This window comes from Sorex araneus, chromosome 6 (genome assembly GCF_027595985.1).
Source record: "Sorex araneus isolate mSorAra2 chromosome 6, mSorAra2.pri, whole genome shotgun sequence".
Taxonomy (NCBI): domain Eukaryota; kingdom Metazoa; phylum Chordata; class Mammalia; order Eulipotyphla; family Soricidae; genus Sorex; species Sorex araneus.
Genome location: NC_073307.1, coordinates 105,593,625 through 105,737,803, shown reverse-complemented (window position 1 = coordinate 105,737,803; position 144,179 = coordinate 105,593,625). Strand labels below are relative to the sequence as shown.

The following is a 144,179-nucleotide window of genomic DNA, read 5'->3' as shown; positions in this document are numbered from 1 at the left end:
CCCTCCCGACCCCCCATCAACAGGAAGACACTGGGGGCGTGGCCTGTGTCTTGGTGGGCTTGGTCTCAAAGTGGGCGTGGCTTCCTCTCAGAGCGGCGGCCGCATTAGCGGCCGCAGTTATTCTTTGCTACCTCAGCTCAATTGGTACTGTGTATTCCTTTGAAAACTCACTTTTGCGATCTCAAACACTTACGCAAAATAGCCAGTAGCTTAGGCTGACAGTATAAAAGCTATCAGTGAATAAGGGAAGTTTAGCACAATCGGAGCCCCTTCTTCCCACAAAAAGGAAGAGGAATAAATAACTACAAGGTTACAACTCTACACTTCCGTGACAATATGAAGAAGCAGCGAAAATCCCCTCCGCGAAGAGAGGGGGAAGAAAAGATACCAGAAACCTTAACAGGGGCTTCTCACATCTATGACCTCTCAGATAAACAATTCAGAGAAGAAATCTGGAGGAGAGTCGACCTACTCCAAGCAAATATGGAACAGACATCCAATAAATTAAGGGAGGAGATGAATGAAGCGCTGGAACGGTCTACCAAGAAAATACAGGAAGAAATGAGAGCAGAAATGAGAGCAGAAATTTCAAACCTTCGAACGGAAGTCTCACAAATAAAGCAATCGGTAGATGAAATAAAAATCTCACTAGATGCCCTCAACAGTAGAATGACTACAGCCGAAGACAGAATCAGTGATCTGGAAGATGAGCTGCAGAAATCTTATAGACAGCAACAAATCATGGCCAAAGACCTCAAAATGGCTATAGAGCGAATCAGAGCCCTGGGGGATGACTTCAAGAGGAACAACATAAGAATCATTGGAGTACCAGAACCGCAGGGAAGCAACCACAATGAAAAAAACACAGTCAAAGATATCATTGCTAAGAAATTCCCAGAGCTGGAGAAGGCAGGTATCCAGATACAAGGAGTCCGAAGAGTACCAGCAAAAAGAGACCCGAATAAAAAGACCCCAAGGCATATCATAGTCAGAATGATGGATACCATGGATAGAGACACAATTCTGCAAGCAGCAAGGGCAAGGAAGGAAATCACATACAAAGGAGCACCCCTCAGATTTACGGCCGATCTGTCAGAAGAAACCCTCCGAGCCCGAAGACAATGGTGGGACATAGTGAAAAAACTCAACGAAATGAATGCCTCACCAAAAATACTTTATCCGGCTAAACTCTCACTCAAACTCGAAGGAACCATACACTATTTCTTGGATAAACAACAGCTCAGGAACTTCATAGACTCAAAACCAATCTTGAAAGAAGGTCTAAAGGGGCTACTGTAAGACAAGGAGGAGCCCCATAAGAACAACAAATCCCACAGAAAGATGACACAAAACCACATCACAATAATCTCTCTCAATGTCAATGGCCTAAATGCACCTATCAAGAGACACAGACTGGCTAAATGGATCCGGAAATTAAACCCAACATTCTGTTGCCTGCAAGAAACACACCTGAACAAACAGAGTAAACATAGACTCAAAGTCAAAGGATGGAAAACAATCCTCCAAGCAAACAACCCCCTTAAAAAAGCTGGAGTGGCCATCCTGGTATCAGACAACATAGATTTCAGGATGAAAAAGATCAAAAGGGACAGCGAAGGTCATTTTCTGTTTATCAAGGGATATGTACAACAGGAAGAAATCACACTCTTAAACGTATATGCTCCTAACGAACGACCGGCTAAATATTTAAAACGACTCCTAACAGACTTCAAAGAGGACATCACTAACAGCACAATTGTAGTCGGAGACTTCAATACGGCCTTATCGCCTCTAGGTAGATCCACAAGAACAAAACTCAACAAGGAAACACTGATTCTAAAAGAAGAAATTGAAGAGAGAGGCCTAATAGACCTATAGAGGGCCTTACACCCCAAAAAGAAAGAATACACATTCTTTTCCAGTGCACATGGAACATTTTCTAAAACAGACCATGTACTGGGCCCCAGAACATACCTCAATAGAATCGGAAAAATAGAAATTGTATCAACCATCTTTTCAGACCACGATCCGCTGAAGATAGAAGCTAACCACTCACAAATACGGAAAATCAAATCAAACACCTGGAAATTAAACAATTCAACGTTGAACAATGAGTGGGTCAAGAAGGAAATCAAGGAAGAAATCAAAAGATACTTAGAAACAAATGAGAATGAAGACACGAGCTACCAAAACCTATGGGACGCAGCTAAAGCCGTGTTAAGGGGAAAATTTATAGCTCTCCAAGCATTCCTCAGGAAGGAAGAAAGGACCCACATAGTTAGCTTGACTTCACGACTCAAGACCCTAGAAAAGGACCAGAAAAAGGACTCCAAACCAGACCGAAGGAAAGAAATAATAAAAATTAGAGCAGAAATTAATGACATCGACACCAAAAAAACAATCCGAAAGATCAATGAAACAAAGAATTGGTTCTTTGAGAAAATAAATAAGATTGATAAACCGCTAGCAAGACTCACAAAGAAAGAAAGAGAGAAAACTCTAATAAATCGAATCAGAAATGAAAAGGGGGACATCATAACAGAAACCAGTGAGATTCAAAAGATCATTAGAGACTACTTTGAAGGTCTCTACGCCACAAAAAAGGAGAACCTAAAAGAAATGGATGGATTCCTTGATTCCTACAATCTCCCAACACTGAAGAAAGAAGACCTGGAATACCTGAATAGACCCATCAATGTTAAGGAAATTGAAACTGTAATCAAAAACCTCCCCAAAAACAAAAGCCCAGGCCCAGATGGTTTCACTGGCGAATTCTTCCAAACATTTAAAGAAGACCTATTGCCTGTTTTCCTCAAACTTCTCCAGGAAATTGAAAAAAACAGGAACTCTCACAAACAGTTTCTATGAAGCACATATCTCCCTAATACCAAAAGCAAACAAAGACACCACTAAGAAAGAAAATTACAGACCAATTTCCCTGATGAACACCGATGCGAAGATCCTCAACAAAATACTGGCAAATAGGATCCAACAACTCATCAAAAAGATCATACATCACGACCAAGTGGGATTCATCCCAGGGATGCAAGGATGGTTTAACATTCGGAAATCAATCAACATAATCCACCATATCAACAAAAGTAAAGATAAAAACCATATGATCATATCAATAGATGCAGAGAAAGCATTTGACAAGATCCAACATCCTTTCATGATGAAAACCCTCGCCAAAATGGGGTTTGGAGGAACTTTCCTCAAGATAGTCGAAGCCATCTATCACAAGCCTACGGCAAGCATTATCCTCAATGGGGAAAAACTAAGGGCCTTTCCTCTGAGATCAGGCACAAGACAAGGATGCCCACTCTCACCACTCCTCTTCAATATAGTACTGGAAGTACTTGCGATAGCTATTAGACAAGAAAAAGAGATTAAGGGCATCCAGATAGGAAGGGAAGAAATCAAACTCTCACTATTTGCAGACGACATGATACTATATCTAGAGAAGCCTAAAACCTCTACTAAGAAACTCTTAGAAACAATAGACTTATACAGTAAAGTTGCAGGCTACAAAATCAATACCCAAAAATCCATGGCCTTCATATATGCAAACAATGAGGAAGAGGAAAAGGACATGAAAAAAGCAATCCCATTCACAATCGTGCCCCAGAAAATCAAGTACCTCGGAATCAGCTTAAGCAAGGAAGTAAAAGACCTTTACAAAGAAAACTACTAAACGCTACTCCATGAAATCAAAGAGGACATGAGGAAATGGAAACATATACCCTGCTCGTGGATAGGGAGAATCAATGTTGTCAAAATGGCAATACTCCCTAAAGCATTATACAGATTCAATGCGATCCCTATAAATATACCCATGGCACTCTTCAAAGAAATGGATCAAGCAATCCTAAAATTCATATGGAATAACAAACGTCCAAGGATAGCTAAAACAATTCTTGGGAAAAAGATGATGGGAGGCATCACCCTCCCCAACCTCAAACTTTACTACAAAGCAGTAACAATTAAAACAGCATGGTACTGGAACAAAGGCAGAGCCGTAGACCAATGGAACAGGGTGGAATATCCCTACACACATCCCCAAATGTATGATCATCTAATCTTTGATAAGGGAGCAAGAGATGTGAAGTGGAGCAAGGAAAGCCTCTTTAGCAAATGGTGCTGGCACAACTGGAAAACCACATGCAAAAAAATGGGTTTAGACCTTGACCTGACACCATGCACAAAAGTCAGATCAAAATGGATTAAAGACCTCAACATTAGACCACAAACCATAAGGTACATTGAAGACAAGGTCGGCGAAACCCTCCACGATATTGAAGATAAAGGTATCTTCAAAGGTGACACGGAACTAAGCAATCTAGTAAAAACAGAGATCAACAAATGGGACTACATTAAACTAAAAAGCTTCTGCACCGCAAGAGATACAGTGACCAGAATACAAAGACTATCCACAGAATGGGAAAGGATATTTACACAATACCCATCAGATAAGGGGTTGATATCAATGGTATATAAAGCACTGGTTGAACTCTACAAGAAGAAAACATCCAACCCCATCAAAAAATGGGGCGAAGAAATGAACAGAAACTTTACCAAGGAAGAAATACGAATGGCCAAAAGGCACATGAAAAAGTGCTCTGCATCACTAATCATCAGAGAGATGCAGATCAAAACAACCATGAGATACCACCTCACACCACAGAGACTAGCACACATCCAAAAAAACAAAAGCAACCGCTGTTGGAGAGGATGTGGGGAGAAAGGGACCCTTCTTCACTGCTGGTGGGAATGCCGACTGGTTCAGCCCTTCTGGAAAACAATTTGGACGACTCTCAAAAAATTAGATATTAAATTCCCATTTGACCCAGCAATACCACTGCTGGGAATATATCCCAGAGAGGCAAAAAAGTACAATCGAAACAACATCTGCACATGTATGTTCATCGCAGCACTGTTTACAATAGCCAGAATCTGGAAAAAACCCGAATGCCCCAGAACGGATGACTGGTTGAGGAAACTTTGGTACATCTATACAATGGAATACTATGCAGCTGTCAGAAAAAAGGAGGTCACGAATTTTGTAGTTAAGTGGATGGGCATGAAAAGTTTCATGCTGAGTGAAATGAGTCAGAAAGAGAGAGACAGACATAGAAAGATTGCACTCATCTATGGTATATAGAATAACAGAGTGGGAGACTAACACCCAAGAACTGTAGAAATAAGTACCAGGAGGTTGACTCCATGGCTTCGAGGCTGGCCTCACGTTCCGGGGAAAGGTCAACTCAGAGAAGCGATCACCAACTACATTGTAGTCGAAGGCCATGTGGGGGAAGTGAGTTGCGGGCTGAATGAGGGCTAGAGACTGAGCACAGCGGCCACTCAACACCTTTATTGCAAACCACAACAGCTAATTAGAGAGAGAGAACAGAAGGGAATGCCTTGCCACAGTGGCAGGGTGGGGTGGGGGGGAGATGGGATTGGGGAGGGTGGGAGGGACGCTGGGTTTACGGGTGGTGGAGAATGGGCACTGGTGAAGGGATGTGTTCCCGAACTTTGTATGAGGGAAGTATAAGCACAAAAGTGTATAAATCTGTAACTGTACCCTCACGGTGATTCTCTAATTAAAAATAAATAAATTAAAAAAAAAGTACAGGGAATGGCAAGATAGTGAGAGAAGTTTTGACAAATCTCAGGTAATACCTCCTCCCTTTGTCCCATGGAGCTCAGACCACATCCCTATGATCCCTGAGCACCCCAGATCATCTTAAGAAGGAAGAGAAGTAACAGGTTATGGCACAGTGCAGGAGGGACACTTGAAAGAAGGATTGAATCTGGAAGTAAGAGAAGAGAATAAACTTTTCTTACTATTGAGAATCAGACTATTGAGGATACTTTCTAGACCAAATATCAATAAATAACAGAACTGCAAAAACTTGGTCATTGCAAGGGCTGAGTCTCTTGCATCTGAGGTGCTGAATGCATGCTTTCTCAGGGCACTTCCAGGATCATGACCCATTTTATTCCCTTTGGTGCTTAAGAAGTTCCACAGGGTGTGGATGGAAGGGGGATTAAGGAGACATTTCAAAGACTTGAGTACATGCCTGGTGTGTAGGAAGCCACCAATGTCAAACCCCAGCAAAACACGGTCTTCTGAACAACTCCCAGGGTTGTTCTGGTGCCCCAGAGTTCTGCCAAGTGAGATTCTGGTGGCCCCCTGGATCACTGGATTTGAGCAAGAAAGTATCCAACTCACAGAGTCTGCCAGAGTATTACCTAGAATGGACCTGGAGAACCTAAGCACAACTGGACGCCTGTACCCTGCCAAAAAAATAAACAAATAAAACAGTTCCCATTAGGATTGTGTCATTTGCAAGCACAAAACTTCTAGCTATAGGGGAGCCAGATATATCTTAGGCGGCCTTGTATGTAGCCATCCCTGACCACAACATATGGTTCCCCCCGCCCCAAGTACCACCAGGGGCTCACTCTTAAAAACAGGAATACCCTTGGGCACCATCTGGTATACCACGTCTCCCTGAAAATCCATACTCGAAGCCATTTGTCCAAAGTCACACAGTAGGAAACAGGATTTAACCTCTTCTTCCTATTGCTTTCCATTCCCCTATTTTCCAATGCCGACTTCATCTACTCCTTCATCAGAAGAAGAGGGAAGGAATATTAGGCTCATATTCAGTTCAACAAAAACTGTGTAACTATTATTGGGACTACTATGGTGATAAGACAGCCAAAGACACAGTGGAAGAAGAGCCCATTAGTGAGTAGACAGGAGTGAAAGAAGAAAGCAAGATTTAGTCATGCTGTGGGATCAGCTACCACCGTTCTCTGATCCCTGGAGCTGGGAGAGCTATGGGCACTTTTGAGAAATTACATCCATTTCTCTTTTGTCTAGTGTAAATCCCTTCAATTTCTAGCTGATAGATAAGGGTAGATGCCTGCCCTTATACTGCCCATCTTCAAATTCTGCAGAATAAAGACAGACCTTGCAAAAAAAAAAGATTTATCATAAACACACAAATATACCCCAAAGTGTCATCCAGATTTCTTCCGATATAATTTTATTTAAGACATGGTCTATTTGAAAAATTAGAAAAGTTTATATAGTGTTGGAGATAAATATAAGGATTAAAATACTTGCCTTGTATGCAACTGATTTTAGTTTGACCACAGAGACATGATCCCTGGAACACCCAATATATCCTATTAGAATGTTAATTTTAAATATTTGAGCAAATATTCAGACATTATGTCTCCATGTTGAATTCCGAGAGATGATAACAATATCAGGTAAAAATGTTAAGAATTTTATGGCCTAACATAGAACATCTCAGAATTATAATCCACTAAATTGTTTGTCAAGAATTTATATATATATATGAATCACAATGAAATACAGTTACAGTCTTACAAATTTTCATGACGATGGTTCAGTCATACAATGATTGAGTACCCATCTCTCTACCAGTACCTATTCTCCACCACCAATGTCCCCAGTATCCCTCTGGTCAACCCCACATCAACCTCCCCCGCACACCTCTGTACAGGCACATTCCCTTTTATTCTCTCTCTCTTTTTGAGCGTTATGGTTTGCAATATAGGTAGCAAGTGGCCATCATGTTTGATCTATAGTCTACTTTTGGCATGCATCCCCATCCCAGTGAGCCCTCCAGCATCATTCACTCAGTGGTCCTTCTCTAGCTCAGTTACCTTTTCCCCCAGCATTCGAGGCTGGCTTTCAAGCCGTGGAGTGACCCTCCTGGCCCTTATCTCTATTATCCATGGGTGTTAGTCTCCCATTCTGTTACTTTATATTCCACAAATGAGTGCAGTCATTCTATGTCTCTCCCTCCCTCAGACTCATTTCTCTTAGTATGATACACTCCATGTTCATCCACCTGTATGAAAATTTCATGATTTTATCTTTTCTAACAGTTTCATAGTATTCCATTGTGTATATGTACGAAAGTTTCTTTAACTAGTCATCTGTTCTCAGGCACTCAGGTTTTTCCAGATTCTAGCGATTGTAAATAGTAGTGCAATAAACATGCAAGTGCAGATGTCATTTCTACTGTATTTTTTTAAATTTCAGGATATATCCTAGAGGTGGTATTACTGGGTCAATGTGAGCTCAATCTCTAATTTTTTTTCAGAAATGTCCATATTTGTTTTCCAAAACAATCATTCACCATTCCCACTAGCAGTGAAGGAGAGTCCCCTTCTCCTGTCAAGAATTGTTTATCTAGCCCAACTCAAATGAAGTAGAAGTAGACCCCAACACTTGATGTTGTAATGACAAATTTATACTGTGAATGATGACTGAAGATAGAATGCATTACCTGGATACTTTTGAAAAATAAACTGTATCTCCTCAAACAATTGAAATTTTGTTTTTCTTTTTGGTGGTTGGAATGATCAGACAGTGGTACTCAGTGCTAACTCCTAGGTCTGTGCTCAGAGGTCACTCCTAGTGATATTCTAGGAGGCATACGCAGTACCAGGAATAAATTAGGTTGCCCTATATAAGACAAGTGACTTAAAATTTGTACTTTACTTGAGCCCCCAAACTTGATTTCTATAAAAATTAAAATTACTAAAAACATACCAAAATAATTTTATACCTGAAACCAAAATTCCTCAAAGGCTACAATAATAAGGGGGAATAGGTGATTTTGATAAAGTGAGGCTTCAATTTGTGGAACATTAAGATAGATAAATAAATCAGACAACAAACATTTTATGTGGCATTTGGGGAAAACTATGTTACTTCCAGAAGGAGGAAATTCCACCAAGAATCCAAGATTTCTTGTTAAACCTCCTTAGGGTCTTCTAGAGAATACAGAGACTCACTGAATTAGGAGAAAGCCAAGGCGCTGTTTCATCAGGTCACCAACTGACTTTGACAACTATCAGTGATTTAAAACAAACAATAATACTTCTAGACATCATTAATTTTTTAAGAAAATCCTTTTCTTTTTCTGCCCTTATAATATTGGAAAAGGAATTATGACGCATATAATCTATTGTTGAGCCAGTTACTGGACCCTGAATGATTCTTTTCTTTGTTTGGTTTTTGTTTACTTAGGGAAAAGGGGGAACACTCAGCCATACTCCAGGGTTAATCCTTTTCCCTCAGTGATTCTTATTAAAAAATCAATTTCTTGTTATTTTACCAACTGTCATCTGGACTTGTTCAGTAAGGGTATCCCAAAATGTTAAACATTTATATGCCTACAATAACTTGTCAATAAAAAAACATTTGATTGTGTTTAATATTCTTATCTTGCCATCCCATAAGTCTTGGCTATCTCTCTCAAAAATGATATGGAAATTCCCTCTGAAAAATATATTTAAATAAAGAGACATTAATAAAAATTTTTGACACTTCACTTCATACTTAAATATTTAATCCATGTCATGGATTTACAATTTAGAAACAATTCCTAGGAGTTCATGTTGACTTAAGTCACTATTGTAGATAATATAGAATAAAATACATTCTAAAACAACATGATCACTTTTTTTTCCTTTCCACACTGTAAGTTTTACTCATTGGATCTCTTTAAGGAAAAAGATGTGAATAAATTTTTCCCGAATCTGCTTGGTCTTCACCCCATAGATAATTGGATTGAGTGCAGGAGGGATAGCTATGTAGAGGTTGGCAACCACAATGTGGAAGGAGAGAGGAATATTGTGACCAAAACGGTGGGAAAGGACAGAAAACAGGCAAGGAGTATAAAATATAAGAATGACACAAACATGGGAACCACAAGTGCTGAGGGCTTTCTGGCGGGCATCCTGGGATGGAAGGTTAAAGATGGCATGAAGAATGAGACAGTAGGAAACACCAATAAGGATCATGTCTGAGAGAATAGTCATTAGAGGCACTGCAACTCCATACCAGATGTTGACGGAGATGTCTGCACAGGAGAGTCGGGCAACACCTATGTGCTCACAGTAGGTATGGGGGATGGTGAGAGTGCGGCAGTAAGGCAGTCTCTTTAATAGAAACACACATGGGAAGATGATAGCAAAGCTCCTGCTGAGTATGCCTACTACAATCTTAGTAATCATCTGGTGTGTTAGAATAGTGGTGTACCTGAGAGGAAAGCAAATGGCAACATAGCGATCAAACGCCATGGCCAGAAGGATGGCAGATTCCACAGCAAAACTCCCGTGAAGAAAAAACATCTGAGTAAGGCATCCAGGAAAGGTAATTTTCTGGGGACCCCGCCAGTAGACGCTCATAGCTTTGGGTACACTTGTATTAGACAGGACAAGATCTGTAGCAGACAGGATGGAGAGGAAAAAAAACATGGGTTCGTGCAGACTACGCTCCGTGGAGATAAGATAGATAAGGGCACCATTGCCCAGGAGAGCCACAAGGTAGATAATGAAGAATGGAATGCTGATCCAGATGTGAAAGTGCTCCAGCCCTGGGATTCCCAGTAGGATGAAGGCTTCTGGATTGTAGCTGCTCAAGTTGAAGACTGCCATCATGGTCTTCTGTTAGAGAGAAATCATTCACTAAAAACAAAAAAATAATATATTGTTCATTTTTAGCAATAATTTAAAGGTTCACCCTTATACCCATCTTCAGTATGAATTCATTTCAGCTATGGAAAATGAGAAACTACTTCTCTTTTTTAAAATTTTTTCTTTAATCTGACAAAATGTGATGACATTGAAATATTACTCAGAGATACTAAACTTACACATGTATTGTTTTCAGTCTAGCTACCAATAATTAAGCCAAAATTTTAATAAGCCATATGAATGGAATTATTTTAGCAGACAAAATACTAAGCTGGAACTTTGAATGAAGTTTTAATTTTTAGATACTTTAAACCTTTAGTGACAACTGGGAAATAACATGGCATTGACAAATCAGTCTCAAACATCAAGGTATATCATGCATTTTATATTTAGTTTATTTGTATCTCAAGGTTAGAACATTAATTCTTGCTCTATTAATGCTGAAGGATGTAGAGGAAAAATGAAAATAACATTCATGTTCTTTCTCCTCTCCATCTAGCTCTATTCATTGTAATTATCATTCACATAAAGAGAATTCAAGTGGTGTTCTCTAAACACAATGTTTATCTCTTTTGTCAAAACTCAAATGTTAAGTTTTTCTCATGTTGGATTTATTTTTAAGAATATATTTTCAGATAAATTCATCAACTGAGTCCTCCGGGTAGTCCTGGCCTCTTGGATGAGATCTCTTGAACCTTCCAGGAATGGGGGTTGGCTGATCTCCACCCACATTTGACTTTCTCTGCCATATAAATGGGCTGGAGCGATAGCACAGTGGTTGGGCGTTTGCCTTTCATGCGGCCGACCCAAGTTCGATTCCTCCCCCCTCTCGGAGAGTCCGGCAAGCTACCAAGAGTATTGGATATGCCAAAGACAGTAACAAAAAGTCTCTCAATGAGAGACGTTACTGGTGCCCGCTCGAACAAATCCATGAGCAAAGGGATAACAGATAAATGGCCTAATTCCATGACTCATCTCAAAGACATGCCAATCTACTAAATGATCTGAATTCTACAGCTCCTGAACCAACATTTCTAAATTTCATGGTCTTGACAACCCAGAAGGAGCTTAGAATGTTAGACGGTAATATGTGATGACAATTATGGCCAGTGAATGAAAGCAATAAAATAGAAGGCTCTGTATATCATCAGATAATGACTGTAGTTCACACAATGGTGAGAAATGTGTTAAAAAGCAACATAAAGTAAATTATGTTGTACCTGCTGAAAGGCTAGCCATTGGTGGTGGGTGCTGAAGTTGGGGCTTTGATGGAGAGGGAAGGTCACACTGGTAGTGGGATTGATGTGGGAACACTGAATATCTGAAATTACTGCATTATAATAAATTTTTATAAATCATGGTGTTTAAGAAAAGTTTAAAAATTTTAAAAATTAGTAAGTAAACTAAATGATGCTTCTATGATGTAAAAATGAATGCCTTCTTTACTGTTCCTTTGTCAGAGTCTTATAAATGACTCTAACATATAAATATAAAGTGTAGTAGAGATAGCACATGTAATGTTCAATTAGCATTTTTAATTAGCATTTCATCTATCATTGGCTAATCTATTTAAGAACTCACCTACTTGAGACTTTACTAAAACATAATTCTTCTGTGCTGTGATATAATACTCATATGCTTTCTCACATGATTAAACACTAAGCTTTCTAATCACTTGAATTTTTGAGCTCTACATTGAGTCATCCATGTATGCTAATTTTAATCATACACTGAACAGCTTTATAGTATTGTGTAATATATGTAATGAATATATTCCTCAATTCTTGGCTTTGGAATTAGTCATCTTATACCTTAACTTAACATAGAAAGCATTCAGGTGCATCTAACTAAGGATGTCCCAAAATACCACAATTCTTTTTCCATTTTCCCAACAAATTCTACCAAGATGTTTCCAACACAATTAATAACAATATACTGTAATGAGTTTCTTAAAGTAGAAGACTTACTATATTAATCAAATCTCCTTCACTTGCAATCATCCGATTCATTCTTCAAAAATTTCTCTAATTAGGGCATTCACCTTCGCTACAAAACTCTACTCCAGCCACTTGTAGCTATCAATACATTAATTGTTCCATACTGCATGCTGTTATCTTTAACCAGGACCTCTACTTAGATTCATTTTTCAAAGGCACTTATTCTCATTGAGTAGCTAAAGAAGATGTTGTATAGCATTATTCCCTACTTCAAGTGGGTGGGGGAAATAAATATATAATTCCAATTAAGAAAAAATAGGATGTCTGGTACTTCGTTAAAATCATATGGCTACTGAAAGAATAATAGGGTCTGTTTTACTTTAAAAGTGCTAAATCTAAAATTATTACAGTGAAAATCAATGAAGAGAAGCATTAACTATAATTTTGGAATCAGGAATCAGTTTTCTCTGCCATTGCCATAAAGTTATAAATATTATGTTATTTTCCTACATGTTTCCTATAGTATCCCACAAATATTTTGCAGAGAGCAATGAGAGCGGCTCAAATAATAGACACTCCTCATTTACATAATGCTTATTGTCACACCATGAGGATCAGTTTCAAACTATATTCATAGTTTTTATCATTAAATGTCTCATTTACTGCAGCCCACATTTTGCCCACATTCTTCTCACCTCTCTATCACCTCTATATCTCATAGACTCTGCTCCTTTCTGGTTTTGCCTTTTTAAAGCTCCTTCTTTACCACATCACAGGCTCCTACCTTGAAGGTCCTTGTTCAGTTAGCATTTTGAAGGTCCATTCAAGAACCTGAGAGTGCAGACACAGCAATCAGAAAAAGACCAGAGAAAGAAAGTAGCTGTCCCAGGGTCACTAAGGACAGACACAAAACTAAGAGTCATACATAGATGCATGTTCATGTTGGGAAGAACAAACACAGGACATTGACTAGACGGCTTAAATGTCCTTCTCTTGATTTCTCCAGAGACCAGAGACAAGTTGTAGCAGAGGGCCTCTGAGCCAGAAAGACCTATGCAACTCAGGTCCCAGCTCCCTCGACCATTTATAAAGTGAAAAAGTGATCAACCAAGTTAATATTTTGCCAGCCTAGACGGTTACATTGCTCATGTTAGTGGATCCAGAGTTATCTCATTAATTGCACGGTCATGACCTAACTTGCTCAGTAATTTTATAGAAAAACTCTGGCTTCAGTAAGACCTACCATATTTCTTCTGCTTGCCTTCAACAGAATGCTTCCAGTGCATGTTCTGTTTCTTGTTGTCTGAATATCTGAAAGTGGGTCTGGAGCGATAGGACAGCGGGTAGGGCGTTTGCCTTGCACGCGGCCGACCCAGGTTCGATTCCCAGCATCCCATATGGTCCCCTGAGCACTTCCAGGAGTAATTCCTGAGTGCAGAGCCAGGAGTAGCCCCCTGTGCATCACCGGGTATGATCCAAAAAGAAAAAAATATTATCTGAAAGTGTTCTATGAAGAATCATCAGCATTTCACTGATGAACAAACATATACAGTTCCAAGTATAGATTAGAATCCTAGGGAGGGGCCAGAGAGGACAAAGGGGCATGCCTTAATATAGATGACAATGAATTGATCACTGGCACTAGATGGTCCCCAGAACATCCCAGGTATAGTCTGAGGTCACTGATTCCCACGCATTGTGGGTAATCCCTAACACCACAATCTCGGCAGGTCTGTATCTTCGGGGCTTCACGAGGTGCACAGATGGTTGGTCTAGAATCACTGAAAGGGACCCAAGGATTCTTGAGAACCTCTTCGGAGACCTGATTTCTAAACTCTGAGAAATTCTTACGTCTGATTTCTTTAACAAATGGTTCTTCATAAAATTTGCCTCCCAGTTTCTTGTAGAGAAGAAATATTTAAATATTTACAAAAACTAGAACTTGGCATTTAATTTTCATTTATTTACATTTCATGTCTACTTATTTTAGTTCAATTGCACGCCACTCACAAACAAGTAGTAGTATAGATATGGTGCTCTCCTTTCCTTTTATAATACTCAGTGTTCTCTCATTTTACAATAATGAAAGTTGGTGGGGCAAGAGAGACAGTAGATTGAGTAAGGCACAAAGCAAGTGACTCACAGGCTCAATTCCTGAACCCTATAAGATCGCCCAAGTCCACCAGGAACTATCCCTGAGTATGGAGGTAGGGGCAACCCCTGTGCATATGTGGGTGAGACAGAGCAAGCAATAAAATTATTAATAAGAATAAATTGGTGTAAGCAAGTGTATATTTTGTGTAAATTGGTTGGAGATTGTGTGTTGCTGGGAACTGAACCCAGTTCTGCCTTTGTAAGGTAAATGCATTCTGCATAGCCTACTATGCTATCTCTCTGACTCTGAAAAAAGCATTTTTTAGTGAAGTCTAAATATTAATTGTTAAGTATGCAATAAACAGAAGACACAAGAATTATATGCAGTAAAATATGTATGCATTTGATTTAAAAAAGTAATTAATATTTTATTATCAGTGACATTAATCTTGTGAGATCTTTAGAGCAAGTTCTCCCAAACACAGTCATAACATTATTTAGATCTGAAATATGATAATAGTTCTATTCTTTGGAGTCCAAAGAGAATGGACAGTGTGCAAGGAATTTGCCCTGTACATGGATAATCTAGGTCTTGATCTCTGGCACCCATTTGGTTCCCTGAGCCTGCCACAATTAATCCTTGAATGCAGAGAGGAGTAAGCCATCTGAGCATCACCGGTGTGAGCCCCAAACAAAATAAATAAATAAATAAATAAAGTTATATTCTTCTATGTATGTAGAAGGGACATTTAAATTCAAGATGAATTGAGTTTAGAATGAACTTTGTCAGTGACTGAAGAAACTTATTTAAACTGAATAGAGATGGAAGAAAGGGATCATTGAGAGTTAACAGCATTGAATGAAGTATTTCTAGTAACTCTTGAATATGCATAAATTCTTTATTGAAAACACATAGGCCTTATAATTAATGTTTCTGCTATTGTCAATTGCTATTGGGAAAGAAAAAATTGAAGGGCACTTACATGGTGGTAAATAGTGATTTTCCATCTCATGCTGGATAAATTAAGTTTGTGGAGATTGTGAACAGTTAACTGGGAGGAAACTGAATGAGAAATTTAGGATCAAGACTATCCAGATATATTTAAAAATTAAATAAAGAAAAATATTTAAAATAATGCAAACCTGAAACTGCATAAATCTACTACTTACTTTGCATATCTAATAAGTTATTGTATGTTTATAAACTAATTAAATTTATATCTGGTATGTAAATATATATTGATTTCATAAAGTCTTAATAAAATATATTAACCTGATAATGTAAGGCTCAATTGTAGTTAAAATATTTTCAGAAATAAAATTGAAAAAAATATTGTTTTTAATTTCTTGTACTAGCATTTTGTAGTTTTCTTTGTATAGGTCCTTTACCTCCTTGGTTAAGCTGATTTTGAGGTATTTGATTTTCTGGCATACAATTGTGACCTAGAATAGGCTTTTTTCCCTTTGTCTCTTTCATTATTTGCATAAAGAAAAGCCATGAAGTTTTGCTTATTGCTTATGTAACCTACAGACCTCCTTCTAGTCACATGCACAAAAGTCAGATCCAAGTGGAGTAAAGACCTCCATATGAGACCTGAATCCATAAGGTACACAGAACCAAAAGATGGGGAAAGAACCGTCTACAATACTGAATTTAAAGCATCTTCAAAGATGAAACAACCCCTACCAAGCATGTTGAAGCAAATAGACTTCAAGCACATGGGACTACATTAAACTAAGAAGCTTCTGCATATCAAAGGGGAAAAAATGAACAAGATATGAAAACAGCCTACACTACTGGAAAATTATTTACACAATACCCATATGATAAGGGGTTAATATCAAAGATATTTAAGGCACTGGTAGAACTTAACAAGAAAAATACCCAACTCCATCAAAAAGTGGAGAGAAGTAATGAACTGATACTTCCTCAAAAAATAAATACAAATAGCCAAAAGGCACATGAAAAAAATGCTCTATCTCACCAATCATGGGGGAGATACTACTCAAAACAATAATGAGATATCATCTCATAGCACAAAGACTGGCACACATCAAAAATAACAAGAATAGGCCCAGATGTGATCCGGAGAAGCCGAACACGAGCAGCCCCTCCGTCCTGAATGCCCATGATTCCGGAGGCCAACTAACTTCTTTTGGCACCCAGCGGCTTCTTGCAGAAATACCTCTAGACTGAGAACTAAGCTATGGCCCCATGCCGCTCCAGGAGGAGAAAGGTTTTACTCTCTCTCGGTCTTTGATTTCCCCGGCAGAAGCATAGCGACTGCCATCTTATAAAGCCCACTGGCCCATTAAACAGAAGTACGAGCTTGCAATGATGCAATTTCTGGCAGAAATCTCTCTGAACTTAATTACTAAAATATCAGAAATCCAAGATCTCATATGCTCTTCATTCTAAGCAATGGAAAACAAATTATCAAATGATGCCTTTTCGGCAGGTCTGATTGTCGGGGGGAAATTCAAAATAATAATAGTGAGTTTTCTGCTGAAATATTGATGTAATCAAAGTAAAGAGAAAGTAAAGTGAAAATCATCAGCCACACAGGCAGGGGGCAGGAGGTGGGGGTGAGATGGGAGGTATACTGGGGTTCTTGGTGGTGGAACATGTGCAGTGGTGAAGGGATGGGTGTTTGATCATTGTATGACTGAGACTTAAGCCTGAAAGCTTTGTAACTTTTCACATGGTGATTTAATAAAAAATTTTAAAAAATAACAAGAACAACCAGTGCTGGAGTGGATGTGGGGAGAAAGGGAACCTCATTCACTATTGGTGGAAATGCCAACTAGTCCAGTTTTTTTTTTTGAAAAACAATATGGGTATTTCTCAAAAAGCTAGAAATTGAGCTTCCACGTGGCTGGTCAATAGTACTCCTAGGAATATACTCTAGGGACTTCAAAACACAAAGTAAAAAAGCCATCTGCACTTCTATGTTATTGAAACATTTACAATAGCTAAAATCTGGAAACAACCTGAGTGCCTAAGATCAGATCAATGGATATAGAAACAATTGTACATCTGCACAATGAAATACTACACAATCACCTGGAAAATGAAGTCATCAAATTTCTTTATAAAAGGACGAACATGAAGAGTATCATGCTAAGTGAAATGAGTCAGAGAGAAAGATATAGACTTATTGCACAGATATAAACTTATTGCACGCATTTGTGGTATATAAACAACACATTGTATGAGACTAATACCCGGGCACAAGAGAATAGAGAGCCTTGGTTGGAAACTTACCATTAGTGGTGGGGGTAAGGAGAGAACAATTAGGACAGATAAGGACCCTAAGACAACGGTATCTGGAAATGATCACTCTGGAGAAGAACTCAGTGTTGAAAGGAGGTAAAGGACATACATGATAACCTTTCAGTACCTGCATTGCAAGCCACAATGATGGAAAGAGAAAGAGAGAGAGAAGAGAAAGAAGAAGAAGGAGAAGGAGGAGGGGGAGGAGGAAGAGGATAACGAGGAGGAGGAGGAGGTGTCCCCATAAAGACAGGCTGGGGGTATGATGGAGGGAGGTAAACTGGGGACATTGGTGGTGAGTAATGTACACCAGTGAAGGTATGGGTAATGGAATATTGTCACTGTCACTGTCACTGTCATTCTGTTGCTCATCGATTTCCCCAAGGGGGCACCAGTAACGTCTCCATTGTGGGATTTGTTGTTACTGTTTTTGGCATATCAAATATGCTGCAGAGAGCTTGCCAGGCTCTGCTGTGCGGGTGAGATACTCTCAGTATCCTAGAGAAGCGGAGGTTTTGAATCTGGGTCGGCTGCGTGCAAGGCAAACATTCTACCCCCTGTGCTATCGCTCCTGCCCATGCAATATTGTATGACTGATGAAATCAATCATCAACAACTTTATAACTGTGTATCTCATGACGATTCAATTAAATAAATATATTTGTCTACTGGTTTGAAGAAGAGATATTTGTGCTCACAAAAAAACACTTTAGAATAAACCAGTCAATGTATTAAGGGATGTACTGAAGAATCTAAATTAGATAGAGAGAGTAAAAATATAAACAGTTCACAATTTTTTAATTGCATTAACAAGGGACATTTGATGAAGCTTGATTGTGTATGAATTCTTTATTGTGAACACAAGGATTATAAAGTATTTTCATAATACATAAAAATGTGAAATACAAGAGGGCATAAGTTTGTCTTCAAGAGGATCATAATAATATAGGTGTACATAAATAAAAACATAAGCTAATTATAAGTCATTTCATTCTGTGATTAGTTCTAAGTCTAAGATCTCAGCCTTCAAATCAAAACAATTGTGAATTGATTCCTTTGGTTTAGGTTTTTGAGAACAGAATTCAGACTCCTTAAATTCAGTTCCTAGTGACTTGATCACCTGTGAAGTTAAAAATTGATAAAGAAATCTGCTATCCCTGGGGCCGGAGCGATAGCACAGAGGGTAGGGCGTTCGCCTTGCACGCAGCCGACCCAGGTTCGATCCCCGGCATCCCATATGGTCCCCCAAGCACCGCCAGGAGTAATTACTGAGTGCAAAAGAAATCTGCTATCCCAACAAAGCAATAATGAAAGTGATAGTAGACGGGTAATTATGAAATATTCTTATATATTAAAATGGGAGCTTAACCATGTTTTCACTGGTCCACTATTGTTTCTAAAATATAGCCAAAAATCATATCACCTTTTTTATTATTATTTTTTATTTTCAAAGAGTTATTCACAGTAATAGATTACATTAAAAATTTCAGCACCAATCCCACTATACCTTCCTAACACCTTTAGTTAGTTTTCCCACCACCATGCAAGGCTCCCCAAAGGCAGATGCTGAATAATTTATTTTGTATTCCTTGTTATGAATTACTGAGTAGAATTTATCCAAAAAAGTTTTCTTTAGGAGAAAGTATGTGAAAATTGTTGTATCTCCTCTTGGATCCATTAAGCCCCTGAATCAGAGATCATTCACATGTTATTAGAGTTTCAGTTTTGTATATATAAATATATGCATATGTATATGTACATATATATGTTGCACTGTAGCACTGTAGCGGTGTCATCCCATTGTTCATCGATTTGCTCCAGCGGGTACCAGTAACTTCTTTATTGTGAGACTTGTTATTACTGTTTTTGGCATATCGAATACACCACGTGTAGCTTGCCAGACTCTGCCATGCAGACGAAATACTCTCGGTAGCTTGCCAGGCTCTCCGAGAGGGATGGAAGAATTGAACCTGGGTTATCCACATGCAAGGCAAATGCACTATCTGCTATGCTATTGCTCCTTCTTTTTTTTATCAAGATTGGTTGTCTTCTACCTTATATCCCATCAAATGTGATGTGCTACACTTTATATATCAGTATCATGATAGTATGAATTCACAGCCAAGCACTCCTGGACTTCTACAATTTTCTCATAGGGTGCTAGAAAAGGAGTTAACAATTTTTTTCCCGTGGATAGTGCTTTAGAGGTTCAGAGGAATCTTTGAAGTGTGCTCTTCTCTTTAAAGATTTATTTGTGAGTCTGGATTGTCCTATCAATACGCTTAAATGACACACATAGGCAGTTCATGGGTGTGACTGCCAGAAAAGTGAAAGTGCAAGGAGATGGGAGAAGGGGTCTATCCTCGATTCCAGAAGTCTGGGAATTTCAGTCACGAGTCCCACATACTTGGGTTTTTCAGTGGATTCAATCTCATGTGATATCAACTTTTTTAAAATTAGAATGCCAATCTGATTTCTGAGAATAAGTCCCAACGGCTCTGGATATTCTTCAGATATTAATTCTTTGCTTCTCAAAGACAAATGACTTAGTACACTTCTCAGTCAGATATTTGTACAGTGAGATTGAATCCAACGTCTCTTTATTTTGGACTAATTCTTTTCTTTTTACTCCAGCATAATTCATTAACATCTGTCATAATGGTTCCGAAAGATGGCAATATCACCCACTAACATTCACTGACATGATTCACGAGGCTCTAGAGACCTCAAGTGCACTTGGTGGGCAGTTTCTGATATCTGAAAGAAGGCAAATTTTCAGAAGGAACTGAGTATTTTTTCCTGATAAAAGAGTGGTAAAACAAATAAGTGTCAGGGCCTCTAAGTAGATGTCTCTTAAAAAGATTTTCTCTTATTTTTTAAGTTTTAGTACATTACATACAAATATACCCCAAAATGTCATCCAGATTTCATCCTACGCAATTTTATCTAAGATATGATCTCTGGGAAATATTAGAAAAAAATTATATAGTGTTGGAGATACAATATAAGGAATAAGGTACTTGTGTTGCATGTAACCAATTTTAGTTTGACCACAGAGACATGATCACTGGAATACCCGATATACTACCAGAATATTAATTTTAATATTCCAGAAAATATTCAGACATCGTGTCTCCATGTTGGATTTCAAGAGAGATGATAACAATATCAGTCAAAAATATGGAGAATTTTATGGCCTAACAAAATATTTCAGAATTATAATCCTTGAAATTGTGTGTCAAGGATTGCTTATCTCACCCAACTCAAATGAAATAGAAGTACACCCCAACACTTGATGTTGTAATGACAAATTTATACTGTGAATGATGACTAGAGACAGAATACATCTGCCTGGGTACTTTTGAAAAATAGAATGTATCTCCTCAAACAATTAAAACTTCATTTCTCCCTTTGGTGTTTGGAATGGTTAGACAGTGGTACTCAGGTCTAACTCCTAGGTCTGTGCTCATAGGTGATATTCTGGGAGCCATACTCAGTACCAGGGATAAATCAGTTGTCCAAAACAAGGCAAGTTCCTTAAACTTTATACTTTATCTTCAAGCTTGGTTTCTGTAGAAATTAAACTTACAAAATAACATGCAGAAATAATTTTATATCTGAAACCAAAATTTTTCAAAGGCTACAATAATTAGAGAAAAGAGGTCATTTCGATAAAGTGGGGTTTCAATTTGTGGGATTTTAAGATGAATAAATATGTCAGACAATAAGCATTTTATGTGGCATTTGGGGAGAGCTATGTTACTTCTAGTAGCAGGAAATTCCAGCAAAACTCCAAGATTTCTTGGTAAACCTACAAAGGGACTTCTAGAGAATACAGAGACTTGTTGACTTAGGAGAGAGCCAAGGCAGAATTTTATCAGGTCACCAATTGACTTTGACAGCTATCAATGGTTTAAAACAAAGCAAAAGACTTCTAGAGATCATTATTTTTCTAAGGAAATCCATTTATTTTCTTTCTTTATAATGCTGGTAGAGATGTATGACATATATTCTTTTGCTGAGCCAGTTAATGGATATTTAATAATTCTTTCATTTGGTTTTTTTTTGTGCTTTTTTTGGGGGGAAGAGGTACACCGAGTAAGGTTCCAGGGTTAATGCTCCTATATCAGTGACCCATTAATAAATCAATTACTTGTTCCTTTTACCAACTTCTGTCTGGACATGTTCAACAAGGGAATCCCAAAATATTATACCTGAAATAACTTGTCAATGAAATAATATTTGATTGTGTTGTATAATTTTATCTTCATATATCATAGTCTTGACTATTTCTCTAAAAATAATATGGAATTTCTCTCTGAATGAATAAATAAATACATGTTAATAAAAGTTTTTGTCACTTCATTTTGTATCTACATATTTAATCCATGTCATGGAGTGAAAACTAGAAACAATTTCTAGGAGTTCATGTAGACTTAAATCACTATCGTAGAGAATATAAAATAATATAAGTTCTAAATTCAACATGATCACCACTTTCTTTTACTTTCCACATTTGAAGATTTATTCACTGGATATCTCTAAGGAAGAAGATGTGAATGAATTTTTCCCGAATCTGCTTGGTCTTCACCCCATAGATAATTGGATTGAGCGCAGGAGGGATAACTACGTAGAGGTTGGCAACAATAATGTGGAAGGAGAGAGGAATATTGTGACCAAAACGGTGGGAAAGGACAGAAAACAGGCAAGGAGTATAAAATATGAGAATGACACAAACATGGGAACCACAAGTGCTGAGGGCTTTCTGGCGGGCATCCTGGGATGGAAGGTTAAAGATGGCATGAAGAATGAGACAGTAGGAAACACCAATAAGGATCATGTCTGAGAGAATAGTCATTACAGGCACTGCAAATCCATACCAGATGTTGACGGAGATGTCTGCACAGGAGAGTCGGGCAACACCTATGTGCTCACAGTAGGTATGGGGGATGATGAGAGTTCGGCAGTAAGGCAGTCTCTTTAATAGAAACACCGTTGGGAAGATGATAGCAAAGCTCCTGCTGACAATGCCTATTGCAATCTTAGTAATCATCTGGTGTGTTAGAATAGTGGTGTACCTGAGAGGAAAGCAAATGGCAACATAGCGATCAAACGCCATGGCCAGAAGGATGGCAGATTCCACAGCAAAGCTACAGTGAATAAAAAACATCTGAGTAAGGCACCCAGCAAAGGTAATTTTCTGGGGACCCCGCCAGTAGATGTTCATTGCATTTGGTATACATGTATTAGACAGGACAAGATCTGTAGCAGACAGGATGGAGAGGAAAAAGAACATGGGCTCATGCAGACTACGCTCCGTGGAGATAAGATAGATAAGGGCACCATTGCCCAGGAGAGCCACAAGGTAGATAATGAAGAATGGAATGCTGATCCAGATGTGAAAGTGCTCCAGCCCTGGGATTCCCAGTAGGATGAAGGCTTCTGGATTGTAGCTGCTCAAATTGAAGATTGCCATCATGGTCTTGAGCTAGAGATAAATCATTCACTAAAAATAAAAAATAAACACCACGTTCATTATTAGCCATAATTAAAGGCTCATTCTTTTATCCTTCTTCAGTATACATTCCTTCAATTTTGGAAAATGACAAACTACCACCCCTGTTTTGGGGGGAGTAATCTTGAAAAAATGTGATCACATTGAAATATTTTCCCAGAGACACCAAACTTACAAATGCATTGTGCTCAGTCCAGGTACCAGAAATCAAGGCAAAATTTTAATAATTCATATGAATTATCCTTGCATAAAAATTATTAATTGGGGGGAAGATCTAGAATAAAGTAAGTAAGGTATCAGCCTTCAAGAAGTTTATTCGGGGGCTGGAGAGATAGCACAGCGGGTAGGGCGTTTGCCTTGCACGCGGCCGACCCGGGTTCAAATCCCAGCATCCCATATGGTCCCCTGAGCATGGCCAGGGGTAATTCCTGAGTGCAGAGCCAGGAGTAACCCCTGTGCATTGCCAGGTGTGACCCAAAAAGCAAAAAAAAAAAAAAAGAAGAAGTTTATTCGGGTTCAGTCCCCTGCAACCCATATACTCCCTCGAGCCCATCCAGGAATAATTACTGAGTGCAGAGCCAAGCATCACAAGGTGTCACACAAAAAATTTTTTGAAAAAAAAGTACTTCATTAAGAATTTTGAAAGAATTTATTAGTTTTAGATGCTTTAAACCTTCAATAACAACTTCAGGATAACATGGCATTCAGAAGTCAGTCTCAAATACCAAGATATATCATGGATTTTTTTGTTTATTTGTATCTCAAGGTTAGAACATTAATTCTAGCTCTATTAATTCTATAGCAAAGATTTCTCATGTAAACAGGATACAAGTGGTATTCTCTAAAAGCAATATCTAACTCTTTTGTCAAAGTTGATTCCTCAAGATTTTACCATGTTGGATTCATTTTCAAGAATATGTTTTCAGAGAAATGCATGATCTGAGTCCTTCCTGTTGGCCTAGTCTCCAGGATGAGATCTCTGGAAACTCTAGGGATGAGGCTGGGCTGAGTCCAACCCTTGGGAAGGCCCAGTGCCCCTCCCACACTTGACTTTCTCTGGCATATAAATGGCCTAATTCCATGACTAATCTCAAAGACAAGTCAAGCTGCTAAATGATCCCAGTTCCATACCTCATAGAGCAACATCTCTAAATGTCACAGTACTGCTAGAACAGAAGGAGCACAGAATGTTAGATGGTAAAACTGTGGACTCCCACTAAACTCAATGAATGAAAAAAAATAAAGAAGAAGGCTCAGTAGTCATAGAGTCATAAGCTAGAGTCATAGAGTCAGTAGTCATAGAGTCATATGCTAAAGTCATAGCAAAATGACTCTAGTAGCACCATTCTGAGATATGTATTTAAAAAACAATGTAAAGTATATTATGTTGTGTCTGATTAGAGCAGAGTCACAGGGGTATGGGGATGGGGCATTGATGGAGGGAATGTCACAATGGTAGTAGGATTTATGTGGGAACACTGACTGTCTGAAATTACTGTACTATGACTATATTTGTAAATCATGGCGCTTAAGAAGCACTTAAAATGTTTTTAAAAATCGATAAGTAAATAAAATGATGCCTCTATGCAATAAAAAAGAATACATTCTTTTTTTATCTCTCACTTTTTGGATCATACCCAGCGGTGCTCAGGGGTTACTCCTGACTCTGCACTCAGGAATAACTCCTGGAGGTGCTCGGGGAATCATATGCTGGGAATCGAACCCAGGTCAGCCATGTACAAGGCAAATGCCCTACCCACTGTGCTATTGCTCCAGCCCAAAAGAATGCATTCTTTATACAAACCTAGATCAGTCTTGAAAATGAGATTCGTCTCTAATAAATAGCACATGCAGTAGAAGTAGCACATGTAAAGTAGCACGTGTAATGTTCAATTAAGATTTTTAAGGGGATTTATCACTGGCTTGTCTATTAAAGAACTCATCCATTGAGACTTCATTAAAATATAATTCATCTGTTTTGTGACATAAACTCATTCTTTCTGACATTATTAGACACTTATCTTTCTAATCACTTGAGTGTTTGAGTTTACAGTCATGTGGTAGTTTTAATCATACACTGGATAGCCTTATAAATATTCTGAAATATATGTACTGAATATATTCCTCAATTATTGGCTTTGAACTTAGTCATCTTATGCCTAGTAACTTCACATAGAAAGCATTCAGGTGCATCTAACTTAGCATGTCCCAAAATACCACATTTCTCTTTTCATTTCCCCAACAAATCCTCCCAAAATGTTTCCAAGCACAATTAATAATAGTATATCATAACAATTTCACAAAGTAGAAGACGATACTGTCTTAATCATACCTCCTTCACTTACAAACATGCAATTCATGCTTCAACAATTCTCTTATTAGAACATTCACCTTCTATACATCACTCTACGCCAGCCACTTATATAGATCAATGCATTTATTGCTCTGTACTGCATGGCATTATCTTTCAACACGACGTCTACTTAGATTCATTATTCTCATTGAGTAACTAAAGGAAGATGTTGGGTAGTATTAATCCCTACTCCAAGGTGGGGGGACAAATGTATGATTCCAAGTATGAAGAAACAGAATGTTTGTTACTTTGTGGAAATAATAAGGGTAATCAAAGAACAATAGGGTCTATCCCATTTGAAAAATGTTTAATGTGAAACAGTATCAACATGCCTCACAATGGAGACATTATTGGTACCTGCTCATGAAAATCAATGAACAACAGGATGACAGTGCGATAGTGCTAATGTAAAAGTGTTACTGTGAAAACCAAAGAAGAGAAATTTTAACTATATTTTGGAATCAGGAATCAGTTTTCCCTGCTACTGCCATAAAATTATAAATATTATCAGTTATTTCCCTACAAATTTCCTATAGTATCCCACAAATATTTTGCAGTGAGCAATGAGAGGCTCAAATAATAGACACTCCTCATTTACACAATAGTCATTGTCACACCATGAGTATCAGTTTCAAACTATATTCACAGTTCTTATTAAATGCATCATTTACTGGAGTTCACATTTTGCCCACCTTCTCTCACCTCTCTATCACCTCTATATCTCATAGGTTTTGCTCCTTTCTGGTCTTGCCTTTTATAAAGCTCCTTCTTTACCACATCACAGGCTCCTACCTTGAAGGTCCTTGTTCAGTTAGCATTCTGAAGGTGCATTCAAGAACCTGAGAGTGCAGACACAGCAATCAGAAAAAGACCAAAGAAAGAAAGTAGCTGTCCCAGGGTCACTAAGGACAAACATAGAACTAAGAGACATACATAGATGCATGTTCATGTTGGGAAGAACAAACAAGGGCACTGAAGAGATGGTTTAAATGTCCTTCTCTTGATTTCTCCAGAGACTAGAGACCAGCTGTAGCAGAGGGCCTCTGAGCCTAAAAGACCTATGGGACTCAGGTCCCAGGGCCCTTGATCATTTAGAAAGTGAAAAAGTGATCAACCAGGTTAGTATTTTGCCAGCCTAGATGTTTACATTGCTCATGTTAGTGGTTTCTCATTACTTATAGATCCAGAGTTATCTCATTAATTGCAGGGTCATGACCTAACTTGCTCAGAAATTTTATAGAGAAACTCAGGTTACAGTAAGACCTACCATATTTCTCCTGCTCGCCTTCAATAGAATGCTTCTTGTGTGTGTTCTGGTTTTTGTTGTCTAAATATCTGGAAGAGTGTTCTATAAAGAATCATCAGCATATCACTCATGAATAAACATATATGCTTCTAAGTGTAGATTAGAATCCTGGGGAGGGGCCAGAGAGAACAAAGGTACATGCCTTACATATAGCTGACAATGAATTGATCACTGGCACCAGATGGTCCCCAGCGCATCCCAGGTATAGTCTGAGGTCACTGACTCTCAACCATTGTGGGTAAATCTTAGCATCACAACACCCACAGTTCTGTATCTTCAAGCCTTCAGGTGGATGCACAGCTGGTTGGCCTAGAATCACTGAAAGAGACCCAGGGACTCTTGAGAACCTCTTGGGAGGCCTGATTTCTAAAATCTAGGAAACTCTTGTCTATGATTTCTTTAACAATTGGTTCTTCATCAAATTTGCCTTCCTGTTTCTTGTAGAGAAGAAACATTTAAATACTTACAAAAACTAGATCTTGGCATTTAATTTCCATTTATTTACATTTCATGTCTACTTATCTTAGTTCATTTGCACACCACTCACACACAAGCAATAGTAATAGACATGGTGCTCTCTTTTTCTGTTTTTTTTTTTTTTTGGACGAGGAGGCTTTTTGGTCACACCCTGGGATGTTCAGCGGTTATTCCTGACTCTGAACTCAAGAATTACTCCTGGCGGTGCTCGGAGGACAATATGGGATGGCAGGGATCAATATCGGGTCAGCCGTGTGCAGGGCCAATACCCTACGCACTGTGCTATCACTCCTTCTCCCATATCCTTTCCTTTTATAATATTCAGCATTCTCTCCTTTTATAAAAATAAAAGTTGGTGGAGCCAGAGGTTCAGTACAGTGGGTAACACACAAAGCAAGTGCCTAACAGGCTCTATTCCTGCACCCTATAAGGTACCCAAACCACCAGAAATGATGCCCAGAGTATTGACGTAGGTGGAAACTCTGAGTATAGGTGGGTGTGACACAACAAACAGTAATAATACTAATAAAAATAAAAGTTGATGTAAGCAAGTGTATATTTTGTGTAAATAGGTTGGAGTTTGTGTGCTGCTGGGAACTGAACCCAGTTTTTCTATTTTTAAGGTAACTGCATTGCCTGCTGTGCTATCTCTCCGACAGAAAAAAAAAAAAAACATTTTTTAATGAATGTGTAAATCCCCACTCTCTCGGTTGGGCTGTGTAAACCCCTCATCCTTGAGCATGGATTATATGTGAAAGGATGTTCTTGGGCTCTCAGAGTGGCTCTCTCTTGCCGCCCGTGTTAGATGCTTTGGAGCCACTTCTCCACCCGAAACAGCTATTGCCTTGGACAGATGAAGGAAGAACAAGGGCCAAGCTGGTTGCTGATTAATTCCCTTTTATTCAATCCCTTATCTCTCCAAGCTCTATCCAACCAACAACTCCCCCAACAACTCAAAAGCCAACAGTCCACTCCTCCTAGCAGCAGCTCTTTTTAATCCTCTCACCATTCCTCCCCAACCATGCCTCCCCATGAAAAGCGCAATCAAAAATGTTTTTCCAGACTTCTCAACCACCTGTAACCCAGAAAAACACAGCCCTTAAGGTGTGTTTCTCCTCTCCTTAGACTGCAACTTAATTAACATCTATAATTCTCCTTCCTAATATTTACCATTCTGTATGGACAGAGCAATAGACACTTTTAGGCTTGTAGGGTGACTCTCCTGGGACATCTCACCACAGACTCAGACTACGGTGCTCAGGCCGGATCACTCATTCTTAACCCCAGCAGGGTCCAAATTTAGTTATTACTTTTGGATCATGACAGAATTTGTCCATGACCAAGCTCTTAACTTATAGTTAAGTATTAGGGCGCTTTGGCCAGGCCCATTTTGATGCCAGGGTAGCTCATAGCTCACCGCTTGCCCTGGGTCCATCCAGTCCCTCATTGGGACCCTGCTTTTGGGGATCCAGGAAGGGCAACTGACAAGTCAAGAAAGCAGATGTCCAGGAGGTATATTATCTACAGTCAATCAATTCCCAAGAAAAAGGCTTCTCTTTTTGACTATCTTCCTGTGTCCATACAAAAAGCAATTTCCCTGAAATAACTAACCATGCAAAGGAGAAGAGAAAGACAATATTTACAAGTCAGAGTCTTATCAGGAGACAAGGGTAATTGACAGGTTGAGGGGCAATCAACAAACACAAGCTCCCAGCGGCCAGGGAGGAAGGGCGAATCAACGTTATCCTACAAATTAAGCCTAAATATTAATTGTTAGGTGGCAATAAATAGAAGAAAGAAGAATTATATTTATTAGAATATGTATGCATTTGATTTAAAAAATCAATTAATATTTTTATTAACAGTGACAATAGTCTTATAAGATCTTTAGTGCAAGTTCCCCACACACAGTATTAATATTATTTAGATTTCTGAAATATGATAAAATTCTATTCTTTGGGGTCCAAAGAGAATGGACAGTGTGTAAGGATTTTGCCCTGCACATGGACAATCTAGGTCTTGATCTCTGGCACCCCATTTGGTCTCCTGAGCCTGCCAGGATTGATTCTTGAGTACAGAGCAAAGAATAAGCCACCTGAGCACCACCAGGTGTGGCCCCCAAACAAAACAATTAAATCAATAAAGTTATAATTTTCAATGTATGTAGAAGGGACATTTAAATTCAAGATGAATTGAGTTTAGAATAAACTTTGTCAGTAACTGAAGAAGCTTATTCAAACTGGATAGAGATGGAAGAAAGGAACTATTGAGAGATAATAGCATTGAATAAAGTATTTATAAAAACACTTAAATATGCATGAATTCTTTGTTGAAAACACATAGGCTTTGGAAGTAATGTTTGTACTATTATTATTTGCTATGAGGAAAGACAAAGACACAATTATTTACATGCTGGTAAATCGTGATTTTCCAGTTCATGCTGGATTAATTAAGTTTGTGGAGATTGTGAATAGTTAACTAGGAAGAAACACAATACCCGTATGAAAAATAGCACTGTAGCACTGTAAGCACTGTAATACCATTGTTCATTGATTTGCTCAAGTGGGCACCAGTAACGTCTCCATTATTAGAATTGTTGTTACGGTTTTTGGCATATCGAATACACCACAGGTAGTTTGCCAGGCTCTGTTATGCGGGTGGGATACTCCCGGTAGCTTGCCAGGATCTCCGAGAGGGACGGAGGAATTGAACCCACGTTGGCTGTGTGTAAAGCAAACGCTCTACCCGCTGTGCTGTTGTTCCCCAAAATTATTACACAATATCCAAATCAAAGATATTTAAGGCACTGATAGAACTTTACAAAACAAAAATCCAACCCCATTAAAAAATGGGTAGAAAAAATGAACAGACAATTCTTTTTTTTTCTTTTTTTAAAATTTTAATTTTTTTATTAATGAATCACCATGGGGGTACAGATACAGGTTTACATATTCTCGTGCTTGTGTTTCAGTCATATACAGCTTGAGTATCTATCCCTCCACCAGTACCCGTTCTCCACTGATGACCCCATCATCCCTCCCACCCCCTCCCACCCCAGTCCATTCCCCTCCCCACCCCACCTCTTTGGCAGAGCATTCCTCTCTGTTCTCTCTCTCCCTTTGGGTGTTGTGGTTAGTAATGGAGGTTTTGGGTCTGAACAGACAATTCTTAAAAAAAAAAAATTCAAGTGGCCAAAATGCACATGAGAAGAAATTCTCTACATCAATATTGATAAGGAAGATGCAAATCAAAACAACAATGAGGTATCATCTCACACCACAAACACTGGCACCTATGTAAAAGAACAAGAACAACCAGTTCTTGGTGGATGAGGGAATAAAGGAACTCTCATTGTTGATGGGAATGCTGAATGGTCCAGTCTCTTTGGAAAACAAACGAGCATTGAGCATTTCTCAAAGAACTAGAAATTGAGCTTCCATATGATCAAGCATAACACACATTGGAATATAGTCTAGGGACCCAAAAACATAGTGCAGAAACAGCCATCTGCACTTTTATGTTTATTGAAGCACTAGTTACAATAGCCAGAATCTGGAAAACAACTCAAGTGCTTGAAAACAGAAACTAGGGTACATCTGCACAATGGAATACTACACAGACACTAGGAAAAATGAAGTCATCAAATTTGTTTATAAATGGATGAACATGGAGAGTATCATGTTATGCAAAATGAGTCAGAGGAAGAGGGACATATATAAACTTAATGCACTCATATGTGGGATAGAAAAAAAATGCACAGTATGAGGCTAATACTCAGGAACAGTGGAAACAAATGCCATGAGGTTCAGTCTATGGTTCAAATCTTGCTACTAGTGATTGGGGGAAGGAGGCTTTAGGCAGAAGGCAATTAGGACAGAGAAGAGACCACTATGACAATGATAGCTGGGAATGATCTCTCTGGACAAGAACTGAGTGCTGAAAGGAGGTAAAGGGACATACATGATAACCTTATAGTAGCTATTGCAAACCATATGCCCAAAATGAACAGAGAGAGAGAGAGAGAGAGAGAGAGAGAGAGAGAGAAGAAAAAGGCTGTCTTCAATAAAGGCATTCTAGGGCAATGGAGGAGGGAGGGAAATTTGGGACATTGGTGGTGAGAAATGTAAATTGGTGAAGGGATGGCTATCTAAAGTTCTATGACTAAAACCCAATAATGAACAACTTTGTAACCATGTATCTCATGGTGATTCAATTCATCATCATCATCATCATCATCCGTTGCCTGTCGAATTTCTCGAATGGTCTCAGTAACGTCTTCATTCATCCTAGTCCTGAGATTTTAGAAGCCTCTCTTTACTCGTCCTTTCCAAAGGTGCCACATTGGAGGCTCTTTCAGGATTAGGGCAATGAGACCCATCATTGTTACTGATTTTGGCATATGAATACGCCATGGGGAGTTTGCAAGGCTCTCCCATGTGGGCAGGAAACTCTCGGTAGCTTGCCAGGTTCTCCCAGAGAGAGAACTAGGCCATAAGATGTGGAGCGGACAAAAAGCTTCCGGGAGCTTAGTTTTAAAATCTCTGGATGTTGGCCGTTGGTGGGATTACATGGCGCCGGGGACAGTCCCTGGGTGTGACCTCCGAGCTACTGGAAGATGGGGAACCTGGGCAGAAGAGGCCCAGTCCCAATCCAAGTAGGCTTGGAGGTCTCAGCCCCGGGTCCTACACATCTGGGTTCCTCTGCCGGTACGTCATGCGTGAGGCTCATCTGAACATGTGGAGAGGGGCCTTGAGCATGGCTGTGACTAGTCTCCAGAGGTCTTTGGCCATGGAAGTTCTGCTTGGGGTAGGGAGCGAAACTGAAGCTCACCCCCTCCAAGGGACCCCAGAGAAGAGAGCCAGGCTCAGGAGCAATAGAATCTTTGCATCGCTCTCTTCCAGGAGCTTGGTTTTAAAGTTTCTGGATGTTGGCCATTGGTGGGATTACATGGCACCAGGGTCAGTCCCTGGGTGTGACCTCCTAGTTACTGGAAGATGGGGAATCTGGGTGTACGCCTGCTCAGATCGGGACTGGGCCTCTTCTGCCCAGATTCTTCCGCCCAGTGATTAAATTAAAAAAATAAAATATAGCAATGATGTCTTTAACTGTGTTTTGTTATTGGTGTTAGTTCCCTGTGCTTCTGGTACTCCAATGATTCTTATGTTGTTCCTTTTGAGGTCATCCCCTAGGACTCTGATTCACCCTAGAACCATTTTGAGGTCTTTTGCCATTATTTGTTGTTTTTTGTAAGCTTTGTGAATCTCATCTTCAATCTCACTGATTCTGTCTTCTGCTGCAGTCATTCTACTGTTGAGGGCTACTACTGAGCTTTTTATTTCATCTACCAATTCCTTTAATTGTGTCACTTCCTTTCGTAGCTTGGAAATTTCTGCTCTCATTTCTTCCTGTATTTTCTTGGTGGTCCGTTCCAAGGCTGTGTTCATATCCTCCCTTAGTTTATTGATTGTTCGTTCATCTGATCTTTGATAAGGGAGAAAGAAATGTGAAGTGGAGCAAGGAAAGCCTCTTCAACAAATGGTGCTGGCATACCTGGACAACCACATGCAAAAAAAATGTGCTTAGACCTCGACCTAACACCATGCACAAAAGTCAGATCAAAATGGATTAAAGACCTCAACATCAGACCACAATCTGTAAGGTACATTGAAGACAAGGTTGGAAATACCCTCCACGATATTGAAGCCAAAGGTATCTTCAAAGATGACATGGAACTAAGCAATCAAGTAGAAAAAGAAATAAACAAATGGGACTATATTAAACTAAGAAGTTTCTGCACTGAAAAAGATACAGTGACCAGAATACAAAGGCAATCTACAGAATGGGAAAGGATATTTACCCAATACCCATCGGTAAGGGTATTGGGTAAATATCAAGGGTAAACAAGGCACTGGTTGACCTCTACAAAAAAGAAAACATCCAACCCCATCAAAAAATGGGGCGAAGAAATGAGCAGAAACTTTCTCAAGGAAGAAATACGAATGGCTAAAAGGCACATGAAAAAATGCTCTTCATCACTAATCATCAGGGAGATGCAGATCAAAACAACTATGATATACCACCTTCACACCACAGAGACTGGCTCACATTCAAAAGAACAAAAGCAACCACTGTTGGCATGGATGTGCGGAGAAAGGAACCCTCCTACACTGCTGGTGGGAATGCCGACTGGTTCAGCCCTTTTGGAAAACAATATGGTCACTCCTAAAAAATTAGAAATCGATCTCCCATTTGACCTAGCAATACCACTTTTAGGAATATATCCCAGAGATGCAAAAAAAGTATAGTCAAAATGACATCTGCACCTGTATGTTCATCGCAGCACTGTTTCCAATAGCCAGAATCTGGAAAAAACCCGAATGCCTAAGAACAGATGACTGGTTTAAGAAACTTTGGTACATCTACACAATGGAATACTATGCAGCTGTTGGAAAGGATGAAGTCATGAACTTTGCATATAAGTGGATCAACATGGAAAGTATCATGCTAAGTGAAATGAGTCAGAAAGAAAGAGACAGACACAGAAAAATCGCACTCATTTGCAGAATATAAAATAGAATAGTAGGAGAGGCGGGTTGAAAGCAGACTATAGATTGAACAGGATAGCTACCCTACCCAGTATCTCCATTCAAAACATAACACCCAAAAGAGAAGAGAGAACAGTAAGGGATTCCCTGTCACGGGAGGGGGGAGTGGCGGGGGGGGGCAGATAGCACGGGGGGGGGGGGAGGGACCCTGGGGCCATCGAGAATGGGCACTGGTTGAGGAATGGGTACTCGAGTATTGTATGACTGTAACACAAGCACGAAACTCTGTAACTGCACTCTCACGGTGACTCATTAATTAAAAAAATTAAAAAATAAATAAAAAATAAAATATATTTGTCTATGGATACCTACCAGAGACATGTCTATTCATAAAAATTGAGTTTAGAATAAACCAGTTAATGTCTTAAGAAATGTATGATAGTATTTAAGTTAGATAGGAAGGAAAAAGCAAAAGAGTTGATAGTCAAAAGCATTGAAAAGGGACTCCTGATGAAGTTTGATTGTGTATGAATTCTTTACTGTCAACACAAAGATTATACAGTATTTCTATGGTATGTGAAAAAGAAAATGCCAGATGGCATACGTTTCTTCTCCGAGAAGTCCATAATAACATAGGAGTACATAGATAAATACATAAGCTAATTATAAAAGTCATTTCATTCTGTGATTAGTTCTAAATCTAAGATCTTAGCCTCTAAACCACAATTGTTAATAGATCTCTTTGGTTTAGGATCTTAAGCACAGAATTCAGACTCCTTAAATGAGGTTCAGAACTGCTGGATGACCTGTGAAGTTAAAAATTGATGAAGAAATCTGTTACCTACACAGTCCACATATGAAGATGATACGGGAAGGATAACTGTGAAACATTCGTATGTATTAAAATGGACGCCTCACCATTATTTTACTAGTTCACTATTGTTTCTAAAGAATAGCAAAATACAGGGCTGGAGTGATAGCACAGCGGGTAGGGCGTTTGCCTTGCACGCGGCCGACCCGGGTTCAATTCCCAGCATCCCATATGGTCCCCTGAGCACCGCCAGGGATAATTCCTGAGTGCAGAGCCAGAAGTAACCCCTGTGCAGAGCCAGGTGTGACCCAAAAAAAAGCAAAAGAAAAAAGAATAGCAAAATATTTATACCACTTGTTTTAAATTAGAGTCCCAATATGAGTTTTGGAAATAAGTACACATGGTTCTGGATATTCTTCAAATATTAATTTTTTCCTTCTCAAAGAGAAATGCTGAGTGTGCTTCTCAGTTATCATTTTGTACAATAAAATTGAATCCAAGGTCTCTTTAGTTTTCACTGATTCTGTTCTTTTTACTCCAGCAGATTTCATTAACATCTGTCCGAATATTTCCCAAAGATGGCAATACCACCCACTAAGATCCACTGATATGATTCAAGAGGTTGTAGAGACCTCAGGTGCATTTAGTCGGCAGTTTCCATTTGACATCTGAAAGAAGGTAGATTTCCAGGAGGACCTGAGCATTTTTTCTGGAAAAAGCAGTGGTAAAACAAATAAGTATGAGGGCTTGTGAATAGATTTCTCTTTAAAAGGTTTTCCTTGTTATTTTTTAAGATTTAGCAAATATAATACAATTATACCCCAAATTCTCATTCATATTTCTTCCTATATAATTTTATCTAAGACATGGTCCCTTTGAAAAATTTGAAAATTTATATCATATTGGAGATACAGTATAAGGATTAAGGTACTTGTCTTGCATGGTCCTGATTTTAGTTTGACCACAGAGACATAATTCCTGGAAAACTCAAGATATACTACTAGAATCACTGTATCACTGTCATCCCACTGCTCATCAATTTGCTCGAGCGGGCACCAGTAACATCTACATTGTGAGAGTTGTTGTTACTGTTTTTTTGGCATGTTGAATATGCCACGGGTAGCTTGCCAGGCTCTGCTGTGAGGGTGAGGTACTCTCGGTAGCTTGCTGGGCTCTCCGAGAAGGGCAGAGGATTCAAACCCAGGTCAGTCACATGCAAGGTGAATGCCCTACCTGCTGCACTATCACTCCAGCCCTATTAGAATATAAATTTTAATATTCGAGCAAATATTCAGACATTGTGTCTCAATGTTGGATTCCAAGAGAGATGGTAACAATATCAGGTAAAAAATATTAAGACTTTTATGGCCTAAGATAAAAAATATCAGAATTATGATCCACTAAATTGTTTGTCAATAATTTATATATATATTTTAATGAATCACCGTGAGATACAGTTACAGACTTGAAAACTTTTGTGATCACGTTTCAGTCATACAATGATTGAGTACACATCCCTCTACCAGTGCCCATTCTCCACCACCAATGTTCCCAGTATCACTCCCACCACCCACACCTCATCGCCCCCCCCCCCGCCGCCTCTGTGGCAAGCACATTTCCTTTTACTCTCTCTCTCTCTTTTTGGGTGTTATAGTTTGCAATATAGGTAGTAAGTGGCCATCCTGTTTGATTTATAGTCTACTTTCAGCATGCACCTCCCATGCCAGGGAGCCCTCCAAGCATCATTCACTCAGTGGTCCTTCTCTATCTAGTTACCTTTTCCCCCAGAATGTGAGGCTGGCTTTCAAGCCGTGGAGTGACCCTCCTGGCCCTTATCTTATTATCCATGGGTGTTAGTCTCCCATTCTGTTACTTTATATTCCACAAATGAGTGCAGTTATTCTATGTCTCCCCCTCCCTCAGACTCATTTCACTTAGGATTATACTCTCCATGTTGATTCACGTATATGCAAATTTCATTATTTCATCTTTTCTAACAGCTGCATAGTGTCCTATTGTTATATATGTACCAAAGTTTCTTTAACCAATCATCTGTTCTCGGGCACTCAGGTTTTTTCCAGATTCTAACCACTGTAAATAGTACTGCAATAAACATGCAAGTGCAGATATCATTTCTACAGTATTTTTTTGAATTTCAGGATATATTCCTAGAAGTGGTATTGCTGGGTCAAATGGGAGCTCAATCTCTAATTTTTTTCAGAAACATCCACATTGTTTTCCAAAACGGGTGGATCAGTCGCCATTCCTACCAGCAGTGAAGGAGAGTCCCCTTCTCCTGTCAAGAATTGTTTATCTAGCCCAACTCACATGAAGTAGAAGTAGACCCCAACACTTGATGTTGTAATGACAAATTTATTCTGTGAACGATGACTGAAAACAGAATACATTACCTGGATACTTTTGAAAAATAAAATGTACGTCCTCAAATAGTTAAAACTTCATTTCTCTTTTTGGTGGTTGAAATGGATAGACAGTGGTACTCAGGGCTAACTCCCAGCTCTGTGCTCATAGGTCACTCCTGGTGATATTCAGGGAGCCGTATGCAGTACCAGGAATAAATCAGGTTGCCCTATACAATACAAATGCCTTAAAATGTGTACTTTACTTGAGCCCCCAAACTAGGTCTCTGTAAAAATTAAAATTACTAAATAGCAGGTTGGAGGGATAGCACAGCAGGTAGGGAGTTTGCCTTGCACAAGGCCAACTGGAGTTCGATTCCTTTGGCCCTCTCGGAGAGCTCAACAAGCTACCGAGAGTATCTCCTCCACACAGCAGAAACTGGCAAGGTACCCCTGGTGTATTCGATATTCAAAAAACAGTAACAACAACTCTCACAATGGAGATGTTACTGGTGTCAGCTCAAGCAAAAAGATGAGCAACGGGATGACTGTGACCATCACCATTGCTGTGACTAAATAGCACACAGAAATAATTTTATACCTGAAATCAAAATTCTTCAAAGGCAACAATAATTAGAGAAAAGAGGTAATTTTGATAAAGTGGGGCTTCATTTGTAGAACTTCAAGATGGATAAATACATCAGACAACAAGCACTTTATGTGGCATTTGAGGAGAACTATGTTACTTCCAGAAGCAAGAAATTTCACCAAGAATCCAAGATTTCATGTTCAATGTCCTAAGAGTCTTCTGGAGAATACAGTTTCCTTGAAGTAGGAAAAAGCCAACAGCGTTTTATCAGGTCACCATTGACTGTGACAACTATCAGTGATTTGAAACAAACAAAATACTTCTAGAGATAATTAATTTTCTTAGAAAATCCTTTTCTTTTTCTGCCTTTATAATGTTAGAAAAGGAATTATGACACATATAATGTATTGCTGAGCCAGTTACAGGATGCTGAATGATTCTTTTGTTTGTTTGGTTGGTTTTTGTTCACTTGGGGAATAGGGGGAACATCCAGCCACCCTCCAGGGTTAATGGTCCTACCTCCATGAATCTTATTAAGAAATTATTTTTTGTCACTTTTACCAACTATCATTTGGACATGTTTAGCAAGGGAATCTCAAAATGATAAACATTTGTGAACCTATAAGGCCTTGTCAATAAAAAAGTATTCGATTGTATTTTATATTCTTACCATTCTATGCCATAGTCTTGGCTATAACTCTCAAACTAATATGGAATTTCCCTCTGAGTAATATACTAAAATAACCAAATGTAAATCAAAATTTTTGTCACTTCATTTTATTTCTAAATATTTAATATATGTCATTGAGTTTCAACCTAGAAACAAATTATAGGAATTCATTGTCAATTAAAGTCACTACTGTTGAATAAAATAAATTCTAAAACCAACATTATCATCTCTTTTATTTCCCCACACTTTACGTTTTACTCATTGGATTTCTTTAAGGAAGAAGATGTGAATGAATTTTTCCCGAATCTGCTTGGTCTTCACCCCATAGATAATTGGATTGAGTGCAGGAGGGATAACTACGTAGAGGTTGGCAACCATAATGTGGAAGGAGAGAGGAATATTGTGACCAAAACGGTGGGAAAGGACAGAAAACAGGGCAGGAGTATAGAATATAAGAATGACACAAACATGGGAACCACAAGTGCTGAGGGCTTTCTGGCGGGCATCCTGGGATGGAAGGTTAAAGATGGCATGAAGAATGAGACAGTAGGAAACACCAATAAGGATCATGTCTGAGAGAATAGTCATTACAGGCACTGCAAATCCATACCAGATGTTGATGGAGATGTCTGCACAGGAGAGTCGGGCAACACCTATGTGCTCACAGTAGGTATGGGGGATGATGAGAGTGCGGCAGTAAGGCAGTCTCTTTAATAGAAACACCATTGGGAAAACGATAACAAAGCTTCTGCTGAGTATGCCTACTACAATCTTAGTAATCATCTGGTGTGTTAGAATAGTGGTGTACCTGAGAGGAAAGCAAATGGCAACATAGCGATCAAACGCCATGGCCAGAAGGATGGCAGATTCCACAGCAAAGCTACCGTGGAGAAAAAACATCTGAGTGAGGCATCCAGGAAAGGTAATTTTCTGGGGACCCCGCCAGTAGACGCTCATAGCTTTGGGTACACTTGTACTAGACAGGACAAGATCTGTAGCAGACAGGATGGAGAGGAAAAAGAACATGGGCTCATGCAGACTACGCTCTGTGGAGATAAGATAGATAAGGGCACCATTGCCCAGGAGAGCCACAAGGTAGATAATGAAGAATGGAATGCTGATCCAGATGTGAAAGTGCTCCAGCCCTGGGATTCCCAGTAGGATGAAGGCTTCTGGATTGTAGCTGCTCAAATTGAAGACTGCCATCATGGTCTTCTGTTAGAGAGAAATCATTCACTAAAGTTTTTTTTAAAGAATTCACTGCTCATTATTAGTAATAATTTAAAGACTCAGACTTTTATCCTCCTTCAATATAAATTCATTATAGCTTTGAAAAATGAGAAACTACTCCACTTTTTTTATTTTTTTTTGTTTAATCTGACAAAATGTGATCACATTGAAGTATTTCTCAGAGATACAAAACTTAGAAATGTATTTTGTTCAGTCCAGTTACCAGTAATCAAGGCAAAATTTTAATAAGCCATATCAATGGAATTATTTTAGCAGACAAAATACTAAGTAAGAACTTAGAATAAAGTTTTTATTTTTAGCTACTTTTAACCCTTAATGACAACTGGGAGAAAACATGGCATTCACAAGTCAGTCTCAAACATCAAGGCATATCATGCATTTTATTTTTAGTTTATTTGTGTCTCAAAGTTAGAACATTAATTCTAGGTCTATTAGTGCTGAAAGATGGAGAGGAAACATGAAAATAACATCCATGTTCTTTTCCACTCCATCTAGCTCTATTCATAGTAATGATTCTTCATGTAAAGAGGATGCAAGTGGTATTCTCTAAAGGCAATGTCTATCTCTTTTGTCAAAGCTGACACTTCAAGATTTTCCAGTTGGATTTATTTTCAAATATATCTTCAGAGAAATTCATCAGCTGAGTCCTTCAGATTGGCCTGATCTTCAGGATGAGTTCTCTGGAACCTTCTAGGAATGGGGGTGGGCTGAGTCCCTACCCTATGGGAAGGCCCACCAACCCACCCACATTTGACTTTCTCTGGCATATAAATGACCTAATTCCATGACTCATCTCAAAGACATGCCAAGGTACTAAATGATCCAAGTTCCACAGCTCCTGAAACAATATCTCTAAATTTCAAGGTCTTGACAGTCCAGAAGAAGCATAGAAAATTAGATGGTAATATGTCGACGACCATTAAGGTCAATGAATAAAAACAATGAAATAGAAGGCTCAATATATCATCAGAGAATGACTATAGTTGCACAGTTGTGAGAAATGTTTTAACAAGCAATATAAAGTAAATTATATTTGTTGGGGGCTGGGTCATTGATGGAGAGGAAAGTTACACTGGTAATGGGATTGATGTGGGAACATTGAATATCTAAAAATACTGTATTATAATAAATCTTGTAAATCATGGTTTTTAATAAAGTTAAAAAATTTTAAAAATTAGTAAGTAAACTAATGATGCCCCTATGCAATAAATAAAGAAGATGGGGCTGCTGAGATAGCACAGCTTGTAAAGCATTTGCCTTGCATGCAGTCAACCTCGGTTGGATTCCCAGCATCACATATGGTCACCCAAGCACCGCCAGGAGTAATTCCTGAGTGTATGAGCCAGGAGTAACCCCTGAGCATCACTGGATTTGACCCAAAAAGGAAAAAAAAAGAAGAAACAATACATTCTTTATCATTCCTATGCCGGAATCTTAGAAATGAGATCCTTCCTGTAACGTATAATATAAAGTACACTAGAAGTAGAACATGTAATATTCAATTAAGATTTTTAAGATTAGTCACTGGCTAATCTATTCAAGAACTCATCCATTTGAGACTTAATTAAATCATAATTATTCTGTGTTTTGACATAATACTCATATTCCTTCTCAGATCACTGAACACTTATCTTTCTAACCACATGAATGTTCGAGTTTAAAAGTGAGTCATCCATGTATGCTAATTTTAATCACACACTGAACAGCTTTATAAGTATTCTGAAATATATATAATGAATATATTCCTCAATTCTTGGCATTGGAACTAGTCATCTTATGCCTAGTAACTTCACATAAAAAGCATCCAGGTGTATCCAACTTTGCATGTCCCAAAACACATTTCTCATTTTGTTTCCCCAACAAATTCTCCCAAAATGTTTTCCACACAACTAAGAATAGTATATCATAATAAGTTTCTTAAAATAGAAGACTTATTATATTAATCAAATCTCCTTCACGTGCAACCATCCAATTCATGCTTTGAACAATTCTTTTCTTAGGCATTCACCTTCTCTACATCACTCTACTCCAGCCACTTGTAGCTATCAATACATTAACGGCTCTATACTGCATGCCTTTATCTTTAACCAGGACCTCTATTTAGATTCATTTTTCAAAGACACTGATTATCATTGAATAGCTAAAGAGGATGTTGTGTAGCATTATTTCCTACTTCAAGTGGGTGTGGGAAATAAACATATAATTCCAAATAAGAAGAAATAGGATGTTTGGTACTTTGTAAAATACATATGGCTATTTAAAGAATAATAGGTTTGTTTCATTTTAAAAGTTCTAAATCTAAAATTATTACAGTGAAAATAATGAAGAAAAGCTTTAGCTATAATTTTGGAATCAGTAATCGGTTTTCCCTGCCATTGCCATAAAATTATAATTATCAGTTATTTTCCTACATGTTTCCTATAGTATCCTACAAATATTTTGCAGAGAGCAATGAGAGAGCTCAAATAATAGACACTCCTCATTTACACAATGTTCATATTTACATCGAGTTCAGTTTCAAACTATATTCACAGTTCTTATCCTTAAATGTCTCATTTACTGGAGCCCACATTTTGCCCACTTTCCACTCACCTCTCTATCACCTCTCTATCTTATAGGCTCTGCTCCTTTCTGGTTTTGCCTTTTATAAAGCTCCTTCTTTACCACATCACAGTCTCCTACCTTGACGGTCTTTGTTCAGTTAGCATTTTGAGGATGCATTCAAGAACCTGAGAGTGAAGACACAGCAATCAGGAAAAGACCAAAGAAAGAAAGAAGCTGGCCCAGGGTCACTAAGGACAGACATAAAACTAAGAGACGTACATAGATGCATGTTGATATTGGGAAGAACAAAAACAGGACACTGAAGAGACAGTTTAAGTATTCTTCTCTTGATTTCTCTAGAGACAAGAGACCAATTGTAGCAGAGGGCCTCTGAGCCAGAAAGACCTAAGCAACTCAGGTCCCAGGGCCCTTGACCATTTAGAAAGTGAAAAAGTGATCAACCAGGTTAATATTTTGCTAGCCTAGATGTTTACATTGCTCATGTTAGTGGTTTCTCATTACTTATAGATCCAGAGTTATCTCATTAATTGCAGGGTCATGACCTAACTTGCTCAGCAATTTTGTAGAGAAACTCGTTTCAGTAAGATCTACCATGTCTCTCCTGCTAGCATCAACGGAATGCTTCTTGTGTGGGTTCTGTTTCCTGTTGTCTAAATATCTGAAACAATGTTCTATAGAAAATCATCAGCATTTCCCTCTTGAACAAACATACATGGTTCTACGTGTATATTAGAATCCTGGAGAGGGGCTAGAGAGAACAATTGTACATACCTTACATATAGCTGACAGTGAATTGATCATTGATCACTGGCACCAGATGGTCCCCAGAGCATCCCAGGTATATTCTGAGGTCACTGACTCCCATCCATTGTGGGTAAACCACCATAATACCCAGGAGCTCTGTATCTTCAGGGCTTCACAGTGATGCACAGATGGTTGGTCTAGAGTCACTGAAAGGGACCCAGAAACTCTTGATCTTGACAACCTCTTGGGAGGCCTGATTTCTAAAATCTGGGAAATTCTTATCTCTGATTTCTTTAATAATTGGTTCTTCACCAAATTTGCCTTCCTATCTCTTATAAAGAAGGAATGTTTAAATACTTAAAAAAATTAGAGTGTGGCTTTTAATTTCCATTTATTTGCATTTTATGTCTACTTATTTTAGTTCATTTGCACACCACTCACACACAGCAGGAATAATAGATGCGATGCACTCCTTTCTTTTTATAATACTCAGCGGTCTTTAATTTTATAAAAATAAAACTTGGTGAGGTCAGAGAGACAGCACAGTGGGTAAGGCACAAAACAAGGGCTTATCAGGCTCAATTCCTGCATCCAGTAAGGGCACCCAAAGCCACCAGGAATGATCCTTGCGTGCAGAGGTAGGAAGAAGCCCTGAGCATAGGTGAGTGTGACAGAACAAGCAATAATAATATTAATAATAATAAGTTGGTGTAAGCAAATGTATATTTCATGTAAATAGTTGGAACTTGTGTGTTGCTGCAGAACTGAACCCAGTTCTGCTATTTGTAAGGTGACTGCATTGCTTGCAGTGCTATCTCTCTGATTCTGAAAATTATACTTCTGGAGAGCCCAGCAAGGTACCGAGAGTATCTCGCCCTCACGGCAGAGCTTGGCAAGCTACCCATGGTGTATTCGATATGCCAAAAACAGTAACAAGTCTCACAATGGAGACGTCACTGGTGCCTGCTCAAGCAAATCAATGTGCAACGGAATGGCAGTGACAGCAATAATAAAGCCTAATATTAATTGTTAAGTAAGCAATAAACAGAAGACACAAGAATAATATTCAGTAGAATATGCACGCATTTGATTTTAAAAGGCAAGCACTATTTTTATTAATGGTGGCATTAATCTCATGAGATCTTTTGTGCAAGTTCCCCAAAACTCGGTCATAATATTATTTAAATCTGAAATATGATAAAATTTCTATTCTTTGGGGTCCAACAGAGGACAGTGCATAAGGATTTTGCTCTGTACATGGAGCAATAGCACAGCAGGTAAGGTGTTTGCCTTGCACGCAGCTCACCCAGGTTTGATTCCTTCATCCCTCTCAGAGATCCCAGCAAGCTACCGACAGTATCTTGCCCACACGGCAGAGCCTGGCAAGCTACCCGTGGCGTATTCTATATGCCAAAAACAGTAACAACGAGTCTCACAATGGAGACATTACTGGTGCCTGCTCGAGCAAATCAATGAACAACAGGACTGAACAACAGTGCTACAGTGCTACATGGACAAAATCTAGGTCTTAATATCTGGCACCCCATCAAGTCCCTTGAGTCTTCCAGGATTGATCGGTGATTTCGAAGTGAAGAGTAAGCCACCTGAGCACCACAGGGTATGGCCTCCAAACGAAAAAAAATATATCAATACCACTTCGCCGCGTCTGCAGCCCCAGTATGACTGAGGAAGACAAGGGAGCTGCTTTGGACACCAGCAGCCCGCCAGCAACCTGCAGTATGTGATTTGAGCGTTTCCGCCAGGCCCCCCATGCGGGGGCCCGGCGTTTCTCTTTTTTTTTTTTCTAATCTCTCTCTCTCTCTCTCCCTCAACCTCTCCTGGGCACAGCACAGCCTCCACCCCACTTCTCTGAGCACAAAATGGAGAGACGCACCCAAATGCGCGGCGCGGCTGGCGGGAGATTGAGGGCAGGGAAGTACCGGTCTCCGCCCACTTCGGACACTTAAAGAGAGTGCAGCCACGTGGGCTTCCCCACTTCGCCGCGCCCGCAGCCCCAGTATGACTGAGGAGGACAAGGGAGCTCTCCCACTTCCGCCCGTTCGGGGGCCCGGTATTTCTCTAGGTTTTCCCATCTTATGAGCACCATAAAAGGGTAAAAAATTGTAGTGATAGAATTTCAGGCAGAATTTTCCCTGGACTTTATACAGAAACCCAAAACCGCGCGGCCTAATGTCATCTAATCATCAGCAATATGAAATGGTTCCCTTTTAACGGGTCGGACTTTGGTGGAAAACCCTAACAAGAATAGTAAGTTTTTTGTTGAAATATTGAAGGCAACCAAAGTGGTAGCCATCTCTCTAGATTGAACTAAGCCATGTACCCACGCCAGCTGAGAAGAAATATCCTTCTTTCTCGGGAAGAAACGTGGCGTGGCGTTGACCATAGTATGATGTCCATTAAGTTGACACGGACCTGGTGGCATGGGAATGGGTTAGAAGAGAATAAAGTATTATGTACATGGAACAGCGGGATGCTGGTGAAATCTTGAGCCGGGGCCGATACCAGCACACTACTTTTGGTTCCAGAAACTGCAGACTTTCTACTAGACTATCAACTAAGCCAGAGCCCCACACTGGCTAATGACAGGAAATAACCATCTTTTCCGTTTTTTTTTTTTCCTTTGTCAGGCAGCGTGGTGAATACTAAACAGGCGTGAACTCGGTGGCTCAGGTCGAGGGGGGAAAAAAATAAAAAATAGAAAAGTTATGTAACAAAGAATGGGACTTGCTTGAAACCCTAGCAACAATAGCGAGTAATGTGTTGAAACAGAATGTAACCAAGATAAAGTGTAAACTAAGTGAAACTTATCAATTACAAGGGCGGGGACGGGGGGGGGGGGCGAGGTATACTGGGGTGGTTGGTGATGGAATAGGGGCACTGGTGAAGGGAAGGGTGTTTGAGTATTGTATAATTGACATAATCCTGAGAACTATGTAACCCTCCACACGGCAATTCAATAAAATTTAATTAAAAAGTTAAAAATATATATATACAATAAAGATCTATCCTTCTATGTTTATAAGGGACATTTAAATTCAAGTTATTAAATTCAAAATATAGAATTGAGTTTAGAATAAACTTTGCCAGTGACCTAAGAAATTTATTTAAGCTAGCTAGAGATGGATGAAAGGAACCATTTAGAATTAACAGCATTGAATAAAGTGTTTATATTAACACTTGAACATGCATAAATTCTTTATTGAACATAGGCTTTGGAAGTAATGTTGTGCTATTATTATTTGCTATGAGGAAAGACAAAAATTGAAGGGCAGTTACCTGGCAGTAAATAGTGATTTTCCAGTACATGCTGGAAAGTGAATAAGGAATTTATAATAAAGACCACCTTTGTAAAAAATATCTGCCAAACCACTCGGCCAGGGAGAGCCCCGGTGGCCCTCCCCGTTGGCTGCCCACGGGTTTCGGGGGGTTTGGTCCCAGGCCGCTTGCTCAGCCAGGCCATGGGCAGATGGCAGAGGAAATGAGGGTCAAGCCAGTTGATCGATTAGTTGTCATTTATTTCATTCTCTCTCTCTGCTTCTCTCCCGACTCTCAATCTCTCTCTGGATTCCCCCTCCCCCACCCAATCTTCCAGCCTAGTTAAATCCCCCCAGCATGAGGGGGTTGGGGCTTACACATAGGTGTGGTCACAATCAACAGGGTTGAAGTTCTTTCCCTCAGGATCCCCTGAACATGCTGCTTCTAGGACAGGACTGAGTCCATGAGTGTGTTTCTCCTCTCCTGGTCCAACAAGCATATAAGCATACATAATATTAATTGTTTTGTATGGACACAATAAGAGATGCATTAAGCTTATACAATTGCTTTCCTGGGGCAATCTCGACCTCAAACTACAGTGCTCAGGCCAGATTAGTCTTTCCTATTCCTAGCAGGGTCCTAGTCTCGTCGTAAAGGGACCCTCATTCACTGTTGGTGGGAATGCCAACTGGCCCAATCTTTAGAAAACAATATGAGTTTTTCTCAAAAAGCTAGAAATTGAGCTTCCTCATGACCTCAATATTCTGGAGGGCCCACAACACAAGGCAGAAAAGCCAACTGCAAGCTTATGTTTATTGAACCATTATTTACAATAGCCAGAATCTGGAAGCAACCGAGTACCTGAGAACAGATCACTGGATAAAGAACCTAGGATACATCTGCAAAATGGAATAGTATACAGCCACCTGGAAAATCATGTCACCAATTTTTTTTAATAAATAGATGAACATGGAGAGTATCATGTTAAGCAAAATGAGTCAGAGGGAAAAAGACAGATATAGACGTATTGCACTCATCTGTGGGATACAAAAAAAGGAAAAACACAGAGTATGACACTAATATCCAGCGATAGTGAAACTGTAGGCCATGCCTGGAAACTTGCCTCCAGTGGTGAGGACAGGAAGAAAGCAATTAGGACAGAGGAGGACCACTATGACAATGATAGCTAGAAATCTTCACTCTGGACAAGAACTGAGTGCTGAGAGGAGGTAAAGGGACATACATGATAACCTGTCAGTGAATATGGCTGGGGGATTGATGGAGGGAAGAAAACTGGGGACACCGATGGTGAAAAATATATACTGATAAAGATATGGGTGGTGGAATATTGTATGATGAAACTCAATCATCAACAACTTTATAACTGTATTGCATTATGATTCAATTAAATCTGTCTACTGATATGAAGGAGAGATATTTCTGTTCATACAAATTGAGTTTAGAGTAAAGGAGTCAATGTCTTAAGGAATGTAATATAGAATCTAAGTTAGAGAAGGGGAAAAAAGCAGTTGACAGTTAAAGGCATTGAAAAAAAACATTTGATGAAGTTTGATTGTGTATGAATTCTCTACTGTGAACACAAGTATTATAGAGTATATAAAAGTATTATAAAGTTATAAAATATACAACATATTTTATAATATGTTAGAATGCAAAATGCAAGAGGGCATAAGTTTGGTCTCTAAGAAATTCATTATAATAGAGGTGTACATAGATTAATTCATAATTTAATTATAAAAGTCATTTCATTTTGCAATTAGTTCTAAATCTAAGATCTCAGCCTCCGAATCACAACAATTGTGAATTGATTTCTGTGGTTTAGGTTTTTGAGTACAAAATTCAGACTCCTTAAATGCAGTTTCTATGACTTGATAACCTGTGAAGTTAAAAATTGATTAAGAAATCTGCTATTCACGCAGCGAACAAATGAAAATGGTAGTAGACAGATAATTGTGAAACATTTGTATCAATTACAATGGAGATTCACCATGTTTCCACTAGTCCACTATTATTTGTTTCTAAAATATAGCCATAAATCATATCACCTGTCTTTTTTCTTTTTTTTTACTATTTTTTTATTTTCAAAGAGTTGTTCACAGTATTTGATTACATTAAATATTTCAACATCAATCCCACCACCATTACACCTTCCTACCAGCTTTATTTCAAGTTTTCCCACCACCGTCCAAGGCTACCGCAGAGGCAGATGCTAAATAATTTATTTTGTATTGCTTGTTATAAATAATTGACTAAAAATTATCTAAAAAATTTCCTTAGAGGAAAGTGTTGTATCTCATCTTGGAATCATTAAGGCCCTGAATTAGAAATTATTAAGTGAGGTTAGAGTTTGAGTTTTGTGTGCTAATATATGTACATGTACATGTACATATATGTATATATATTTTTTCAATATTGGTTATCTTCTACCTTGCACCACAATAAATGTGGTGTGCTACTCTTGGTATATCAGTGGCATAATTGTATGAACTGTTACATAAGTGGTCTTGTGCTTCTGGACCACTACAGATTTTTCATGGATTTGGAACAGGGTGCTGGAACAGGGGTCAATTTTTTTTTAACTGGATGGTAATTTGGGGGTCCAGAAGAATCTCTGCAGCATGCTGCTCTCTTTTGAGATTCATTTGTGAGCCTGGTTCATGGCCATTAATGCCCTTAAATAGCTCCCAGTGGTGGTTCATGGTCGTGAATGCCTGGAAATCTGAAGCACAGGGAGATAAAAAAGCAGAGCCCATTCCTGACTCTGGAAGCCTGCAGATTTCAGTTTCAAGTCCCAGATACCTGGATATTTCAGTGGACTCAATCTCATGCTATATAGGTTTTTAAATTAGAACCTCAATTTGATTTCTGGGAAAAGTCCCCATGGCTCTGGATATTCTTCAGATATTAATTCTTTGCTTCTCAAAGAGAAATGACTGAGCATGCTTCTAATTTTTTATACAATAAGATTAAATTCACAGCCTCTTATTTTTGACAGATTCTGTTCTTTTTACTCCAGCAGATTTCATTAACATCTGTCCAAATGTTTCCCAAAGATGGGAATACCATCCACTAAGATCCACTGACTGATTCAAGAGGCAGTAGACACCTCAGGTGCATTTAGTCGGCAGTTTCTGCTTGACATCTGAAAGAAGGTAGATTTCCAGGAGGAACTGAACACTTTTTCTGGAAAAAGTGTGGTGAAACAAATAAGTAATGAGGGCCTCTAAATAGATATCTCTTAAAAAGGTTTTCTTTGTTATTTTTTAAGATTTAGTACGTTACATACAAATATACCCTAAATATCATCCAGATTACTTCCTGTATAATTTTAAGTTATGGTCTCTGGGAAATATGCAAAAAATTTATATAATGTTGGAGATACAGTATAAGGATTAAGGTACTTGTCTTGCATGCAACCAATTTTAGTTTGACAATAAAGAAATGATCCTTGGAACACCCATGATATCCCACTAGAATATTAATATTACAGCAAATACTCAGACATCATGTCTCCATGTGGGATTCCAAGAGAGATGATAACAATATCAGATAAAAAATATGAAATTTTGTATGGCCTAATAAAAAATATTTCAGAATTATAATTCACCAAATTGTCAAGAATTGTATATCTAGCCCAACTCAAATGAAGTAGAAGTAGATCCCAACACTTGATGTTGTAATAACAAATTTATACTGTGAATAATGACTGAAGATAGAATACAATGCCTGGATACTTTTGAAAAATAGAAGCACCTCCTCTAACAATTAAAATTTCATTTTCCTTTTTGGTGGTTGGAGTGGTTGGACAGTGATGCTGAGGGCTAACTCCTAGCTCTGTGCTCATAGATCACTCCTGGTGATAATTCTGGGAGCCATACGCAGTACCAGGGATAAATCAGGTTGCCCTATGTACTTTACTGCAGCCCCTAAGTTTGGTTTCTATAAAAATTAAATTTACAAAATAGCATGCAGAAATAATTTTATACCTGAAACCAAAATTCTTCAAAGGCCACAATAATTAGAGAAAATAGGTAATTTTGATAAAGGGGGCTTTCGATTTGTGGAACATAAGAGGATTAGTAAATGTACCAGACAACAAGCATTTTATGTGGAATTTGGGGAGAGCTATGTTACTTCCAGAACTAGCAAATTTCACCAAGAATCCAGGATTTCTTGTTAAACCTCCTAATGGTCTTCTAGAGAATATAGAAAAACTCATTGAATTAGGAGAGCGTAAGTTTGCATTTATCAGGTCACCAACTGATTTTGATAGCTATCAATGCTTTTAAAGTTAAAAAAAAAACTTCTAGATATTATTCATTCTCTAAGGAAATCTTTTCTTTTCTTGCCTTTGTAATGTTGGTAAAGGAGTTAAGGACTCACATGTGACACATATACTCTATTTCTGAGTCTGTTACTGGACCATGAGTGATTCATTTGCTTGTTGGTTCTTGGTTGTGTTTTTCTTTTCTTTCTTTCTTTTTTTTTTTTTTTGTGGGGAGAGGGCACATCCAGAAATACTCCAGGATTATTCCTGCTCCCTGAGTTTCTCTTAAATAAGAAATTATTTTCTTGTTACTTTTACCAGCTCTCATCTGTTCAATAAAAGAATCCCAAACTCTTAGACATTTATATAGCTATAAAGCTTATCAAGAAAATACTATTGCCCCCGTCCCAACAAGACCCCGAGTCACCGCCCACAAAGGGTTCCTCCAACAACTTATCAAGCTTCTTAACAGCCATGATCCCAGAGGCACACAAACCAATCTTGGAAACCAGCAGCTTTTGGCAAAAATCCCTCCAGACTTAATTACTAAAATATCACAATTCGAAAATCATGCAGCCACGACATCATTTGCTCTTCATAATCAGCAATAGAAAACAAATTATCTAATGATGCCTTTTTGGCAGGTCTGATTGTTGGGGAAAATTTCCAAATAATATGGATCTTTTGCTGAAATCATGAATATAATCAAAGTAGAGAGAGTAAAGTGGAAATCATCTATCACACAGGCAGGGAGAGGTGTGGGACAAGGGTTTACTGTGGTTCTTGGTGGTGGAAAATGTGAAGGGATGGGTGTATGACCGAGACTTAAACCCGAAAGCTTTGTAACTGTTATCACGGTGATTCAATAAATTTAAAAAAAATAGCATTTGATTTTGTTTTATATTCTTACCTTGCTATCCCATTAGTCTTGGCTATCTATCTCAAAATAATATGGTATTTCCCTCTGAACAATCTATTGAAAAAAATAAATGTTAATAGAAGTTTTTGTCACTTAACTTTATATCTAAATATTTAATCCATATCATGGAGTTACAACTTCATGTAGAAGTAAATTCTAGGAGTTCATGTAGACTTAAGTCACCATTGTAGATATTATACAATAAAATAAATTCTAAAATCAATATGATCACCTCTATCTTTTCCTTTCCACACTGTAAGTTTTACTCATTGGATTCTTTAAAGAAGAAGATGTGAATGAATTTTTCCCGAATCTGCTTGGTCTTTACCCCATAGATAATTGGATTGAGCGCAGGAGGGATAACTACGTAGAGGTTGGCAACCATAATGTGGAAGGAGAGAGGAATATTGTGACCAAAACGGTGGGAAAGGACAGAAAACAGGCAAGGAGTATAAAATATGAGAATGACACAAACATGGGAACCACAAGTGCTGAGGGCTTTCTGGCGGGCATCCTGGGATGGAAGGTTAAAGATGGCATGAAGAATGAGACAGTAGGAGACACCAATAAGGATCATGTCTGAGACAACAGTCATTAGAGGCACTGCAAATCCATACCAGATGTTGACGGAGATGTCTGCACAGGAGAGTCGGGCAACACCTATGTGCTCACAGTAGGTATGGGGGATGGTGAGAGTGCGGCAGTAAGGCAGTCTCTTTAATAGAAACACACATGGGAAGATGATAGCAAAGCTCCTGCTGACAATGCCTACTACAATCTTAGTAATCATCTGGTGTGTTAGAATAGTGGTATACCTGAGAGGGAAGCAAATGGCAACATAGCGATCAAACGCCATGGCCAGAAGGATGGCAGACTCTACAAAAAAGCTACAGTGAAGAAAAAACATCTGAGTTAGGCATCCAGGAAAGGTAATTTTCTGGGGACCCCGCCAGTAGATGCTCATAGCTTTGGGTACACATGTATTAGACATGACGAGATCTGTAGCAGCCAGGATGGAGAGAAAAAAGAACATGGGCTCGTGCAGACTACGCTCTGTGGAGATAAGATAGATAAGGGCACCATTGCCCAGGAGAGCCACAAGGTAGATAATGAAGAATGGAATGCTGATCCAGATGTGAAAGTGCTCCAGCCCTGGGATTCCCAGTAGGATGAAGGCTTCTGGATTGTAGCTGCTCAAGTTGAAGATTGCCATCATGGTCTTCTGTTAGAGAGAAATCATTCACTAAAAATAAAAATTAAAAAATTCATTGTTCATTATTAGCAATATCTTAAAGACTCAGCCTTTACTCCTTCTTCAGCATAAATTCTTTTCAACTTTGGAAAATCAGAAACTACCCCCCTTTTTTAATGGTATTCTGACAAAATGTGATCACATTGAAATTTTTTCCCAGAAATACCAAACTTGCAAATGTATTGCGTTCAGTCCAGCTATCAGTAATCGAGACAAAAATTTAATAATCTATATCAATGGAATTTTTTTTTTGCTTGTTTGTTCTTTTTTTCCTTTTTTTTTTTAAATTTTATTTATTTTTAATTAGAGAATCACCGTGAGGGTACAGTTACAGATTTATACACTTTTGTGCTTATACTTCCCTCATACAAAGTTCGGGAACCCATCCCTTCACCAGTGCCCATTCTCCACCACCCGTAAACCCAGCATCCCTCCCACCCTCCCCAATCCCATCTCCCCCCCACCCCACCCTGCCACTGTGGCAAGGCATTCCCTTCTGTTCTCTCTAATTAGCTGTTGTGGTTTGCAATAAAGGTGTTCAGTGGCCGCTGTGCTCAGTCTCTAGCCCTCATTCAGCCCGCAACTCCCTTCCCCCACATGGCCTTCGACTACAATGTAGTTGGTGATCGCTTCTCTGAGTTGACCTTTCCCCGGAACGTGAGGCCAGCCTCGAAGCCATGGAGTCAACCTCCTGGTACTTATTTCTACAGTTCTTGGGTGATAGTCTCCCACTCTGTTATTCTATATACCATAGATGAGTGCAATCTTACTATGTCTGTCTCTCTCTTTCTGACTCATTTCACTCAGCATGAAACTTTTCATGCCCATCCACTTAACTACAAAATTCTTGACCTCCTTTTTTCTAACAGCTGCATAGTATAATGGAATTTTTTTTTAAATGTAATGATTGTGGGGGCTGGTGTTAGAGTAAAGTGGATAGGGCATTTGCCTGCATTCGACTGACCTGGTTTGGTCCCCAGCATCCCAGATAGTCCCTTGAGCCCATTCATGAATAATTTCTGAGAATAGAGCCAGGAGTAACTGTATGCATCACAAGGTGTCAAGCAAAAAGTTTTTTGAAAAAAAAGTACTTTATTTGATATTTTGAAATAAATTTTTAGTTTTAGGTATTTTAAACCTTTAATAACAACTGCAAGATAACATGACATTCAGAAGTAAGTCTCAAACGTCAAGGTATATTACACATTTTCTTTTTAATTTTGTCTCAAGATTAGAGACACACACAAAAAATGATTAGAGACACAATTCATTCTAGCTCCATTAATTCTGTAGTGAAGATCACTCATGCAAACAGGATACATGTGCTTTTCTAAAAGCAATGTCTATCTCTTTTGTCAAAGCAGATTCTTAAAGGTTTTTCCAAGTTGGATGTTTTTAGAGAAATGCAGCAACTGAGTCATCCAGATAGACCTGGTCTCCAGGATGAGATCTCTGGAACCTTCTAGTAATGGGGGTGGGCTGAGTCCCGGAAGGCCCAGTCCCCCACCCACATTTGACATTCTCTTGCATATAAATGGCCCAATTCCATGACTAATCTAAAGCTGCTAAATGATTCCAATTACATAGCTCCTGGATCAACATCTCTAAATTTCACAGTACTGATAGGCCAGAAGGAGCACAGAAAATTAGATGGTTAAATTGTGTAAACTCCCATGAAACTCAATGAATGAAAACAGTAAAGTAGAAGGCTCAGTATATCATCAGAAAATGACTCTAGTAGTAGCATTGTGAGATATGTGTTCAAAAACAATATAAAAAATTATGTGGTATCCGCTAAGAGGGAAACCATGGGAGCGTGGGGGGTTGGGACATTGATGGAGGGAAGGTCACACTGGGAGTGGGATTGTTGTGGAAATACTGAATATCTGAAATTACTGCATTATGGTGTTTAAGAAAGTTTCAAACATTTAAAGATCCAATAATAAAACTAAATGATGCCTCTATGCAATAAAAAAGAATACATTCTTTATCATTCCTATGTCAGAGTCTTAGAAATGAGATCCTTCTCTCACATATAAGTAGCACATGCAGTAGAAGTAGCACATGCCATGTTCAATAAACATTTTTAAGGGCATTTATCACTGACTAATCTATTCAAGAACTCATCCATTTAAGACTTTATTAAAACATAATTCTTCTGTATAGTGACATAATACTCTATTCTTTCTCACATAATTAGAGATATATTTATAGGCACTTGAATGTTGGAGCTTTACAGTGAGTCATCCTTGTATGCTAATTTTAATCATACACTGGACAACTTTATATAAGTATAAATATTTAAATTTATACATATAAATATACTGGAATATATGTAATGAATATATTTCTTAATTATGGCTTTGGAATTATATAGTTATTAGTCATCTTATGCGTAGTCATTTCACATAGAAAGCATTGAGGTGCATCCAACTTAGCATGTCCCAAAACACCACATTTCTCTTTCCATTTCCCCAACAAGTTTTGCCAAAATGTTTTCCAATACAATTAATTATACTATATCAAAATCAGTTTTTTTAAGTACTAGACTTAATATAAACTTATTCATATCTCCTTCACTTGCAGTCAGCTAATTAATGCTTCAAACAATTCCCTTATTAGGGCATTCAACTTCTATACATCACTCTATTCCATTCACTTATATCTATTAATGCATTGATTGCTCCATGCTGCATGCCATTATCTTTCACCAGAACCTCTACTTAGATTCATTATCTAAAGGCACTTTTCTCATTGAGTAACTAAAGGAAGATATTGTGCAGCATTATTCCCTACTCCAAGGAGGGGCAGGGAAATAAACATATAATTCCAAGTATGAAGAAGTAGGATGTTTGGTACTTCATAAAAATCATATGGCTACTTAAAGAACAATAAGGTCTGTCTCATCTTAAAAGTCTTTAATGCTTGGTGATGGAATATGTGCACTGGTGAAGGGATGGGTGTTTGAGCATTGTATAACTGAGACTTAAACCTGAAAGCTTTGTAACTTTCCACATGGTGAATCAATAAAAGAATTAAAAATAAATAAATAAATAAATAAAATTTAAAAAATAAATAAATAAAATAAAAGTGTTTAATGTAAAATTATTACAGTGAAAATCAATGAAGAGAAGCTTTAACTATAATCTTGGAATCAAGAATCAGTTTTTCCTGCCATTGCCATAAAATTATAAATATTACCAGTAATTTCCCCACTTATTCCCTATAGTATCCTACAAATATTTTGCAGAGAGCAATGAGAGAGGCTTAAATAATAGAGACCCCTCATTTACACAATACTCATATTCACACCATGAATATCAATATACTTTCAAACTATATTCACAGTTCCTATCATTGAACGTCTCATTTACTGCAGCCCACATTTTGCCCACCTTCTCTCACCTCTCTATCACCTCTATATCTCATAGGCTTTGCTCCTTTCTGGTTTTGCCTTTTATAAAGCTTCTTCTTTACCACATCACAGGCTCCTACCTTGAAGGTCTTTGTTCAGTTAGCATTTTGAAGGTGCATTCAAGAACCTGAGAGTGCAGACACAGCAATCAGGAAAATACCAAAGAAAGAAAGAAGCTGGCCCAGCGTCACTAAGGACAGACTAAGAGACATATATAGATTCATATTCATATTGGGAAGAACAAACACAGGACACTGAAGCGACGGTTTAAATGTTCTTCTCTTGATTTCTCCAGAGACTAAAGACAAGTTGTAGCAGAGGGCCTCTGAGCCAGAAAGACCTATGCAACTCAGGTCCCAGTCGACTGTTTAGAAAGTGGAAGAGTGATCAACCAGGTTAATATTTTGCCAGCTTAGACGTTTACATTGCTCATGTTAGTGGTTTCTCATTACTTATAGATCCAGAGTTATCTCATTAATTGCAGGGTCATGACCTAACTTGCTCAGTAGTTTTATATAGAAACTCTGGTTTCAGTAAGATCTACCATGTCTCTTCTGCTCGCCATCAACAGAATTCTTCTTGTGTAGGTTCTATTTTTTTTGTCTAAATATCTGGAAGAGAGTTCTATAAAGAATCATCAGCATATCACTCTTGAATAAACATATACGGTTCTAAGTGTAAGTTAGAATCCCAGCAAGGGGACAGAGAGAACAAAGTTATATGCCTTACATATAGCTGACAGTGAATTGATCACTGGCACCAGATGGTCCCCAGAGCATCCCAGGTATATTCTCAGGTCACTGACTCCCACCCACTGTGGGTAAACCTTAGCACCACAGTACCACGCAGCTTTGAGTCTTCAGGCCTTCACGTTGATACACAAGATGGTTGGCCTAGAATCACTGAAAGGGATCCAGGGACTCTTGACAATCCCTTGGGAGACCTGATTTCTAAAAATCTGGAAAATTCTTATCTATAATTTCTTTAACAATTGGTTCTTCATCAAATTTGCCTTCCTGAGGCTAGAGCAATAGCACAGCGGGTAGGGCGTTTGCCTTGCATGTGGCCCAGGAGTAACCCCTGTGCATCCCTGGGTGTCACCCAAAAAGAAAAAAAAATTTTGCCTTCCTGCTCCTTGTGGAGAATAAATACTTAAATACTTAAAAATTTAGAGAAATACTTAAATATTAAAAAATGTAGAGCTTGTCATTTACTTTCATTCATTTACATTTTATGTCTACTTATTTTAGTTCATTTCCACACCACTCACACATACACAGTAGTAATAGACATGGTGTTTTCTTTTCCTTTTATAATATTCAGTGTTCTCTCATTTTATAAAAATAAAAGTTGGTGGAGCCGGAAGTACATTGGGTAACCACTTGCTTCTCAAGATCCTAACAGGTTCAATCCCAGCACCCACAAGCCCATCAGAAATGATCCCTGAGTACAGAGGTAGGAGGAATCCCTGAGCATAGGTGGGTGTGACAGAAAAAGCAAAAGTAATAATAATTGTCAGTAGTAATAGAAATAAAAATTGGTGTAAGCAAGTGCATATATTTTGAAAATTGTTGGAGCCGTCTATGTTGCAGGGAATTGTACTCAGTTCAGCTGCTTGTAGGTAACTGCATTACCTGCTTTTCTATATCTCTAACTCTGAGAAAATAATTTCAACTGAAACCTAAATATCAATTGTCAAGAAATAAACAGAAGACACAAGAACCATATTCAGTAGACTATTTATGCATTTAACTTAACTAGGCAAGTGCTATCTTTCTTAACATTGGCATTTATCTTGTGAGATCTTTTGTGTAAGTTCCCCCAAACACAGTAATAATATTATTTAGATTTCTGAAATATGATAAAAGTTCTATTCTTTGGGGCCCAAAGAAATAAGACAGATATTAAGGATTTTGCCTCATATGTGGACAACCCAGGTCTTGATCTCTGGCACCCCATCTGGTCTCCTGAGCCTGCCAGGTGTGATCCTTGAGTACAGAGCTAAGAGTAAGCCACCTGAGCACCACCATATGTGGCCCCCAAGCAAAATAACTGAATAAATAAAGTTGTATTCTTCTATGTATGTAGAAGGAACATTTAAATTCAAGTTGAATTTGAGTTTTAAAATAAACTTTGTCAGTGACTGAAGAAAGTTATTTAAACTGGATAGAGATGGAAGATAGGAACCATTGAAAGTTAACAGCATTGAACAAAGCATTTAAAATAATATTTTAATATTCATAAATTCTTTATTGAAAACACACAGGTTTTGGAAGTAATGTTTGTACTATTATTATTTACTATGAGGAAAGAAAAATATTGAAGGGCTTTTTAATGGAGGAAAATAGTGGTTTTCCAGCTCATGCTGGATAAATTAAGTTTGTGAGATTGTGAACAGTTGACTGGGGAGCAACTCAATAATAAAGTTCGATCACCCTGATAAATTCAAAAAATAAAATTAAATAAAGAAAAATATTTAAAATCAGGCAAACCTAAAACTGCATAAACCTACTACTGACTTTGAATATCTAATAAGTCACTGTATGTTTATAAGCTAAATAAATTCATATCAGGGCTGGAGTGATAGTACAGCTGGTAGGGCATTTGCCTTACATGCAGTCGGCCCAGGTTTGATTCCTAGCATCCCATATGGTCCCCCAAGCATCGCCAGGAGTAATTCCTGAGTAAAAAGCCAGGAGTAACCCCTGTGCATTGCCAGGCGTGACCCAAAAAGCAAATAAATAAATAAATAAATAAGTTCAAATCTGCTAGGTAAATACATATTAATCTCCTCAAGTGTTAATTAAACATATTAACTTTATAACATATGACTCAACTGTAGTTAAAATACTTTCAGAGAATATAATTGAAGAAAAATATTTCAGGATTTGTGTAATAGAGCATTGAGTAAAGAGATGTCTTGGATGAAACCAACCCAAGTTCAATCCTCTGAGCTACATATGGTCCCCTGAGTCCTGCCAGGAATGATCTGTGAATGGAGAGTCAAGAGTACTGTCTGAGTACACACCTGAGTAGTACTAGTTGTGGCCCCCCAAAACAAAAAATGTAAAATATGATCAGATTAATATAACCTGTGATAAGTAGGGAAAATAATACGTAAGAACACTTAAAAATAATGAATAATAATATTAATAATAATAATAAATGTTAGACTGAATTAATAAATTTTGTGTAATTAAAAATAATACTTCTTATAATGTGGACTTTTATCTATAAACTGAGGAGCTTTCCATTGGATTTATAAATTATGAAACACTAGAATGCATTTCATGTAACAAAATTGCTCTATTTTAAAAATATCACAAGTATTTTCTAATGGAGGAGAGTAAGCTTTAGTATTGTAATTGTGAAGGTTCCATTCAACTCTCACTTGAGGATAATGAAATGAGAGACATTTGATGGGTTAAGTGAGCTTTATTGACAACAATCCTGTGATCTGGAAGACAGGGGACATAAAAAAACAAGAAGCACTCTCATAGAAAATAGGAACAACAAATCACATATTTAGCAAGGGTAAGTTAGACTGATTGGTGCCAAGGTGATAAATAAATTTGCAAAAGGATGGTTACCCTAAGTTCTGAGCTAACAGAAAGTTCAGAATTCTGACTGCTTCTTCACTTGTCATTTAGGAAAAGATAACTGGGGCATTTTAAACATTTCCAACAACCAATAACCAGACATATTTTTTTGGTTTCTGCCATTGTATTCAACCTTTCATTTATGTGGGCTGGCTTCTGTATTGGTGCGCTTCTGTATCCATCATCACCATCCTCATACATGCAGTAGGAAACCAAACTAAGATAACAGATTTTTCAAAATTCTAGAAGATTTTATTTCTCTATTGCCATTTTTATGCTTTATACAGGTGTAGACTCTAATTTTAATTTAACCAGATTTACAGCTTGATTTTGGTCTCATGTTCTGTAAAATTTCACCGAATCAGAACTGAGTTCAATTTCAGTGAGGAATGTCTGAAACTTACAGTGGTATAATAATATACTGCTACATTAAGAAACAAATGAAATTTCACCTTTTACTAAATTTCTCCTCCAATGCCCTTCTTTACTCACTATGTCTTCTTCAAAGTGAAGAGGAGAATAAACTTTTCCTGAATCTGCTTCGTTTTCACTCCATAAACAATAGGATTTAGTGCAGGAGGTATCGCCACATAAAGATTTGCAAATAGAATGAGTATATTTCGAGGAACACTGTGCCCAAAACGATGAGCAAGAATGGAAAAGAAGGCAGGTGTGTAAAACATTAGGATAACACAGACATGGGAGCCACAGGTGCTGAGAGCCTTTTGACGGGCACCCTGGGATGAGAGGTGAAAGACTGCACGGAGAATGAAGGTGTAGGAAACAGCAATAAAGATAACATCTGAGATAACAGTCATAAGAGGCACAGCAAATCCATACCAGATGTTGATGGAGATGTCAGCAGTAGAAAGTCGAGCCACCCCTATATGCTCACAGTATGTGTGGGGGATGATGCGTGTCCCACAGAAGGGTAAGCGTTTCAGGAGAAAGACATCTGGCAAGATGACAGCGAAGCTCCTCACAATGATGCTCACGACAATCTTGATGATGACCTGTGGAGTCAGGATGGTGGTGTATCTCAAGGGAAAGCAGATGGCCACATAGCGATCAAAAGCCATGGCCAACAGGATGGCTGAGTCCACTACAAAGCTGAAGTGGAGGAAGAACATCTGGGTGAGACAACCAGAGAAGGTTATTTCATGGAAGGCAAACCAGAGGTTGCTGAGTAGTTTGGGGATGGTGGCAGTAGACAGAATGAGGTCTGTGGCAGCCAGCATAGAGAGGAAGAAAAACATGGGCTCGTGGAGACTGTGTTCAACTGTAATGAGATAGAGGAGAATACAATTGCCCACAATAGCCACGACATAGATGACACAGAAAGGGATCCCAATCCAGATGTGGAACTTCTCCAGGCCAGGAATTCCAACAAGGGTGAATGTAGGAGGGTTGTAGCAACTTAAGTTATACATGGTCTCTTCTACCTGGGATCCAATGATTTTTGAGCCCTGAGGACAAATCAGCTGTCAGAATGAGTCATAAATGATAACACTTCAACTCTGTGCATGGTGAATGCAACCGTAAAATTCAATGTTTATATGTGCAGTAACTTTCTGTTCCCTGTATCACTTCCTCCCTTAGAATTGAGAGTTTTTTCTGTTTGCCTTGGATGTTGATGGTCCTCTTTTGTTTTTTTTTTCTCTTTTCTTTTTTTCTTAAGCCTGGGCCACATCCAGGGTTACTTGGCAATTGGAAAGTGTTACTCTTGGTTCTGCACTAAGGCATTCTTCAGAGGACCTAATGGCATGCCAGGGACTGAACCCAGATTGGCCATGTGCAAGGCAAGGGCCCTATCCACTGTACTATCTTTCCAGCCCTAGTCCTTCATTTAAACATATATTTTGTTCTTTTATTTTTGTGGAATTTTTTTTTCAACCACACCTGACAATAGTCATTTATGTGTGCTCAGGAGTCATACACTCAGTACTTGAGGAACCATATTTACCAGGATCTAACCAAGGCCTCCCTGCATACAAAGTCTCCAGTCATTGCATAATTTATCTAACCTGTCTTCATTTTATTATGTATAATAAACCATACAAAATGGTTATTTTGTAAGTCAACCATTTATATGCTTAAACCTAGAATTCTGTGTTCGTATTTCAATAAAGTTTATTTAAAACAAACTAGTTAAAATGATGGAAAGGAAACATAATTAATATAGAAGGAGATTTATGTCTGTCTGAGACATTGAGGAAGGTAAGAGACTTAAAGAGAGAGTGGTACTAAAATTAATAAATGCAATGAGCCAAAGAGGGGAGTCTTGGCACTTAGTAAAGAAAACTTAAGTCTCAATCTATTTGATAAAATTGAACTAATGCATTTCAATAAAATAATCAAAAAGGCATGAAAGCACAAGGAAAGAAAGAAGGTGTTTCCTGAGTGGAGATAATGTATCTGCAGGAAATGTACAGAAACAAGTAAATAGTATTCCCCTGATTCATGGCAGAGAGCCATGAGACAGAAGCTAACATACTATCCAAGTTTGAGCCCTCAACCTGTCTCAGTTTAAATCTTTTCCTAACAGATGATCTGACAATGCTGCTATGTATAGATCAGGGAGTGTGATTTGCTTTAGGCAAAGTGAAGAGGAAAATACCCTGAGGTCAAAGTGGTAGTACAGTGGTTTGAATGCTTGTCTTGCACATCCCTGATATGGGTTTAATCACCAACCATAGTTCCATGAGCCTTCTGGAAGTGATCCCTGAACAGGAAACCAATAGTGATTCCTGGGCACTTCTGGGTATGGCTCCAAACCCAAAACTAAATAAATAAACAAACAAATGGAGAGAAGATTCTCTCTTCCCAATGATAACATTAAAAATAATACAGAGGGCCGGAGCAATAGCACAGCGGGTAGGGCGTTTGCCTTGCATGCGGCCGACCCAGGTTCGATCCCCGGCATCCCATATGGTCCCCCAAGCACCGCCAGGAGTAATTCCTGAGTGCAAAGCCAGGAGTAACCTCTGAGCATCGCTGGGTGTGACCCAAAAAGCAAAAAATAATAATAATAATAATACAGAAATTTGCTACAATATTTTCATTTCTGACTTGCTGGTACTTTTATTTTGGAATTGCTAGCTTGCACAATGTGGATTCTACCTTTATTGGTGCCTTTAAAAGTTGCACTATTGCAAAACGGGTGTATTATCCAGGTACTCGTACACTATTTTTTTGTACTGCTGGTCCTGTGCCAGAAACATTTTCTTTTATTGTTACTTGCTTTTTAAACTTTGTTTTAGCCACTTAAAGAAAATCTGCTTATGGCACAATTTGCCTCAAATCCATTCCAAGTTGTATATTTGTTTTCCAATAAAAAAAAATGACAATTTACCCAAAAAAAAAAAAAAGACCCTTTGAGATTTAAATCCATTGTGTACCCTATTTTCTAAGTGCTTTTATGTAATCTATAATGATGATGAGGTGGGTTCAGCAATTGGGAGTATCACAGACCAGTTTAGGAGATGTTTAGTTTTAAGTGCCCGCACCCCCAAGATATTCTCAAAGTCATTCAAACAGCTTTTAAGGAATGAAAGTAGATTTTTGCAATTAGTTTATACTAGGTCAATATGTTTGTGTTTTGACAACTTCTTTATTATTGTGAGCAGGAGAATGAAAAAAAATGGTGATAAAGAATTTTGTGACTTTATCACAAAATAATAAGTATTACCTAAGTTATACCTCCACACTGATACAGGGAAGGAGGGAAGGATGGAGGGAAGGAGAGAAGAAAGAAAAGAGGGAGGGAAGGAAGGAATGAAAGAGGGAAGAAGAAAAGAAAGGAAAAGAAAAGAGAAAGAGAAAAGACAAATGCATAACTAGTTCCCATTGTACAAAGGCTGATCCACCATTCACTCACACACCAGCAAGCATATGAAAGAATCTGTTAAGTAATACCTCCAGGCTGATACAGGCCTAACTCCTGAGGCACTGATTTTATTAGAATAAGTACAGGAAGAGAGTACTCATGAAAGCCTGTCTAAAACGACATTTTCATCATGGAAAAAAAAAAAACAACTTTTCAAAATATCTGTGGAGTTTAGGGTACAATGTCACACACTCTTGGACACAGACCCAAACTTCCTGATAAGAAAGAAGAACAATTCCTTGGAGTCACAAGGAATATATTTAAGGGAGAGGAAACATAGCGGAGACCCAAAACTTCCAGAGGGGAATGAAAGGAAACAACCAAACCAAAACTGACATCCTCAGAACCTGTTCTTGCTAGGGAGCCAGCGCAAAGGGCTGAGCTCTGAACTGCAATTGGGAGCCTGGGGTCTGATCCTTTGAACCATCAGAACAAAGTCCAGAGTACTGCATGGTCAGGGGCTTCAGAGCATTATCATATACGCCCCCAAGTCCTGACAAAACAAATACACAGCAATACAAACCCAACAGATAAAAACCAAATTCCTATTGTAAACTTAATCTTTTTCCCCAAAAAGATCCTTCTGAAGAGAGTCTGCTGTATCAGTCCCTGAACATGAAATCAAAAGCTTCCTATCTTTTTGTTAAATAACCACTGATATCTGAGGGATAGAGGATGCCCATATCTCAGAGTCATTTTCCAGGACACAGGCCCCATTTGTGCCCTGAATAAATGTGAGGTTAATTTTCTTTTTATAAGAAAAACACAGAGTCAATAGAGGATATTTCTCTTCTCTTTGACTACAGTTTTCAACTCACCAAACTTCGTCTTCTGTCTCCTTTTGGTACGTTGGTGGAGGGTTTCTTTTAAAAAGAATGGTTAAGAGTGATCCCATTAGAAGCAAATGAAATTTTTTATAGATGTTTGTATGTTCCCAGGAGAGAGAGCTCTGGTACTATGAATCCTTTCAACTCCCATTTCTAAACAAGGAATACAAACAACCATTTCAACACCTCTCTCGTGAGATCAAACATAATCTGGTGCTTTTAGTAAGATGTAGACTCCGGATCCCTAGGAGATTAAGTCCAGAGAGAGAATGCAGACACTGTCAAATGAGATACTTCTTGAACACCTAAGAATCTCTCTGTGCTTGTTATTCTTTAGTCAGTCTGCTTGTATAAACTACACCAGTATTGTACAAAGAAAACTTTGAAAATTTTGGAGTATTGAATTGTAAAACGTACATTTTTTTCCTGTACAGAATTTCAATTTTAAGTACTTCTTTTCATTGTGTGTTGCATATCTTGCATTGGGTATAAAAGTTATTTAAACTAGCTTTCTCCATTTACAAATTCAAACACAGATACATACAACATACACACAGACACATGTGTACACATATACACTTAAGAGTTTTACTTGAATTGCTTTACATTTCAGTATAAAATACTGCATTCATTTATCATATTGTGCATGCATATTAGATATTCTAAAAATATAGTATGTGCCACCAACAACATATTATTCATTTCTCACTAGTACTTTAAAACACTAACTAAAAAAGTCTTCCGTGTTTGTTTACTGTAGCCTTATTCAGAGCCATCACAGCATCCACACAACTTAATGCAAGGTAGATGAATACATCAAAATATTAAAACATGTCTCCCCAAATCTAAATATGTGTGCACATACATTCTTAACTATTTGTTATCAAATTCTCACTCAGGCTAAATACTAAGGAATCCTGAAATAAAGATGCAAAATTATATGTTGTGGTGTTAAATTGTTACAAGAAAGAATTCTATACATCAGTGGCTCGAGAATATACATATATATGGGTATATACATATATATTATATATACTATATATATTATATATTATGTCTATATATTCCTCCTAGTCACTGTGTCAGATTGAATCCTCCTCTTGATCCAGCAGAGGGAGCCCTATCTTCAGTTCTTGTGTGACTGGCTAAAGCTTGGATTGACTCTTTTTTTCTGATAATGAATCATAAAGAATTCTGCTTTAAAATTATTTTTAAGTTAACAAGGTTATATTCATGACGATGGCTTAAGTAGTTAAGGTTATATTAATGTTTTCAGTTTTTTTTATACCCATGTCAAAACAGGAGAGATAGTTCATGGTATTACAGTATCACTGTACCAATGTCCTCCAGTTGTTCATCAACTTGCTTGAGAGGGCACCAGTAACATCTCACAACAAATTGTGAGACTTGTTACTGTTTTGGCATATCGAATACTTCACGGGGAGCTTGCCAGGCTTTGCCGTGGGAGCGAGATACTCTTGGTAGCTTGCTAGGCTCTCCGAGCGGGGCAGAGTAATCAAACCCAGGTAGGCCACGTGCAAGGCAAACACCTTGCCTGCTGTGCTATCACTCCAGCCCTTTTCATGGTAGATTTTATTTTATCACTAACTGGTTACCGCCATGCCTATATTCTGAGAAAGATGCGATCTATGTATTTATTCTTGTTTTGCCTTTTTATTAAAATTATTTTTACTATATTTGGATAACATTGGTCACTGTCACACTGTCCTCCCATTGTTCATTGATTTGCTCGAGTGGTTACCAGTAACATCTCCATTGTGACCTGGTTTTGATTCCTCCTTCCCTCACAGAGAGCCCAGGAAGCTACCAAGAATATCCTGCCCTCACGGCAGAGCCTGGCAAGCTAACCATGGCGTATTCAACATGCCAAAAACAGTAATGAGTCTCACAATAGAAAACATGGTTATGAAACTATTAACGCTTTTGACTTTGATGTAAAAAATAGGGCTGGAGCAGTAGCACAGCAGGTAGGGCATTTGCCTTGCATGCAGTCGACCCGTGTTTGATTCCTCTATCCCTCTCAGAGAGCACGGCAAGCTACTGAGTGTATCTCATTCACATGGCAGAGCCTGGCAAGCTACCTGTGGCATATTCGATATGCCAAAAACATCTCACAATGGAGATGTTACTGCAAGAATATGGGGAAAACAATAAATTACTGAGTATATTTTTTCCCATTTTTTAAAAATTAAATTATCATGAGATAAACAAAGTTGTCCATGATTGAGTTTCAGTCCTACAATGTTCCACACTCATCCCTTCAGCAGTATACATTTCCCACCACCAATGTCCTCAATTTCTATATTTCTAACCCCCACCCCCAGCCTGCCTCTATAGCAGACATTTATCTCACCCCATTACCCCCATCCATGCCTCTGTGGCAGGCACCTTCCCTTTTACTCTCTCTCTCCTTTTGGGTGTTGTGGTTTGCAATACAGGTAGTAAGTGGTCATCATGATCATTCTATAGTCTACTGTCAGCACACATCTCCCACACATCTCCCATCACGAGCAGGCTCTCCAAACATCCTTTATTTGGTGGTCCCTTCTCTATCTGAGCTGCCCTCTCCCCCAGCATGTGGGGCCAGCTTCCAAGTCATAGACCAATCCTCCTGATCCTTATCTCTACTCTCCTAGGGTGTTAGTCTCCCATTATGTTACTTTATATTCCACAGATGAGTGCAGATTTTTTTATGTCTGTCCCTCTCTTTCTGACGCATTTCACTTAGCATGATAGTCTCCATGTCGATCCACTTATATGCAAATTTTATGACTTCATCTTTTGGTTTTTTTTTTTCATTTTGCTTTTTGGGTCACACCCAGCACACAGGGGTTACTCCTCACTCATGCACTCAGGAATTACTCCTACCCGTGCTCAGGGGACCATATGGGATGCTGGGATTCAAACTCGGGCCGGCTGTGTGCAAGGCAAACACCCTACCTGCTGTGCTATCGCTCCAACCCCGACTTCATATTTTCTAACAGCTGCATAGGATTCCATTGTGTAGATATACCAAAGTTTCTTTAAGCAGTCATCAGTTCTTGGGCACTCTGGGTTTTTTTCCAGATTATGGCTATTATAAACAGTGCTACAATGAACATACAAGTGCAGTGCAGATATCATTTCGACTATAGTTTTTTGCATCTCCAGGACATATTCCCAGAAGTGGTATTGCTGGGTTATGGGAGCTCAATTTCTAATTTTTTGAGAGACATCTATACTGTTTTCCAAAAGGACTGAACCAGTAGGCATTCCCACCATCAGGGAAGGAGAGTCCATTTCTCTCTACATCCACACCAAAACTGGTTGCTTTTTTTCTTTTGGATGTGGGCCAGTCTCTGTGGTGTGAAATGATATCTAATTGTTGTTTTGATCTGCATCTCCTTGATAATTAGTGATGAACAGCATTTTTTCATGTGCCTTTTGACCATTCAGATCTCTTCTTTGAGAAAGTTTCTGTTCATTTCATCGCCCCATTTTCTGATGGTGTTAGATGTTTTTTCTTGTAGTTTCACCAGTGCCTTTTATATCCTTGATATCAGCCCCTTATCACATGGGTATTGGGCGAACATCCTTTCTCATTCTGTCTACTGTCTTTGTATTCTGGTCACTGTTTCTTTTGAGATACAGAAGCTTCTTAGTTTAAGATAGTCCCGTTTGTTTATCTCTATTTCCACTTGCTTGTTCAGTGGTGTGTCATCTTTGAAGATACAATTAGCTTCAATGTCGTGGAGGGTTCTGCCGACCTTTTCTTTAATGTACCTTATGGATTCTGGTCTGATGTTGCGGTCTTTAAACCATTTTGATCTGACTTTCAATGCATGGTGTTAGGTGGAGATCTGAGCACATCTTTTTACATGAGGCTGTCCAGTTTTGCCAGCACCATTTGTTAAAGAGGCTTCCCTTGATCCACTTCACATTTCTTACTCCCCTTTATTGAAGATTAGATGATCATATATTTGAGCGTGTGTGTAGGATATTCAACCGTGTTCTATTGATATGCAGCCCTGCCTTTGTTCCAGTACCATGTTGTTTTAATTATTACTGCTTTGTAGTACAGTTTGAGGTTGTGGAATGTATTGCCTTCATCTACTTTTTCCCAAGAATTGCTTTAGCTATTTGTAGGGGTTTGTTGTTCCATATGAATTTCTGGAGTGTTTGATCCATTTCTTTGAAGAATGTCATGGGTATCCTTATAGGGATCACATCTAATCTGTATAATGCTTTGGGGAGTATTGCCATTTTGACAATGTTAATTCTCCCAATCTGTGAGCAGGTGATATGTTTCCATTTTCTTGTGTCCTCTTTTTTTTAAGAAGTAGGGTTTTGTAATTTTCTTTATACAGGTCCTTTACTTCCTTAGCTAAGCTGATTCCAAGGTACTTGATTTTCTGAGGCATGACTGTGAATGGGATTGCTTTTTTTCATATCACTCTCTTCTCTTTCATTATTTACATATAGGAAAGCCATGGATTTTTGGGTATTCATTTTATAGACTGCGACTTTACTGTACAAATCTATTGTTTCTAGGAATTTCTTGGTAGAGGCTTTAGGGTTCTCTAAATATAGCATCATATCATCTGCAAATAGTGATAGCTTGATGTTTTCCTTTCTTATATAGATGTCCTTAATATATTTTTCTTGCCTGACTGCTATTGCAAGTTCTTTCAGTACTATATTGAATGGAAGTGTTGAGTGGGCACCCTTGTCTTGTCCCTGATCTTAGAAGAAAGACTCTTAATTTTTCCCCATTGAGGATAATGCTTGCCATAGGCTTTTGGTAGATGGCTTTGACCATATTCAGGAAAGTTGCTTCCATACCCATTTTAGTGAGAGTTTTCATGATAAATGGGTGTTGGATCTTGTCAAATGCTTTCTCTGCATCTATTGATATGATCATATGTTTTTTATCTTACTTTTGTTGATATGATGGATTGTGTAGATTGATTTCTGGATGTTAAACCATCCTTGCATCCCCGGGATGAATCCCACTTGGTCGTGGTGTATGATCTTTTTGATGGGTTGTTGGATTCTATTTGTAAATATTTTGTTGAGGATCTTCACATTGATGTTCATCAGGGATATTGGTCTATAAGTTTTTTTGTTAGTGGTGTCTTCGTTTGCTTTTGGTATTAGGGAGATATGTGCCTCATAGAAACTGGGAGTGTTCATGTTTCTTAAATTTCCTGGAAAAGCTTGAGAAGAACTGGCAACAGGTCCTCTTTAAATGTTTGGAAGAATTCGCTAGTGAATCCATCTGGACCTAAGCTTTTGTATATAGGGAGACTTTTGATTGCAGTTTCAATTTCCTTGATATTAATGGGTCTATTCAGGTATTCCAAGTCTTCTTCATTCAGTCTTGGGAGATTGTAGGAATAAAGGAATTTATCCATTTCTTTGAGATTCTCTTGTTTTTTGGCATACAGACTTTCAAAGTAGTCTCTGATGATCTTTTGAATTTCATTGGTTTCTTTTTATACCTGATGGTTCTCAGAGCCTACTCCTATCACTGCCATCAGGGATCACTCCTGATTAGGTATCCTAATCATTTATGGATCCAGGGGGATCACTCCATGGCTTGATAGCTGACCTCACATACTGGGGGAAAAGGCAGCAGAAATAGAGAAGGGACCACCAAGTAAATGATACTTGGAGGGCTCATTCAGGATGGAAGATGGGTGTTGGAAGCTGACTATAGACCCAGCATGATGGCCACTTAGTATTGTGAACCATAAGGCCCAAAAGGAGAGAGAGTAAAAGGGAATGTGCCTGCCACAGAGGTATGGGAGGGATAGGGTGCAGGAACGTGGCAGGAGGAATACTGGGAACGTTGGTGGTGGAGAATGGGCACGGGTGGAGGGATGGGTACTCAATGATTGTATGAATGAAATGCAATCATGAAAGTTTGTAAGTCTGTAACTGTATCTCATGGTGATTCATTAAAAAAATTTTAAAAAGAAATGTTTTAGCATTTTATTTTAAATAAAGCTTATAAAACAAAGTGATGGGTTTGAAGCTAAGCATTCAAATTTCCATCTTTATGAACCTTCAAAATATCTCCAGATAGATATCTCTTAAAATAATTTTGTGATTATTTTATAGCTTTTTATAGTGCAAAGAGTAACGTAAACACCAAACCAACCAACTAAAATCCATACTGGCTTTATCGTGTAATCTGTCTTTTCTCACTGACTCAAGCTATTTTAGCAGCTTCTAATTTCTATTATATTTATATAAACATTTTGATATAAATATATAATTATATATAAATATATATTCATAAATTAATGTTTATATATTTATGAAAAATATATAAAACATATATTTTTATATAGTTTTTATTTAAAAACACCAACATTTGACTAATTATTATGAAAGCCATATCATCTTTTTATTGTATAACAAACTATAACTACTAACATCATAGATATTAAAAATTACCAAAAATTTCAACAAACGGCTAGAGAAATAGTACAGTAGATAAGGTACTTTCCTTGCACGCAGCTGACCTGGTTTTATCCCTAGCACCATAGATGGTGCCCTAAGCATTGCCAAAAGTGATCCCTGAGCACAGAGCCAGGAATGAGCCCTAATTACTGCCAAGTGTGGCCCACCCCCAAACAAACAAAACAACAACAAAAATTAACAGATGTATCTCTCCATTTTGATAAGTAAATGTCACTGAAGTGATCTGTTTTAAATGTTGCCATGTGATAACTGCATTTATTTAAAAAAAAAAACACTATATTTGGAACTCCTGGGGCAATAGATATCTATGTTATGTCTAGATAACATAGATATCTATAGTGTGGAAAGTTTGGACTGCAGCTGAATCTCAGCAAAACAATGTTCATGAAAAACGAACTAGTCCCTGACATTCCATTTGTTCTCAACGGAACGACATCTCCGAATGCAGCAGCTATGTGTACCTGGATCAAGAACTCAGCATGAGGAAAGACTTGGTGCCAGAACTGCGCAGGAGGAAGAGAGCAGCATGGAACACCTTCAAAAGCATCGAAGAAGTGGTTAAGAGGACAAAGAAACTCCAGGTCCTCGCACATCTTTTCGACTCCACCGTTCTTCCCAAAGTAACATACACCTCAGAGACCTGGGCCCTAAAAAAGACCATGCGAACATTATTCGGGTATCCCAAAGAGGAATCCAAAGAGCCATGCTAGGAGTATCATGTTTCACTCAAGTGAGAGAAGGAATCCGGAGCTCCAACCTCCATCGACAGTCAAGAACCAGGGACGCTGTCTCCTTTGCCAAGATGTCAAAAATAAGATGGGCCGGACATGTAATGAGATTCTGATACGACCACTGGACTAGAGCTGTTACCATCTGGATTCCACTGGACGTCAAAAGACTGTGATGCTACCCACCAAGAGATGGTCAGACTTCTTTGTCAAAACCCTGAATGAACGGTTTGAGGTTCTTCATGTTCCTGGAGTGAGCAGAAATCATTGGGGTACACTAGCTCTGGACAGGGAGGAATAGAGATGTTACTGGTGCCCGCTGAGCAAATCGAAGATCAACCGAATGACATGTGACAAGTATGTTTAGATATATACGCTGCCAAATTAGATATTTAAAATATTATGTAATGAACCTTTAAAAGACAGTTGTAACTATTTTTATATCCTTAAATATTCATAGAACTAGACATCATAGTGATATTACCAATTTTTGTCTTTCCTAATCACATCAGTAGTATATCTCATTCTTCACTTGGTCTTAGACAAGGCCGAGAAGCGATAGTATATCTCATTCTTATCTCATATTGAATTTAGTTATTGGAGAGAATTTATTTTTGAACTATTTAAAACCCACTGCCATATTCTATTGTATCAAAAAACTTTGCTTCGCAATTATTAAGAATACTTTAATTGTAAGATTTTGTTATGATCAATCTATGTGCTTTTTATGATATATCTTGCTTTCTGCTTAATCTTTTTCTGTAAAAGTTTGTCCTTTCAATTTTTATTTTTCTTTTCTTATCATACCTGCAGTAGGATAACTAATAAAGGTTATGACAGTGAATAAAAAACCTGCATCCTGAATAATACTTGAAACTACACTCAGCATTTGCTTTCACTGTTACAATGTTTGCTGATTTTTTTGAAAGAAATTAATCCTATTTTGATTAAAGCATAAATATGTTTGCTACAGTGTGCCAGTTAAGTCTTTTTTTCCTACTTAAAATGATAGGGTTTTATCTTTTCTCATCAGGTGGGATTGACCCTACATTACACCTGTTTTTAATTATTCAATTAGAGTTTATTGTCTTCAAATTAGGTCCAGAAATAGGTCTTGTAAAAGATTATGTTATTTAGGAGAGAGCAAGAAATACACTAATAAACTGTAAATGTTATAGTTAAGTGATATGATGGAAAGAAAAATGTGATTTTGAGGAACTGTTTATATAATGCATGATTTGATATGAAGATGGAAGATATAAAATGGCTTTTATCCAAATTGGCACTTAAGGAGTACTCAATATTACATAAATTTCAGAGTGCTCTAATAGAAATCATTGTATATCTAGAAGTTAGTATACATGAATAGAGCACTGCAGAACTCCAGCATTCAAACCAGATAAAAAGAAAAATAGGTGACTAATAAACTTGGAAAAAGTTTGTATTATGCAACAAAGCAAAAAGATTTTGGAGGAGAAGCTCAATTGTTTTAGTAAATTCTGATCAGAATGAGTTATTATATGACAAACCCTTTGCTTTTGATTACAAAACTCAGTTGATCAAGTAGTGGCAAAGTGAGGTGAAAAAAAAAATAAATAAGAGGTGACACAGATACAATAGTGGAGGGTCCTGGGCACTTTGGTAAGATGGATGCAGTGATTTTATACATCTGTCACTGTCACTGTCATCCCATTGCTCATCAATTTGCTAGAGCAGACACCAGCAACATCTCCATTGTGAGACTTGATACTGTTTTTGGCATATCAAATACACCACAGGTAGCTTGCCAGGCTCTGCCGTGCAGGAGGGATACTCTCAGTAGCTTGCTGGGCTCTCCGAGAGGGATGGAGGAATCAAACCCAGGTCACAATGGAGACGTTACTGGTACCCACCCGAGCAAATCAATGAACAATGGAGGACAGTGTGACAGTGACAGTGACCATGTTATCCAAATATAGTAAAAATAATTTTAATAAAAAGGCAAAACAAGAATAAATACATAAATCGCATCTCTCTCAGAAAATAGGCATGGCAGTAACCAGTTAGTGATAAAATAAAATCTACCATGAAATGGGCTGGAGGGATAGCACAACTGGAAAGGCGTTTGCCTTGCACGTGGCCTACCTGGGTTTGATTACTCTGCCCCGCTTGGAGAGCCTAGCAAGCTACCAAGAGTATCTCGCTCCCACAGCAAAGCCTGGCAAGCTCCCCGTGAAGTATTCGATATGCCAAAACAGTAACAAGTCTCACAATTTGTTGTGAGACGTTACTGGTGCCCTCTCAAGCAAATTGATGAACAACTGGAAGACAGTAATACAGTGATACCATGAAATATCTCTCCTGTTCTGACACGGGTATAAAAAAGCTGAAAACAGCATTAATATAACCTTAACTAATTAAGTCATCGTCATGAATATAACCTTGTTGTTAACTTAAAAATAATTTTAAAGCAGAATTCTTTATGATTCATTATCAGAAAAAAAGAGTCAATCTAAGCTTTAGCCAGTCACACAAGTACTGGAGATAGGGCTCCCTCTGCTGGATCAAGAGGAGGATTCAATCTGACACAGTGACTTAAAGGAATATATAGACATAATACATAATACATATAATATATGTTATATATAATAATATAATATATATGTATATACCCATATATATGTATATTCTCGAGCCACTGATGTATAGAATTCTTTCTTGTAACAATTTAACACCACAACATATAATTTTGCATCTTTATTTCAGGATTCCTTAGTACTTAGCCTGAGTGAGAATTTGATAGCAAATAGTTAAGAATGTATGTGCACACATATTTAGATTTGGGGGGACATGTTTTAATATTTTGATGTATTCATCTACCTTGCATTAAGTTGTGTGGATGCTGTGATGGCTCTGAATAAGGCTACAGTAAACAAACACGGAAGACTTTTTTAGTTAGTGTTTTAAAGTACTAGTGAGAAATGAATAATATGTTGTTGGTGGCACATACTATATCTTAAGAATATCTAATATACATGTACAATATAATAAATGATGCAGTATTTTATACTGAAATGTAAAGCAATTCAAGTAAACCTCTTAAGTGTATATGTGTACATATGTGTCTGTGTGTATGTTATATGTATCTGTGTTTGAATTTGTAAATGGAGAAAGCTAGTTTAAATAACCTTTTGTCTTTTTTTTTTTGCTTTGTGGCTCATACCTGGTGATGCACAGGGGTTACTTTTGGCTCTGCACTCAGGAATTACTCCTGGCGGTGCTCAGGGGACCATATGGGATGCTGGGGATGGAACCCGGGTCCGCCGTGTGCAAGGCAAATGCCCTACCCACTGTGCTATCGCTCCAGCTTCTAAATAGCCTTTATATACAATGCAAGACATGCAATACACAATGAAAAGGAGTTGCAAAGTTGAAATTCTGCACATGAAAAATATTGTATATTTTACAATCCAAAATTTACTCCAAACTTTTCAGTTTTGTTTGTACACTACCCATGTAGTTTATACAAGCAGACTGATTAAAGAATAAAAAGCACAGAGAGATTTTTTAAGTGTTCAAGAAGTATCTCATTTGACAGTGTCTGCATTCTTGCACTGAATCTCCAAGGGATCCAGAGTCTACATCTTACTTAAAGCACCGGACTATGTTCTACCTCAAGAGACAGGTATCAAAATGGTTGTTTGTATTCCTTGTTTAGAAATTGGAGTTGAAAGGATTCATAGTACCAGAGCTCTCTCTCCTGGGAACATACAAACATCTATAAATAACTTCATTCGCTTCTAATAGGATCACTTTTAACCATTCAGTTTAAAAGAAACCCTCCACTTAAGTACCAAAGGAGACAGAAGACGAAGTTTGGTGAGTTGAAAACTAGTCAAAAAGAAGAGAAAGATCCTCTATTGGCTCTGTGTTTTTCTTATAAAAAGAAAATTAACCTCACATTTATTCAGAGCGCAAACGGGGCCTGTGTCCTGGAAAATGACTCTGAGATATGGGCATCCTCTATCCCTCAGATATCAGTGGTTATTTAACAAAAAGTTAGGAAGCTTTTGATTTCATGTGCAGGGACTGATGCTGGAGACTCTCTTCAGAAAGATCTTTTGGGGGAAAAAGATTAAGTTTACAATTGGAATTTGGCTTTTGTCTGTTTGGTTTGTATTGCTGTGTATTTGTTTTGTCAGGACTTGGGGGCGTATATGATAATGCTCTGGAGCCCCTGATCATGCAGTACTCTGGACTTTGTTCTGATGGTTCAAAGGACCCCAGGCTCCCAACTGCAGTTCAGAGCTCAGCCCTTTGCGCTGGCTCCCTAGCAAGAACAGGTTCTGAGGATGTCAGTTTTGGTTTGGTTGTTTCCTTTCATTCCCCTCTGGAAGTTTAGGGTCTCCGCTATGTTTCCTCTTCCTTAAATATATTCCTTGTGACTCCAAGGAATTGTTCTTCTTGTTAGGAATTTTGGGTCTGTGTCCAAGAGTGTGTGACATTGTACCCTAAACTCCACAGACATTTTGAAAAGTTGGGGTTTTTTTTCATGATGAAAATGTCATTTTAGTCAAGCTTCATGAGTACTCTCTTCCTGTACTTATTCTAATAAAATCAGTGCCTCAGGAGTTCAGCCTATATCAGCCTGGAGGTATTGCTTAGCACATTCTTCCATATGCTTGCTGGTGGGTAAGTGAATGGTGGATCAGCCTTTGTACAATGGGAACTAGTTATGTATTTGTCTTTTCTCTTTCTCTTTTCTTTTCCTTCCTTTTCTTCATCCTTCTTTTATTCCTTCCTTCCCTCCCTCTTTTCTTTCTTCTCTCTTTCCTTCCCTCCATCCTTCCATCCTTCCCTCCTTCCCTACTTCCCTCCATAGCAGCATTGTCAGATCCTCTTTTAGAAAAAGATTTAAACTGAGAGAGTTTGAGGGCTCAAATTCTGGTAGTATGTTAGATTCTGTCTCACAACTCTGCATAAGTCAAGGGAATACTATTTACTAGTTTCTGTACATTTCCTGAAGATACATTATCTCCACTCAGACAACACCTTTCTTTCTTTGTGCTTTTATGCCTTTTCGATAATTTTATTGAAATGCATTAGTTCAATTTTTTCAAATAGATTGACACTTAAGTTTTCTCTACTAATTCCCAAGACTCCCCTCTTCTTTGACTCATCTTATAAATTTTAGTATCATTCTCTCTTTAATTCTCTTACCTTCCTCAATGTCTCAGACATATATAAATCTCCTTCTATATTGATTATGTTGCCTTTCCTTCACTTTAATTAGTTTGTTTTAAATAAACTTTCTTGAAATACAAAAACAGATTTCTAGGTTTAAACATATAAATTGTTGACTTACAAAATAACCATTTTGTATGGTTTATTATACATATACATAATAAAATGAAGAAGGGCTAGATAAATTATGCATTGACTGGAGGCTTTGCATGCAGGGAGGCCATGGTTAGATCCTGGTAAATATTGTTCCTCAAGTACTGGGTGTATGACTCCTGAGCACACATAAATAACTATTGTCAGGTGTGGTTAAAAAAAATTCCACAAAATGAAAGAACAAAATATATGTTTAAATAAAGAAGGACTAGGGCTGGAGAGATAGTAGAGTAGATAGGGCCTTGCACATGGCCAATCTGGGTTCAGTCCCTGGCATGCCATTAATTCCTCTGAAGAATGCCTCAGTGCAGAGCCAAGAGTAACACTTTGCAATTGCCAAGTAACCCGGGATGTGGCCCAAAAACCAAGAAAAAAAGAAAAAAGAAATCAAAGAGGACCATCATCAACATCCAAGAAAAATGGGAAAAGACTCTCAATTCTAAGAGATCAAGTGATACAGGGAACAGAAAGTTACTGCACATATAAACATTGAATTTTATGGTTGCATTCATCATGCACAGAGTTGAAGTGTTACCATTTATGACTCATTTTTACAGTTGATTTGTCCTCAGGGCTCAAAAATCACTGGATCTCAGATAGAAGAGACCATGTATAACTTAAGTTGCTACAACCCTCCTACATTCACCCTTGTTGGAATTCCTGGCCTGGAGAAGTTCCACATCTGGATTGGGATCCCTTTCTGTGTCATCTATGTCGTGGCTATTGTGGGCAATTGTATTCTCCTCTATCTCATTACAGTTGAACACAGTCTCCACGAGCCCATGTTTTTCTTTCTCTCTATGCTGGCTGCCACAGACCTCATTCTGTCTACTGCCACCATCCCCAAACTACTCAGCAACCTCTGGTTTGCCTTCCATGAAATAACCTTCTCTGGTTGTCTCACCCAGATGTTCTTCCTCCACTTCAGCTCTATAATGGAATCAGCCATCCTGTTGGCCATGGCTTTTGATCGCTATGTGGCCATCTGCTTTCCCTTGAGATACACCACCATCCTGACTCCACAGGTCATCATCAAGATTGTCGTGAGCATCATTGTGAGGAGCTTCGCTGTCATCTTGCCAGATGTCTTTCTCCTGAAACGCTTACCCTTCTGTGGGACACGCATCATCCCCCACACATACTGTGAGCATATAGGGGTGGCTCAGCTTTCCACTGCTGACATCTCCATCAACATCTGGTATGGATTTTCTGTGCCCGTTATGACAGTTGTCGTAGATATTATCTTTATTGCTGTTTCCTACACCTTCATTCTCCGTGCAGTCTTTCACCTCTCATCCCAGGGTGCCCGTCAAAAGGCTCTCAGCACCTGTGGCTCCCATGTCTGTGTTATCCTAATGTTTTACACACCTGCCTTATTTTCCATTCTTGCTCATCGTTTTGGGCACAGTGTTCCTCGTAATGTACTCATCCTATTTGCAAATCTCTATGTGGTGATACCTCCTGCACTAAATCCTATTGTTTATGGAGTGAAAACGAAGCAAATTCAGGAAAAGTTTATTTTCCTCTTCACCTTGAAGAAGACATAGTGAGTAAAGAAGGGCATTGGAGGAGAAATTTTGGTAAAAGGTGAATTTTCATTTGTTTCTTGGTGCAGCAGGATATTATTATACCACTGTAAGTTTCAGACATGCCTCACTGAAATTGAACTCAGTTCTGATTCGGTGAAATTTTACAGAACATGAGACCAAAATCAAGCTGTAAATCTGGTTAAATTAAAATTAGAGTCTACACCTGTATAAAGCATAAAAATGACAATAGAGAAATAAAATCTTGTAGAATTTTGAAAAATCTGTTATCTTGGTTTGGTTTCCTACTGCATGTATGAGGATGGTGATGATGGATACAGAAGCGCACCAATACAGAAGCCAGCCCACATAAATGAAAGGTTGAATACAATGGCAGAAACCAAAAAAATATGTCTGGTTATTGGTTGTTGGAAATGTTTAAAATGCCCCAGTTATCTTTTCCTAAATGACAAGTGAAGAAGCAGTCAGAATTCTGAACTTTCTGTTAGGTCAGAAACCTTAGGGTAACCATCCTTTTGCGGATTTATTTATCACCTTGGCACCAACCAGTCTAACTTACCCTTGCTATAAATGTGATTTACTGTTCCTTTTTTCTATGAGAGTGCTTCTTGTGACCATACAGACATAATAGTTGTTTTATGCCCCCTGTCTTCCAGTTCATAGTATTGTTGCCAATAAAGCTCACTTAACCCATCAAATATCTCTCATTTCATTATCCTCAAGTGAGAGTTGAATGGAACCTCCACAATTTCAATACTAAAACTTACTCTCCTCCATTGGAAAAAACGTGTGAGATTTTTAAAGCAGTAACATGCAACTCATTCTAGTGTTTCCTAAAATTACAAAATTACTAATAATAACCATAGGAACATTTGCATTACATACAAAATGAAGATAATGAAGGACAATATCAAAGAATACATTACAAATGACATTTAAAACAGTGGCAAAACAATGGTGTGCTGGCATCACCATGTTCATGTTTAACTCTATTTTTTTTGCTTTTTTTGGGGTATCACACCCAGCAATGCTCAGGGGTTACTCCTGGCTTTGCACTCAGGAACCACTCCTGGCAGTGCTTGGGGGACCATATGGGATGCCGGGGATCGAACCCGGGTCGGCCACGTGCAAGGCAAACGCCCTACCCGTTGTGCTATTGCTCCGGCCCCAGTTTAACTCTATTTTTATCTGCAACATTCTTTGTTTTGTTTATTAGGGTCACACCTGATGGTGTTTGGGCTTACTCCTGTGTCTGCATGCAGGGATCGCTCATGGGAGGCTCTAGGGAAATATATGGGATTGTGGGACCAAACCCGGGTCAGCCTTCTGCAAATGCCCTACCTGCTGTAATATCACTCAGACCCTGTCTATAACATTCTTAGATCCTACAATTAAGTATTTACAATTGGTTTCTTCTTTTAGTAAATAAGTTTGTGACCACAGTAAAGTCATGTTTCAGTAAATAAATTAAAGGAAATGCAATTAAAAATTTTATACTACAGCCTATCCACGAGGATAAAGTATAGATATCTGCTTTGTATAGCTTAGAGTGCAATTTTTTCCTTGCACCCATATGTTTCATAATAATTTTATTATGGCATTGTGGCAATTACAACAATCTAGCTGAACAAAAGGAAAAATATATTTTGAGCTTGGATATCTTTTTTTTTTTGCTTTTTGGGTCACACCCGGCGATGCTCAGGGGTTACTCCTGGTTCTGCGCTCAGGAATTACTCCTGGCGGTGCTCGGGGGACCATATGGGATGCTGGGATTTGAACCCGAGTCGGCCGCGTACAAGGCAAACGCCCTCCCCGCTGTGCTATCGCTCCAGCCCCAAGCTTGGATATCTTTATCTGAATCAGGAATTATTCTAGGTATTCTAGGTGCAAATAAATGCAATATGAGAGATAGTAATACATCATAAGGTATTTTGGGTAGATGGACAATTGGTGTTTTGGTCAACTTTCATGGGCAGCCTGGTAGATCAATTCATTAGGGAATAGACTATGGATGGCCCTGGGCTGCCACCAAGGGAAGTTTTTATTAAAAATCATCAAATCAAAATACTGGGGAGATAGCTGAAGAGATCAGTGTGCATGCTTTACATGCAAGAGGCTTATTTGATCCCAAAAATACAGCCAAGGGTAATTTCAGAGCAACTCTTAGATAGCTTTTGAAAAGAACTGAGTGTGAACAAAAACCAAAGAAAAAAGTATGCTTTTGCTATTTTAAACTCTTCTTTCTTTGTTTCTGTTTTTTTTTTAAGTTCAAAATCTAGGCACTGCAATTTATAAATTTCAGGTAAACAATATTCCAATTCCACATCCACCACCAGTGTCAGAATTCCTCCACCAATTCGCCTTCTACTTTTCCATTCCACCCCTTTCATAAACTTTTAAAAAAATATATTGTTGTGTTTTTTTTTTCTTTTCTGGTTTTGGGTCACACCCAGCTATGCTCAGGTGTTACACCTGGCACTGTGCTCAGGGATCACTCTTGGCAGTGCTCAGGAGACCATATTGGATGCTGAGGAACAAAACTGGGTGAACTGTATGCAAGGCAAGTGGGATACCTATTATCCTATCTCTTTTGCCCCAGGCTCACATGTTTACAAAAGTGTTAATGTCAATGGTTTTGAAGTTCAAAGTTACCTGATTTCACCTCCATCAAAACGTCCAATTGCAAAAGGCATTACTGATACCAACGAGATGTATTTTGTGGATCGAGATAACACTTTTGCCAAAAATACTTATTTTGGATAAGATAATATTGATGCTTTGGTCTGGGGAGATAGTACAGAGAGTATGGTTCTTGCCTGTGCACAACTGACCAGGTTTTATCTGTGACACTGCATATCCCCCAAGTACCATCTGGAGTGATTCCTCAGCACAAAGCCAAAGCCAGGGTAATCTCTGATCACAGAGTCAGGAGGAATCACTGAGCACCACTAGATCACCCTCCATTCACCCCTCACCCCCAAAATAAGAAAATTGATTCTTTCTGGAGTAGCCTGTGTTCTATCTTGAACACATATCTATCTTTCTCACCCCTCATACTTCCTCTAAATAAGTATCTTTCAACAAAACTGTTTTGCTTCACTAAAAAAATTTAATACTTTCGCCAAAGACATATTTTGGAGAGACAAATGAGTTCTTTTTTAATAAAATCAGTAGTTAAGCTGCTGAAAATCAGCAACAGACCTAGACATCTTACACATCTTACACACTGGTTGAAAAAAAGTCTGAAAATTATGTATCCAAAACCTCACAATCTGGTTTATCAAATGACAAAACAAAGGCAATAGTCATTGCTTTTTGAATAAATATTGCTTTTGCAAAATAGAAACAGGCTTTTAAAAAAAATTTTGGATCACACCTGGCATTGCTCAAGGTTTATTTCTGGCTCTGTGCTCAAGTTCTTCTCCTGATGACAGGGCCAAGAAACAAAAAATAAGGGATGTTGGGGATCAAGTCCGCATTGGCTCCATGTAAGGCAAGCACCCACTGTACTGTTGTTCCAGGCTCCAAATTTCATATTCTTTCTATTCATATTTTTAAAATCCCACCACTATGAATTAGAGGAGTTCTGTATATTATGAGCAAATTGGAAAGTTTTTTCTGAGGAATTGGGGGCAGGATGAGTTTAATAGACTCTTCTTTATACTATTTACTTTCTAAGATTTTTCTTTATTTTGTATAGTGAAAGTAGGACACGATTGACATGAAGTCTGGAAATTTTCTTACAAGGTTATATTTTAGAATAAGGGAAACTAGTCAAAGGGCAAAGTAAACTAGTTAAAGCAGAGTTTGAGGATAGTTAAAGTAGAATTTGAAGATCATGATTGGTTCATGCTCGGTAACTCTATCCACACTAACTACCTGGAGCTAGTTCTTTATTAAGAAAGTGGCTTGAGATTTGGAGAGGAGAGGAGTTAGAGCAAGCCAGAAAATTGAACTGTGACTCAGGTGGCAGAGAAGTTCCAGGAAGATTCAACCCCTTAATCACCATTTTAGGCACATCCCTTCAAAATAATCATTTTTAACTATGGTGCTACTTTTATAGGTGTGAAACATTACTAGACCACGGATGTTTTTATTGTTTCACAAAAGAAGGAATAAGTGAAATATGAGATTACTTACAATTTTTTCCCCACAGATATTGAAAACAGCCTTGTTTGTTGAAATAACCAGAGAATATAGGGTGGGGTGCAAATTCTTCAATGAGTGTAAGAGATCTAAAAAGGTAGACACCATTGGCACAACCTAAATTTGTATCTTCAGGTTTATTATAGATAATGCACAAGTGAAAAATTTTAAGATAGTCTTCAAAATTTTTCTCTAGGAGGATGGAATATAGTTGTTAGGGCACTTGTCTTGCTAAAAGGCAATTTAGATTTAATCCTTGGCTCCATAAATGATTAGGATACCTAATCAGGAGTGATCCCTGAGGACAGTGACAGAATTAGGCCTTGAGCACCATCAGGTATAAAAAGAAATCCCTAACAAGTCTCTACAACAAATAAAATTAAAATAAAATGGACTTATAATTCATGGACTTGGATGAATTTTTGATAATTCAACACCATTAATTATTCTTTTATTCACTTGTTCCTCCCCTCTATCAATGAACAATTTCTACAAATACTGTTTTCATCATCTATTAATGCTGAGGTCAATTTTTAAACTCTGTTACATTAATTCATATTTTTGTTATCTTCTGAATTATACTCATAACTATATGTTCTTCCTTGTTTATGGAACAAGTTTCATAGTATCTTTGAAGAAATTCAGAGTCAAAATTCTTCTTAAGTCATGAAATTTGCTATAAATGGATGGGCGGTGAGAGTATCATGCTGAGTTAAATGAGTCAGAGGGAAAGGGACAGTTATAGAAAGATTGCATTCACTTGGGGACATCAAAACATATTGTATGAGACTATTACTTAAGTAGTATAAATAAGAGTTAGGGAAACTGGTCCAGGGTTGGAAGTTGGCCACTAATGGGGAACAGAGAAAGGCAGTTAGGATAGAGAAGGGACTTCCATAATAATGATAGTTGGAAGTGATCACTCTGACAAGAATTGGTGCTGACTGTTTACAATAGCCAGAATCTGGAAAAAACCCGAGTGCCCTAGAACAGATGACTGGTTGAAGAAACTCTGGTACATCTATACAATGGAATACTACGTAGCTGTTAGAAAAAATGAGGTCATGACGTTTGCATATAAGTGGATCAGCATGGAAAGTATCATGCTAAGTGAAATGAGTCAGAAAGAGAGAGACAGACATAGAAAGATTGCACTCATCTGTGGAGCATAGAATAATAGACTATAAGACTAACACCCAGTATTAGTAGAAATAAGTACCAGGAGGTTGTCCCCATGGCTTGGAGGCTGGTCTCTCATTCTGGGCAACTCAGAGAAGAGAACACCAAGTAAAATGTGGTCGGAGGTCATGCGGGGGAAGGGTGATGCGTGCCGAATATAGACTAGAGACTGAACACAATGGCTACTGAACACCTTTATTGCAAACCACAACACCTAATCAGAGAGAGAGATCAAAAGGGAATACCCTGCCATAGTGGCAGTGTGGGGTTGGGGGAGACGGGACTGGGGAGGGCGGGAGAGATGCTGGGTTTACTGGTGGTAGGGAATGGGCACTGGTGAAGGGATGGGTTCTTGAACTTTGTATGGGGAAAACACGAGCACAAAAATGTATAAAACTGTAACTGTACCCTCCCGTTGATTCACTAATTAAAAATAAATAATTTTAACTAAATAAATAAATAAGAATAACAAAAGAATACTCTGTAAAAAAAAAGAGAGAAGAGAGAGGAAATATTTTTTCTTTCTAATTGATTTATTAATTCAACACACATTTCTTGTGCATTGATCCCATACTAGGCTTTGTTGCTGGAAGATGAAGGTAGGCATGGTAAAATAGAGTTAAGATTTCTATCTTTCTGAAGCTTATAATCTTTCAGGAAAATTCCATCATCTCTACCTAGGCCAGTGAACAACTACAGAAAAAGGAGTTACATATAGCTAGAAGGCCGGTGGAAATACGTGATTCTTCTAAAGAATCTATGAATAGAAGGCGGGGAGGCTAGTGGTGCTAAATTAGCCTGCTGTAATCAAGGTTGTATTTATTCAAGGAGAACTGTAGTTTTATCTCAGAAAAAAAAAATTGTCTTGATACATAAGGAAGTTTTCTAATAAAATCTGGAGGAAATCAAAAAAAAAAAAAAGAATTGGTGCTGAAAATAGGTAAAGAGACAAACATGATAACCTTTCAGTACCTGTTTTGCAAACCATAATGCTCAAAGTGAAAGAGAGAGAGTGACAGATAGAGAGACACACACGCACACAGAGAAGTGCCCGTTAAAGAGGCAGACTGTGGGAGTGTGGAGGAAGGGAATCTGAGGGCCTTGGTGTTCAGTGGTGAGGAATGTACACTGGTGAAGGTTTTGGAAAACTTTCGGACTGAAACCCAATCATGAACAACTTTGTGAGTGTATCTCAAAGTGATTCAATTTAAAAAAATACTCATTCTTATTGGGAGGGAAGTTGGGTCACACCCAATTGTGTTCATGACTTGCTCCAGGCCTTGCTCAACAGTCACTCCTGTGATGTTTGGAGGAACATATGAAGTACCAGACACAGAATCTAGACAGCTGAGTTCAAGGTAAGCATGCTATGCCTCTAACACGATATTTGAATGAGTATCTTTAGTGCTTGCTTTTCTTCAATGTTCACGGAGAGGTTTAAAAATAAAACTAATCATTTTGGGGCTTCTAATATGCTCAAAGTTTATTTGTGACATATAAATATCTGTTCTTTTAAATTAGATTACACTGTCTGGTCTAGAAACTGGGTAAGTCTCTGATCACTTACTCATTTCTGGGACTACTAGAATAATATGGTGAGACTGCAGTAACACCAGGTCAAATTTATGTTTACTTGAAGAAGTTAGATTACAACAAAGGTGCTAAATAATTTTAGTTTCTGAAATAGGACCAGGTGTCTAGATAAGTTTTAATAACACTGCTTTAGACAAATCTCACCTAGGAGGTTATAAAACAAAGTTCCTTTTGAAAATTTCTATTCAGAATAAGTAGCAGATTGTTGACCTGTCCTTGGCAAGACCATTTAACCACTAGAGGTCACTGTGTCTGTAAGAGAGTGTCCCATGTTCCAAGCAACTCTGGGAATTGGACTGTTGTCTGGGCAACCTGACATTTCTAGAGTAATATAGATTAATTGACCTGTGTTTGCCGGCAGCCAATGGCTTGAGCTGTAGGAAACAGACATCTTTGGGTGTCGGCAATATTTCAAACTTGTTTCTGCCTAGAGCATCAAGGACAGTACTCCAGCAGCTTCTTTCTAGTCACAGTACCCTGCCTCCCTCCACCACCTGCGCATTAATGCACTTAGGAATTTTCCCTCAGTCTTTGTTTAAACGTTGTTAGCCTGAATGAACTTTGACTTATGACTAGGGGCATCTTCAAAGATGGAACACCCTTGACCAAGAAAGTGGAAGCAGCAGCAAAGCACAGGCCGGCAGTACACTCTCAGCGCCACAGGCTTCCTCCATCAGGTTTGCAGAAGTCCCCTCTGGAGTCCCCTTCCCTGTGCACGTGCCAACCTGGAACCTGGACGGCAGCACCTCCCATTATCACTTGGGACCTACAGTGAGACAAGTGGCATGGCCTCCTTGGCAGTGGGCGTGGCCTCTGGGAAGGGCTGCAGTAGTTATTTAGGTCCCACCTCCATACTACCACAACATGAGGAAACAGCGAGAATCCCCACCACGAAGAGAAGAGGAGGGAAAGAGTCCAGAAGCCTCCACCATGGGTACCCCAAAATATGACCTCTCTGTTAAAGAATTCAGAGATGAAACATTGAAGATGTTCAGTGAACTCAAAGAAATGGTGGAACAGACATCCAGTAAATTAAAGGAGAATATGAAAAAAAAAAAACACAGTGGAAAGGACAGCCTAGAAAATACAGGAAGAAATGAGAGCATAAGTTACAAAGCTACATATAGAAGTAGGTATCCCACTTGCCTTGCATACAGTTCACCCAGTTTTGATCCTCAGCATCCAATATGGTCTCCTGAGCGCTGCCAAGAGTGATCCCTGAGCACAGTGCCAGGTGTAACACCTGAGCATAGCTGGGTGTGACCCAAAACGAGAAAAGAATAAAAAAATGACAACAATATATTTTTTTTAAGTTTATGAAAGGGGTGGAATGGAAAAGTAGAAGGCGAATTGGTGGAGGAATTCTGACACTGGTGGTGGATGTGGAATTGGAATATTGTTTACCTGAAATTTATAAATTGCAGTGCCTACATTTTGAACTTAAAAAAAAACCAGAAACAAAGAAGAGTTTAAAATAGCAAAAGCATACTTTTTTCCTTTGGTTTTTGATCACACTCAGTTCTATCTAAGAGTTGCTCTGAAATTATCCTTGGCAGTAATTTGGATCTCAAATAAGCCTCCTGCATGTAAGCATGCACACTGGCCCTTTGAGCCATCTCCCCAGCATTTTCATTTGATGATTTTTTTTTTTGCTTCTTGGGTCACACCTGGCAATGCATAGGGGTTACTCCTGGCTCTGCACTCAGGAATTACCCCTGGCGGTGCTCAGGGGACAATATGGGATGCTGGGAACCGAACCTGTGTTGGCTGCGTGCAAGATAAACACCCTACCCGCCATGCTATCACTCCGGCCCCGCTAATGGTATTATTTTAAGAAAATAAACAACATATTTTTCAAGCTTAAACTGCTAGTATTTAGAGAGGGAATATTTGAGTTCAGACACACTAGACATAAAAGACTTCTCTCTAATACACAATATGTAATATAGTTTTTCTAAAACTAATAAATGACAGTCTTTCTGGGTTACTAATATACCACTAAGGATTCATTTATCAGTGAAAGACTTAACTCCCATACAGAAAATAATAAACAAAAGTGTTAAACGTATCCTGATATCCCTTCATATTTTGTCAATTGCAGAGAAAACAGAAGTTACAAGCTTTTGGCAGTGCTATTTCTTCAATATGTCAATAGTGAATAGTGGCCTTTTTTTTGTAAGCACTGGGGGAAGAGGGTGGGAGTGTGACCTCATTTTTTATTGCAAGTAGCGAAAATGATAAACAAAAACTCCTCCTAATGTAAACATAGCAAAACCATGGAACATAGAAAAGAAAGCACTCTAATCATGAATGACAGGGGTTCAAATGAAAAACAATTACAGGTCGGAGCACCCACACATTTTGTGAATTCACAGTAAGCATTTTATTAATGAATGACATGTTCAAATTAAAAAATTACAGGCTAGAAAACATGGAAGAATAGTACAAGTTATGTTCTATTGGAGGCACCCAAAGCAAGCATTTTTGGAGCCAGAGATGTAGCACAGCAGTTAGAATCCTTGCCTTGCACATGGCTGACCTGATGTTCCCCTGACACAGGACAGGAGTCATTCCTGAGTGCAGAGCCAGGAGTAACCACAGAACATTATTGGGTGGGGTTCCTCTTCCTCCCTCCCCCAAGAAAAAGCTAATAATGTTACAATGAAAATGTGAGGATGTGTGATGGTTCAAGAGGTTGGTGAGCACAAAGTTATAGGGCCAGAACAGTTCCTAAGATTAAAATACGGGACTATTTTGTCAGAAAAGGAACACGAAGAAAATTTATGCATGAGAAACCCATGGTTTGTGACATTGAAAAATGAGACTGTGCGTGCCTCATAGTCAACAAAAACTCCAATACGACAGGGAGGATCAATCATGGAAAGAGGCACGGCCCCAGAATTAGAGGCAGAAGTATTCACAAAAACTTTATTCTCAGAATGATTTTGTAACCCTATAACCCAATAGTCAAATTGAGGTTCATGTTTAGGGTGCTGTCTAATGGATACAGTTTGGGGGGTTCCGCTCGTTTGGAATACTGTGGATATCATAGGTCGAGAGACAGATGGATAATTATTTTTATGACTGAATAGAGAGGGTGGATTTTCAAAGACACCTGACCTATTACTTGGTACATTGACTAGAGAGGTTGAAAATCCACAGGATGATAATCCTTTAAAATTATCAGTTAAAAATTCTTTTTGTTGATTGAATTGAGAGGGTCTAATTGATGTGATTTGACGTACCCCCACCATCCATTCATGTTTGTCTGACACATCTACCTCCCAGTAACACTTTCCCTTTCCCGATTCAATAGATTCAGAGCCTAGAACATAATTATCACAACCACCTGTTGAAAGACCCTGCTGTGAACTCCCATTGGCTACACATCTCACTTGTCTTCCATCCAAAGAAAGGGTAATATCACGGTTATTGTCAGGAACTTTCAGAGTCATCTGGACTGTAGAAAAATTAGAAGATTGGATGAGGAAAATGCTTTCATATTTTATATTCTAATTTTATATTTTATATGCTAAGAGAGATCTTGAGAATTATTTAAGTGGGAACTAGGACAAATTTTACTTTGTTCTAGGGGAGAATAACAATGCAAAAACAATAATATATGTATTTTGAAGGGGAAATGAGTCTTAAAACATGATACCTACAAGAAAATAAAAAATTCTTAAGTACTATGAGAACAAAATTTGATGATAATGTGATTTTCCCTTACCCCAGTAGCGTTGCATATCTTTCAGTTCTGAAATGGAAAAATAAATAGTATTAAATATAAGAAAAGGAGTGAGAACTAAAATTTATTTCTCTGCAGTTTGGATTATAGTGAGGTACTGAACTCTGTCATGAAAATAGAACCCAATACCTGACCACATCCCATTAAATAAAGATATATCTAGAAGTAAATGGCTTCCATCATCTTTGATAAAATTTTTTTATCAAATCACAGTGAGATAAACAGTTTATCTCAAAGTTGTTCAAGGTGGGTTTCAGTCATATAAATTTCTAACACCTGTCACTTCCTGGTGTACATTTTCCACCACCAATATACCCAGTCTCCCTGCTTCTCTCCCTACTCCCAGTCTACCTCTACAGTACGCACTTTGGCACTTCTGCCTCCACTACTGTCTTTTAGTGTCTCTCTCTTTCAGTTTTTCTATCTCTGTGTCTCTCTCAGTCTCTCTTTTGGGGCATTATGGTTTGTGCTACAGGTACATAAACCCTCTAATTTATATGATAACCCTGTGATACAGGATGATCACATAAATAAATCCCTTTACCTACTTTCAGCACTCAATTCTTGCCTAGAGTGATTATTTCCAACTGTCACTGTCACAGTGTTACCTTCTCTATCCTAACTGCCCTCTCCCCCTTCCTCCCATTTCTGACAAGCTTCCAACCATTGACCAGGTCTCCTGGTCCTCATTTCTATTGTCTTTGGATAAGAGTCTCATACTGTGTTTTTTATATACCATACATAAATGCGATCATTCTATGTGTGTCTCTCTCCTTCTGACTCATTTCACTCTAGATGATACACTTCATGCTCATCCATGTATAAAAAATTTTCTTCACTTCTTTAAGAATGACTTCATTTTTCCCAGCGGGTATGTTGTATTCCATTGTGTAGATGAATCATAGTTTCTTTATCCAATAGTCTGTTCTCAGACACTTGGGTTGTTTCCAGATTCTGACTATTGTGAATAGTGCTGAAATAAACATAGAAGTGCAGATGGCACTTCTGCTGTGTGTTTCTAGACTTCCAGGATATATTTCCAAAAGTGGTATTCCTGGGGCATATGGAAGTTCAATTTCTAATTTCTTGAGGAAACTAGACAACAATGCCTTTATTGTTTCCCAAAAAAGGCTGGACTACTTGACGTTCCCACCAACAATGAATGAGAATCACTTTATTCCTATACCTATATCAGCACTAGTTGTTCTTATTCTTTTCGAATGTGCCCGTCTCTGTGGTGTGAAATATCTCATTGTCATTTTAAGTTGCATCTCACTGATGACTAGTGTCCATCTCCCTCTTGTCTCCTCTGTTCTCAACTGAAAATTGAGTCCTCTTCCCCATTTAGCACATACCCCACATTCATCCACTTAATCTTCTACTCCTTACCATAAAATGCTGTCAGTATCCCACTCAGATCAGTAGCTTGAATTACTTTTCGATCTTTCAGGGGAAAAGTTTTTGGCTTTGTCAGAGTCAAGTTCTCGTTCCTAAGGGTGACAAAAACTGATTAGATCTGATACACTATCCCTTCGAAAACACTGACTTGATTTATTTGCACTAACGATGCACTTAAAATCTCCTCCTGGAAATTATGGGAGATAACAGAGTCCAGACCCCAAAGCTAGAAAAGCTAAGATCTTTACTACCCACCCTACCCAGTTGACCTCCACGTGAACCTATAAAGACCTCTCAGAAGCATTTTCCCCTTCCAGAACAAACTAATTTCTTCTCCATTTTCTAGAATTCATGTGATATAATGAATCTAGCAAACCAAGACAAAAATCGTGTGGAAAAGTCTCTGCTGGATGTGGCATTCAGTGTAGTGACAGGAAGTGAGGTGATGGAACCTGCCTCCTGGGCTGCAGCACATGAAGTGTGAGGATACAGGTTGGAAAGGATCAATATCTTTGAAATCAATGACCTAAGAGGGAAACTCTCTGAAGACTAATTTAAGACTTCAGTTCTCTGAAAACAGCTATAAATTCTTATAGGACTGGAGCGATAGCACAGTGGGTAGGGCACTTTTCTTGCACGTGGATGACCCGGGTTCGATTCCTCCGTCCCTCCCGAGAGACCGGCAAGCTACTGAGAGTATCCCGTCTGCACGGCAGAGCCTGGCAAGCTACCCATGGCATATTCGATATGTCAAAAACAGTAACAACAAGTCTCACAATGGAGACACTACTGGTGCCCGCTCAAGCAAAATGGTGAACAAAGGAACAACAGTGCTACAGTACTATAATCTTATTATAAGCTCATGTAGCTGAGTAATCTGGAAAGACCTGATGCTGCCAGGTTGGAAAGCCAATGTGCAGTGTGCCCTTCCTTTGTATTTTCATAGATATACATAAAGTATGTGACCATGTTGGATAACTTCTTTGCAGCAGAGATGATGTATTTCTTGGTAAGCAGAACCTTACAGATAACTTACTCTCTTCAATTCTTCATTTTCAGGGAAGAAATGAAAATATGAGAGAGTTGGATGCAAAAGATAGTGGGGGCATGAGGGAAAGTGATAGTATAGAGTGTGCCTTGCATGTGGCAGACCCAGGTTTGATCCTGGCACCCCACATGATTCCCTGAGCCTGCTAGATGAGCTCAGAGCCAGAATTAAGCCCTAAATTCTGCCATGTGTCCAGAACCCTCCACCCATCCCCCACCCTCAAAATTATGGCAGAGAAAATGCAGAGGGTAAAGTGCTTGCCTTCTTGCTGTCACCCCAAGTTTGATCCAAATTGCTGCATTTGGTTCTGAGGACTGCAAGGGGTCAGTCCTGAGCACAGAGCCAGGGATTTCAGGGCACCACTCTGTGTGGCTCCCAATAAACAAAAGAAAATGTAAGAGAATAAGAACAGGTGCAAATGGAAGTAGAGAAGACAGAAATTGTATTGTCTACCTGTGTTACATACATCAGAAAATTAAAGAGGCAGTTAAGAAAGCCGGAACTATAGTATAGCAATAGGATGTTTGCCTTGCACATGCCTGACCAGGGTTCGATCCCTGGCAGGCATCCCATATGGTCCCTGACATCCCATATGGTCCCCCAAGCACTTCCAGGAGTGAATTCTGAGTGAAGACCCAGGAGAAACTCCTGAGCATCGCTGGGTGTGACCCACCCACCCCCAAAAAAATTTTTAAAAAAAGAAACAGTAAAATTAAACACACACAACACTTATACTGAACAAAGTGAAAGACAGAAGGTAGCCAATGACTTGCACAAAACCTGAGCTAAAGCAGTCACCAGATTTTATCCAGTCAAAATTATCAAGACTAGAGACACTACTGTCACTGAGAATAGTGATGGGTACCCTGGAATGAAGTCTTTGGAGAGAGAGATGATGCTGTACATCTAAATCAGACTTTACACAGTTACAGCAGCTGCTTCAAGAAGCAAACCAACCACTCTCAAAGGAGAAATAGCACAGGGTTCAGAGTGAAGTGACTGGCAACCTATTCAAAGATAACAAAAGGCATTGTATTATATTTTGCCAAATTTAAGCCTTACTTATGTTTTCACTCTTTCTACTTTGTCAGAAACACTGAAGATTTGTCTTTTCTAATCCTTCTTAGCTTACTGATTTAAAGAGAGAAAAGCTAACTCTGTAGACACCTTGAGAGTTTAGTTTTATAGTAAGCACTGTTTGAATAATTAGACTTTCACATTCCTGAAGATAAACATGTAATCTTTTATCTTATTTTGCTCAATAAAATTATTCAGAAGATCAAAACTGGTGAAGACAATGGAAAATATAATAATGCTTTAATATTGATGTTTTACACAGTTTTAACACTCTGAGGAGTAACTGCCTCTGACTTCAACTCGAAAGAACACCTTTGTGTTGCTAATGTAATCAGTTTTTATAATGGCATCAACAAATAAAGGAATTATATTTATTTTATATAAAAAAGGGGGATGCCTTTTCAAAATATCCAAAATCTCTAATTAGCAATTAAAGCAAACATTTTCCTACCGTAATTCAAATATCTGAGTTGGATACAGAAACAGGGTAAAATTAAGTCATCACAAACACTCTGAGGTCACATCTCTAAAAGTGTCACTCATCCGAACTCTGTAACATCCTCTCACTCAAATTTCTTATCAAACAAGTCCATTCTCAATACTTAGAGATCATACAAGCTAAGATTGGGGAATAGAAATCTGATATAAAACTACTGAGAATTATGTTTTATTCTTATTCATCACCTGATGACTGTAATGATATAAAATTTCTTTTTCACTGCACAAGAGGACCATTTCTGATCTTCCATACATACCTTTTGAGGAGATCATTCACATTCTAGGGAGAAAAGAGAAAATATGAGTCTAGAAATAATAAGCACACTCCACTCTCAGGGCTTCATTACATTCTCACTGCTTCATGAAGTAGAACAGATCCAGTGACTTTATTCTTAGTTCATGAAGGAAACAAAATATTAGCAAAATTATAGGGGGGGAGACTTTCTTACAGGATTAAAACAAAAATTTCTAAGACTGCATAGCATTGGCTTTTGCTGGATCAAGGGTCCATATTAAGAAGCTAGAAGGAGGGGTTGGGAAGATAGTATAGCAAGTAAGCAGCTGCATTGCATGCAGTGAACCTGGGTTCCCTCCAATTGCCAGCATCCCCTATGGTGCCCTGTGCATTGCCAAGGGAAATTCCTGAGTGCAGAGCCAGGAATGACCCCTGAGCATCACTGGGTGTGACCCCAAATCACAAAACAAAACAAACAAAAGGGGCCAGAGGGATTAGTGCTTGCCTTCCACACAGCTGACCCATGTTTGATCTCTAACACCTCATATGTGTTTGGTCCCCTGAGCCCTGCAAGGAGTGATCCCTTGCAGAGCCAGGAGTAAATCCGGAACACTGCCAGGTTTGTCCTAAAAACCAAGCATTCAATCAAAACACAAGGTTCATATTAATAGTAGCACTTTACTGAATCAGTGATACAGTAGTTTCTTCTAGAATTAATTCAGTATCCATATGAAGTAGACCTGATAAGAAAGGAAATATTATCATTAGAGAAAAACTAGGAAAAGTTAAAAACCTATATTGGAAAGGTGTAAAACTTAAAATTTTGTTCTTGAAATATTTGTTTAGAAGATATAGAAGTACTATCAACTAGATTGACCAACCTAATTGACATAAATTTTCCATTTCATTTAATTTTAACTCAAAAGACACATCTTCCAGAGTGGATATAAAAAAAAACTCAGGAAAACAATATTTTAGAACATAAAAAATCAATATATTTAATTATATGTATATATCTATATCTATATATAATATTGTATGGTCTCTTACTATAAATAAATTAATGTTGAATCTATAGTAAAATAAAGAAGTAAATTACCAAGAAGTTGTTAGATTAAACAACTTGCTTTAAAAATAATTTATAGGGGCTGGAGAGATAGTACAGCAGATACGGCGTTTGCCTTCCACGCAGCCAACCCAGGTTTGATTTCCACCATCCTATATGGTCCCCTGAGCACCACCAGGAGTAATTCCTGAGTGCAGAGTCAGGAGTAACCCTGTGCATCGCCAGGTGTGACCCAGAAAGTAAAAAAAAAAAAAAAAAAAAAAAACACTGTAGCACTGTCCTTCAGTTGTTCATCAATTTGCTTGACTGGGTACCAGTAACATCTCCATTGTGAAACTTGTTGTTACTGTTTTTGGCATATTGAATATGCCACGGGGAGCTTACCAGGCTCTGCCTTGCGGCCACGATACTCTTGGTAGCTTGCCGGGCTCTCCCAGAGGGGAGGAGGAATGGAACACAGGTCGGCCTCGACCGAGTTTTTTTTTTTTTTCTTTTCTTTTTCATCAGACCCCAGGGGGGAAAAATTTATAATCAAAAAATTTTGAGAATTTGAAATTATGCTATGCTAAATGAAATTTAAATAAAAATAATTGAGTACGGATTACAGCTATAGCAATGCATGGTATCATTAAATACTATCTTAGGGAAAAAATGTCAAAAGAGTTTTCCAAGTTTCTAACTTGGAAAATGTAAAGAAACAATACTAGTATCCAATCATATGTCCATACACAGAAAATAATAATAGTAGCCAGAATTTAATAATATAAACATTTTTAAAAATCCTTAACACAAGGTTTCTTTGGGGGCTGGAGTGATAAAGAGGGTAAAGCACCACTAGGAGTAATTCTTGAGTGCAGAGCCAGGAACTCTTGCATATCACCCTCTGTGACCCTCAAATAACAGGAACACAACAACAACAATAAGGTGTGTTCTTGAAAAACCAATAAAGTTGATGAAACAACTAGATCAAGAAACAGAAAAAAATTAATCATCCAAATAAAAATAAAGAGTCTATTATTTAGGGGCTTTCTTTTCTTTTTTTTTTCTGCTTTTTGGTTTTATTCCTAATACTTAGCCCTCACCCAATAATACTCAGGACTTACTCCTGGCTCTTCTCAGAATCATTCTTTTTTTTTTTTTTTTTGCTTTTTGGGTCACACCTGGCAATGCACAGGGGTTACTCCTGGCTCTGCACTCAGGAATTACCCCTGGCCATGCTCAGGGGACCATATGGGATGCTGGGATTTGAACCTGGGTCCGCCGGGTGCAAGGCAAACGCCCTACCCGATGTGCTATCTCTCCAGCTCCCTCAGAATCATTCTTAATGATGGAGAGAGGATTGATTATATGTGGTGCTGGATATCAGACACAACTTAAATGTGTGAAAAGCAAGCACCTTACTCATTGTACTATCTCTGTGTTTCTATGAACTAAGGGTTCTGTATAAATTAAGATAATACTGACAAAAATGAACTCATAGGGGCTGGAGCGATAGCACAGCGGGTAGGGCATTTGCCTTGCATGTGGCTGAACTGAGTTCGATTCCCAGCATCCCATATGGTCCCCTGAGCACCACCAGGGGTGATTCCTGAGTGCAGAGCCAGGAGTAACCCTTGTGCACCACCAGGTGCGACCCAAAAAAAAAAAAAAGAACTCATAAACATTTTTTAAAAGTATAAATCTGGTACAAGTAAAAGCAAAAATATACTTTAAATATTAATAGAAGGAGCAAGCTACCAAGAATATCCCACCTGCATGGCAGAGCCTGGCAAGCTACCCATGGCATATTCAACATGCCAAATACAGTAACAATAAGGCATCTCATTTCTCTGACCCTGAAAGAGCCCCCAATACGGCAACGTAGGGAAGGACGAGTAAGGAGAGAGTACTAAAATCTCAGGGCTGGGACGAATGGAGAATTACTGGCACCTGCTTGAGCAAATCAATGAACAACAGGATGACAGTGATACAGTGATTAATAGAAGAAACCTGGGATAGCTACATGGTGAATTCTGCTGAATAAAGAAAAAATAATATGGTCATTCATAAAATATTTTCAGAAAAGAGTAAAAGAGGGAAAAATTCTATCTATGGGAAAAGGAAAAGACTCAGAATATGAAGTATATTTGCCAATGGCAAATGCTGGAAAATTATTTATCTAGTAATTTCTTTACACTATTGGTTCCCAGGTGACAGGAATCCACAGAGTACCTCAAACACACTGGATCTGTGACCTAACTTTTTTCCCTGAGCTTGATAACTTAATATAAATGATATTTTTCTCTTGTTACTTGGGCTTTTAACTGTTTCAAAAGCCTTTGAAATAAATGCAGGGAACTTGTACTACAGGGACAAAGAATCTTAGTGTCAGAGCACAACAATAAAGAAGGGAGGAAAGAAAGGTTCTCATTTCTCTCAAATCTCTGGGTCTGGACTTCTTCCCAAGTCTTACATGCAGCATCTCTTTTGGTGATGCCTGTAGTTTGAGCTCCAGATCCGAGATGAGACCTCTCGTGAACTCGCTCTGTTGAACCAGCTCCTTCTCAGACTCTGCCAGGTCATGGAGAATTTTTTTCTCTTCTTCCCTCAGCTTCTGCAGCTCCTTCTGTTCCTTCAAATCCAGAACATCTCTTACTTCTTTAAATGCTTTCTGGACACTTTGAATCTCCTTATCTATTTGATTCTTAAAGAATGAGAAAGAGATAAAGGTACTCAGGATATAAGACAGAGACTGGGAGTCAGAAAAAAATAACTATACTAATTAAAAAGTTCTCTAAAGAAATTAAAACAGGCTGCTTTCTGCCTAGATGTGACCCGAGCAGCTGCACATGAGCGACCCCTCTATTGCTGAACGTCCATGATCCCAGAGGCCCACTAACTACTTTTGGCACAGCAAATTCTTGCAGAAATGCCTCTAGACTGTGCACTAAGCTATGGTCCCATGCCTCCCTGGAAGGGGAAAGGTTTTTCTCTCTCGGCCTTTTCTCACCCCCGCAGCATGGCTACCGCCATCTTATAAGGCCCACTAAACAGAGGTACAAGCTGGCAATGACACGATTTCTGGCAGAAATTTCTCTGGACTTAATTACTAAAATACCAGAAATCCAAAACCGAGCAACCTGATATGCTCTTCATTCTCAGCAACGGAAAACAAATTATCCAATGATGCCTTTTTTGGCAGGTCTGATTGGTGGGGGAAAATACCAAATAATAATAGTGAGTTTTCTGTTGAAATATTGAATGTAATCAAAGTAAAGAGAGATTAAAGTGAAAATCATCAGACACACAGGCAGGGAGTGGGGATGGGGTGGGAGGTATACTGGGGTTCTTAGTGGTGGACCATGTGTACTGGTGAAGGGATGGGTGTTTGATCATTGTATGACTGAGACTAAAGCCTGAAAGCTTTGTAACTTTTCACATGGTGATTCAATAAAAAAAAAAAAAATTTAAATTAAAACAATGGGAACCATTCTTGAAGACAAGTGACTTTTCAGATTACTTCCCCACATCAGAGTCAAAAACAATGACCTCAGATCTATAATATTGAGGGTAATCCTGAGCCAAAAAGGAGTGCCAGTATTTGATTCAGTTTTTGTCTGCTAACCTGAATAATTTATTTCCTAAAATTATCTCTCTTTTTTCAGCAACATTTCACATAGAAGACTAAGCCAAGAGCTGTAAGTGAAACATTTTTTTTAGAAATGTTGAATTAAAAAACATAATGACCTAGGTTTGATCCCTAGCATCTAATGGTACCCAGAGTACCGCCAGGACTTATTCCTGGTTACAGAGTCAGTAGTAACACCCAAGTATTGCTGGGTGTGGCCCAATATAAAAGATGGGAATGTGACATGGACTTCACTAGCTATCTTCACCAGTGAAGGTGAAGTCCCTCTATAGGGACTTAAAATATAATACTTCTATATTAATATCACCCAATGAAAAGGATCAACTTCCAACCCTTACCTCTATCAGGGAAAGAACTAAGAATAGATAGTCAAATGCCATTTGTGCCTGTTAATAATGAAGAAAAATAAGAAAGGAACACCCTTTTCCCAAAACTCAAGCTTTCAGTTTGTCTGATTTCCTCAGAAAGTTTCTTCTCTGCCAGGAAATTCTGTCTGACTTCCTCAGAAAGTTTCTCTACCTGCCAAGAAGTTCTGTGTTCTCTGAGAGCAGTTTCAAATCCTTCTGCTTCCTGCTGCTTATTTTTCAGTTCCTCCAAACATGCTTGGAGCTTTTCCTGTAGAAAAGAAATCAAAATTGACTGAAACGGTGACATTTCTCAGCATATGAATATAAGATAAATGAGGAAGAAATAATGCCAATCTTCTAAGAAATTAAGAGTTTTAGAAGCTCTAAAGAAAAGTAATTAGAACCTATTACTGGCTAGAAAATTCAACAGAGTGAAATATGTGAAGATTTAAGTAGAAATTCGAGGGCACCATATGTTCCCAAGAGGACAATTTCTGTTTCTTACAAGATAAATCTACTCCTGCAATAAGGGAAGAATTTACATCATAATTCACCTGTCTCCCACTTCCCCTATTCAAAAAGCTGTTAAGAGCTTATCTGAAGCACCCAATGTCCCCTATCTAGGACAAGTTTCAAACTTCTGGAGAAGGCTGTATTGTAGGCCTATCTTTTTGGAAATTGAATGCACAAACAGGTTCTCTAGACATCGGAGACTAAGCAATGGGAAAAAGAAACTATAGGTCTCTGGGCTTTCCTGCCAAGGTGGTCAGTCCCATGTTTTATTCTGCCCTTCTGTCTGCTCTCGTACCTTGCATTCCTTGGCTGCTTCCTCAATGAGAACGGTGTGGTGACCACGGTGCTCCTGAGAGCGTTCACACAGCCAGCAAATGAGCATCCAGTCCTCCTTACAGAACAGCAGCAACTTCTCTCCATGGTGCTCACAGTGATCTTTCTTCTCTTCCTCCTCTAGGCTTAAATTGACCCCTCTGAGGTGTTCTACTAAATTCGTCAGATGCCGATTAGGTCTCATGTTCCCAGGATCATAAATGATTCTGCATACAGGACAGCTGTTTTCCCCTGCTTGATTCAACTTCTGGCTGTTCGTAGTGATACAAGCTTGACAGAAGCTGTGGCCACAGTCTAGGCTCAATGGTTCTGTCAGGAGTTCCAGGCAAATGGGGCAGGTTACCTCTTCCTTTAAGTTTCTCAGGATTTCTCTAGCCATTGCTGCTGTTCCTTTGCTCAGAGTTGCCCTGACTTTGGAGGCTCTTTTCTGCACAGATCCCTGCAAAATTAGGAAGCTGAAAGGGGCAGAGTGATAAAGGTAGGCATAAAATATCTTGATATCTAATATTATGTAGATATCATAAACAGGCAAAAAAAGGAGAAAAAAAAGGAGAGAAACAAATAAAAAGTTTGAAAACCTGACAAAAATCACTTTTCATAAAAATTTCACTTAATCTTCAGTTCATGTCACACAATAAGTCCCTTTCTTAACTATTCAAGTACTTTATTTTCTTTGTTCTTACTGAACAAAAGGGCAAACCCAGTTTTTTTTCTACCAAGACCATGTGAGAATTTTATCTATACCACTTTTCCCTACCCATGAGCAAATACATCCTCGATATTAAAATAACTCAGCTACTTCAATTTGGGCTTTTATACCTATTAGATTATTGTTGCTGATATACAATGACCCATTTTTGTATTTCAGCACTCTCTTCTTACATGTTCTCTTATTTGAAAAACTACTCTAACTTATCTACACTGTAAACTTTGCTATCACTACTATACACTTGTAATGAATTTTTTTTCCATCATGACACAATGAGGATATAATGGTAGGAGCAAATCCTTTCATCAGAAGTGTAAGTACAGATAATAGTGACATATAGCACCAGAAAAAAATGGTACAGGCACTTGCCAACCAGGGTTAAATCCCTCCCACGCTATATGGTCTACCAGCACTTCCAGATATGATCCCTGAGCCCAGAATAAGCCCTGAGCACTGAGTGTGGCCCCCAAACCAAGATGAAACAAAGAGTGATATACAATGTTCATGAAATAGATCTTTAATACACAGAATTGGAAAGTGGAGTGTAGTAATCTATTTGGGTATCTCCTAATAGAGGGCTATCTCCTACTTCACAGACAAAATCAAAGAAAACATATAAATCAAGAACCCAACTAACTCAATTAATACTGTTTATTAACTCAATTACTATTGCTGAATAAACAGCAAGACTGAAATTGAGTCATTGACACTAAGGTCTGCTGAACTATAACTCATGACCTAATTTCCAGCCTATTCCAAAAGACTCAATCTGTACTTTCTTTGTTAGTGTAGATAATCTACATAATAAGATTCTCTAACTTCTCCCTAGAACGTCATTTATCCAGGACCATCTTTTCTTTCACTACCATTTTACATAATTTTTCAGAATTTTTCTACTACGTGGGCCATGCAACAGATTTGTGAATAATTTGGTTTAAAAAGGCCCTGAGTACAAGAATTTAGTGTCTTGTCTTATCCTTGGCTGACACCTGTACAATTCCTGGCACTGCACAGAGATGATCCCTGAAGTAGCAATAGGAGTGATCCCTGAGCAACAAAGCCAGGAGTGAACCTTGAGCATTGCTAAGTATATGATTCAATCTCCTCTTTGCCCTCTCCCCCCCAAAAAACATCCAAAACAATTAGATCTATTTCTTTTCAGTTGAATGTTGTGTTGTGACAATACCCAGAAGATTAGGAATGTGAAAGTGAAGAGAACCAGACTAGCTGACTGTTTCTAAGGAATGTAAGTGTCTGGGATGCTAAACTTCACCTTGAGTTGGAAATGTACTGAGGACTACACATTGCATACTTATGTGTGTAGGTGTGAATGAGTTGGGTGCTAGAAAGGTAAAAGGCATACATTTACTCATTATGATCAGATAGTGTCACAAATAAATGTCAAGTTTTAAAAACTATCTGATGATGACAAGTAGGCTAATATTCAAAATCATGAGTCTAAGTAATATTTAAGTCACTTAAAAGCCTAGCATTCATGTAAAATGCAGTAGAAAATTAAATAATCCAATAGCACAGCAGTAGGGCAGTTGTCTTCCACGAAGCCGACCTATGTTCGTTTCCTCCGCCCCTTTCGGAGAGCCCGGCAAGCTACCGAGAGTATCTCACCTGCCCAGCAGAGCCTGGCAAGTTACCCGTGGCATATTGCATATGCCAGAAACAGTAACAAGAAGTCTCACGATGAGAGACGTTACTGGTGCCCACCCAAAATAGGACATGCATACAAAATAACAGGTAAGTTATGAGAGAAGAATATGGGACCAGAAAGATAATATATGTGGCCAGAAATATAGTACAGCAGGTAAGGTGCTTGCCTTACATTGAGGCTGACCTGGGTTCAATCATCAGCACCCCATAGAGTGCCCTGAGCTCCACCAGGAGTCAGCCCTGAGTACAGAGCCAGGAGTAAACTCTGAGCACTGCAGGGTGTGGCCCAAAACCAAAATAAACAAAGAAAAGAAAATTTTTGAAAATTAAAGCAGATACCTAAGAAATGTGGTGTAAAAAACTAAGGCTCGCTGAGGGGCGAGTGCACTCGCGGGCTCTCCGGGCGGCTCTGTCTCACCGCCCGAGTTCGGTGCCCTGGAACCGCAGTGTGTGGACTGGATCGGGACGGCCGGTGGTCAAGGACAGGCGAAGGAAGAACGAGGACCAAGCTGATTGCTGATTAGTTACCGTTTATTCAATCTTCCATCTTTCTCATCTCCCACACTCCCAGCTCTGCCTCTCTCCGGATCAATTGCTGCTTCTTTCTGGCTTCTCTGTCTCCTCCTCCTTCTCTCTCCCACCTTGCCTTCTAGGCTACACCCAGCCAGGTAGCAAAATCAACATAAGAAAGCCCTTCCTGAGGGCAGGGCACTCCAAAGCCCTTCCTGACTCTTAAGGTTTTTTTCTTTTCCTTAGTTCAAGAACTTATTCACATATGAATGCTAGTTATTTTTGTATGGACATAGATAGCAAGGGATACATTGAGGCTTGCAAGGCAGCTCTCCTGGCAACATCTTGCCACAGGCTCAGACCACAGCACTCAGGGTAGATTAATCATTCCTCACCCTAGCAGGGTCCAAATCTAGTATCACTGTTTGGATCATGACAGCATTTGTCCATGATCAAGCTCTTAACTTATAGTTAAGCATTAGGCACTTTGGCCAGGCCCATCTCGATGCCAGGGTAGCACACAACTCACCACTTGCTCTGGGTCCTTCTTGTCCCATGTCGGGACCCTGCTTTGGGGATGCTAGGAAGTAAGGGCAGCTGAGGCTTAGGTCAAGAGAACAGATGCCCTGGAGGAAAATATCATGTAGAGTCAAATGACTCCCAGGTTACAAAAGCATAACATTTGTTAAGTCTTCCTGTGTCCATACAAAAAGGACTTGCTCTGAATAAACTTTGCAAAGGACTCAAGGAGAAGAGAAAAACATTATTTGCAAGTCAACAGAACACTAAGAAAGAAGCTACAAATAAACACAGAGGAATGGGAGCACTGTGATGGGAGTAACCCAATATGCCTAAACTACCTAAAGCTATGTTATCCTACAATGTGGAACTGAAAGGGGAAAAGGGGGCATTCAAATAATCCATTATGAAAAGGGACTTATACATATCTACCTCATGCAACTTCTTAGTAACCTTGATTCAGATCAATGCCATGAAACCGCATAATGACACTTGGAATTGGGAGAGTTGGAAGAATGGTGCCAAACTTCTCCCAGGAACTATTAAATGCTATTGAAGCTTAATTTCAAAGAGGAAAGTCTATCACAGACAGCACAGCCATGAAGGCCTTACTTTATTTTGCATATTTTTCTTTTTTTAAAAGATTAAGAGACAGGTTGTTTTCTTTTTTAATGTATCAGAGACTATTCTGCTTAAATAAGTTCATGCCCCTCTTCCCCCTGCTCTTTTCCCATCCCCCACCCCCCAACACACACACACACACACACACACACACACACACACACACACACACACAGAGTTGCCTTGATCTATAATTAATCATTTAGAATTCTTTCAAAGACCTCAAGTAGAATATATTGGGTTTTGGGTCATTGTCAGGCAATTTTATAAAAATGAAAGCACAGGGCCAGAGAAATAGTAAAGTAGAAACAGCACTTGCCTTGCATAGACAACAGACAACTCAGGTTCTGTGATCCCCTTTTTCTCCCAGCCCTGCCAAGAATGACCCTTGAGTGCAGAGCCAGCAGAAAGATATAAGCACTTCTAGATTTGGTCAAAAAAAAAAAGAAGAAGTAGAGAGCAGAATATTAAGGAACTGAAAATCAGAGAGGGGAAACATGTATTAGAAAAACAAATGAGCCTCTTTAAAGAAGACATAACATCCTGCATGATAACTTTTATAATGCTGATTTGGCTTTGAGGAGATGAGTCACACGATAAGCAATGGCAATGCCATGACAGGCTGAAGCTAACCTGAAGTTTCAACTAGGCCTAAGTTTCTGTTTCCCTAAAACAGGACTTGCAACTTCTGTTAAAGTCCTAGTTGAATAACTTGACCAAATAAAGAACTGCCAGATGGGTCTGGCCAATCATGAGGGGTCACCGTGCCCTCCTTGGAAACACCACAAACTGTTACTGGGCACTATTGTCTAACTACTGACCACTGTCACCTGACCACTGTTACCATAGTGCTTGATTAACTTTGAAACCTATATAAACCACTTATGATTTGGAGTCAGGGTCCTTGTCAAGACTCCACTGCGTTGGATGAGACATGGACCCTAACTCAAGCTGGCAATAAAGTTCCTTTGCTTTTGCATTGTCGTGTGTGCATTTGGTCTCTCCGTGACTGGGGATGCGAAACTCAGACAAAACAACTTCTAGGCAGAAACTGCCTAGAACTTTGATACCAATGAGTCTACCATGACCTAAAAACATGACACTTCCCAAATATGCAACATATAGGATTGTTTTAGAGCAAGGAGGAATCATCAGTGTTCTCAGAGAAGAGTGATATAATTATCTCTGTATTTGGGCTGTAAAAGATTAGATAGATCTGTGAGTAAAGAAAAAGAACATTTGGAATGTAAGTGCAATTATTCAGGGGAAGGTGACAGATTGCAAGACAGGTAATGAAAGTGTGAGTGAAAAGGGAGATTCCTTTTCTCCCCATTCTTTGTAGTTAGCAAATAATGAAATCAACCCGGAAAATTGGCAAAAGAAAAATAAGTTGAATAAAATATATATAATTCCTCTAATCATAAGAAAGATACCTTGATAACTGAGTAACTGATCAAAAGGGGGAAAAAAGGCTTAAATGACCTAGGAAAAGCAGAGGAGGGGTGTGGCACAATTGAGATAAAGTGGATTCACATGGTCATTTTTATTTATGACCACCTGAAACTTACATAAATGTTCTGATAAATACTTGGAGAGGGGGCAGGAATGAGGTTATGGGTGAACTGGAAGTGTAATCCAGCTAATATTATAAACACTGAAAGTGACCCAAAGATCCTATACAGTACCTCCCATAGCCCATTCCCATCATTCTAGATTAGGCTCTAAGGAACATCAAGATTAAAGGTAAATATATTGGGAGAGATATTTTACAACATCTGCCTCAGTTTATGACAGACTGGATTTCACTGCATAATCATGTCAGGTCATATTCCAAATCTTTTTGCAAAAATGTAGGGGATGTAACTGAAAGATAAATAGGAAGTTCATTATTGTTCATCATAAAGTTCTGTCCCAGAGCTTAAACTCACAGGGTGACTAAGACAAGTTAAATAGCCAGAAAGACTCCATCCAGCCAAGATTCCCTGCAATTTCTGTAATTCTTGTCAACTGATAAGAAATGCAAAGGGCCTTTTAAGGTCTATATAAACCCATACTTTTAACTTAGTCTTATAATAAGTTCCTCCCCACTTGGAGAGCTCCTTCTTCTTTCTCTTCTATTTTCCAATAAACTCCTACTTTCCAAATCTGAGTCTAAGCCTCTTTATTATTCAATATTTTCATTCCCGGGAATCCCAAATGAACAGAGACCTGCCACCACTGCTTCAGCCTCATCTGCATCGTAATCATTCTGGAAATCATTTCTTAGGGAAAAAAATTTGCTGACACTGTTTAGAAATGGGATGTGGTAACTATTATATGGTAAAGCACATGGTGGTATTTTAGTTTTGTTTGGCTGTGCTCAGAGTTTGACTGGAGAGTGAGGGGCAGAAATAGAACCTGGATTGGCCATGTGCAAAGCAAGTGCCCTACCCACTGCACTATTTCTGCAGCCCCAGGAAAATACCTTTTTCTAAATCTGGCAGTGATTTTTCCAATATCTGGAAAGTAAGCAAAATGACAACTAAATGCCCAGGTCAGTAGGCTGCCATCTGTATTTGGTGAATGTGCCCTTTTCATGGATCTTCTAACATTGTTACTTATCAGAAGATAATCTAGACGTTTATCAGATAAAGACAAGCAAAAAAGGGGGGGGCAGCTTGTTCCCAGTATCTCTTTCTTACAAACCCTAATCTTGACTTGTTTAGGGTTGTAGAGAAGATGGAAAGTGCTCCAGGGGACCTGGTCACCAGCGGATAGCATTGTTCCTTCAAGCACCCATTAGGCTGTAATTCATCTTTTCTTTCCAGCTCTTTGCTCTTTTCCTATAACCCCTTCCCCTCTTCTTGTGACCTTGCAGGTGAAAGGCTTTTGAGGATTAGAAATCCATCTTTAGCAAGCAGTGAAACTTGTTTGGAAAAAAATAAGTCAACAGAAATGGGAGAGGTTATACACAGTTTCCTCTGCTTTTGATCTCAGTGAACTCTTTTTTTTCTGTGGCAGTAAAGGTTAAAGAGGAATAAACAGGGTTAGTATTTCTACAAAATAGGACAGTTTCCAGTGTTGGACCCGGTGAACAGACAAGAGGCTGGAAGCTTGCAGGTGGTCAGACTAACTAGTTCTGATCTCGTAAGCACACACAGGCCAAAATAGTGTAATTCACTACTTGCAGGAATACTACTCTGCTTCATGTTAGTCATTAAGCTACTAGTACTAAAAAGACCCAGCTACTCAGTTTCAATTGTCAGGGGAAAAGAGATTTCTTCTACCCTTGGAAATCTGAGAAATGTATCTTTGGGAAGACACAATTAAACATCTAAGGTTGGGCCAGAGGCTGAGGCAGTGAGTTGGCACAACAGTGATGCATAACTGCTGGAAAGCTTCACTGAGACCTGAGTTTCTGGAATTGTGATAACGGGTTCACCATATAACACAAGATCTAATAACCATCAATAGCCCAAGAAGCCCAGCTGAAAAGGAGCCCATTTCTTGGTCCCACCATCGCACCTACTAAAACCTCACTGGGGAGATTTTAGTAAACTCTTGCTGAATTCTGTTCATCTCCTCTCCTCCCATTGACTCTGCAGGACCTTACAAAAAGTGATAGAAAGAGCAAGGAGACCTGGTATAATTAGCCTAAAGAAATAAATACCATCCTTTTGTAAAATAAAATTTTTCCTTTCTTCACACTTAAAAAAAATTTTTTTTAAATTTTGGGGACCACATCCAGCTGTGCTCAGGACTGACTCCTGGCTCTGCACTCAGAGATCACTCCTGGCAGATCTCAGGGGACCGTATGTGGTGCTGGAATTTGAACCCAGGTCTGCCACCTGCAAGGTAAACCCTACTTGCTGTACTATCACTCCAGTCCCCAACAGTGATTTCAAACATTACTTCTCCTGGCTCAGCACCCCACTTCTATCCAGCCATCATCCTCCATCCCCTACACCCACCCCCTACTGTTCCTAGTGATGTAGGCAGGTAGACAGGGAAAGACCCTGGGCAATAAAACTTAGGTCAGCAGAACTTCTGGGAGAAAAATTCTAAAACTGATCTACCCCATGGATACAGAAAACAGACCTGGTATAGACCTTCAGCAGACACTGAGGAGGTTGAACCCCTCCCAATGAAGATCCTCAAACCAGATTAAGGACCTCTTCCTTAATCTGATTAAAATGTGATCCAGCCCGGAGAAGACTCCAGAACTTCCTGATCAAGAGACAACCCGAGAAAAGCCTATAAAAGACGCCTTGAACAAAGCAAGGGTGCTCATATGCTGCCCAAGCCCGTGTGCTGCTTGCGCCCACATGGCCGAGCACATGTGGTGCCCAAGCACCTGTGTCACCCACATCTCCCCTCTTGAGATGTGTCTAATGCTGGGATGTGTGTAGGAGCTCTCTCTGTTCTTGGAGTAGCCCGTGTTCTCTCTTGAGTTTGTTACTCTCTCTCTCTCTTTCTTTCTCTCACTCACTCACTCTCCTCCTCCACATCTTAAAACCCTCCAAATAAAATCTATTTACTTCACTGCATGTCTACTCCTGAAGTTCCATTATGCAAGACAAGACTAGTACCCAGTAACCCTGGGTCCCAGGTGGCAGAGGTGGATGGGGAGAAAGTGACTGTCTTTCTCCTCCCTGCTTCACATAAGTCACCCATGAGACCCACCGACATCACTAGCCTAACCCCAGTTAGTACAAACAACAGAAAGCCTTCAGGTAGGACTTGTTTCCATACTTTCAGAAGTTTCTTCAGTCTTCCAGAGGATCTACCCAAGAAAAATCTGCTTTTTGTCAAAAGTCTCCCAAGCTCTGCACTCTGCAAACTACTAAACATACCTCTGGTCCCAATGGAGAAGCTGTGGTTCTTTGGAGAAAAGTAAAGGCCACCAGAGGCAGAAGTTTTCAGGATTCACTCAGCCCAGGAACTCATAGGAAGTAAAAAAATAAGAGAAGGGGAAGTCAAAAATGGAACTGCTCACAGTAGCTGGCAAGTGTCAACTGAAGCTTCCTCTTTCAGTGCTAAAACTAAAAAACTGTGATCACTCAAGAAAATCCAGGGTTCACTTAAGCAAATCTGAAGATTAAAAATAAAAATTGGGGGCTGAAGAAATAGTTCTGCAGGTAGGGCATTTGCCTTGCACATAGCTGACCCTAGTTTGATGCCTGGCATCCCATATGGTTCCCCCAAGCACCTCCTGAAGTAATTCCTGAGTGCAGAGCTAGGAGTAACCCCTGAGCATCATAGCCAGACGTGACCCAAAAAGAAAAAACAAGAGAGAGAAAAAAAAAGAAAGAAAGATTGAGAACTTAATAGTAGGTAAGGAAAAATTATAAAACATGAAAACTGTCAAATAAAAAAACAGTGATCAAAAAGCACCAATAATATATATGCATATATATAGAAAGAAAGAGAAAGATTTGGGAACCCTGGCTAATGCAGACAGAGGGACAGAGATGAATAAAGTGAAGGAAATAGGATAAGTTTATTGGGGTGCACTCTGGGGCAAACATCATGAACCTCTGATGAGGCTGGAGTAGAACCACACCCAGGGAGAGACTAAAGGGACTTTTAAGTTGTCTTGGGCAGGAAAAGGGGAGAAGGGAACAAAGACCAATAAAACCGGTGTGCTTGGTCTGGCTCCCATTTTCTGTACGGGGGTTGATGGTGGGGAATCATGGAATGCAATCTGGTGGCTTCCTGGCCCCAGGTGAGCATAAGTCCTGTCATCCTCTGCTTCATGAGTGGAGGGGAGAAGGCAGATGGAATAGAGAAGGGATTGCTAAGAAAATGATGGCTGGAGGAACCAGTTGGGATGGGAGATGCATGCCGAAAGTAGATAAAGGAACAAACATGATGACATCTAAATGTCTGTGTTGTAAGCTATAATGCCCAAAAGTAGAGAGGGAGTATGGGGAATATTGTCTGCTCTAGAGGCAAGGAGAGGGTGGGAAAGGGGGTGGATACCCGGGATATTGGTGGTGGGGAATGTGCACTGGTGGAGGGATGTGTGTTTGATCATTGTGAGACTGTAACCCAAACATGAAAGCTTGTAACTATCTCACGGTGATTCAACAAAATAAAAAAAAAAAAGTCCTGTCTTCCTCGATGAGTACAGGGTAATCTTTGATTCCAGAAATGCTATATATATATATATATATATATATTATATATGTGTATATATAGTATATATGTGTGTATGTGTGTATATATAGTATATATGTGCGTATGTGTGTATATTAAATAATTTATATAACTTAAAGTTATTCTAAAGTATTAAAACAAAACTACTGAAGAATAAGAATTATAGGGGCCGGAGCGATAGCACAGCAAGTAGGGCGTTTGCCTTGCACGTGGCCGACCCGGGTTCGATCCCCAGCATTCCATATGGTCCCCCAAGCACCGCCAGGCGTAGTTCCTGAGTGCAAAGCCAGGAGTAACCCCTGAGCATCGCTGGGTGTGACCCAAAAAGAAAAAAAAAAAAGAATAAGAATTATAAAAACCTACAAAAGCAGTAAAATTAAATGAGAACTAAAAGGAAACTTTGTATGTTCATTCAAGCAGGAATCAATATTCAAAGTCTAATACCAATACATGACAATTAGAGTGATCAACCTTATAAATGAAAACAAAAAGACTACAATTAGCATTGTACCAAATGCATAATTCTCTTTAGGATTGGAAATATATTAAGAAACATCTCATGGGGCTGGAGTGATAGCCAGTGGGTAGGGCGTTTGCCTTGCACGCAGCCGACCCGGATTTGAATCCCAGCATCCCATATGGTCCCCTGAGCACTGCCAGGGGTGGTTCCTGAGTGCACAGCCAGGAGTAATCCCTGTGCATCACCAGGTATGACCCAAAAAGCAAAAAAAAGAAAAAGGAAACATCTCAACACTCAGCAATTATATTCATTGTTGGGTCCTGTGTAGATCCTGCCACAAGGTTGAAAGTGTAAGTATTAGAGTCAAAAAACTAAAGCCACTATTTGTAGAGTTCATGGCAGTTTATAGAGAATTCAAATTAAATTTAGATAAAAAAACTATTAGAACTAATGTGGAGCAAGGTCATAGGACTCGTGGACAATATTGAAAGCTAATTATATCTTATAAATAAGTAGTGAATAATAAGAAAATTATTATTCAGGAACCAAGGATATAGCTCAAGTAGTACCAGCCCTGGGTTTAATCATCAGCAACCATGCTGCAGAAGTGTCACAAGTGAAGGTCCTTGAGCATCACACAAATGATCATATATTACACAGTTAAAAATCAGGAAAAATAATAGTGTTACAAATAAAATTAACAGAAGCTAGATAGTATGAAGACTTAGGCCCATACTTACATGTGACTGACCCTGGAAGAGGGAATATACTGGCACCACAAGTGCTTGGGCATCACATGTACTTGGCCACATGGAGACAAGAAGCACATGGACCAGGGTAGCATAATGTACCCTTCCCTTGTTAAATTGGCTTTTATAGTGTTTTTTCCCAAACTGCCTCATGTCTAGCTTGAACTTAGGTACAAATCTGTTGTTAGGGTGGTTGCCAAGCGGGTAGAGTTGGGTGTTGGGGCTGGACTGAGCTATCAGGGTGAGCCCATGTATACTGTACCGTACTATGGACAGGAACATAGCGACCCATGAAAATGGGTGAGATTTCTCGTGTGTCCTGACTGTTTTGGATGAAGCTGAATGTTTTCCCCCTTCAAGCTGCCTTCAGAAAAATAATTTCAGTATATTGAAAAGAGCAGTTTTCCTTCTCTAACAGAAGCCTGGCTGATCTTTGACATGCATATCTCCAGTATTAGCCAGGCCTGAACTTTGAGATTGCAAAATGCAGGCTTGGACCCAGCCTAGTCTTTGGGATGTAGATTTCAGATGCCCGCCCAGTTTGTATTTGAAGTGGCAAGCACAGCCCAGTATTTGGGATGTAAATCCAGGTGCCTATAGCCCAAGAAAGGTTTCAGTTTTGGTTTTGTATCCAGGTGCCTGTAGAAGGTTTCAGTTTTGATTTTGTATCTTCTCAGTTCTGTATCTTTTTCACGAGGCTACAGGCCTACCAGTACAAGGAAACAATATGTTTCCGCAGTCTCAATGTTCTCCCTGTAACTTCTTTTGATGCCTTTTGTGATGTCACTGTATTGTGCCCTTTAGAGGTACCATGATCAATAAAAGGAGGTCCCGGGGCTCTCTACCTTTGCCAAGAGCCAGAGAGAGCCTTGTACCTCCATGAAACATATTTCTTCCACATTCCTTATCTCAGCACCTCTGACCACACGAACGTTCACACAACAGTTGGGAATGGTTGGTGGTCTTCTTTTAAATTTCTTTCCTTGGTCTTTGTTCCTTCTGGAGCTTCTCTCAGAGGAGGGTCCAGCATGGGTCTGTTGGCACCAGGTTAAGTCTGACTAGACCTTAATTCTTGTGTCTCAGGTGGACTTTTTGCAGCCTTAGGGTTAGTGATTTTATTATTTCCCGAAAATTTCATTGCAGTGGATACCCTCTCCTGTCTATCTGCCTACCTTCACTATCACTCAGATGTTCAGAGGTGAGAAAATGAAACGTCCAAATATATAAACCTGTGTCATGAGACAAAGTCCAGAATTACATTTCAGGTATTTTTTTTTGTAAATTGAAGCTGCTTAGTTTTATACTCTTTTGAAGAAAGAACTATATTTGGAGACATAAATGAAGAAACAGAGGGAGGAAGGAAGAAGGAAAGGAGGGATGAAGGGAGGGATGTGGGAGAGGAAAAAGGGAAAGAAGAAAGAAAGAAAGAAAGAAAGAAAGAAAGAAAGAAAGAAAGAAAGAAAGAAAGAAAGAAAGAAAGAAAGAAAGAAAGAAAGAAAGAAAGAAAGAAAGAAAGAAAGAAAGAAAGAAAGAAAGAAAGAAAGAAAGAGAGAAAGAGAGAAAGAAAGAGAGAGAGAACGGAAAGGAGGGAAAGAATGGCCGGAACAATAGTAGCACACAGTGTGTTTGCCACTCACATGACTAACCTGCGTTAGAATCCCATCACTCCATATGGTCCTCAAGCTCCACCAAGAATGACCTCTAAGTGAAGAGCCAGGAGCAAGCCCTGAGCACCACCAGGTGTCACCCACTAACCCACTTCCAAAAATGGAAGACTGTGGTGCACTACATGTTGTTTTTCGTGTGTGTGTGTGTGTGTGTGTGTGTGTGTGTGTGTGTGTGTGTTGGGCCACCCAGAGTACTAGGGGCTACTGCTGGATTTGTGCTGGGATTTCCTCAAGAATGCTCAGAGGATTTATGAGGTATTGGGGATCAAACCAGGTCTCTGGAATGCAGAGCATGAACTCAGCCCTGTGAGCTCTCTCCATAGCCCTTATCTGTTGCTTTAAAGTATCTTTGGAATCTATTTGAGCCCCAAAGTAATTCATAGCATTTCTTTTTGCATTTGGTATTAAATGGTAATCGAAGCAGGCAGTAAGGGCAAACCTAATATCAATAGTTAAAGGGCTTATTATACTTAGGAGGGGCACCAAGGATTTCTTTCATTCTTTTTTTGTTTAGCTAGCAATGAAGAAAATAAAACTTTTCATTGAATGAAAAAAAATGGTATGCCTAAAACAGAATTATTATTAACTATGAGCAAAAAGCAGTATATCTTAGAATTTACCTAATATAATTTACAGTGTATATCAAACCCCTTGAATAACAATTATTTAAAACAATCGTTGAGCTTAAATCTCATCTTATGCCTCTGTAGTAGGAAGTGCTGCTCAGGGTTAAGTCATTTAGCTCTGATCTGGGACCTGCACAGGAAAGCACAAGTCAGAGAAATAAATAATAAAAGAAAGCTTATTAGGTAGTGGTAGACATTTGAGAATTAGAATACAACCATTATTTTTAAGTAAGGCAGTTTACTAAAAGTAACACTAAATACTCAAAGAACCAGAGAATATGCTTACTCCAGAGACAGTAGTGCCATTCTACACAGTTTTCTAGTTGTATAGGTTTATGAATACTGCACCTCAATAAGAAATGAGATATTCATGATGCTTTAGAAAAGAGAGAGGGTTTGGGGGTTGTGATTTCCCAGAGTCTAGAGGCTACCCAGACTCATTTCTATCTGTCATTTTCTGAGGTTGCCATGGCAACTATAAATCATAATAGCAGTAGCCACTATTATTTTTTTAAATCATAAGAATGTATTACAATGTGTATATAATGAAGTTAGAAATCATAGTAGGGGTATGATGCCATCAACAGGCCAAGCTGTACCTGCAGGGTGAGTGCATCAGCAGCCTGATACCCCAAAATTTCCACTGTTTCCTTGAACAGACCCCAACAATTTGGGACCAAGTTTACCAAGAAATTAAATGGCCAAAAGTTATGTATGTGGGAGTCAGGACCACAAACCACCTCCGACTCTGCTACACAAGCTCATGTATTGGCCTTATTTCAGAGACCCATAGATAATCTCAAAAGACACCAAAAGGCACCGTTAATCTCAGACCCACGCATGACTGAACAGACTGGGGTAAATTAGAGGAGGACAGATTGGTCTGTGCCTGCCCAACCAGAGACCCAGCAGCTGTGTGCTTCCACAATCCAAAATTGCCACCATTCCCCGGCCTGACTCCACCGTCTCAGAACAGACCTTACCAAGATGGATCACTTGTATCACTTGTCATCCTGTTGAGTTTTGATTTGTTTGAGACCAGTAATGTCTCCATTTGTCCCTGTCGAGTGCTAGTGTAGCCCAATGATATCTGCTCACTCCAGAAACAGGAAGAGCCTCAAACAGTTCATTCAGGGTTTTGACTAGGAAGTCTGACCATCTCGTTGGTGGGCAGCCACGAGGTCTTTGATGTCCCGTGGAATCCAGTCGATAACAACTGTAGTCAACGATAATCTCTGAATCATATTACATGTGCAGCCCATCTGATTTTTGATACCTTGGCAAATGAGACAGCGTCCCTGATTCTTGACCATCGACAGAGGTCTGAACTCCGGATTCCTTCTCTCACTTGAGTGAAGCATGATACTCCTAGCATAGCTCTTTCGATTCCTCTTTGGGATATCCGAATAGCATTCTCATCCTGTTTTCATAGGGCCAAGTCTCTGAGACATATGTTAGTGCAAGAAGAACGGTGGAGTCGAAAAGTTTTGCCTGGAGCCAGAGGTTCTTTGTCCTCTTAACCACTTCTTCGATGCTCTTGAAGGTGCTCCATGCTGCTCTCTTCCTCCTGTGCAGTTCTGGCTCCAAGTTGTTCCTCATGTTGAGTTCTCAACCCAGGTACACATAGCTGCTGCATTCGGAAATGTTTGTTCCAGCTAGAGCAAATGGAACATCCGGGACTAGTTCGTTCTTCATGAACATTGTTTTGGTGAGATTCAGCTGCAGTCTGACCTTTCCACACTCAGGGTCAAAGTTGGCTAGCATTGTGCCACTTAGTTAATGTTTATTTCTCCAACCCCCTTTTAATTCTTTATATAAAAGCCTAAAAGAAATTTAACTTTATATAAGGTTCACGACCCGATGATGACCAAGGGCACCGGTGCCAGTCTTGACAGTGCTCCACTGGGACATGGGAGGCAGGACTCCAACTCACGGCCTCACACATTCTAGCCAGGTGCTCTACTGCTTGAGCTATCTCTCTGGCTCCACTGTTTTCACTAGATTGAATTAGGTTTAGGAAGATTTGGTAGTAACAATGCCAAAAGGATCTCAACAAGTTCAATGAAGATATATTCCCCACCCCCACCCCCCCACACACACACTTCCTCACCGAAGAATAGGGATTTTTGTTGTGGTTTTCGTTCTGAAAACATTGACATTCCTACTGCTGTGGGGTGAGAGCTTACCCAAGAAGTCTCAAGTGCACTTGTTTGCCCATTAAAGAGCCTTTATTAACCTATAGGGGCTGCCGAGCCTGAGAATAAGGTCTCAGTGCAAAGAACAGCTCCAAACCAAAGTCCAAGCAAAGTTTAAAACATTTCTTATTGCACTCTGCCTGGCTACATCAATCAACTTTGTCATTAGCTAAAGCAAGCAAGCACAATTTGACAGTACAGAAACCAGATGCTCATGGTTAGCCTCGAATAGTTAAAGAATTTGCTACTTGGTAGCTGAAAAAACAATATGTGATGGTGACATTGTTTGGACTCAGATTTTCTCTGAGCATTTTGTCCCTGCATCCTTGAAGTGCCTCATCCTGCTTCCCAGTTGTTAGCAGCCACCTATTTTTCTGTTAACTTTGGGTCACTTCATTACATTACAAAGTAAAGCTGACCAAGGCAATGAAAAAAAAGAAAATAAACATTTTTCTACATCGTGGTCTATAAGTTACACAATTTTATTTCTAATTCTTAATATATGACTGAAATAGTAATCTGGATAAACTTCAGTTAAAATTAAATTTCAATAAAACTGAATTATAAAGATAGGTGAAAAGAGAAGCTATGAATACTTATTTAATAAAAAACAATTTAAAGATAATTCTTTAATCATTATTTTTGAAGGGCTGGTGTGATTGTATACTGGTAGGGCATTTGCTTGCATGTGGCAGATCGGAGTTCAATGCCTATTATCCCATGTGGTCCCTGAGCACTGCCAGTAGTGCTTCCTGAATGCAGATCCAGGAGTAACCCCTGAGCATTGCTGGGTGTGACCCCAAAAAGCAAAACAACAACAACAAAAACTCAGATGTTTTCTATTGTTTTTCTCTGTGGAGGGAAGAGAGTGGTCCACACACAATAGTACTCAGGCTAATCCTGGCTCTGTGCTCAGCAATGACTCCCGCCCACACGCAGTGCCAAGAAGCAAGTCAGGGTTGCTCACATGGAAGACAAGTGCTTTATCTCCTACAGTATCTCACAGGCCCTCATCACATGTATTTCAAAACAAAACAAGAGTTATAATGTTGAAAATAAACTGATATGCATTCTAAAAATATTTATTTGGTTCACCCTGAGAAAGTAATAGCTGAAAAATCATACTGGATTATGGTTATCATGATAGGTGGCATACTAAACACAGCTGCTCTATTTTAACAATATTGCATCAAATAAATTCCAAGTTTTTTTTTGCGGGGGGCAAATGAGTTTTTTGGCCAAAGCAGAATTCCAAAGGATTAAGTAGAATTATAATGTGATTCTGTGATACACACATATGCACATAGATGTATAAGTATGCACACACACACTTATTTATCCAGGGCAATCAAAGGTAGTCGATAGCAGCACAAATCATTCTAGGATCTAAAACTAAGCTTTGGTTAAAAGTAAGCCTAGACCTAGTATCTAAATATTGAATGTAATCAAAGTAGAGAGAGAGTAATGTGGAAATTATCTGCCACACAGGAAGGGGAGGGTTTGGGATGGGGAGTATACTGGAGTTTTTGGAGGTAGATAATGTGCACTGGACGACGGATGTTTCATCATTGTATGACCGAGACTTAAACTCTAAAGCTATGTAACTTCTTTCATGATGATTCAATAAATAAATTTGTTAAAAAATAAAAATAATAACCCTAAACCTCTGAAGGTAAAAAAGCAGTTTTATGAGACAATGATATGGGTGATATGTTCCAGTAAGTATACAAAATTTTATTATTTATTTCAAATGCAAGCCCTTTGTATGTACATAACAATTATTCTGTCATAATACCAGCAAGTGTGGGACACTTTTCCTAATGGTATTAAGAGAATAAATAGCATATTATTCAAGATTACACTGCTAGTATGTGGAGAGAGAATATTTGAGTTAAGACAGACTATACTAAAAGACTTCCCTCTAGTACATAATATAGTTTTTCTAAAATTTATAAATGATGGTCTTTCTAGGTAATTAATATACCACTAAGGACCCATTCATTCATCAGTGAAAGACTTGACTCCTACACAGAAAAATAATAAACAAAAGTGTTAAAAGTATTCCAGTACCCCAGCATCTTTTGTCAATGGGAGAGAAAACAAAAATTGCAAGCTTTTGGCAGTGCTATTTCTTCAATACCTCAGTAGTGGTCTTTTTTACCTTGGAGGAAGAGGGCGGGGGTGAGGCATCAATTTCTATTGCAAACAGAGAAAATGATGAACAAAGATTTCTCCTAATGTAAACATAGTAAAAGCATGGAACATGGAAAAGTTTTTACTTTATTAATAAATGACAGCACAGCGATTGAGCGTTCGCCTTTCATGCAGCCGACCTGAGTTTGATTCCTCCGCCGCTCTCGGAGAGCCCAGCAAGCTACCGAGAGTATGGAGCCCGCGTGGCAGAGCCTGGCAAGCTACCCGTGCATATTGGATATGCCAAAAAAAACAGTAACAATAAGTCTCACAATGAGATATGTTACTGGTGCATACTCAACAAATCGATGAGCAACGGGATGACAGTGACAGTGACAATAAATGACAGATGTTCAAATAAAAAAAATTACAGGTCACAGCACCCACACATTTTGTGAACTCGCAGTAAACACTTTATTAATGAATGACACATTCAAATAAAGCAATTACAGAATAGAAAAGATGAAGGAATAGTACAACGTATATTCTACTGGAGGCACCCAAAGCAAGCAATATTGAAGCCAGAGATGTAGTACAGCAGTTAGGGTGCTTGCCTTGCACATGGCTGACCTGATGGTCCCCTGGTACAGGACAGAGTCATTCCTGAGTGCAGAGTAAGAGTAACCACTGAGCATTACTGGGCCAGTTTCTCCCCCCACCCCCACCAAAAACAAACAAACAAAACAAACAAATAATGCTACAATGAAAATGTGGCAGTGTGTGGTAGTTCAAGAGCTTGGTGTACCAAAGTTATTGGGCCAGAACAGTTCATAAGATTAAAATATGGGAATACTTTGTCAGTAAAGGAACACGAGGAGAATTTATACATGAGAAACCTGTGGTCTGTTACATTGAAAAACGAGACTGTGTGTGCCTCATAGTCAACAAATACCCCAATACGACAGGGAGGATTAGTCACAGAAAGAGTCACGATCCCAGAATCAGACGTAGAAGTGTTCACAAAAACTTTATACTCAGAATAATTCTGTAACCCTATAACCCAATAGCCAAATTGAGGGTCATATAAAAGGTTCTGTTTAATTGGTAGAGGATGGGGGGTCTAGACTCCATGAAAATCATTGGGGGCCCCCAAAAAACCCAGTTAAATGAATAAATTTTTTATAGAATTGAGAGGATTTAATTGATGTGATTTGACATACCCCCACCATCCATTCATGTTTGTCTGACACATCTACCTCCCAGTAACACTTTCCCGATTCAATAGCTTCAGAGCCCAGAACATAATTATCACAACCACCTCCCGTGAACTCCTTTTGCTACACATCTCACTCATCTTTCATCCAAAGAAAGGGTAAAATCACGGTTATTGTCAGGAACTTTCAGAGTCATCTGAACAGTAGAAGAATTAGAAGATTCGTGAGGAAAATGCTTTCACGTAATATTCTAAGAGGGATCTTGAGAATTATTTAAGTGGGAACTAGGACAAATTTTTTTCTTATTTATTTTATATTTCATAATCATAAGCAACTCTGCAATCCAGCTAGACTTGGAGGTAACAGGTGTAGGAAACAGTGGAACCGAGAGAACCGCAGGGAGAGTACAGGGACCAGAGGGCATTCAGAGCATGTGGGGGACAGGGTGCTCGCCAGAGCTGCAGAAGGAAGGAATGGTCTGGTAGTCGAGAAAATGAGAGCCTTTAGACTTGTCCGCAGTTGTATATCGTGATGTTTCTGGGCATGCTGTTCCAGTACCCAACACTCTCTATAGTCTTCACGATACTCATGCCCTCCGTCACCATGCCGAACACCACATGCTTGCCATCCAACTGCTCAGCCTTGGCAGTGCAGATGAAGAACTGGGAACCATTGGTGTTGGGTCCAGCATTTGCCATGGACAAGATGCCAGGCCCCGTGTGTTTCAGGATGAAATTCTCATCGTCAAACTTCTCTCCGTAAATGGACTTGCCACCCGTGCCGTTGATGTCCCCACCCTGGCACATGACTCCAGGGAAGATGCGGTGGATGCAGGAGCCCTTGTAACCAAAACCCTTCTCACCAGTGCACAGCGCGCGGAAGTTCTCTGCAGTCTTCGGGACCGTGTCGGCGAACAGCTGGAAGGACACGCGGCCCAGCAGCATGCTACCAAGCGCGATGTCGAAGAACACGGTGGGGTTGGCCGGGATGAAGCGCACGATCACCGAACGCGGCACGAGCCTGGGTGGCGGCACCAATACCGGCGGCGGCGGCGGCAGCTGCAAAGGCCCAACTAGGACAAATTTTACTTAGTTATTGGAGAGAATAACAATGCAAAAACAATAACATATTCATTTTTGAAGGGGAAATATGAGTCTTAAAACATGAGATCTAAAAGAAAATTTAAGGGCTGGAGTGATAGCACAGTGGATAGCACATTTGCCTTGCACGCGGCTGACCCGCGTTCGATTCACAGCATCCCATATGGTCCCCTCAGCACCGCCAGGAGTAATTCCTGAGTGCACAGACAGGACTAACTCCTGTGCATTGCTGGGTGTGACCCAAAAAGAAAAAATATATAAAAAAATAAAAAATAAATAAAAGAAAATTAAAAATTCTCAGTACTATGTGAACAGAATTTGATGATAATGAGATTTTTCCTTACCCCAGTGCTGTTGGCTATCTCTCAGTTCTGAAATGGAAAAATAGTGTTAAATACAAGAAAAGGAGAGAGAATTAAAATTTAACCCCACTGCATACTTTGGATGATAGAGAGGTAATGAACTGGTACATAAAAATAGAATCTAACTCCTAACCACATCTCATTAAATAGGGAAATATCTAACGGTAGTAGCCTCCATCTTCCTCTTCTTTAAAAAATTTTTTTTTATTAAATCACGGTGAAATAAACTGTTTATATCAAAGTTGCTCAAGATGGGTTTCAGTCTAACAATGTTCTAATACCTGTCACTTCACTAGTATACATTTTTCACCAACAATGTCCCCAACCTCCGTCCTGTCCTTCTGCCCCCACTCCCAGTCTACCTCTATGGTAGGCACCTCAGCACTTGTCTCCACAGCCAATCTCTCTCAGTGTCTCTCTCACTCAGTGTCTTTCCATTCAGTCTCTCTCTCTCTCTGTTTGGGAATTATGCTTGTGCTACAGGTACACAAACCCTCTGATTTATACGATAACCCTGATACAAGGTTATCCTTTCACCTACTTTCAGCGCTCAATTCTTGTCCAGAGTGATTATGTCCAACTGTCATTGTCAGTGTTCCCTTCTCCATTCTAACTGCCCTCTCACTCTTCTTCCCATTTCTGACAAGCTTCCAACCGTGGACCAGTCCTCCTGGTTCTCATTTCTGTTGTCTTTGGATAAAAGTCTCATACTGTGCTTTTTATATACCACAAATAAATGTAATCATTCAATGTGTGTCTCTCTCCTTCTGACTCATTTCATTCGACATGATACTCTTCATGTCCATCCATGTATAAACATCTCATTTCTTCAAGAGTAACTTCATTATTTCTGGTGGCTGTAGAATATTCCATTGTGTAGATGTATCATAGTTTCTTTATCTAATAGTCTGTTCTCGGCTACTTAGGTTGTTTCCAGATTCTGGCTACTGTGAATAGTGCTGCAATAAACATAGAAGTGCAGATGGCAGTTCTGCTGTGTGTTTTTGGCTTCTGAGATATATTCCCAAACGTGGTATAGCTAGGTCATACGGAACTTTAATTTCTAGTTTCTTGAGGAAACTAGACAACAATGACCTTACTGTTTTCCAAAACAGGCTGGACCAGTTGACATTCCCACCAACAATGAGAGTCCTTTTATTCCCGCACTGGTTGTTCTTATTCTTTTTGACATGTGCCAGTCTCTGTGGTGTGAGATATCTCATTGTTATTTTGATTCGTATCTCCCTGATGACTAGCATACATCTTCCTCTTGTCTCCTCTGTTCTCGACTGGAAATTAAATCCTCTTCCCCATTTAGCACATACCATCACAAATCCCATATTCATCAACTTAATCTACTAGTACTTACCATAAACTGCTTTCAGTATCCCACTCAAATCAGTAGCTTGAAATACTTTATGATCTTTCAGAGAAAAAGGTTTTGGATTTGTCAGAGTCAAGTTCTCACTCCTAAGGGTGACAAAAACTGATCAGATCTGATATACTGTCCCTTCAAAAATACTGACCAGATCTATTCACCGCAATGATGCACTTAAACTCTCCTCCTGGAGACCAGGGCAGATAACAGAGTCCAGACCCTGAAGCTAGAAAAGCTAAGATCATTTCTAACTACCTTCCCCAATTGCCCTCTGTGTGAACCATTTTTCATGCAGAAACATTTTTCCACTTCTGAATTTCTTTTTATTTTCTAGAATTCATATGAAGTAATGGATCTAGTAAACCAAGACAAAAATTGTGTAGAGAAGTCTGCTGGATGTGGCATTCAGCGTAGGGACAGAAAAGTGAGGTGATGGAAACTGGTTCCTGATCTGCAGCACATGAAGTGTGAAGATACAGGATGGAGAAAATCAAATCTTCAAAATATTTTCCCTAGGAGATAAACTCTCAGAAGAAAAATTTAAGACATTAATTTCTCTGAAAATAGCTATAAATACTTAAAGTATAATCTTATAAGCTCATGTAGCTGAGCAATCTGGAAAGAACTGATGCTGGTAGGTTGGAATGCCAATGTGAAGTGCACCTTTCGTTTGTATTTACAATGATATACATAAAGGGCTGGAGCAGTAGCACAGTGGGAGGTCATTTGCCTTGCAAGCGGCCGACCTGGGTTCGATTCCTCGTGCCTCTCGGAGAGTCCAGCAAGCTACCAAGAGTATCCTGCCCGCACAGCAGAGCTTTGCAAGCTTCCCGTGGCATATTCGATATGCCAAAAACAGTAACAACAAATCTCACAATGAAGATGTTACTGATTCCCGCTTGAGCAAATCGATGAATGAACAACAGAAGGACAGTGCTACAGTGCTACATACATAAAGTATGTGACCAGGATGGATAACATCTTTGCAGCAGAGATGATATATTTCTTGGTAAACAGAAATTTACAGGAAAACTTTCTTTCATTCTCAGGGAAGAACTGAAAATATGAGAGAGTTGGATCCAAAAGATAATGGAGGTTGGGAGGGAGCAAGCAGAGTTTTTGTGTTTGCCTTGCATGTGGCAGACCCAGGTTTGATCCTAGCACCCCAAATGATTCCCTGAGACAGCTAGGAGTGATCCTTGAGCTCAGAGCCAGAATTAAGCCCTAAGTCCTGCCATGTGTCCAGAACCCTTCACCCACCCCACCCCCAAAATTATATGAGAGAAAATACAAGGGGTAAAGTGCTTGCCTTCTTTCTACAACCCCAAGTGCGATCCAAATTGCTGCATTTGGTTCTGAGGACTGGAAAGGGTCAGTCCTGAGCACAGAGCCAGGGAGTCCAAGGCACCACTCAATGTGATTCCCAATAAACAAAAGCAAAATAAATTATAAGAAAATGAGAACAGGTGCAGATGATACTAGAGAAGACAGAAATTGAATGATCTACCTTTGTTAAAGACATTAGAGAGTTAAAGAGGCAGTTAAGGGGGGCAGAGTTATAGTACAGCAAGTAGGGCATTTGCCTTGCACACACTGAACCTGGGATTAATCCCAGAAACCGATATGGTTCCCCAAGCACTGCAGGAGTGATTTCTGAGTGCAGAGCCAGGAGGAACCCCTAAGTATAGCTTGAGGTGAACCCCCAAAAATAGTTTACCAAGAAAAAAAATAGAGGCAGTAAAATGAAACACCCACAACACATAGAACTGAACAAAATGAAAGACAGGATGAAGCCGGTGACTTGCATAAGGCTCAGCAGTCACTGGATCTTATCCAGTCAGAAATTGTCAAAGCTTCTGGAGTGTCACTGAGAATAGTAATGGGCGCCCTGGAATGGAGGCTTCTGAGAGAGAGACAGTGCCTGTACATCTAAATCAGACTTTACATATTTACAGCAGCTTCTTCAAGAGAAAGACCAACAACTCTCAAAGGAGAAATAGCACAGGGTACAGAGTGAAGTGATTGGCATGCTATTCGAAAATTACAGAAGGCACTGTATTATATTTTACCAAATTTCAGCCTTATTTATGCTTTCACTCTTTCTACTTTGTCAGAAAACGCAGAAGTTTGTCATTTCTAATCCTTCTTAGCCTATGAATTTAAAGAGAGAAACCCCAACTCTGTAGATACCTTTAGTGTTTAGTTTTATAATAAACACCATTTGAATAATTAGACTTTTACATTCCTGAAGATAAACACCCAGTCGTTAATCTTATTTTGCTCAAAAATTGTTCAGAAGATCAAAACTGGTAAAGACAATGTAAAACATAATAACACTTTAACTGATGTTGCACACTGTTTTAACACTCTGAGCAGTAACTGCCTCTGACTTCAACTCAAGAAAACACCTCTCGGTTGCTAATGTATCAGTTTTTGTAATGGATAAAGAATGATAATTATTTTTTGAAAAAGGGGAAGTCTTTGTAAATATTCTAAATATCTAATTTTGGATATTTAGTAAATTAAACAAACATTTTCCTACCTTAATTCAAATATCTGAGTTAGCTACAGAAACAGAGTAAAATTAAGTCATCACAAGCATTCTGAGGTCACATCTCTAAAAGTGTCACTCATCCGAACTCTGTAGCATCCTCTCAAAAAATTCTTTACCAACAAATCCATTCTCAATACTTAAGAGATCAGACAAGCCAAGATTTGTGAATATGTATCTCATATAAAACTACGGAGAATTATAGTTTACTCTTATTCATCATCTGATGACTGCAATGATATTAAATTTCTTTTCATTGCACAAAAGGACCATTTCTGATCTTCCATACATACCTTTTTAGGACATCATCCACATTCTAGGGAGAAAAGAGAAAATATGAGCCTAGAAATAATAAACGGACTCCACTTAAAGGGCTTCATCACATTCTCACTACTGCTTCATGAAATAGAACAGACCCAGTGACCTGATACTTAGTTCATGAGGGAAACAAAACATTAACAAAATTACAGGGGTGCAGGGGGGAAAGACTTCCTTACAGAATTAAAATAAAAATTTCTGAGGCTGCATAGCATTGGCTTTTGTTGAGTCAGTGATCCATATTAAGGTGCTGGAAGGAGGGTCTGGGAAGATCGTATAGCAAGTAAGCAGCTGCCTTGCATGCAGTGAATCTAGGTTCCATCCGATTGCCAGCATCCCCTATGGTGCCCTGTGCATTGCCAAGAGCAATTCCTGAGTGCAGAGCCAGGAATGACCCCTGAGCATCGCTGGGTGTGGCCCCAAAACACAAATCAAAACTAACCAAAAGGGCCATAGGGATTAATGCTTGCCTTCCACACAGCTGACCCATGTTTGATCTCTAATACCACATATGTGTTTGATCCCCTGAGCCCTGCCAGGAGTGATCCCTTGTAGACCTAGGAGTAAATCCGGAATACTTCCAGGTTTGGCCTAAAAACCAAGCAAACAATCAAAAACACAAGGTTCATGTCAATAGTAGCACTTTGCGGAATCAGTGATGAAGAAGGTTTTTCTACAATTAATTCAATATCAATATGAAGTAGACCAGGATAAGAAATGAAATATTATCATTAGAGAAAAACTATAAAAATTTAATAACCTATATTGGAAAGGTGAAAAGCTGAAATTAAAAATTTATTCTTGAAATATATGTTTAGAAGATATAGTATACTATCAACCAGATTGACCTAATTTACATAATTTAACCATCTCATTTAATTGATTCAAAAGACACATCTTCCAGAGTGGGTCTAGAAAAGCACTCAGAAAAAAATATATTTTAGAGCATAAAAAATCAATATATTTAAATATATGTATACATATACATGTATATGATATCTTTCATTAGAAATAAATTTTGAAACCTATAGTGAAATAAAATAGTAAATTATCAAGAATTTGTTACAATAACTTGCTTTAAAAATAATTTATAAGTAAAAATTTTGGGAATTTGAAATTATGCTAGACTAAATGAAATAAAAAACAATCATATAGTAAGAACTACAGCTATAGCCATGTATTGTATCATTAAATACTCTCTTAGAAAAAAAGCGTCAAAAAGTTTTCCAAGTTTCCAATTTAAAATATCTAAAGTAACAATAATAATAAATCCAATCATATGTACATACACAGAAAATAATAATGGTAGTCCAAAAATAAATATTAGAAACATTTTGAAAAGACCTTAAGCAAGGTCTGTTTTGAGGCTGGCGTGATAGTACCGAGGGTAAAGCAACATTAGGAATAATTTCTGAGCAGACCCAGGAGGAACCCTGGAGTATCAGCTGGTGTGGCCCCCAAACTACAGGAACAAAACAACCATAATAACAAAAAAGGCATGTTCTTGAAAACCAATAAAGTTGATAAAACAACTAGATTAAGAAATAGAAAAAAATTAATCATCCAAATAAAAATAAGAAGGCTATTATTAAAGGGTTTTCTTTCTTTCTTTCTTTCTATCTTTCTTTCTTTCTTTCTTTCTTTCTTTCTTTCTTTCTTTCTTTCTTTCTTTCTTTCTTTCTTTCTTTCTTTGCTTTTGGCTTTTTTCCCTAATATTTGGCCCTCACTTAGCTATACTCAGGGTTGACTCCTGGCTCTCCTCAGAATTTTTCCTAATGATGCACAGAGGATTGATTATACATGGTGCTGGAGATCAGACACAACTTACATGTGTGAAAAGCAAGCACCTCACTCATAATATTGTCTCTGTGGTTCTGAGGGATCTGTATAAATTAATGATGTAACAAGGAATTTTAAGACTAATTTTATTTCTACGATAGCTGAACAAATTCCCACAAAAGGTAATACTGACAAAAATAAACTCAGAAACACTAAAAAAAAGTATATACCTGATACAAGTAAAAACAAAAATATACATTCAATATTAATAAAAAAAAAAAAACCTGAGATAGCTACATGGTGAATTCTGCTGAATAAAGAAAAAGTATTACTGTCATTCACAAATTATTTTTAGAAAACAGGAAAAGAAGGAAGGATTCTATCGGTGTGAAAAATACATTCCAGAATATGAAGTGTATTTGCCGATGGCAAATGCTGGAAAATGATTTATCCAGTAACTGCTTTACACTACTGGTTCCCAGGTAAGGGTAATCTACACAGTACCTCAAACACATTGGATCTGTGATCTAATGTTTTCCCTGTGGTTGATAACTTAATATAAATGAGATTTTTCTCTTGTTACTTGGGCTTTTAACTGTTTCCATAGCCTTTGAAATAAATGCAGGGAAGTAGTACTACAGGTAGAAAGAATCTTAGTGTCAGAGCACAGCAATAAAGATGGGAAAGAAAAAAAGATTCTCATTTCTCTCAAATCTCTGGGTCTGGTATTGCTTCCCAAGTCTTACATGCAGCATGTCTCTTGGTGATGCCTGTAGTTTGAGCTCCAGATCCGAGATGAGACCTCTCGTGAACTCGCTCTGTTGAACCAGGTCATTCTCAGACTCTGCCAGGTCATGGAGAATTATTTTCTCTTCTTCCCTCAGCTTTTGCAGCAACTTTTGTTCCTTCAAATCCAGAACATCTCTTACTTCTTTAAATGCTTTCTGGATACTTTGAATCTCGTTTTCTATTTGATTCTTAAAGAAGGAGAAAGAGATAAAGGTACTCAGGATATAAGGCAGAGACTGGGAACCAGAGGAATATAACTATACTAGTTGAAAAGTTTGTTAAAGAAATGAAAACAATGGGAACAATTCTTGAAAACATGTGACTTTTCAGATTATTATCCCACATCAGAAAACAATGGCCTCAGATCTATAATATTAAGGCCAATCCTGAGCCAAAAAGGAGTGCCAGGATGTTATTCAGTTTTTACCTCCTAGGCTGGATAATTTATTTCCTGAAATTACCTCTCATTTTCTTGAAAAATTTCACACAGAAGACTAAACCAGGAGCCATAAGTGGAGCATTTTTTCCAGAAATGTTGATTTTAATAAACATAGTTGACCTAGTTTGATCCCCAGCATCCCAATGGTCTCCAGAGCACCGCCAGGACTGATTCCTTGTTACAGAGTCAGTAGTAACACCCAAGTATCGCTGGGGTGTGACCAAGAAATAAATTTTTTAAATGATGGGAATGTGACAGGGACTTCCCCAGCTATGTTCCCAGTGACTTCCTCAATAGGGAATTCAAATAGTATTCTTTTATATTAATATCACCAAATGAACAAATTAATATCACCTTCCAACCCTTACCTCTACCAGGGAAAGAACTAAGAATGGATACTCAAATGGCATTTGGGCCTATTAATAATGAAAGTAACTTCCTCTTCCTAAAACTCAAGTTTTTAATATGTCTGATTTTCACAGAAAGGAAATTCTGACTTCCTCAAGTGTCTCTACCTGACAAGCAGTTCTTCGTTCTCTGAGAGCAGTTTCAAATTGTTCAGCTTCCTGCTTCTTCTTTCTCAGTTGCTCCAGAGATGCCTGGAGCTTTTCCTGTAGAAAAGAAATCAAAATTGATCTAAACCTTGAGATTTCTCAGCATGTGAATATAAGATAAATGGGGAAGAAATAGTACCAATCTTCTAAGAAATTAAGAATTTTAGAAGAACCTATGACTGCACAGAAAACTCAACAGAGTGAAATATGTGAAGATCTAAGTAGAAATTAGAGGTCACCATCTGTCCCCAGGTGAACAATTACTCTTTCTTACAAGATAAATCTACTCCTGCAATAAGGAAAGAATTTACATCATAATTCACCTTTCTCCCACTTTCCCTATTCAAAAAGGTGTTAAGAGCTTATCTGAAGCACACAAAATCCTCTATCTAGGACAAGTTTCAAACTTCTGGAGAAGGCTGTACTGTAGGCCAATCTTTTTGGAATTGGAATGCACGAACATGTTCTCTAGACATCAGAGACTGCGCACAGGGAAAAAGAAACGAAGGTCTTTGGGCTCTCCTGCCAAGGTAATCAGTCCCATGTTCTGTTCTGCCCTTCCTGGTCTCTTACCTTCCAGTCCTTGGCTGCCTCCTCAAGGAGGAGGGTGTGGTGACCACGGTGCTCCTGAGAGCGTTCACACAGCCAGCAAATGAGCATACAGTCCTCCTTACAGAACAGCAGCAACTTCTCTCCATGGTGCGCACAGAGATCTTGCTTCTCTTCCTCCTCTAGGCTTAAATTGACCCCTCTGAGCCTGTCTACTAGATTGATCAGATGCCGACTAGGCTTCATGTTCCCAGGATCATAAATGATTCTGCATACAGGACAACTGTTCTTTCCTGTTTGACTCGACTCCTGGCTGTTTGCAGTGATGCAAGCTTTGCAAAAGCTGTGGCCACAATCCAGGCTCAATGGTTCTGTCAGGAGTTCTAGGCAAATGGGGCAGGTTACCTCTTCCTTTACGTTTCTTAGGATTTCTGTAGCCATCGCTGATGCTCCTTTGTTCATAGTTGCCCTGACTTTGGAGGCTCTTTTCTGCACAGGTTCCTGCAAAATTAGGAAGTTGAATGCAGCAGAGTCCAAAAGGTAGGCATAAAGTGTGTAATATCATGTAGATACCAAAAACAGGCAAAAAAATAGAAAGAGAGTGAAAGAAAAAGGAGAGAAACAAGTAAAAGATTAAAAGACCTGACACAAATCACTTTTCATAAAAATTTCACTTAATCTTTAGTTCATGTCACACTATAAGTCCCATTCTTAGCTTTTTAAGTGCTTTATTTTCTTTGTTCTTATTGAATAAAAGGACAAACCAAGGGTTTTTTTTTTCTACCAAGACGATGTGAAAAGTTTAACTATCCCACTTTTCCGTTCCCATGCTCAAATATATCCTCAATATTAAAAAAACCCAACTACTTCAATCCGGGCTTTTATATCTTTTCCTCTTCAAGCATAGATTATTGTTGCTGATATACAATGACCCATTTTTGTATTTCAGTAGACTCTCTTCTTACATTTCTCTTATATGAAAAACTACTCTAACTTATCTGCCTGTAACCATTGCTATTACTACTATACACTTGTAATGATTTTTCTTATCATCTTGACACAATGAGGATACAATGGTAGGAGCAAATACTTTCATCATAAGTGTAACTACAGATCACTGTAATCACTCTCATCCCGTTGCTCATCGATTTGTTCGAGTGGGCACCAGTAATGTCTCTTATTGAGAGACTTATTGTTACTGTTTTTGGCATATCCAATATGCATGGGTAATTTGCCAGGCTCTGCCGTGCTGGCTCAATACTCTCGGTAGCTTGCCGGGCTCTCCGAGAGGGGCTGAGGAATTGAACTTGGGTCGGCCATGTGAAAGGCGAAAGTCCAACCGCTGTGCTATCGCACCAGTGTTGTATGAAAGGAGAGAAGGTAACTACAAATAAGAGTGACATATAGCACCAGAAAAAAATGGTACAGGCATTTGCCAAACAGGGTTAAACCCCTGCCATGTCATATAGTCTACCAACAACTCCAGATCCCTGAGCCAGGAATAAGTCCTGAGCACTGAGTATGGCCCCAAAACCAAGACGAAACAAATAGTGATATACAGTTTTCATTAAATAGATTTTCAATACACAGAATTGGAAATTGGAGTGATGTAATCTACTTTGGTATCTTCTAATAGAGGGCTATCTCCTACTTCACAGAAAGAATCAGAGAAAATATATAAATCAAGAACCCAACTAACTCAATTAATACTCTTTATTAACCCAATTAATATTATTGAAAAGCAGTCAGACTGAAATGGAATCATTTATGTTAAGGTTTGCTGAACTATACTGATCTTGTGACCTAATTTCCAGTCTATTCCAAAGGAGTCAATCTGTACTTTCTTTGTTAGTGTGCATCATCTACATGATAAGATTCTCTAACTTCTCCCTGGAAAAGTCTATTATCCAGAGTAATCTTTTCTTTTGCTCTCATTTTGTACAATTTTTCAGAATATTTCTACTCCTACATGGGCCATGCACCAGATTTGTGAAAAAATATTGGTTTAAAAAAGGCCCTGAGTACAGGAATTAAGTGTCTTGTCTTCTAGTTGGCTGACCCCTGTTTAGTTCCTGGCACCACACACAGATGATCTCTGGAGTACCAATAGGAGTGATCCCTGAGGACAAAGCCAAGAGTGAACCTTGAGTACTACTGGGTGTGTAGTACCCAATCTCCCCAATCTCCCCAATCTAATTCAAAACAATTAGATCTGTTTCTTTTCATTTGAATGTTGTGTTGTGACAATACCCAGAATATTAGGGATAAAGAAGTGAAGAGAACCACTAGCTGATTGTTTCTAAGGAAGCAAAGTATTTGGGATGCTAAGTTTCACCTTGACTTGGAAATGTGCTGAGGACTACACAATACATACTTATGTGTATAGGTGTGCATGTGTTGGGTTCTAGAAAACTCATGTATGCCTTTTCAAGTTACTCAAAAACCTAGCATTCATGCAAAATGCAGTAAAAAATTAAGTAATCATATGTATACAAAGTAACAGTTAAATTATGATAACAATATGGAACCGGAAAGATAATACATAGGACCAGAAAGATAGTATATGGTGCCAAACTCTTCCCAGGAACTATTAGTAGAAAAGGTGCTTGTCTTATACTGAGGCTGACCTAGATTCAATCTTCAGCATACCATATAGTCGCCTGACATCCACTGAGAGTGTGCTCTGATGACAGAGCCAGGAGTAAACTCTGAGCACTGCAGGGTGTGGCCAGAAACCAAAATAAACATAGAAAAGAAAATTAAACAATGGAGAAAATAAAAGAATATTCAACATTTCTTTCTTTCTTTCTTTCTTTCTTTATTTATTTTTTGCTATTTGGGTCACACCTGGTGGTGCACAAGGGTTACTTCTGGCTCTGTGCTCAGAAATTACTCCTTTTGGTGCTCAGGAGACCATATGGGATGCTTGGAGTTGAACCCGGATTGGCTGTGTGCAAAGCAAACACCCTACCCACTGTGCTAACACTCCAGCCTCATATTCAACATTTCTAACAGAAAACACGAAGGTTAGCATTTTGAAGATACTTAAGAAATGTGGAAGTGAAAGGGGAAAAGGGAGTATCCAAATAATCTACTATGAACTGGAGCTTATGCATGTCTACCTTAAGCAACTTTCTTAGTAACTTGGATTTAGATCAATGACATTAAAGAAGCATAATGAATGACACTTGGATTTGGGAGTGTTTAAAGAATGGTGCCAAACTCTTCCCAGGAACTATTACATGCTATTGAAGCCTGATTTCAAAGAGAAAAGTTTATCACAGCACTGCCACGAAGGTAAGAGATAGAGAAGCAAAGCAGAGTCATGACAGGCTCATAAAGAAGCCAAAGAAGCTAGGCCTACATCTCGGTTCCAGAATTCCTAGAATGAAGCACAGATACCTGGAATTGAGTCATGGTTTCCCCAAAGTGAGAGAGCCATGGTGAGGTGAACTAAGAGTTACCAGTCAGATGCAGATAGGGAAGCTGCCCCTAAATGATCCTTATGTAAGGCCAACTTTTAACAATCACCTAAGTACATGCAGTGGAAAGCTATCCACTTCTAAGAGAAATAAAGCCATAAGTCCTAAGTCTGAAAATAAAGCCATAAGTCCTAAGTCTGACCCACCTTGTGGATACAGAAAGCAAGGCCTTTTAAGGCCTACTCCAGAAGCTGACCCTGAGGAGAGTGGACCTCTCCTTACAGAAAGAGCCTAACGTAAATTATTGGAGAACACTCAGTTCTTGTCTTTGATCTGATTAACCCTCAGTTAGCCCAGACTAGAGAAGACTGGACCCTTCTCTGAGAGATGATCCAGCAGGAACAAAGGTCAAGAAAAAGAGTTGCTGAGGCTCTGCCTTTGTTCCAGTACCATGCTTTCTAATTATTACTACTTTGTAGTAGAGTTTGAGGCTGGGGAAGGTGATGCCTCCCATCTTCTTTTTCCCAAGAATTACTTTAAATATTTTTGGGGGCTTATTGTTCCATATGAATTTCTGGAGTATTTGTTCCATTTCTTTGAAGAATGTCATGGGTATCCTTATAGGAAAAGGGTTGAATATCCTGACACATACCCTCAAATATGTGATCATCTAATCTTTGATAAGGGAGCAAGAGATGTAAAGTGGAGCATGGAAAGCCTCTTTAACAAATGGTGGTGGCACTACTGGATAGCTACATTTAAAAAAATGGATTCAGATCTCTACCTAACACCATGTACAAAAGTTAGACCAAAATGGATTAAAGACCTCAACATCAGATCAGAATCCATTATGTACATTGAAGACAAGTTTGGCAAAACCCTCCACGACATTGAAGCTAAAGGTATCTTCAAAGATGACACGCTACTGACCAAGCAAGTGGAAACAGATAAACAAATGGGACTATCTTAAAATAAGTAGCTTCTGCACCTAAAAAAAAAACAGTGATCAAAATAAAAGACAGTCTACAGTATGGGAAAAGATATTCAGCCAATACCCATTCGATAAGTGGGTGATATTAAGGATATACAAGGCACTGGTTGAACTCTACCAGAAGAAAACATCCAAACCCATCAGAAAATGGTGCAGGGCTGGATCGATAGCACAACGGGTAGAGCGTTTGCCTTGCATGCGGCCGACCTGTTTCAATCCCCAGAATCACTATGGTCCCCTGAGCTCCTCCAGGAGTAATTCCTGAGTGCAAAGCCAGGAGTAACCCTGTGCATCGCCAGATGTAACCCCTCCCCCCAAAAAAAGAAAGAGTGGGGCAATGAAATGAACAAAAACTTTCTCAAAGAAGAAATTCAAATGGCTAAAAGACACTTGAGAAAATGGTCTATGTCACTAATCATCAGGGAGATGCAGATCAAAACAATTATGAGATATTATCTCATACCAGAGAGACTGGCTCACAACCAAAAGAACAAAAGCACTGGTGTTGGCATGTATGTAGGGAGAAAGGGACTCTCCTTCACCCCTGCTGGGATGCCAACTGGTTCGGCCCTTTTGGAAAACAGTATGGATGATTCTCAAAAAATTTGGAATTGAGCTCCCATTTGACCCAGCAATACCACTCCTGGGAATATATCCCAGTGAGGCAAAAAAGTATAGTAGAAATCACATCTGCACTTGTATGTTCATTGCAGCGGTACATCTACACAATGGAATACTATGCAGCTGTTAGAAAAGATGAAGTCATGAAATTTGCATATAAGTGGATCAACATGAAACGTATCATGTTAAGTGAAATGAGTCAGAAAGAAAGGGACAGACATAGAAAGATTGCACTCATTTGTGCAATATAAAGTAAAAGAATGGGAGACTAACACCCAAGAGTAGTAGAGATACTACTCCACAGCTTAGAAACTAGCCTCACATGTTGGGGGAAAAAGCAGCTCAGATAGAGAAGGGAACACCAAGTAAAAGATGTTGGGAGGACCCATTCAGATTGAAAGATACATGCCAAAAGTAGACTATAGATCGAACATGATGGCCACTCAGTATCTCTATTGCAAACCACAACACCAAAAAGGAGAGAGAGAACAAAAGGGAATGCTCTGCCACAGAGGCATGGTGAGGTAATTTGGGGATGGGGTGGGGGTGGGGGTGGTGGGAGTGATACTGGGAACATTGGTAGAGGAGAATGGACACTGGTGGAGGGATGGGTAAACGATCATTGTATGACTGAAATACAAACATGAAAGTTAGTAAGTTTGTAACTGTACCTCACAGTGATTCACTAATAAAAATTTTTTTAAAAAAGGAAAGAAAGAAAAGAAGTTTCAAAGAAGAACACTCCCAGCTCAACTCAGTTAGCCATACCCTAGCAATGGACTATTGTCTAGCTAGAAAGCTCCACATGGGAGCAGGTTGGGAAAAACCTATAAAATCTGCCTTTGAAAAATGGAGGGCGCTCATTGCTGCCTGAGCCCGTGTGCTGCTTGTGCCTACGTGGCCGAGCACATGTGTCACCTTCATCTCCACTCCTGAGATGTGTGCTTTTATGCTTTCTGATTTAATGCTCTGATGTGTGTAGGGGCTCTCTCCACCCTTGGAAAAGCCCATGTTCTCCCTTGAGCACATTACTCTCTCTCGCTTTCTCTCTCTCCTCATCTTCAAAAACCTCCAAATAAAATCTGTTTTACTTCACTGCTCATCTACTCCTTAAATTCTTTACTGCGAGGCAAGAACCCAGTAATCCTGGGTACGGTGTAGGACTGACTTTCCTTTCTGCAAAGAGAAATTCCTTGTCCCAACCTGAGTCCATGGGTCCCCGAGAACTTGGGTGGTAGGGAATCAACTCCCATGCCGAGATGACAAAGTGGACGTCAGGTGTAACGTGAACTGGTTGGCTGGGCTTCGGCCTGTGCTGATCAGGGGCTCATTGCACACTTTATAAGTCCTGGAGTTACCAACTGGCTCTCAGGTGGCAGAGGCATATCAGGAGAAAGTGACAACATCACTCACCTCCCCGTCTCACATAAGCCACCTGTGGGGCCCACTGACATCAATCTCATTCTGATCTTCAGCTTTGTCTTGATTGCTTGAACAAAGAACCTGAGAACACTGTAACACCTTGACCTAGGTTTGAATCCTGGCACTCATCTCATTGCCTGAGCACCACTAAGGGTGCCCCCTGTGCACAGAGCCATGCGTGGTCCCAGAACACCATCTGCTGTGCCTGCACCCACCCAAAAGCTAATTAAGAGAAATTAGTTTATTTTTTGAGGGATGAACAAAAATTGCTTCTCTACTGGAGAGCTCATTTTTCCTAAATAGATGAAAACAGAAAACTGTACCATGCCTTATTTGCCAGTTGACTAAAATAATTAATATAAATTATGATATTTGCATAATAAAAGCTTAAGAAACAAATCAATCTAAGATCTTGTCAAAATAAGCATGACCATGTTACTAATGTTGCTCATACTGGGAAGAAGACAAAAGCTAAGTAAAGATAGCTGATTGGTGTCCTCCATCTATACTTTTGAAACTGGCTCAGAGATAAGAATAGACAAGGGCAGTTTGTCCCTGGTATCCCTTTCCTCACAAATCCTAATCTTTTATTCTTTAGGTTTGTAGAGAAGGTAGAAAGTGCTTCAGGGGACCAGGTTACCAGGGGATGACACTGTTCCTTCAAGCAGCCATTAGGCTGTAGTTCACCTTATCTTTCAGGCCCTTTTCCTAGAACCCCTCCCTCTCTTCTTGTGACTTTGCAGACAAAAGGTTTTTGAGGAGTAGAAATCCATCTTTAGCAAGCAATGCAACTTGATTGGGAAAAAAATAAATTAACTGAAGTGGGAGAGGTTCACAGGTTCCTCTGCTTCTGATCTCAGTGAGCTCTGATTTGTCTGTAACGGGAAAGGCTAAAGAAGAATGGACAGGGTTAATATTTCTATTAAATAGAACAATTTCCAGTGTTGGACCCAGTGAACAAACAAGAGGCTGTGAAGCTTGCAGGTTGTCAGACCTTCTGGTCTCCTAATCACACACAGACCAAAGCGGTATTATTCATAGTCACGCAGGAATACTACACTGCCACATGTTAGTCATCAAGCTACTAGTATTAAAAAATCCATCTACTCAATTTCAATTGTTAGGGGAAAAGAGATTTCTTCTACCCCTGAAAATTTCAGAAATCTATCTTGGAAGATACAATTAAAAATCTAAGGTTGGGCTGGAGGCTGAAGCAGTGAGTTGGCACAACAACAACCTATCACTATAACTGCTGGAAAACTTCACTGAACCTGAGTTTCCGGAATTGTGATAATGGGTTCACTATATAATACAGGATATGATAACTATTAATGGCCCAAGAAACCCAACTGAAGAGGAGGCCACTTCTTGGTTTCCCAATCCCACCTACAGGCCTCACTGGGGAGCTTTCAGTAAACTCTTTCTGAATTCTGTTCATCTCTCCTCTCATTGGCTCTCTGCAAGACCTTACAAAAAGTTATAGAAAGGGCAAGGAGGTGTGGTACAATTAGCCTAAAGAAATAAATACCATCCTTTTGTGAAATAAAACCTTTCCTTTCTTCACACTTAAAAACATTTTTCTTTAGTTTGGGGGACCACATCCAGCTGTGGTCAGGGCTTACTCCTGGCTCTGCCCTCAGAGATCACTCCTGGCAGGTCTCAGGGGACCATATGTGGTGCTGGAATTTGAATCCAGGTCTGCCACCTGCAAGGCAAGTCCTACCTGCTGTACTGTCACTCCAGCCCCCAACTTAGCGTTATCAAAGATTACTTCTCCTGGCTCAGCACCCCAATTCTATCCAGCCATCATCCTCCACCCCCTGCTGCTCCTAGGCTAGCCCCAGTCAGTACAAACAGCAGAAAGACTTCTAGCAGGGCCTGCTTCATTATTTTCAAAACAGTTTTCCTCAGTCTTTCAGCAGATCTACCCAAGAAAAAAATCTCCTTTTCGTCAAAAGTCTCCCAAACTCTGCACTCTGCAAACTACTGAACATACCTCTGACTCCAAAGGAGAAGCTGTGGTTCTTTGAAGAAAAGTGAAGGCCACCAGAGACAAAAGAGGTCGGGATCCACTCAGCTTAATAGGACCTGACAAGAACAAAGATCCAGAGAAGCCAAGGAATATGAAAGTAAAGTTCTTACAGGAAACAGGAAAGAGGAAAAAATCTATGAACCAATGAGAGGCTTATCCCTGGGCCAGACGGGGCTGTGACTATAGCCTCAGAACTTCCTCCTTAGCGTAATATCTGCACCAGTTGGTGTCCTAGTTGGCCTTGACAAGAACAAAGACCCAGGGAAGCCATAGAAAATGAAAGTAAAATTCTTGGGGCTGGAGCAATAGCACAGCGGGTAGGGCATTTGCATTGCACGTGGCAGACCAGGGTTGATTCCAGCATCCTATATGGTTCCCTGAGCACCGCCAGGAGTGATTCCTGAGTGCAGTGCCAGGAGTAACCCCTGTGCATCACTGGGTGTGACCCAAAAAGAAAAAAGAAATGAAAGTAAATTTTTTGCAGGAAACAGGAAAGAGGAAAAAAATCTATGAACCAATGAGAGTTTTATGTCTGAGCCAGATGGGGCTGTGATTACACCCTTAGAATTTCCTCCTTAGGGTAATAGGTTTACCCTAGTGGTGTAATCACACACACAGACACACACACACACACACACACACACACACTTCAGGGTTCCTTCTTGCTTCCATATCTCCCCTCAGTCTTCCCACACCCTTCCTTATCTTGTTTCTGAGAATTTACCCTGGTCTCTCATGACCAGTTCATGTCCTATTTGACCTTTTGAAAAGGAATGGGCTACTCAATTCTGAGATTAGGTAATCAGTGGGGCTGGAGCTATAGCACAGCGGGGAAGGTGTTTGACTTGTAAGCAGCCGGCCTGGGTTTGCTTCCTCCATCCCTTTCGGAGAGCCTGGCAAGCTACTGAGAGTATCTCGTCCGCACAGCAGAGCCTGGTAAGCTATCCAAGGCATATTCGATATGCCAAAAACAGTAACAACAAGTCTCACTATGGAGACGTTACTGTTGCTCAATCAAGAAAATCGATGAACAACAGGACGATAATGATACAGTGATACAGGTGAACAGTGACCCAGTCTAGCAGACAGTGCAAAAGCAGTTATTCTGACATTCACGCCTCAACTCAAAAAGGCAATTTTCAGAAACAGGTTGGGAAGATGAAACTGCATGAAATGTCATTTCTTAGGAAATATCATCTAATAACTTTGAAAATATAATGTCTTCAATTCTAACAATAAAAATAAAATAAGAAAAAAACGTTATGGATAGTTATATGTAAACACAAACAATTTAAAATGTCATAGTGGTATATGTGATGCAGGAATGGTGATGGGGGAGGGGATGCCTCTGTCCACTGTGGTTCCCAAGTTCTTCAATATTTTCAAGAATGAAAATATTGAGTAATAAAATTGCTCACTTAGAATTAGTAAGTAGAGAAGTTTACTGGAAAGTACAAGAGAGAGGAAAAGTAACTCGCCATGTGGAGAGGAACTTAGTATAGGACTAAATTAACTATGGCTCTTTTCGTGGGGGGTTTATAGAAACACTGGGTATTTGTGTTACAGAGAATGCAAAGAAGTTAAAGATAAGGGTGCTGCATAGAGCTTTTGATGGGAAAAAATGGGTTCTTCGGGACTGCGCCAGCCCAGTTTCCAATTTTCTCTGGTCGCCAACATCACGCCCTCGACCCACCCTCGGCGCCATCTTGCCACAGCAAATAGTGAAGAATTCAGGTCGTTCTGACAGGCACCACAAGCCAGAGAGTGCTCCGAACCCCAGACCAGGCCAACAACACCAGGGTGCCAGATGGAGACTGTACAGCCAGCACGCCTTCTCCAGATGGAGCCTCGGCGACACTGAGCTTCTTCTAACACGGCTCCAGTATGCGGGACTGGGACATCTCCAAACCACTCGGCTGCTTATGGGGCCTCGAGACCTTTCCTGAAATAGAAAACATACAATCTAATGATGCCATTCCAACAGGTCTGACTGTTGGAGGAAAAACTCCAAATAATGATAGTGAGCTTCCTGTCGAAACTGAATGTAATCAAAGTAAGAAAAGAGTAAAGTGAAAATCTTCTGCCACACAGGCAGAGGAAGAGTGTGGTGGGGGATATGCTGCGGTTTTTGGTGGTGGAACATGTGCACTGGTGAAGGGATGGGTGCTTGAGCATAGTATGACTGAGACTCGATCCTAAAAGCCCTGTAACTGTTCTCACGATGACTCAATTAAAAATTAAATTAAAAAAAAAAGATCAATAGAAACCAAAATGGGTTCTTTATATTTTTTATCAATTGAGAAGAATATTACAGAGAGCTCAAGGACCCAACAGAACCTTTTTTGGCCATTTGCCTTAATATTTCTCCTATCAACCTCCAGGTGAGCCTAAACCTTGGGCAGAATTTGATGTTGACAATTGATAACTCCTATTGATCAGAAAGAGCCCAGGAATTCATAGGAAGTGAAAAATGAGAGAAGGGGCAGTCAAAATTGGAACTGCTCACAGTAGCTGGTAAGTGTAAACTGAGGCTTCCTCTTTCAATGCTAAAACTGGAAACTGGTCACTCAAACAAGAAAATCCAGGGTTCCCTTAAGAGAAACTCAAGATTAGAAAGGATTATTTGGAGCTGAAGGATTAGTACAGTAGGGGGGGGGCATTTGTTTTATATGCTGCTGACCCCAATTTGATCCCTGGCATCCCATATAGGCCCCTAAGCACCTCCTGGAGTACTCCTTTGTGCAGAGCTAGGAGTAATCCCTGAGCATTGCCAGGTGTGACCCAAAAAGCCAAAAAAAAAGAAAAAAGGAAAAAAGAGAGAGAGAAAGAGAGAGAGAGAGAAAGAGAGAGAGAAAGCAAGTGATCAAAAAGCATCAATAAACTTATACATATAGATAGATTTCGGAACCCTCTCTAAGACAGAGTGACAGAGGTGAATAAAGTGAAGAAATCGGAGAAGTTTATTAGAGTGTGCTCCCCAGGGTGAACTCCAGGAACCTCTGATAAGGCTGTGGTAGAGCCGCACCCAGGGAGAGACTAAAGGGATTTTTAACTTGTCTTGGGCAGAATAAGGGGAGAGGGGAACAAAGACCAATGAAACCGGTGTGCTTGGTCTGGCTCCCATTGTCATCGAGGAGGTTGGTGGTGAGGAATCATGGAATGCAACCTGATGGCTTCCTGGTCTTAGGTGCGCATAAGTCTGTCTTTCTTGCAGAGGACAGGGTAATCTTTGGTTCCAGAAATGCTGTGTGTGTATATATATATACATATATATATATTACACATATATATAATACACACATATATATTGTATATATAATTTAAAAGTTATTCCAAAGGAATAAAACAAAACTACTGAATAGTAGTTATTATAAAAACCTATAAAAGTAGCTGAATTAAGTAGCACTAAAAGGAAAATTTGTATGTTTATTCAAGCAGAAAGGAACATTTAAAGTCCAATACCTATACATGGTAATAATTAGAATGATCAACTTTATAAATGAAAACAAAAAGACTACAATTACCATCTAACCTAATGCATAATTCTCTTTATGATTGGGAATATATTAAGAAACATCTCAACACTCAGCAATTATATTCATTGTTGGGTCCTAAGTAGATACTGACTCAATCATGAAAGTATTAGAGTACAGGAAACAAAAGTCTCTATTTGTACAGGTCGTGACAGTTTATGTAGAATTCAAATTAAATATAGAGAAAAAAACTATTAGAACTAATGTGGAGCAAGGTTATAGGACTTATGTTGACAATACTGACTTATATGGACAATATTGAAAGCTAATTATATTTTATAAATAAGTAGTGAATAATAAGAAAATTATTATTGAGGAACCAAGGAGATAGCTCAAGTAGTAGAGACTCTGGGTTTAATCATCAGCAACTATACTGCCGAAGTGTCACTAGTGAGTTTTCCTTGAGCATCATACAAGTGATCATATATTCAGGTGCTTTTTGGCCATTTTTATTTCTTTTTTGAGGAAAGTTCTGTTCATATCTTCTCCCCATTTTTTGATGGAGTTGGAGGTTTTTTTTTCTTACACAATTCTACTATTTTCTTGTATATCCTGGATGTTAATCCCTTATCAGATGGGCATTGGGCAAATATTCTTTCCTATTCTGTGGGCTCTTTCTGTATTTTGGTCACTGTTTCTTTTGAAATGCAGAGGCTTCTTAGTTTGATGTATTCCCATTTGTTTATGTTTGCTTCGAAAGACTGCACTCATTTGTGGAGTATAGAATAACATAGCATGAGGCTGACACCCAAAGACAGTAGATACAAGGGCCAGGAGGATTGACCCTTAGCTGGAAGACTGCTTCATGAGAGGAGGGGAGAAGGCAGATGGAATAGAGAAGGGATCACTAAGAAAATGATGGCTGGAGGAACCAGATGGGATGGGAGATGCATGCCGAAAGTAGATAATGGAACAAACATGATGACCTCTCAGTGTCTGTGTTGCAAGCCATAATGCCCCAAAGTAGAGAGAGAGTATGGGGAATATTGTCTGCCATGGAGGCAGGGGGAGGGTGGGAAAGGGGGAGTATACCCGGGATATTGGTGGTGGGAAATGTGCACTGGTAGAGGGATAGGTGTTTTATCATTGTGTGATTGTAACCCAAACATGAAAGCTTGTAACTATCTCACAGTGATTCAATAAAATTTTTTTTAAATGATCACATATTACATAGTTAAAACTCACGGAAACTAAAAGTGTTATATATAAAATTAGCAGAAGCCAGACAGTATGAAGATTCAGGCCCATACTTGCCTGTGAATGACCCTGGTCAATTCCTGACACCCCGTGGAGGTCCCCGAGCACCACTACAATGGCCAGGTAACCTGGGATATCTCAGGACCTATAACAAACAGTTCTACTTTGTTGAGCTCAGCACTATTGTTAGCTAAAAAATATCAAGAGGAGCCTCTAAGCCTACTCTCAACATTTGGGTGACACCCCTCAAATTAATATGAACATTTTACTATAAATCTAAGCTTCCCTGAGATAACAATATTTTCCTCCCACGCCTACATTTGTTCTAAGAGGTATAAAAAATCTGGGAGACACAGCAGAGTTTCTATGGGTATGACAGAAAATGCCAATGTGGCTTTGGACACCAAGGAGAAATTAGGAGTCAGAAGCAATTGCCCCCACACCCATCATCATCCAGGGATAGAATGGATAAACTCTGTCACCTATGTCATTGAGAACAAATAATGTGTCTCTATTAAAATAACAAAACTCTAGTTCCCAGGGTGTAGACACCAATAAACAACACTTATTGATGACTTTAGATCCCATTGCCTGCTCATTGTCCTTGGGATGACCTGCATAAGGAAACTTCTTTATGCCCTCAAATGAACCCAGATCTCCACAGCCCAGTATTGTAAATGCATCTTTCTTCAAAATGGCACAGCACAATCTTAAGAGTCCAAAATTTCAATGTGTAGTAACTACTGAAGTCAGTGGGCTTATATAAAGTGACTTATATAAAGAGAGAGGAGAGAGATAGCCACTTTTTCCTGATCCACCTCTACCATCCTGGCACTGGCTGCGAAGGCTAGGACTGATAAAGTCTGCAGCTAGCTCCTTCTCAGCACAAACCATGAGTCCTGCAGGCCCCATTAAGTAGCAATCATGTCACACCTGACATCTAGTTGTCCTCTCAGCAGTGGAGTGAATCCCTGCAACCTGATTTCACAGGGAGTCATAGACTCAGGCGGGAACAAGGAATTGCTCTTTGCAGGAAAGGAAAATCAGTCCTAGGCCTTACCCAGAACTTCCTTGTCCTCTCACAGAAAAGAATTTCAGGAATAGACAAGAAGTGAAGTAAAAACATTTTTATTTGGAGGCTTTTTGAGGAAGGGAAGGAGGAAGGGAGGGAAGCAGAGAGAGAGAGAGAGAGAGAGAGAGAGATACAAACAGGGACACAGACACAGAGAGAGAGAGAGAGAGAGAGAGAGATACAAACAGGGACACAGACACAGAGAGAGAGAGAGAGAGATACAAACAGGGACACAGACACAGAGAGAGAGAGAGATACAAAGAGGGACACACACACACACAGAGAGAGAGAGAGAGAGAGATACAAACAGAGACACAGACACAGAGTGAGAGAGAGAAAGAGAGAGAGAGACATTAAAGACAATGCAGCCTCTCCAAAGGCAGAAAGGCCCCACTAAGCATCTCAAGAGGGAAGATATTGGCAACACAAGTGCTCAGGCATCACATGTGCTTCAATACATGGAGACAAGCAGTACATGGGCCAAGGTAGCATGTGCATACCCTTCCCTTGTTAAGTTAGCTTCTATAGGGTTTTCCCAAACTTCCTCATATGGGGCTTCTACTTAGGCCCAAATCTGTTGCTAGGGTGGTTGCCAAGGGAATAGAGTTGGGAGTGGTTGATTGTCTTCTTTTAAATTTCTGTCCTTGGCCTTTGTTCCTTCTGGAACTTTTCTCAGAGAAGGGTCCTGCCTGGGTCTGTTGGGACCAGGTTAAGTCTTACCAAACCTTAGTTCTTGAGTCTGCAGTTGGGATTTTGCAGCCTTAGGGTTAGTGGTTTTATTATTTCCCGAAGAATTCCATTGCAGTGGGAGCCTGTCCCTGTCTACCTGCCTACCTTCACCATCACTCAGAGGTTTAGAGGTGATAAAATGGAAAGTCCTAATATGCAAGCATGAATTATCAGACAAACTTCAGAACCACATTTTGGGCATTTTTTGTAAATGGAAGCTACTTATAAGTTATATACTCTTGTGAATAAAAAACTATTTTTGGAGACAGAAAAATGAAGAAAGAAACAGAGGGAGGGAGGGGAATGAGGGAGGGAGGAAGAAAGAAAGGGTTGGAGAGAGGGAAGGAGAGAGAAAGAAAGAAAGAAAGAAAGAAAGAAAGAAAGAAAGAAAGAAAGAAAGAAAGAAAGAAAGAAAGAAAGAAAGAAAGAAAGAAAGAAAGAAAGAAAGAAAGAAAGAAAGAAAGAAAGAAAGAAAGAAAGAAAGAGAAGAGAGAAGGAAGGAAGGAAGGAAGGAAGGAAGGAAGGAAGGAAGGAAGGAAGGAAGGAAGGAAGGAAGGAAGGAAGGAAGGAAGGAAGGAAGGAAGGAAGGAAGGACGATTACCCAATACCCATCTGATAAGGGATTAATATCCAGGATATACAAGACACTAGTTGAACTGTATAAGAAAAAAACCTCCAACCCCATCAAAAACTGGGGATT

The 144,179-nt window shown here is 39.1% G+C and overlaps 8 protein-coding genes across 9 annotated transcripts; 1 reads left to right on the top strand and 7 right to left on the bottom strand.

Moving 5' to 3' along the window:
- Positions 1–9,546: 9,546 nt before the first annotated feature.
- On the bottom strand, positions 9,547–10,497 carry LOC101538584 (olfactory receptor 52H1-like). The gene has a single exon (XM_004621204.2). The coding sequence runs from the start codon at positions 10,495–10,497 to the stop codon at positions 9,547–9,549; it is 951 nt and encodes a 316-aa protein (XP_004621261.2).
- Positions 10,498–22,366: 11,869 nt separating this feature from the next.
- On the bottom strand, positions 22,367–23,317 carry LOC101538854 (olfactory receptor 52H1-like). Its single transcript, XM_004621205.2, has one exon. It carries the CDS (start codon positions 23,315–23,317, stop codon positions 22,367–22,369), a length of 951 nt encoding a protein of 316 aa, XP_004621262.2.
- Positions 23,318–38,722: 15,405 nt separating this feature from the next.
- Positions 38,723–39,673, bottom strand: LOC101539116 (olfactory receptor 52H1-like). The gene has a single exon (XM_004621206.2). The coding sequence runs from the start codon at positions 39,671–39,673 to the stop codon at positions 38,723–38,725; it is 951 nt and encodes a 316-aa protein (XP_004621263.1).
- A 12,096-nt stretch (positions 39,674–51,769) lies between these two features.
- LOC101539392 (olfactory receptor 52H1-like) lies at positions 51,770–52,723 on the bottom strand. The gene has a single exon (XM_004621207.2). It carries the CDS (start codon positions 52,721–52,723, stop codon positions 51,770–51,772), a length of 954 nt encoding a protein of 317 aa, XP_004621264.2.
- A 7,541-nt stretch (positions 52,724–60,264) lies between these two features.
- Positions 60,265–61,203, bottom strand: LOC101549862 (olfactory receptor 52H1-like). Its single transcript, XM_004621245.2, has one exon. The coding sequence runs from the start codon at positions 61,201–61,203 to the stop codon at positions 60,265–60,267; it is 939 nt and encodes a 312-aa protein (XP_004621302.2).
- Positions 61,204–77,687: 16,484 nt separating this feature from the next.
- On the top strand, positions 77,688–78,626 carry LOC101550121 (olfactory receptor 52H1-like). The gene has a single exon (XM_004621246.2). It carries the CDS (start codon positions 77,688–77,690, stop codon positions 78,624–78,626), a length of 939 nt encoding a protein of 312 aa, XP_004621303.2.
- A 9,314-nt stretch (positions 78,627–87,940) lies between these two features.
- LOC129405812 (tripartite motif-containing protein 5-like) lies at positions 87,941–108,381 on the bottom strand. Of its 2 annotated transcripts, none has more exons than XM_055143378.1 (8): positions 108,292–108,381; positions 99,398–99,874; positions 98,762–98,857; positions 97,067–97,297; positions 93,571–93,593; positions 90,682–90,782; positions 89,275–89,301; positions 87,941–89,004 (listed from the first exon to the last, which is right to left on the bottom strand). In XM_055143378.1, exons 2-8 carry the CDS (start codon positions 99,812–99,814, stop codon positions 88,232–88,234), a joined length of 1,668 nt encoding a protein of 555 aa, XP_054999353.1. In that variant the 5' UTR covers positions 99,815–99,874; positions 108,292–108,381; the 3' UTR covers positions 87,941–88,231. The 2 variants fall into 2 exon arrangements, with proteins under 2 accessions (XP_054999353.1, XP_054999352.1); XM_055143377.1 differs by having other exon boundaries at positions 99,398–99,890; positions 108,292–108,378.
- Positions 108,382–119,024: 10,643 nt separating this feature from the next.
- Positions 119,025–128,901, bottom strand: LOC101539913 (tripartite motif-containing protein 5-like). The gene is made up of 7 exons (XM_055143379.1): positions 128,485–128,901; positions 127,873–127,968; positions 126,876–127,106; positions 124,326–124,348; positions 121,473–121,573; positions 120,086–120,112; positions 119,025–119,713 (listed from the first exon to the last, which is right to left on the bottom strand). The coding sequence occupies exons 1-7, from the start codon at positions 128,899–128,901 to the stop codon at positions 119,145–119,147; spliced, it is 1,464 nt and encodes a 487-aa protein (XP_054999354.1). The 3' UTR covers positions 119,025–119,144.
- Positions 128,902–144,179: the final 15,278 nt, after the last annotated feature.

Bases quoted from the DNA above. Each gene is read 5' to 3' on its own strand.
- LOC101539116 (XM_004621206.2), bottom strand. From the start codon at position 39,673: ATGATGGCAGTCTTCAATTTGAGCAGCTACAATCCAGAAGCCTTCATC.
- LOC101549862 (XM_004621245.2), bottom strand. From the start codon at position 61,203: ATGTATAACTTAAGTTGCTACAACCCTCCTACATTCACCCTTGTTGGA.
- LOC101539913 (XM_055143379.1), bottom strand. From the start codon at position 128,901: ATGGCTACAGAAATCCTAAGAAACGTAAAGGAAGAGGTAACCTGCCCC. The intron at 127,107-127,872 runs GTAGAGACACTT...TCCTTCTTTAAG, and splicing joins AACGAAGAACTGCTTGTCAG to AATCAAATAGAAAACGAGAT. The intron at 124,349-126,875 runs GTAAGACTTGGG...TTTTCTCCCTAG, and splicing joins CACCAAGAGACATGCTGCAT to AATGTGGATGATGTCCTAAA.
- LOC101538854 (XM_004621205.2), bottom strand. From the start codon at position 23,317: ATGATGGCAATCTTCAATTTGAGCAGCTACAATCCAGAAGCCTTCATC.
- LOC101550121 (XM_004621246.2), top strand. From the start codon at position 77,688: ATGTATAACTTAAGTTGCTACAACCCTCCTACATTCACCCTTGTTGGA.
- LOC101539392 (XM_004621207.2), bottom strand. From the start codon at position 52,723: ATGATGGCAATCTTCAACTTGAGCAGCTACAATCCAGAAGCCTTCATC.
- LOC101538584 (XM_004621204.2), bottom strand. From the start codon at position 10,497: ATGATGGCAGTCTTCAACTTGAGCAGCTACAATCCAGAAGCCTTCATC.
- LOC129405812 (XM_055143378.1), bottom strand. From the start codon at position 99,814: ATGGCTAGAGAAATCCTGAGAAACTTAAAGGAAGAGGTAACCTGCCCC. The intron at 98,858-99,397 runs GTACGAGAGCAG...TCTTTTCTACAG, and splicing joins AAGCAGCCAAGGAATGCAAG to GAAAAGCTCCAAGCATGTTT. The intron at 90,783-93,570 runs GTATGTATGGAA...TGTCACCCTTAG, and splicing joins GTGAATGATCTCCTCAAAAG to GAACGAGAACTTGACTCTGA.